Here is a 144,179-nt window from a genome sequence, read left to right as displayed (position 1 = left end):
TTAAATGGGCTAATGCATGTAGGAGGCTTAGCACTCAGCTAAACACAAAGTTGCCTGAAGAACTCCCCATCTTCCCCCAAAACCCTCTCTCCTAACGGTCTTTTTCATCTTCTTTAAAGGCAACTAACTCCCTAGTTCAAGGGACACTCCTAAAGTCGTCCTTCATTTATCTTTCTCTAAATCCTCACATCCAATCAGACAACAAATTCTGGTCCTACTAAATTACAAGTCAGATCTTTTTACTTCTCTGATCAGTACCCTACTGTAGTTCCCCATCTTGGTTAGAGTCAAAGTTGAAGACTTCACAAGGACAAACAAAGAGTATTACTTCTTCCACCCACTTACTACCACCACACTGACCCTTGTGCTGGTCCTTAAAAAGTCTATATATCCTTCTGCTTGCTATCCTCTCTGCCTGAAATATTCCACTAGACACTGCCGTATTAGACAGGGCTCTCCAGAGAAACACAACCAATAGGAGAGAGCTCTATTCTAGTGATCTAGGAGAGGAATTTATTATGAGGAAGTAGCTCATATGATTATGGAGGCTGAGCAGTCCCATGATCTGCCATTTGTAAGCTAGGACCCAGGCCAGCTAGTGGTGCAAGACCCAGGCTAAGGGCGGGAGAAGACTGACGTCCCAGCTGGAACAGTCAGGCAGAGAGAGAGAGAGGGAGAGAGAGAATTCTCCCTTCCTCCACCTTTTTGATCTATTTAGGCGTTCAACAATGATGATGCCCATCCACACTGAAGAGGACAAACTGCTTCACTCCGCCTACTGATTCAAACGCTAATATTGTCCAGAAACATCCTCACAGACACAGCTAGAAATAGTGGTTAGCCAAATATCCGAGCACTTTGGATCCAGTCAAGTTGACACATAAAAGTAACCATCACAGCTGCCTCTGACTTCTAAGAACATGCAGTCTGATGTGGAATTAAAATAAACAAATCTAGAGTAGTTGGTAGGGTGGAGAGGGATAATGAGATTATGAATCAAGAGTCAAAAGATGTGAGATATATTTTCTGCTCTGTCACTATGTAGCTCTGTGACCTTGAACCATTCATATGACCACACTGGAGTGACATTTTCTGTTTAGCCTTTTGTAAAAATGGGTAACACCGACTTTCCAGAATGCTTATGAGGATTAAATAATTAGAGGAAAATGCCTGACTCAGAGTCTGATGCTATATAGGCATTTAATAGCCATTAGGGGCTATATGGGTGTACTGGAGGAATATGCACCTCCTAAAAAATCTGAATAAATTTGTTTTCTTAGAGTTATTCTATAAAATCAATCCACGACAAATCAGAACAAAGATGTGAAAAGTCATATCAAGAGGAGAAAATGCAATAGTTTCCAGGCCGAACAAAACCTGAGGACAGATATTAAAATATGAAAAGAATTTGTTAACCAAAGTGAGCTGGTTGGTCATTGTTATGAGCTAAATTGTGTCACCTCAAAATTCATATGTTGAATTCCTAATGCCTAGTACCTCAGAATGTGACTGTATTTGAAGATAGAGTCTTTAAAGAGATAATTAAATTAAAATATGGTCATAATCCAAATGTACTGGTGTCCTTATAAGAAAAGATGAAGACACAGACACACACAGAAGAAAGCCCATGTGAAGGCACAGGGAGAAGATGACCATGTACCACACAAGGAGAGACACACTGGTGTTTAAGCCACTCAGCCCATAGTGCTTAGTTATGGTAGCACTAGAAAATTAATACAGTCATCAATGGAAACTTAGAAAGTTGAAGTCAGAAAGACCTACAGATATACACATATATTCACCAAACAAAGAGGGCTATCAACCCCCAAAATGCCAGCTTCCTATCACTGGGGTGTGTGTAGCTTGAAGAACACCTCAAGCTACCATTGCCTGAAATCATTGCCCTTTTGAATCATCCCACTAAATCCTTTTGGTCTGGTTGGATTTTCAGCAAGCAACATTCTGACTATAATTTGATTTTCTCTAAGAAAGTTGATGTCAGTTCTTTTCTGTCTGTCCAACTGAGGCCAGCCCCTCCCCCACTTACAGTGACTCTACCATGGTGGTCAGTCTCACAGCCTTGCCTTTCTCACTGAGCCAAGGGCAGCTCCAATCAAATTTCCCACTCCCTTAGATACAGTGACTGGCCAGAGTTAGTTACATGACCCTCACAGGCAGAGTCTTTCTGGGAGATTGGTATGAACAATTGAGAGAGAAGGATCACCCTCCTCTCTCCAAGATTGTGGACTCAAAGGATTTCGTAAGTTGGTAGCTGCTAAGGCCATCATGTTACCGTATGACAAAATCTATATGGGAATGAAATCCAAGTGGGCAGGAGAAGGAGAGAAGCAGTAAGAAAGAACTGATGACATCATTTAAACTCTTGGATCCAACTATTTCCGAAATAAGCTTCAACCTCATAGGCTTGTCCATTATAAAAGCCAAGAGATTCCATTTTCTCCTTAAGCTAGGTTGATTTGGATTTCTGTCCCACAAAACCATAACGAGTCCTGATCTTTTCTTCTGCCATTGTGAATCTTCTAAGAAACCATGGCTTTCCGGTAATCTGGGATAACATCATAAGCTTAATTTAATGAGTGAAATGTTTGAAACTTTAGAGCCTGTCTTAATAGTGGTGGGCAACATAAAAATCGCAAACTTTCCTGAGTTATAAGAGCCAATAGTTCCTTTTTTAATTTTTGTTTTTGATTAAGTGGGTCAAATTTGGGTTTCTGATTAAAGCAAGCAGCTGACTATCTTTTGGTCAGGTGTACAATTATTAATCAGAAAGCCAAAGAGACTATTTTTTAAAGTCTTTTTTTAAAAAAAAAACTAACTAAAAAGCTGTTCATTGCAGCACCGTTTTTTTAATGAACATTGAAAATAGTGTAAATGTCCATTAGCAGAAAAGCAGAGACTGGAAGAAATACAAATCAGTCCAGTCTTCATGGATAGCAATCTGGCAATTATTGTCAAAATTACTTATGCACTATAGTAGTCCGCATGGGCTGCCATAACAAATACCACAGCCTGGGTGGCATAAACAACAGAAATGTATTTTCTCATGGCTCTCAAGACTGGAAATCCAAGGTCAAGGGTTTAGTAGGGTTGGTTTCTGGCAAGGCTGGTTTCCTTGGTTTGAAGATGGCTGCCTTCTTGCTGTGTCTTCACATGGTCCTTTCTCTCTGTGTGTGAATTCTGGTGTATCTTCCTCTTCTTATAAGGACATCAGTTCTACTGGATTAGAACTTCATCCTTATGACGTCGTTTATCCTTAATTACCTCTTTAAAGGCACTATCTCCAAATATAGTCACATTGAGGATTAGAGCTTCAAGATGAATTTGGGGACAACACAAGTCAGTCCATAACATGCACCAATACTTTGACCTAGAAATTCCACATCTACTAATTATCCTAGGGAGATTCAAATATACTTGAATGCAAACAAAATGATATATGTGCAAAATACATTCAGACCTGTTTGCAATAATAAAACATTGAGAACAAGTAACATTGTCACTTGTTAAATGAATTCTAATCCATCTTTTCAATGGAATATAACCAACACACAAAAAGGAAAAAAGAAACTATTTACATGGAACAATCTCTAAGAGTTCTTGTTAGTGGGGAAAAAGCAGGAAACAGAATGATGTACACGCTTTTGTACAGCTAAAAAGAGAGGGGAAATATGTGCAAACATATTTTGCTTATATATGCATCACATATCTCTGGAACGTTGGGCAAGAAAGTAGTAACACTGGCTGCCTTCAGAAAGGGGAACTATACTGGAGAAAAGCTTCTAGATTCTTCTAGTAACTTTTAAATTTTGGAAGGTTCTAGGGAAGAGCTGAGGAATTGGTTCCTTCTTCTTCTGGTCGCCAGAGCAGCATTCCTTGCATTCCACTGGAGTGGCCATATCAGTCTAAGCTCCACCCTCAGTGATCACACTGCCTTCTCCTCTTCAGCCTGTGTTAAACATCTCTCTACCTCTCTCTTAAAGGACATCTATGATTGCATTGAGGGGCCATCTGGATAATCCAGGATAATCTCCTCACCTCAAAATCCCTCACTTACTCACATCTGTAAAATTTTTACCATGTTAAGTAACGTTTACAGGTTCCAAGGATTAGGACCCAATAATGGTGGGAGACACCATTTAGCCTACTGCGTCTCCCCTGAAGAAATGGCTAAAGAAAGTTTATCAGTTCATTGATTGTGGCAAATATACTAATGTGATAGAGGAAATTAGGTGGAGGATATATGAGAATTATCTGTACCAGTTTCTCAATTTTTCTATAAATTTGAAATTGGGTTTTTTAAAAACTCTATTAAAGGGGTGCCTGGGGTTCAGTTGGTTAAGCATCCCATTCTTGGTTTTGGCTCAGGTCGTAATCTCAGTGGGTCATGGGATCCAGCCCGGTGTGGGGCTCTGTGCTCAGCGGGGAGTCTGCTTGAAGATTCTCTCCCTCTGCCCCTCCTCCTACTCTCTATCTCTAAAATAAATAAATAAATATTTTAAAAAGCCTATTTAAAAAAACTAAACATGCAACTACCATATGACCCAAGAATTGCACTCCTGAGGATTTAGCCCAGAGAAACAAAAACTATGTTCACCCAAAAACTTGTACACACATGTTCACAGCAGCTGCATTTGCAATAGCCAAAAACTAGAAATAACCCAGATGTCCTTTAACAATTGACTAGCTAAACAAATTGTGACCTATCAATACTGTAGTACTCAGCAATGAAAAGGAACCAACTAGTGATACACAACTTGGATGAATCTCCAGAGATTATGCTGAGAAAAAAAAAAAAACTAATTCCAAAACTTTACATACTGTATGATCCCATTTATATAACATTCCTGAAATAACAAAATTTTAGAAATGGAGAACAGGTTAGTGATGACCAAGGGTTAAGGAGGGAGCGGGGGTGGGAAGGAAGTGAGTATGGCTATGAAGGGGCAATACATGGAATCTTTATTATTTCTTACAACTCCATGTAAATCTGTAACTTCAAAATAAGTTTAATTTTTTTTAATGATATTGAGTAAGAAATGTTTTCTAAAGCTTAAGGGAAAAAAGCAAAGTATTTTATTTAAGTTCAAAAGTGAAGAGGAAAACATTTTGAAAGCCTGTGTGTGTGTGTATATATATATATGTATATGTATATATGTATACGTGTATATATATATATACATATATTTGAAAGCCTATGTATATATACACACATTCCTTCTACTGTTGTGTACACTGCTAGGTAAACTCTGAATCATGAATCAGTGTCTTTCCTTTAGCAGCAAGAGGAACTCAGGCAGGCCACTACTCCTGTCTTGGAAGGGAGAACAAAGACAATTCTTAACCGTCCAATAGATTCCAATAGATTTGGACCAAGCACTAGGCCATCCCATTTCTAGATGTGATCACTATCCTGGGGAGAAGAGGGTTTTGGAAGGAGAAGTGGAGAAAAGGAGACAGACCAAGGAAGATAGAGATGCTGATGAGAGCCCCCAAAAAGGGACCCTGGACCTAAGCCCAGCTTGAACATAATCAGGAGAAGGGGAGGTAACAATAGAACCACGTCCCAACACATCTGGGGAATCTGAGAGCACAGAGTATCTGACTTCGGGGTTTAACCTGGAAAAATGAGCAAAATATCATAGTTGTACGGAAGCATGCCTTTAGGAGGCCCAGCAACAGAGCTGATGACACTGTGGGAGGGTGCAGGGGATCAGTCAGAGACAAGGCCGTGGGTTCTCTGAGGCTGGAGTCTGAAAAGGACAAAGACAGTTGAGAGAGGAGGAAGCAGAACTAAAGTCAGATGACTAATGATGAAAAAGAGTTATGTCTACAGATACTGGGATGTGATGAAGTCCACACCCAAGCCCCTGAGCAGATGTCAGCCAGGTCCCCACCTTCCATCTCCAAGCTGTAATGTCAGAAATGTAGGCGCCACCGAGGAAGAAGGATAGAGGACAGGAGAGAAAATACAGGCGTGACTGATTTCATCTGAAATGACTGGGAAAATGAAGCACTGGTTAGATTAATCTGCCTCCTTTAGATTGAATGGGAGTTCCTGATGGTGACTCAGTTGGCTTCCGAAAATAAAGAAATTCACTTACTTGCACAACTGAGATTTGTAACTGCTCTGCATATGGATTTTATATATAGTTTCTATTTTTATATATAGTTTTATATATTTTAATACAGTTCTATATATTTTTATTTTATATATTTTTATATATTATATATTAAAATACATTTTTAATATTTATATAGTTCATATATAGTTTTTATATCTCTCTATGTAGTTTCTATTTTTCATATTTTTCTACATTAAAGTATATGACATGTAACAATAATTGTTTATTGAAAATAATCCAAAATGTGATTTAAGACCCCAAGATCAACAACTATTGACACCAAGCTTTGTCACCTCTGCACAGCCCTGCCAGCTCTTATGCCCTTTTGATATGACTGAAAGTTCCCGGGTTTCTCATGCCTTTTAATGCCGCAGAGACTACACTCCCAAATTTTAATATTCCTTCTCCCAGCACTGCTCTTCTCTGTTTTTCCTGGTGACGAGTGGGGCCTTCTCTGGGTGTCAGGCATTGCCATTGTGAAGGTCCATCCAGGTGCCAAGGTCCAGTTACTTCTAGAGAGCCTCTCCTTTCTTATGGGCATCTTGCTCATAACAGAAGCCACTAACTAATGACCCCAAATCCCAACTCAGCCTCTCAGGGAAAGATTACAAAAGATGCAAAGGGGAGGGAGGGGGTGCCGGCAATTTCCCTGTGTAGCACCTTCACAAGTTTTGCCCTATTCAAGTAACCATCTGCATTATTTATTATTTGCCTCTAAAGGAAGTCACCTTGTTTACGTGAGGAAAGACTTTCATACGTTATCTAATGGTAGTAACAGAAAAACAATGTAGGAGGGAAGATGCTTTCTCTGTTAAAAAGGAAGGTTATCAAGTGCCAAGGTCTACCGGCACCAGACAGGTACTTTCTCCTTTCCAGTATCAAAAGGACTGAAAGAACATTGGAAAAGCAATTCACTGTTAATGCACATCCAACGTGAGTATGTCTCCACCTAAAATCATCTGGTATACTACCTAAAATCATTTCGTGTGCCACCACAGGACTTTGTAAAACACCAAAGGATATGATAGGTAAGACTCCTTGCAACTCAAAGACTCGTTGATGCTACAGATCATTCCACACCTGTCCCTGCTCAGCTGACTGTGGAAAGTCAATTCAGGAAATGCCCAGTGGGTGGCAGCATCGAGACCAGCGCTGCCCATGCAAGACCTTTCTTAATATAGCTCTGGTTGTTTACAGCCTCAGCCTCCTCCAGCCGCCCTTCCTCCTCACCTGCTGTTTGTCTACATCTGCTTCTAGGTCCCCAAGGAAAACGACAGACCGGCACATCACTTTGTGTGGAAACCAGAACTGGGGGCTCCAAAATACTCACATTTGTTGGGAGAAAGCCCAGCTCCCCCACCCTCACTCTTCATGGGATCTGAATTCACCATATGAACCTAGGAAACAGAAAGAATCAAAAAGATCCCTGTGCCCTGGATCCAATTCAAGGTTTTAAATCAATCAACCAACCCACCAGCATTTTTAAGCGTAGCAGGGTGTTAGACAGGAATTACAGAACATAATAACCTGCTGCTTGCAAGCTATAGGTTAATTGGGCAGATGATATTAAAGCTGTTGCTATTAATGAACGGAACAAGCTAGGACATAACTGCTAAATTACATGCTAGAGACCATAAGAAATGTGAAGTTTCAGAGGAGATTAAGGAAAGGCCAAGCAGACCCTTCTTTCCCAGTGCCCATTAAAAGGCCTATAAAATATCTAAAATGCAAGAAAAATTCAGCAGGATCAGATATTAGGGATAAAAATGAGACATATGCCCAGATCCCCAGATGGGTAAGATGGGGTGTGTATTAATCTGCTAGGGCTCTCGTGACAAAATACCACAGACAGGGTGCCTTAAACACGAGTCTATTTCTGACAGTTCCAGAGGTCGGAAGTCCAAGGCCAAAGAGTCAGCAGGTCTCTCCTGCAGCCTCGCAGATGGCTTCCTCCTTGCTGTGTTCCCACAGGGTCTTTCCTCTGTGCTCACGTGTTCCTGCTGCCTGTTCCTCTGCATGGAAAGACACCAGTCCTATTGGATTAGAAACCATTCATATGACATCGCTTAGCCTAAATGACTCCTTTTAAGGCCCTGTCTCCAAATACAGTCACATGGGTGTTAGGGATTCAACATATGAATTTTGAGGGACACAACTGAGGCCATAACAGGGTCTCCATCCACTCTTCGATTTTTGCAGAGAAAATGGGCTGGAAGGAAAACAGGAAAGCAAAAGGAAGGAAGTAAAGGGAGTGGAAGGGGGGCGGGCAAGAGAAAAGAGAAAGCCCATCGATGATAGAAGTGAGGCCCAGGGATACCTTCCAACTTGAGGACGGGAAGGGAGGCTACCCCGATGAGCAGGCTTGCTCCACGTAGAAAGGCCTTGGAGCATGGAGAGAATCTACCTCAGACAAGCAGCGCTCAAGTAGGAAGCTGACTCCAAAGGTAAGAACAGAAATCCATTCCGGGCAAGTAGGAAGCTGACTCCAAAGGTAAGAACAGAAATCCATTCCGGGCAAGCGGCACTGCCTTAACCAGAAAAAACAGGCCAAGGGGCAAGATTAAACTCCCCCCAAATCCTCTCTGCCTCTTTGCAACTGCATCTTTAGATGCACCTAAGATTTATTCTGACTTCAATGACTGTGGATTTGTTTTACCACATGAAAAAAAAAATGTTGAAACTAAAAAGGGTCTGCAAATATACAATAAGGTGCCTCTCCTTATTGGCCTTCTTCTGCCAAATAAGAACCCGCTGATTCAACTAAGAACTATCTCAGTGTGAGTCTCTCTGCGTTTGCATTGAAGAGTTCTACATTTGGGGAAAAAGCCCGCATTGTTTTTCCTATCAAGGTAGGTCCAGCCTTAAAGTCAAGCTGGAAATGCAGGAAACCCCGGAGAAGGGCAGATCTGAGCATTCTGATCTAAGTAGACATAAGTACTCTTTAACATCGGCTCTACATAGAATTCTCCTCTTTCAGGATGAATAATAGAACTCAATCAATATGAGATCTATGAAGAAGTTCTACAGCACAAAGTAACATCGTTCTGATGGCCGAATAATTCAGTGGGAAATGCTTTTTCTGAATCGGAAGAAAAATGGGAAATTATTCATTTACTTTTGTCCCTAGAAAGAATCGCCTCAATTGAACAGGAAGGGGCCTCGATGAGGAGCTAAGCCAGGATAAGAAGGAAGGGCAATGAAACTAACACCCAGGGAGAAGACATAAGACAAATACACTGGATGCTGTAAAAGACTAATTTGCAAATTGGTGATACAGAAGACAAACTGGAGAAACACTCTCTGATCACACAGGACATGAATAAAGAGATGAAAATAACAAGAGACGAAAAGATAGGGATAGATAGCCTGGGACAAATGAAATGGTGACGTGAACTCCCAAGAATGGTGGTGTTCCCCCAAAGTTAATTGAATCTATACGAACGGAATGGAAGAAAAGCATTACTCAAGACAGAACTGAAGTCAGCTTTCTAGCACTAAGCAAAGAGGAAGAGCTCATGAGCATATTCTGATAAAGATAATGAGCAGAGACTCTTCCAAGACACAGGCTTTTAAAATTTTGACGTTTAAAGAATAATAAAGAATCTTGCAAATATCCACTCATGGAAAAAAATTACCTTAAAAAAACAGAAATTATGGGGGCACCTGGGTGGCTTAGTCGGTTAATCGTCTGCCTTCAGCTCAGGTCATGGTCCCAGGGTCCTGAGATAGAGCCCTGAGTTGGGCTCCCTGCTCAGTGGGGGGCCTGCTTCTCCCTCTCTCCACTGCTCCTGCTCTTTCTCTCGCTCTCTCTCTCTCTCAAATAAATAAATAAAATCTTTCTAAAAAATTATGAAGTATGATCAATATAAAATGACCTTCATTGTGCTATTTGATGTTTTTTCTTTGATTTCCATTATGGTTAGAATAATCATTGCTGTCCTGCATTGGGGGTTTTTTTTGTGTGTCTGTTTTTGTTTTTAATTTACTATAGGTAACAGTTCATAGGTAGGTAGATAGATCACCATCTTTTTACCTATCCATGCTATTTTATCCTTTTAATTTATTCATTTTTAAAAATGTGCTATTAATATATTACTCATACAGAAGAGTGCATAAAATCATTTATGCGCAAATTTCTTCCTCTTGAATTCAGATAGAACCTGTGACTTGTTCTAAGCGAGGGAACATGACAAAGGTGACGATTGCACCTTTGACTCTGCTATGTCATAAGACCCTACCTTGGTAGCCAGAAGAGAGACTTTTCTCCCTTGCTGGTTTGAAGAAGCAGGCTTCCACACTGAGAGGGCCCCACGGATAGCCCCACCTGGCAGGGAAAGGCTGGCAGCCCACCTCATAGGCAAGAGCAGGCCCCTGGCTAAACGCCAACAAGAAAACAGAGACAAAAACAGTAGGATTCCATTTCTATGAGGTACTTAGAAGAGTTAAATCCAAGAGACAGAAAGTATAATGGTGGTTGCCAGGGGCTAGAGGGATGGGGAAGCTGGGGAGTTGTTTAATGCAGACAGAGTTTCAGTTTGGGAAGATGAGAACGTTCCAGGGATGGGTGATGGTTACAGTTGCACAACAATGGGAATGTACTGAACTGTACACTTAAAAGTGGTTATGATGATAAATTTTACATTAAAAAATTATGTACTGGGATAGAGATGCTGGCTAATGCTATGGTGGTAATCATTTTGCAAGATATAAAATATATCAAATCAATGAGTTGCACACCTTAAACTTACACAGCGTTGCATGTCAATTAAATTTCAATAAAGCTGGGGAAAAAATTAAAAATAAAATAATCTTAAAAAGAAACAGTGAGATAATAAATGGATGTTATATTAAGCTGCTAAATATGTGATAATTTATTAAGTACCATAGGAAACTAATAAAATGCTCTATTCAGGTGTTAAAAATGTATGTGCAAAAAAATAAAATAAAAATTTTTAAAAATTTATGTACAGCCTAATGAATGCTTATACAGAGCTACAACTCAAATTAAGAAATAGTGGTATATTGGGGCGCCTGGGTGGCACAGCGGTTAAGCGTCTGCCTTCGGCTCAGGGCGTGATCCCGGCGTTATGGGATCAAGCCCCACATCAGGCTCTTCTGCTATGAGCCTGCTTCTTCCTCTCCCACTCCCCCTGCTTGTGTTCCCTCTCTCGCTGACTGTCTCTCTCTCTGTCAAATAAATAAATAAAATCTTAAAAAAAAAAAAAAGAAATAGTGGTATATTGCCAGCCTTAAATGTCCTTTTGTGTCCCTTCTTGTTCATCCCTTAAAGCAAACACTTTCTGTTTTTGTTTTTATGCTTTCACTATCTGGGAATACATCTCTAAGTGCAAGTTTTTGAAATCTGTATAAATTAAATAGTAATAAATTTTTTTCTGACATTTTTTATTCATCTTAATGCTTGAAGATTCAGTGATTTTGTGTCCAGCTCTGGTTCAATTTCATTGCTATAAAGTATTCTATTGTATGAACATACCACAATTTACTTAACCATTTACTGTTGGTGGCCATTTGAGTTGTTTCTTGTTTTGACTAATAGCATTTCATTTGAACTGTGATTTTTGTACATAGTGTATAATAGGATTTAGTATTTTAATCCAATCCTTCCCTTTTAATAGGTGAGTTTCATCCATCCATATTGATTATGACAAACAATAGACTTGTTTCCACTTTTTTCTTATCTTAGTTTCCCCAAGATGTGAAAGACAGATCACTTAACCATTAACTCTATATCAGATGTAGGGGCCAAGGGTGGGCTGCCCCCAAATGGGCCACTTCAGCATGAAGATAATTTTGAGTTAAAAAGTAATAAAAACTCAGCACATTCAGGAAAAGCTCTTCAACTCCCTCTCAAATGCCTAAAAAAAAAAAAAAAAAAAAAATTTAAACTAGGCTCCACACCCAATGCAGGGCTTCAACTCATGACCTGAAGACCAAGAGTTTCATGCTCTACCAACTGAGCCAGCCAGGAGCCTCCTAAAAAGAATTTGGAGAGAGGACCTACTGAGGAAGGGAGCTTTCACCATAGATAACTGCATTATGATATGAACTAGGTATGATAGGGAGGAACGTAGCAAGACCTATTCACCAAAGTCCTCTATGCTCCATTGTTTCCCAGTGGCCCAGCAAACACTTATCTACCAAACCATTACTGTTTTTCCTCTTCGTATAAATTGCATTCCTCCCCTTTGAAGTCCCAGACCCCAACCCCCTTCTTAGTTCAGAATGACATATACCTCATTTTGCCTGTCTTTGGAATTTCCTTGTCCACGTAGATTCCCCAGAAGAATGCTATTAAATTTTATTTTCCCCTGTTAATCGGTTTCATGTCAATTTGATTCTTGTTCTAGCTGGAAGGACCATGAAGGGCACAGAAATTCTTGCTCCTGACACAGAATAAAGGAACTTGATAGGGATTCACATTAGTCAGGCAGATCTAAATGAATGCCTGATAAGGACCAGAAATTAAATTCTACATAATCTAAAATGATGAGCTAATAATTATCTTTCATATATTAATGACAAAGCATTGAAATATTTAAAACAAAAAAAGAGGATAAATGGACAGAAACTTGCTTATAATAGGATATTTAACATACTACTCTCTGTCTGTGATAAATTATATGTGTGTGTACTTCAAGACTTCACGTATTCTAATTAATGTGTGTGGACTTACACACAAGATCTATCTCAAACTTTGCATACAATTTAAAAATGTCCACAACTTCTTTTCAGGAACCCATGAAACATTTTTGAAGATTGCCCATATAATAATGGACCTCTATGCAGCACAACTATATGAAACATATCCTCCAATTGAAATGTAATATAATGCAGTCACTAATAACAAAGAGAAAATCCTGATGATTTCAACATTTTTTAAAAAGATTTTACCTATCTATTTATTCGACAGAGAGAGAGAGAGAGAAACAGGGAGAGAGAGAGTGAGCACAAGCAGGGGAAGTAGGAGGCAGAGGGAGAGGGAGAAGCAGACTCCCCACTGAGCAGGGAGCCCGATGCGGGGCTCCATCCCAGGACTCTGGGATCATGACCTGAGCCGAAGGCAGACGCTTAACGCACTGAGCCACCCAGGTGCCCCTGATTTGAACATTTTAAAAACATGATCTTAGACCAAAAAAGAAAGTAAAACTACAACTTTGGACTATTTACAGAATAATAATAAAGAAGACCACCACATGTTAACATGTGGTAACTGGTAGGATACCCAAAGCCTTGCTCAAATGGAAATTTGTAGGTCTAAATGTATTTGTGATATTACGATATAATTAGACAAATATATCTGATCTTTGTCCCTGGCTCCTGGCACAAAGCTCCTAAAATTCTTGGAATTTCCTGAGTGATCAGGTTAAGAGGAACAGCTTTTACTACTCATTAGAAGCCCCTTTCAATTATATCTGAGTTTATGTGAATAAGGTTACTCTCAGTGAGCCCCAGTTTAGCTTTGGGATGGGGGCTTGTTGCCAGAAGAAACAACTAAGTGATGAGAGGGTTGGAAATTTTAGCCCTACCCCCAACAGGATTCAAAAGCTTCTGAGCTGGTGAACACAGGGAGGTTCTGAGAGGGCAGCATGCCTAGAGAAGGCATGGAAGTTTCTAGGCCCTTTGCACATACCTTGCCTTATCCATCTCTTTCATCTGACTGTTCCTGAGTTGTATCCTTTATAATAAATCAGTAGTATTAAGTAAAGTGATTCTCAGAGTTCTGTGAGCCATTCTAGCCAATTATATGAGGCAGGAGTCATGGGAATCCCCCAACTTCATAGCTGGTAAGTCAGAAGTATAAGTTGCCCAGACTTGGGACTGACATCTGAAGTGGGGGCCATCTTGTAGTACCGTCAGGTCTGTGCCATCTCTGAGTAATTAGTGTCAGAATTGAATTAAACTGTAGTCCACCCAGTGGGTGCCCAGAAAGCGGCAGAACGGTTGGTATGAGAAAAAACTCCACATTTGGTGTCAGGAGTGTTCTGTGAATAGAAACAGATCAAAATAGTAATACTTAAGTTTTTTTTAAATACAACCGAAATCAGTACTCAAATTTTTAAAAATTTGAAAAATTTTAAAAAGTTAAAAAACAAAACAAAACGAAAGAGAGATTAAAAAAAAAAAAGGAAATTTTAAAAATCCAAGCAGAAAATAATGGTCTATTGATTGCAAATGCTCACAATTTTTCACCCTTCCCTGAATCTACACCTTTTGCAATGTGACTTTGCAACTCCTCTCAAGAAGGAGAATCGATTCCCCCAAACCTTCGTACCAGCTGGGCCTCGTGACTTACTGTGATTAATAAATTGCAGCAGAAGTGGGGGCTGCCATGACAGAGGGAAAGAGTCCATACGGCAGACTGTAGATCCTGGAGTGACACATGACTTCTGTCCATATTTCACTGGGAAAGCAATCTCACGGCCATATGTAACTCTAAAGGGCAGATCAGTACAACCCTACTGTGTGGCCAGAAGGAAAGCTAGAAATTTTTCATGAGCAAATGAAATATAAGGTTTATTACGATCTGATATCATCTTATTGTTTGTTAAATATTTTTTACTCATTTCACTAGAGCATTAGTGCCATGAAAGCAAGGTTCTTGCTTGTGTTTCCTGCTGCATTCCTCACTCTCAGGACCTTCTTTGCCCCAAGGGAGGTTTTTAAAAATAAATTATTATGTCATGCATGATTATTTGGTAATGAATTTGAAAATCTTACTACTGTGGGAAGTTCTTGGAGAATATAATTTGAACCATAAATTGCTTCAGAAGTAGAATATCTGAAGGAGCAGTTATGGAAGCATAAATATTTAAAAATTACCTCCAAAAACTCTTAATGAATCAGTGATGTTTTTTAGCGAATGAATTATTTCAAAATCTAAGGAAGAGCTAATTATAATGTTATATACATTTGATTCAGATTATTTAAAAAGCTAGAAATACATTCGTGAATCAGGCAGAAGCCTTTTACTATGACCTGACAAAAAGTAACACAAGCAAATAAATAATAAATGAGCACATCGAATTCAGCACTGCACTATTAGAATTATTCCTGCTGTTTAAGCAGAATTTTCCCCTGGATGGTTGGGTATTAGGAATCAATTAGCAATTAAATATACTTTGCATCATACATGTGATCACCTCAGTCAAAAGTAATGTTCATCTCATTATCAATAATAAAGATTCCTACCCCAATTCGAACCACCAACCAATACACCACTCAACAATGACAGTGGATGCATCCCCATCGAAAAATCAGAGGAGGGAGAAAGCAACAACATATAAAACACAGTCACCATTATTTTACATTTTCTGAAAAAAATTTTCTTTAAAGATTCATTTACCCATTTTAGAGAGACAGACAGAGAGCACGAGCCAGAGGGACAGAGGGAGAGAGAGAGAGAGAGAGAATCCCAAGCTGACACTGCACTGAGAGTGGAGCCCAATGCGGAGCTCGATCCCAGGACCCCGAGATCATGGTCCTGAGCCAAAACCAAGAGTCTGCCACTTCACCGACTGTACCACCCAGGCACCCCCATTTTCTGAAAATTTTAACTAAGGTAATCCAATATGAAATGGAACTAAGAAATTGAAAAGACAAAATTACCATTATTTTTCTTCACTTTAGAACATTCAGTGACTAAATTGCAGAAGCATAAGAATTATTAAAAGTTTAGTGAAGGGACTACACTAGTGAAGGGAAATGACCGCCCTGGAGTATGACAACTTTCTTGGATTCACAAAAAAGGATGTTTGTGACAAAGGAAACAAATCTCAGGAGAGCATTTTTCACAGGTGAAGCTATTAAAATTATGCTGTTGAGTGAAAAAGAAAAATGTTAGAATTATTGTTATGTGAAGAGAGTAGGTTATGTAACAACATGATACCATTTTTGTAGAGTATACATATACATATCTGTGTTTTAAAAGGATACCCATAGGGGCTCCCGGTGGCTCAATCAGTTAAGCATTGGACTATTAATTTCGGCTCAGGTCGTGATCTCAGGGTCATGGGATGGAGCCCCATGTCAGGCTCCATGATCAGTGTGGAATCTACTTGTCCCTCTCCCTCTGCTCCCCCCCACCATGCTCTCACTCTCTCTCTTTAAAATAAATAAAATATTTTTAAAAATAAAAGGATACACATAAAAATACTAACACAAATCATAGTCCACACAAAACACATACAAATATTCCTGACAGACTAGAATGATAGACATAAAAATATTAACACATAGCCTCTCTAAGTCAGAGAATTAAAAATAACTTGGAGTGGGGCACCTGGGTGGTACAGTCATTAAGTGTCTGCCTTTGGCTCAGGGCGTGATCCCAGAGTTCTGGGATCGAGCCCCACATCAGGCTTCTCCACTAGGAGCCTGCTTCTTCCTCTCCCACTCCTCCTGCTTGTGTTCCCTCTCTCGCTGGCTGTCTCTCTCTGTCAAATAAATAAATAAAATCTTAAAAAAATAACCTGGAGTGTTTTCTCTGTACTTCCAGCATTTTCTGATATTTCTGCTGCTTTTTAAATAAAATAGTATCTAAAGAAAATTCAAAGAATATATATTTGAGGAGACTATCTCATTAACAAATGCAAAAAAATATGAAATACCAAAAAAAGGAAAATATGAAATATCTAAAAATAATTTTAGTAAGAGATATTTATAAGTGCTCTAAACCTGAATCCTACCCACATTGCTGGTGGGAATCTGTAATAGTACAGTCGCTCTGGAAGGGCACGTGGCAGTTTCTTAAAAAGCTAAAATGCAAACACCATATGACTTCATGATTACACTCCTGAATATCTGACCCAGAGAAATAGAAATTTATGTTCACACAAAAACCTGTACAGGAATATTTATAGCCAATTCCGATCCAAAAATTTCCCTGCTATACAATTCCGTTCATGTAACATTCTTAAAATGACAAAATTAAAGAAATGGAAAAGAGATGAGCGGTTTCCAGGTTAGGGAGAGTAGAGGCAGGAGGAGGTAAGTGGGGGTGGGTATAAAAAGGCAAGATGACAGATCCTTTCAGTGATGGAAATATTTGGTATTTGATGGTATCAGGTATCCGTGTCAGGCTATTGTGATACCATGCTATAGTTTTGCAAGATGTTATCATTTATGGAAACTGGGTAAAAGGTAAATGGGATTTCTCTGTATTAGTTCTTACAATTACATGGGAATCTATAATTACCTCAAAATTAAAGTTTAATTTAAAAAAGATTATATAATCACAAGCAAACGCAATTGCCAACTCAGATTGGATTGAACGGAAAAATAGCTCTAAAGGATTTTTTGGGGGTACAATTGACAGAAATTTAAATATGAGTGTGTATTGGATAATATTTGTTGTCTACAGTACATTTTTGAGTGTGAGACTAGTACTGTAGTTATACAGGACACTCTATAACTGTCCTGGTTCTTAGTATACTTAAGTATTTAGGGATAGCATAGAACAATGCCAGCACCTAATTCTCAATTAAAAAATAAAATAAACTCTCCAATAATTCGAAGAAGAGGGAGAATGAGCACCAACATGGAACATTTCTGAAAGATAAGCAAATAGGCAGGACACTCTAAAGAGTAGCGATGAGGAGAAGAGGCCTCAATTATCAATAGTCATGAACTCTGTCCCATACTAGGAATCTTTAATGTTTTACTTGTCTAGACAAACAGCGGCTCCTTTCCACTCTCTTAGATAAAAGCCTAAGTTTTTTACAAGCCTTCAATGTTTTACTGACTAGATACTGTAATCTTTTTCAAATGCATGTTATCACCTTTAAATCACCATTTTCAAGTTTGCCAATTTATGGCTCTGGAAGTCCACCTTCCCTTCCTGTCGGAACATGCTAGTGTCTCATTGTCCCCATTGGAATGTCAGCAAAACCACAGGCAATTCTTAAAGGTGGCTAGGGATGGCACTTGTGTCAAGAGTGTTGTGACCTTAATGAATGCAGGGATACTGGTTCAGTGGCCTTGAACCCCTACCGGGTCACACTACCCTCCTTCCCAAATGTAGGTTTTGTAAAGAGCAACACCTAGTTTTCAAATGTTAAGTTGGTCATACACACACACACACACACACACACACACACACACATATATATATATGGTATTATATATATATGGTATTTCATATATATATATATATATATATATATATATATATATATGGTATTAAAATGGTTACTTGAAGAAAGTAGAACTGAGAGAACCTTATGTTTCAAAACATAAGGGGGAAAAGCACCTTTCAGTTTTTACCCTTCTGTAGCATTGATGCGGGAAACAAAGGCAGAAGAAAAATTATTAAATTTCCTTCCTACCTACTGCTCATTGACAAGTCCTTGAAACAGGCAGAGTGACATTCCTCCAGGGACTCAACTGCCTTGATGTTAATACTTTGCTAAGGGCAAAAGGCAGTCCTAGCCCGACCCACCTGCCCCCAGGATCCTGTAAGCCTCCTTTAACATATAAAAATTCCTTTGGAAACTTACTTTATCTCTAAACCCCCCAAGATACGTGTTGGCAACACCCTCCCCCCAAGCATATGGCCCACCAAAAAACATCTGAAGGGTCTCATGGCTAAGGTTTTATTAGACAGTAATAAACGACCTTTTTCCAAAAATAGCCAGCCCCCTCAAAGTCCTGGAAACCTTGCTTTCAAATTCCTTAGGGACTTAAGCTGTCCCTAACCCCCTCCCTACTTGAAAGTATATAATAGGCCACTCTCATGTCCCCGGTGCTGCTCTTTCTGCCCATGGATCCTGTGCCCATGCTTTAATAAAATCACCTTTTTGCACCAAAGACATCTCAAGAATTCTTTCTTGGCTGCTGGCTTCGAACCCTAACGTCTTTTCTACATCAGCATGACTATGTTATCTTGTTTGTGAATTTTAATTTTTTTATGTTATTGGGGTGTGTGGGGGGAGTGGTAGGTTTGCATGCGGGCCGGGGGAGGTGTTTTTGAAAATAATAGTCAATCCTAGAATCCTAGGGAGAATGAGCAAAATACACACCAAGAACCAGATGGAAAACAAATTGACAGTATTTCTGTAAAGTCACTTGTAACAGAAGCAATAAATATTCATAGCCTTTGACCTACCAATTTCCATTGAAGGCATCCATCTTAAAGGCATAAGGTAAAATATGGACAAAGATTCATGCACAAAAGTTCATTAACACATTATAAAAGCAAATATAGTAAAAATAACCTTGAGAAATAGTTAACTTATAGGCATAGCCATATACAGGAAATTGTACATTCTTTAATGTTATTTTGAGGCATTTTAATTACATAGGAAATGCTTGATATAAGAAGTGAAATAAATGTAAACTATTTTAAGAGCAACGGAACTAAAGCTGATGAATCATACTACTTTCCAGCCTTGTTCCAATTTCTAACACTTTATTTCCTCTCTGGAATATGATATTTGGCACTTTCCCAATTTAGTTCTGAGGGATTTCCCATCAGAAAACATGCCTCTCTGGTCATGGCTAAAATGATCTCTTGTTCACTAATTTCTGGCATTGACCACTTATATCCCTAGTTCACCAATGCAGAAAACAAAAAATGTAAATGACCTTTAATAAACACCATAAGAAAATTTCACCATCACCACTACCCTCAAAAAATTTTGGAAATCTTCTAGTGTGCCTATGTCAGATCTTCAAAGATTATTATTAACTTACCATAATTATTCGAATGCTGGATTCCCTGCAGAATCTCCTTCAGGAAAGAAATAGAGGATTAGCTGTTATTCAGAACACTAAAATTACTTTGTTATAAGGAAGTGGTCAGTCTCATTATTCATTAGCACAATGTTCTACTTAGAAAATCCAGAAAGAAATCTGCTCTGTTTCAGCAAAATTGGGGTGAAAGTATGATATTTTGGTGGATGAAATGCTGGAAGTTTAATCTGAAATTGAAAATTATTTTGTTTGTAACAATCACGAAGTATGAACAATAGCACCATATGAAAAAGGCAAACGTGGGCAAAGGCTTCAGGAACGGGATACGTCCTACTTTGTGTGATAACATCAACAAAACACACACACACACACACACACACACACACACACACTTTCTCTTTATTCCATTTTAGTAAAACAGCTTTTAATTTGCTTAATTTTATCACTGTAATAAACCTCACTGTAGGCTGTTCCCAATCTATAAAAGAACAGTATTTTCTCCCCACAGCATTTTTATTTAGTTGTTTGGAACCAAATACATGTTTTCTATAAAAAACAATGTTACAAATTGGGACTAGTTCCTCAGTCAGCCCCACAAAAGACTACTTGACTCATACAGTATCTGAAATATGTTTGCAGTAAAAAGATACAATTACTGAAAATAATTCTGTTGCATAAAGACATCATTTCAACTACATTGTGGGCAATTCAAAGAAACCAATCATTACTTATTTAATTGCCTTTTGGGAAAATTATATCATACATTCTAATCGAGAACACTGGAAATAGTTTTCCTCTTCTTCCCACCAAGCAAGCTCAAGCCACAGTTCAAGATACTTGTTATCATCTGTCTCTGACACTCTCCTCTCTGCTGGTGTGAGAATCTCCACACCCAGCATCCAGTAGGAACATACACCAATCAGGCTTTTGAACTCAGAAACTTCCTAAATGATAAGCCTCTAGGTGTTCCAAATTCCGGATAAGCCAAATTCTTATACATACATTTTTGGTTTTGTGTTACCCTGCTATGATTAAAGTTTTCTGTAAGAATCCTGATGTCCTAAGAGGTTTGACATTATCCCATTCAAAAGGTTAACCATCAAACATGCAAAAATCTGACTGAGCAATTTATTCCCTTTGCAAACATTGGAAAGAAGCAGAGTTGAGTAGAAATGTTATAACGTTAACATATAATTTTCAAAAAATTACACACAAGACTACCAGATAAATATAGAATGAACACATGTCTAAGATTTTACTCAAGCGACTAATGAGGGAATCATTAAGATGACAAAAGCTGGTTCAGAGAAGACTTGGAGAAGCAGAGATTTTTATACAGTTGGTCAAAGGAATGCTGAAATTAATTTATGGGGTTACTAGATACAAAAATTGTTAATATCATATTGCGCATTAACCTCTGGGGATTATATTTTTTAATTGGACAGAAATCAGTAAGTTACCATGTAACTTCAGTGTCTGGTTTCTAATCAAATAATAAATAGTAAAATCAAACATAGGCAAATTCTCAGACATCAATAATTAAAGAATTATTAGGCAAACGTGTTAAGAAATGACACTGAAAGGATACTAGCCTTCCTTTTGCTTGCTTTATTTCAAGTTTTGGATGATTTTTCTTAATAGTAATTTTTAAAAAATGTATCCAGAGAGAATGTACCAAGAGAAGTCATAGGGTATTATTTACTCTGATTAATTATCCTGACCCCTAGCTCTGTCAGTTCAAAAACTGGTTCTTCCCACCCACAGTGCCTCTACATTAATACAGCTCATGGGAAACAAATACACATATCAGACAAAAGCAATTCATTTTCATTAAAAATACAACTCACAAATATATCAGATACTCACCTCCTCTGGCTGGTACATTCTTTCCCTCAAGGAAAGCAGTAAATTGGGTCAACTTATCATCTCAACACTGCTTCATAAGCAGTGGTGAACAAGGAAAAAACCAGTCCCAATCCATTGGACATATATCCACCATCTCCCATTCTCCCAAATGAAGAGACAAAAAGAGACCACCTCCTTTCTCTAGGAGCAGGAAAAATGAGTGTACCCACAAAGTTTAGGCTCTTGACTGGGATTTGGGAAGAGGGTGGACAAGGGCAAGTAATTTTTAGTCTTTGCTAGTAGACAGGCTTTACCAAAGAAAACTCACTGCCCTAAACAATTTATTTAAAGTTTATTTTTCTTAGTAATCTCTACACCCAATGTGGGGCTTGAACCCCAAACCCCGAGATCAATAGTCACACATTCCTCCAAATGAGTCAGTCAGACACACACCCCCCCCCCCCCCCCCGCCGCCATAGACAATTTTGGGAACTTCTATAAACTACAAAGTAGATTCAAAACTAAACTTCTCCCTGCTAGTGGCTCAGAGTCTGCTCCCAACCTGGACAGGAGACTGAGCCAAGTGCATAGCCCCAAAGCCTGTTATTACTGTCTGAAGCCCCCACCCCCACCCCGCCCAAGCCTTTCCATTACATCTACCTGTGCACACACTTCACTCACCTTCCCTCTGAGTCTCCCAAACCCCGCCCACCTTCACTCCTCATTACCTACTCCCATTCCTGCTCTGATTTCGGTGGAATGGGGGGTGGGAGGGCAGGGAGGCAGAAATGATGAGGGCTGTCCTGAAACTTACTATACTCGACATATATTCCACTGCAAGAATCTTCTATTGGATAACATTCCTTCATGTGCTCCTTTGGCTTTGCTTGGCCCCTATGAGCAACTCCTTCTACAGCTCAAAGATTAATGACATCAGGCCATTTCCCAAATTCCCAGCTTTGACAATAGACAACTAGGGGGAGAGTTTGATCCACGGTACCTTCTCCCCAAAACAGAATGTACATGGGAAATGCCATACTGGATCTCTGACCTGGATTCTATCACATCTAATTCCTCTTCTGCTTGACTCATTCTTTCTTGATATGCAAATTTATCAAAGATTAACATATCTACTTTCTTGTTTTTCCTGCTTCTGGCATGAGAAAGATTCTGACACTAAGGTGCTTTTGTCCACACTGCAGATACCAGATTGCATCTCTTCCCTAAATACAGTCTCCCTAGGTGATATCATTCAGGTGATTCTAAACACTGTTTATATGGCTGTTGCGCACAGACTTACAACTCTAGCTCTCATCTCTCCCTTACACATCAGAGGCCTTACTTGCACAGCTTACTAAAGATCCCTAATTGTATACTAGTAGGCATTGCAAGCCTCGGCAGGTCAGAACATAGAACTCCTGATTCTTTTCTCTCCCAACCTGGTCCTCTCTCATTCTTCTCCATCAGTTGCTCATCAAAAATACGAGAGTCCTGGGGTGCCTGGGTGGCTCAGTTAAGTGTCTCCCTTTGGCTCAGGTCATGATCTCCAGGTTCCTGCTCAGCGGGGAGCCTGTTTATGCCTCTCCCTCTGCCCTCCCCCAACCCCCTACTTGTGCTCTCTCTCTCTCTCTCAAATAAATAAATAAAATCTTTAAAAAAAAAATCACAGTCCTTTGTTATTACTAGCTCACACCCAACCAGCAAGTCCTATGACATGGGGCTCTCCCTCCAAAATGCATCCAGAATCTGCCCACTTCTAATCCCATCCACTGCTACTCACTGGGTCAAGCCCCATCTTTCCTGGAGCACTGCAATCTTCTTTTCCCCTTTGCCCTTGCTTCCATCCTTGTCCTTATTCTTCACACGGCAGCCAGAGTGATCCCATCCATGACATCACACCTCTTCTCTCCTTATAAATCTCCGTTGCATGGATTACAAGACCCTGCATGACCTAGCCCTTGCCTCCCTTCTGTTTCCACCTCTTTCCCCTCTCTACCTTAGTAGTCTTCTTTTTTCCCCTCTCACATGTCCCTTAAAAGTGATTTTAAAACTGTGTAACCATTACCCTATAATACCTCCCCTTAGAGCCTCCTTTGCAGAGGTCGATGAAAATCTTTTGTGTATCTCCTGCAAAGTGCTTGTTACATTCCTTTGACATTTGCTTCCAGTTAAACAGGGAATTCAAAATAGCTTTCTCATGACAGTAACAGAAAAGGCGATGGTGTCATTGGCAGCAGTTTCAAACAAATGCTTAATATATGGGTTTGACTCCCTTGGACTGGTTGAAGGAGAAGGACCAGGTGGTAACAGAGGGTTCTAAGTACTGTGGAAACTTCCTTGGCAAGGAGGGTGGAGTTGGGGAGGGATTTAAGAATTCCCGAAGGTCAAGTGATCTAACCCAGTTGGGGTTTTTTCCTGCTTGGATAGGGAAGCTGTGAAAACGCACCACCCACCCACCCACACCCACATTCTACACCAGTTCAGGACTGCGGTGTCAGGAATTCCCAGGTGGGATACCTATCCGACGCGCGAGGGAAGCCCAGCGGGAGCGCGCAGGGTTGACCGCGGTACCGGCCCCGCGCCTGCGCCGAAGCCTGCGGGCCCGTGGAGGACCGCCACCAGGGGGCACCCGGGCCCGGCTCGGCCGCTCTGTCTCCGCCCCCGCCCGATCCCCGCTCCTCGCCGCCCAGGCAGAGCAGAGAAGGCGGAAGTAGGGGCGGCTGCGGCTGCGGCTCGGGCTCCGGGCGGCCCGGGGTCGCAGCAGAAGCGGCCTTCGGGTCGGGAGATTGGCGTCTAGGCCGCCTCCACCCGGACTGAGGAGACTTGGTGGAGCCGAGTCGTGCGGCCGGCTGGAGTCGGCGGCCCAGCGGACGAGAGCGGTGAGTCTTCTTCGGACGTCTCCTCCCCGCGGCCGCGGCCTCTTCCCCTAGGTTGGGGACGCCGCCCCCTCCTCTCCAGTTTCTCACAGGTTGGGGTCGCCGCCCCCTGTCCCCTCGCTTCCCAGAGGTTGGGGAGGCCGCCCTCTGTCTCCTCGCTTCCCGTAGGCTGGGGACGCCGCCCCCTCTCGTCTCACCTTTGCTCCCCCTGCCTGCGGGGACCTGCTCCCCTCCCCTCACTCCATCCGCCCGTGGGAATCCCGCGGCCCCTTCCTTAGCCCTACCTCCCTTCATCCCTTGTATTCACCTTTCCAGAAAAGAAAATTGCCTCTTGGATTTTCCCGTCCCTCGGAGCTGTTACCAGCTTTACTTAAAAAAAAAAAAAAAAGGAAAAAAACCCCAAAACAACCCGTAAACCTTTTAAGTTCCCATCACTCTCTGTCACTGTCATGGGAAAGCTATTTTTGGGTTCCCTGTAGAACTCGATAGAGGTCCCAAGCAGCAAGTTAAAAAAAAAAAAAAAAAAGGTTCGGATGACATGAATGTTTCCTCCCCCGCCCCTGCATTCGGTAGTTGTAGAGATTGTTCCAGACGCTGGGTTGATAAAGCTGTTCCTAGTATTTGGCTTTAGGGGAACTCCAGTTGAGAGTTAGGACTGTCTTGAATGTGAACAGAAAGCACCTAAAGTATTAGCAGCTTGAATGTATAGTATTTGTGTGTTTCTGTGTTTGTCGGGAGAACGGGTTACTAATGTCTTGCTACGCAGGGGTAGAAACGAGAAAAACTTGTAAAAAATATCTAAGTGTTGGCCTTGTGAACCCCACCACTGCCATATTATCCACTCCTCTGTGATTACTCGGGAAGATAGAAGGTTTTTTTTTCTGATTTTGAGTTGGGATGGGCTAAGGACAGTGTGGTCTTTTTGTGACTCAAGGATGAAATGTGTTTCATTCAGGCACTTGTTGCCCATGTGATGAGCCCAGTTTCAACCTACATGTACTATATGCTTCTCAGTATTTTAGAATTGTAAAGGCCAGACCTTTTCTGTGATAAGTTGGGATATGTGATGCTGATATAATTTTGGCTCCTTGGATTTTAAAAGAAGTTGTTCAAATCCTTGCCTCCAGGAGGGAATCAAATAGTGCCTAGGAAGGGGAATGCCTCTCGAATTTGTATTCCAAATTAAGACCTAACAATTGACTATTTTGCAGCATTTCTTGGCCATTGCAGCACATTTACAAATCTTTGCATTTCAGGAATAGATTTTAAAGAGTTGGTGAATAGTTGTTTCTAAAGCTAGTAGAAAAACAAAGGTACTTTCTCAGTATCTCGTTTACTATCCTTTTACTTTATAGGAGTTGTTTTGCCATGAATGAATTTTCCATTGACTTAAAATTGACCTATTTGAGACATACCTTGTTGATTTCTTTAGCTTAGAACCTTTCTCTCATTAGCATCTGTTGATCTTTGAGGAGCACATTTTTGTGCACCACCATACTCCCCCCTTCCCTAAGATATTCAACGGTGTACTCTTTGGATTATAATATATACCCAGATACTAATATGTGGATTTAAGCCATGATTTATGACAAGCCGTGATTTATGACAATATTTATTCATTTTGCAGTCTAAATAAGTCATCAGTGGTTACATCCCACAATATTTAATTAAGGCAGTGCTTTGTCAAAAGTTCAAAAATAATAGAAGTAAAAGCCAGTGAATCACTGAAGTAGTAATTGGTAAAACTTTATTGTGCACACCAAAAAACTCTTTGCAAACCAGGAGCAGTTGAACCAAAACATGGAATGAGGCTCAGGGGGATATTGTTATAAAGCAGCTTACATAGTGAGAAGGCTGTGACTGTTTATTCTTCACAGTGATTGGGTAGAATATTAGAATTTTTTTTAATGATAGGGAATTGGTCAGTGGTTACTTTGTATCAACCTTGGGGAACACTTCAGCTTTTGCCTATGATTTCCAGCAAGTTACTTAACTCTTTTATGCTTCATAGTTTCCACTTTGATAAAATGGGGACAATAAAATTGTTAAATAAAATTACTATTAAGAACTGCACGTAATACCTCATTCTTCCAGCTGCTGTTCTAAGTGCTTTGCACATATTAACACATTTAATCCTCAGTAATTCTGAGGTGGGTTTCATTATTATCTCCTATTTATACATGAGGAAACTGAAGCACAGAAGGTTACCTACCTTGTCTGGGTCCTACACCAAATGATGGAGAAAAGAATTAAACCCCTGTCATCAAATTCCAGCACCTCAGCTCTTTACCACTTCACATACTGTGTCTCCAGCCAGAACAGTACCTCTTCCTTTGTAGATCTTTTTGAGAAGAAGAAGGTGTCTGTAAAAGAAGAAGGTATGGAAGTAAAAGATACAGGATTACTGTCTTAACCCACTATTTAGCCTAGTGGCAGCCAGGATTTTCATGTGAAAATGAAACAGGCAGGGGGATAAATGTCTACCATATTGACTAGAGGCTTACATTCTGTTTCTAGAACTATATCTGGCACATATTAGGAATTTTCCTCTGGTGTAATTATCTGCAACAGAGACTTGGTTACATAGGCTGTGAATTGCTCTTAGACATTAGCTTCTAATTCATAAATACTATAATTGTTTAGAATTTGAAGGCATCGTACCTACCCATGAAGGCAATAGTTTTCCATAGGTCAATGAAACCTCACGTGTTTTTCCAGTCATTAATAATGAGACATAGTCACTTGACCTGACTGATGGCAAAAGGACATACACATATATATTTTCAATTCCATTCCTTCTACATAATAGAAATCCTCATACTGAACATTTAGAAGTACCTATAGAATTTTAAATCTAGAAGAAACCAAGAGCCAAATTGTTAGGTTTCCCAAAATCACACATCTGGTAGTTGCACATGATCACCTGATTCCTTGTGCATTGCTGTTCCTTGCGCTGCTTGCTGGTCATACTGTGCTCTTCACCTTATGATGCTTGAAGGAACTTCAGTAGCATAATTCAGTTCTTCATCAGATGCTTAATGAGCACCTGTTATATGAAAGCTCTTGTGCTAAGGACTGAAGATAGGAAAATTCTTGACTTCAGTTACAGGAAACAGACATATAAGCAGATAATTATGACATAACTAAGTGTTATGGTTGAGGTGCTTTTCTTCTTTTAATCTTATATTCTCTCTTTCTCCTATATCATGAACTCCTTAACTCAGAAAATCGTAGCCATGAAGCAAAGCTCAAAGAACTTTTAAAAGTTTTCTGTATATAATATTAACATAGCTAATGTATATCAACCAAAAAGTGACTTGCATAGTTAAGCTCCGACATATATGTGTGTGTATGTATATGTGTGCTCAGGCATTTTATTCCTCACTGTTTCTACAGAGCAGTTGGTAATCACGTTACTATGAGTCTGCTAAACTGTGAAAACAGCTGTGGATCCAGCCAGTCTGAAAGTGACTGCTGTGCCGCCATGGCCAGCTCCTGTAGCGCTGCAGCAAAAGATGACAGTGTGAGTGGAACCGCCAGCACGGGGAACCTCTCCAGCTCTTTTATGGAAGAGATCCAGGGGTACGATGTGGAGTTTGACCCACCCCTAGAAAGCAAGTATGAATGTCCCATCTGCCTGATGGCGTTACGGGAAGCGGTACAAACACCATGTGGCCACAGGTTCTGCAAAGCTTGCATCATCAAATCAATAAGGTATGTGAGCGGGGCACCTGGGCGCCACATTCAGTTGAGCGTCCGACTCTTGGTTTCAACTCAGGTGGTGATCTCAGCGTCATGAGATCGAGCCCCGAATCAGAGTCTGCTTAAGACTCTGCCTCTCCCCTCTGCTTGCACATGTTTTCTTTCTCTCTCAAATAAGTAAATAACTCTTGAAAAAAAAATAATAAAGTACATGAGCATAAGAACTGTGTCCAGTAACAGAACCAAATACAGAGAACATTATTCCATAGCACACAGGACCTCCCGAGAATAGTCTTATATGTAAAAAGTTACTTAGGGAAAGGCACACTGGACAGAAAATTGAGAAATTTAGATTCTTACTCATTTCTGCTGTGGTATGAAAGGTAACTACTGTCCTGTCCCCTCCTGACACTCAGATAAATAGGTAAATTAGCTATTTCTACTTAAAGCAGTTCTGTTGCAGACTAAGGGGTGAGTCTCTATGCTTTAAGAAAATAATACAGAACACATGTGCCTTAGGGGCACCTGGCTTGGTCAGTCAGAGAAGTGTGCAACTCTTGATCTCAGAGTTGTGGGTTTGAGCCCCATGTTGGATATAGAGAGTGCTTAAAAATAAAATTTAAAAAAATGTACCTTAAATGACGATGCTGTTAGAATGTGATAATCTCAGCCATACAAAGAATGCTGACTTTTAAGTGATCAGTTATTCTTATTTTAGCTGTGTTAAATTCTGTTACCTGGGGTCTATGGACAACTGTAAAATAAAAAGTATTTTTAAAGGAAGTATTAGTTGATGGCTCTACTTCATAATATATCCAAAATCAAATTCCTTCTCACTTCCTCCACTTGCTACTGCCATCTGATTCACCATCAGCCCTCTCAGCCCTCCTGCTTCTACCCTTGCCTTCGTCCATACTGTTTTCAGTACAACCTGTTTCAGTAAAATAAGTAAGATGATACCATCACTGCTCAGAACATTGCAGCAGGTCATCTGAGAACACAAGCCAAGGTCCTTATAAGGCCCTGTGTGATAGGCTCATAGTCCATTTTCTGACCACCTCTCTACTACACTCCCTTCCTTCCACCAGTTCATTCTGCTATTTCTTGAACTGTCAAGCGTACTCTTGCCCCGGGGAGTTGGCTTTAACTGCTCTCTCTGCTTGGAGCACTCTTACTTCAGCTAATTGCTTAGCTAATACTCTTTCCTTCCCCCAGTGTGGCTCACATCTCACCTTCTCATAGGTAACTGAGCCACCCTATTTATACCAAAGCATGATTACCTCCCCCCACACTCTCGGTCTCCCTTAACCTACTTTTCTTTCTTCCTTAGCACTTTTCATCTTCTGAAATACCAGATAATTTGTTTATTCTCTGCTTTTGTTTAACTGGAAGATAAGCTTCTTGGGAGCAGAAGTTGAGATCTCTTTTATTTCTTGATATTTCCTAAGTGCCAAGAACAGGGTCTGACACACAGTTGGTGCTCAGTAAATCATAGTTGCTTTGACCAAATGAAGGTAGATGGGATTTCCACAAGTGATTCAAATTCATCTCCTAAGAAATAGATACATTTTACTATAATTCAGAAGTAGATGGGAATATTTTTAGGTGACTAAAGGGTTCTATACAGAACAAAAATAGCGGAAGAAGGTGGGGGGGGATTTTATGTTCTTCAATACGTTTCTGGTTATGTTGGTAGAATCATTCTTAAGCTGGCTCTTCACTAGTCTTACAAGTTTTTCTCTTTCAACTTTTAAATTAACTTTAGCATAAAACTTGAATTTAGGGTAACTGCATCCATACTTGGGACTTGGCTTGATTTAAGTTGCAAGGGAACATGTGACTTGTGTCAATTCTTGAAAAAACTGTGTTACCCACTGTTGAATTGGTAAGATCTGTTGAGGGTAGGTTTTCTCACCCTCCTCACATGGCACTTTGGGCCAGAAAATTTTTTGTTGTGGAAATTATTGTAGGATGATTTAGCAGCATCCCTGGCCTCTGTTCATGGATGTTATAGTATCCCCCCCTCCCCAACTCTGACACCCAGAGTGGTCTCCAGACATTGCCAAATGTCCCATGGGGGGGCAGAATTGCCCTGGTTGAGACCAGTGGTTTAGAATGTACATGAGAATGATGTTAAAGGCTCAATTTTTTTTTGCTTATATCGTTATGTTGGCAATAAAAATGGATTGTTGGTTTTCCTGTGAGTAAAAATGTATAGTATCTTACCAAGTGTCACACATCCCAGGAAGGGATGTTTTTTAGTAGCAAAGTTCATGCAAGTAGTGGGACATGGTCTGAAAAGGAAGTAAAACCCACAAAAGGAAGTCCGAGCCTTTTTTTTTTTCCTGTCTCCCTCCAAGTTAGAAATGACCATTTAACTTTAACTCTGAAGTTCTTAAAAGGAACAGCTCTGGAATTTTTCAACTCTTATAGTCATTCAAGGAATCAAAATCTATCTCAATTCAATTCCATTTTCTTTTGGAGTGATTGATAATGCTGTGGACAGTGGTTTCCAGTTTACTCTGTAAGGTCGTTCTTATTTTTCTCTTAGTCATCCATCACTTAAGTTTTGGGCATCTATTTGTTTGCTTCTCAGAAAGTATTTGACAATGTAGTAATAACATGCGTTCTGAGAGAGGCCTCATAAAGGCCATGTCTCTCACCTTTTATTAGTTCTAAGGCCTTTGACAGCAGACCCCATTTTTCAGCAGCTTTTTACCTGCAGCAGCGATTGGCACTGTTGGTTTACACATAGAAGGTGCTCAACAAATATTTGAGTGATCGAGTAGCCTACCTGACCTGCCATATTTTGTCAGGTAAAGATTGAGACATCCCAGAAAGTTAAAGGGGAGTGTCAAACACCCAAGCTTCCTGGGGATGATTTTTCCGTTGTAAGATGGAATAAACCACCTGGAATCAAGACATAGAGGTGCTCTAACTCCCTACTGAAGTGTACCTTAAACATAAAGGAAACCTTCTGTGGCCTGTGAGCCAGAGTATTACAGTGACCTTAAAATATGACCTCGTAGGGGTACTGCTGATTGGTTTTATTTTTCCTTATGACCAAGCAGCACAGTACAGACATGTTGTTGGCACACAAGCGGTACATCTAGTGCCGTCTCACTAGGACATTGTGCGGCTGCTCACAGAGCAGAGGCCTGCCAGACTGCCACAGTTCCCACCCTTAACTTTCACTTCACTTCATGCCAATCAAAATACAATTTAATCAATTTTTCTCATTTTTTGCTTTAAATCTTTCCCAAATCTAAAATGCACATAGTTTTTGATAGGTAACCAAATGGTGCTAGTTGTATTCGTTTCAGTGAAGAACACTTGTTAAACTGTCTGCAAAAGAACAGTTTATTTTGGTGATATCCCATATGATGTGTTAAATTACTTTCCATAGGAAATAATCAATGGAGAATTTATATGCAGTGACTTAAAGTTTTGTGTTTTCTAACGTTAACATTTGTTTAAATCTGCTAAGTGTATGTATCTTACTTGTTTCTTTTAGGGATGCTGGTCACAAATGTCCAGTTGACAATGAAATATTGCTGGAAAATCAACTATTTCCTGACAATTTTGCAAAACGAGAGATTCTTTCTCTGATGGTGAAGTGTCCAAATGAAGGTTGTTTGCACAAGATGGAACTGAGGCATCTTGAGGTATTAAAATTATTTTCTGTTAGCATATATGCAGGGTAGTTCCTCGAGGGTATGCACTTTGCTGTGTCCCATCTGTGCCTAGTATATAATAATTGGTTAATAAATTCTTGCTGAATTAATACGAGTTCTTTCATAATTGAATATAAATGAGTAGAAACCATATATTTCTTAATTCCATATACTCACTCTTTGCCCCAGTGATAATAAGAAAGAAATCAGTATTCTACTACAAGCTTTTTCAGTGAACATTATCTGCAGTAAAACAGGATTTCAAATATAAGCATCACATGTTAGTCTCTTAATTTTGTTCCTCTCATTTGGAAATAAGCAGCAAACTCCACGTAGTCCGTCATCTTAGTATCCTAACCATACTTTTTTTCTCTGTTTTTATTTTATTATGAGCTAAATGGAGTCCTCCTACAGCTTGAGATTAGCTGAAGCAATCAGATAAAAGCATTTGCTTTTTAAATAAAACAATTCTTAGCTTGGTTGTTTTACAATAATTAAATTTTGTTTATGTTGTATTTGAAATTAAGTGTTTAAAATGTATTTGCGGGGCACCTGGGTGGCTCAGTCAGTTAAGTGTTTGCCTTCGGCTCAGGTCATGATCCCAGGGTCCTGGAACTGAGCCCAGCATCGGGCTCCCTGCTCAGTGGGGACCCTGCTTCTCCCTCTCCCTCTGCTGCTCCCCCTGCTTGTGCATTCTCTCTTTTTCTCTCAAATAAATAAATAAATAAAATCTTTAAAAAAAAATCTCTGGCTTAACAATGGGAAGCCAATTAAGTCTTTAAAAAAATAAAATGTATTTGCAGCATGCCTGCCTTTACTTAGCTCCTTTTGAAGGAATGGTCCTTTTGACACAGTACTAAATTGATAATCAGAAAATCTGACTTCTTTCCCTAATTGGATACATGAACTTGAGAGTTCACATTCTTTGTATAAACTTGTAATTCACAACCATTATTTAAATTGAGTAAGGCCAGGGGCACCTGGGTGGCTCTGTCCATTAAGTGTCTGACTCTTGATTTTGGCTCAGATCATGATCTCAGGGTCATGGGATTAAGCCCCATATTGGGCTCTGCACTCAGTGTAAATATGCTTGTCCCTCTCCCTCTGTTCTTCCTCCTATTCACTCGCTCACTCTCTGTCTCTAAAATAAATAAAATCTTAAAAAAATCAAAAATAAATTTAGTAAGACCTTCATATGGTGTGTGCTAGACAATACAGGTTCAGTAGCCAGTTCTATAAAAGGGAACAGTATATTCTTAGATTATTTTTCAGGAAATTTCATAAGGATTGGCAAATACTAATCAATTACATTTTCCTTATTACAGGATCACCAAGCACATTGTGAGTTTGCTCTCATGAATTGTCCCCAGTGCCAACGTCCCTTCCAAAAATGCCAACTTAATATTCACATTCTTAAGGAGTGCCCAAGGAGACAAGTTTCTTGCATGAACTGTGCTGCGTTGATGGCATTTGAAGATAAAGAGGCATGTACTAACTTGGATTTGTTCATTTCACTACTTCTTTAAAACAAATTTTTAATGTACATCTGAGGGTATAGAAGAGGATGTTACTCCAAATCTGAGTCTATATTATCAGTGGTGGAAGATTGACTTTTAAGAAAGGGGTCAGTAAACCATTTTAGTAAGTAAGTGTAGAGTTTATACTTGTATATCTTTCTTAGAAAACATTGTTTATACTACTTAACCACTATAGTAGATCTGCAAGTAACACAAGCTTCTAGGAAAGACATAGACTGTATGCTTTTCTATGTGATATTTTAATGACCAATTTTGGATTAGAGACAAGCAAGTAGAATGATTACTACTTTATCAGACTTACACTTTTCTTTTTGAAAAGGAGAATGGGTGGTTAAAACTTGTATGGAGAATAAAAACCATGAAGTGTATTCCTTTGGTGATAATTTATCGAACTATATCCATGTAAGGAATTCACTTTTCTGTACATATGTTATGCTTCAATTAAAATGTTTATCTTTAACAAGAAACATCATGGTGCTTGACAGCATCATAGTAATAGAGCAGTTTTCCATTCAGAAACTGAGGTGTGTGGGGCGCCTGGGTGGCACAGCGGTTAAGCGTCTGCCTTCGGCTCAGGGCGTGATCCCGGCGTTACGGGATCGAGCCCCACATCAGGCTCCTCTGCTGTGAGCCTGCTTCTTCCTCTCCCACTCCCCCTGCTTGTGTTCCCTCTCTCGCTGGCTGTCTCTATCTCTGTCAAATAAATAAATAAAATCTTTTTAAAAAAAAAAAAGAAACTGAGGTGTGGAGAGGTTAAGTAATTTTATGTTAATATAGTCAGTGGCAAAGCTAGCACTAAGATCTAGTCCAGGATCCCCATCCTATGTCCTCTTTACTAAAATAACCTACCTATAATTTATGTTTTTTTATAGTGATGAAGATACTTCCTTAAACTTTATTTCTTATAAATTCATCTTGGTAATTTTCCCTACTTTCTTAGAAGGTCAAGCATATTCATTAAGTTGATGAAATATTAAAGAAGTATGCTAACCTGCTAATAAACATGTAGAGATGTCTTAGGCATAATTAGAGCAAATTGATGTCTTCCTAAACTTTAGTAAGTTAAGTGGACTTAACATGGAAGCTTAATTACTTCTCAGCATAGCATCTAAACTAAGTTTTGGAACACAAAGCTCACCTTCCTTCCTCTTGCCCTAATAATACTTCTGTTCTTTTAACCTTCCTGGTAAGAGTTTTAGTTAAGTCATCAAGCTGCTGCTGGAAATTTTTGGAAAGGGGCCTTTGGAGAATTATATTACTGGTAAATTTTGTCCCAACTAGTTGCAGAAGAAGTTCAAAAGAAATAATTTAAAACATTCGCTTGTGTACTATTCATATTCTTTTAAAGAGCTGGAAGGTGAGATGAATCTCTCATTACTACACTGGCTCCCTTTGGAAAGAAAATAACCTTTGTACATTATTCTTATATTTTTGTTTTGCACAAATTGAGGTCCTTAATTTTTTATAGTGAATTACTTTTTATAAAAATAGACTGTTTTTACTTTTTCAGATTTTCTCATGCTTTTTTTATATTTTTCTAATAAAATTTAGATGCATGACCAGAACTGTCCTTTGGCAAATGTCATCTGTGAATACTGCAATACCATGCTCATCAGAGAACAGGTATAATGATTCCCTTTCACGAGTTAATATTTCCATCAATAAAGAAACAAGTTAGGTTTTTAATGGGAAATTTAAATCAATAAAGCAAAATGAATACAGATTGAAGAAGTATTAAAACAAAAGTTTTCATGTAAATTAATAGAGTACTTTCAGAAAGAACAAAATATTCAGCCCTAAGTACTTAAAATTCCCAAGTCATTAACATATACCCATGTTTGTGTATATTCATAAAAATTCCTACCAAACGCAGGTCATTTTAAGTTAAAAGTAATCAAAAAAATCTCCATTTGAAGAAAGAAAAAAACTTCGAGAAATGCATATTTGCACCTGTGGAACAGGGATCTTAAGTGTTGAGAGACCAGCTGAAAGAGAGCAATGAAACAGAAGAAAGCAAGTCTGTTCAGTAGCAGAGCATTATTTATACCTGTAGCCCCTGAGACCTATTGGGACATTTTGAGATTTCTAAGATGGGTAGCGCCTCTGTTCATTTGCGCTGTAGACTGCTAATGGGCATCATCAAAAGTAGTCGTTATAATAGAAAACTGTACATTTGTATTAATAGAGAAAAGAAAATTCCATCTGATTGCTATCTTTTGACATTTGGGGAGTTTACCCACAAAATATGAATATTAGTCACTAAATATTTATACACCCATGAAATCTGCAAACCCAAAGATTGTAATTGATTACTTTAATAAGTAGCAGCAAGCAAAACCCGTCACTTGACTAAACTTTTCCATTTGTCTTTTAACAGAGTCTTTTAGGTTTTTTTTCCCAACAAAGCTTTAATTTGAAGCTGTTAAACTTCCTTTTCCTTATGAAGTCTCACCACCTTAGTTCTCTTTTTTGCTCTGTTTTAATATTTGAAGGAGACCATATATCACATATTAAACCTAGCAAAAATAAAATAACGTAGGAAAAAACTCTAGGTTAAGAGGAAACCTAGGTCTTGATATTGGCCGTGCCCCTAACTTGCACACTGATCTCTGATAAGAAAGCTCACATTTCTAGATCAGGAATCAGCAGACCAGCCCACCAGCCCATCTGGCCTACTGCTTGTTTTTATAAGTACACTTTATTGGAACACAGCCATGCCCATATGTCCGTGTGTTGTACATGGCTAGTGTACCATGATGGTAAGAGTTGAATACTTGGGACAGAGACCAGAAGGTCTACAAAGCTGAAAATACTTACTGTCCGTCCCTTTACAAAAAATTCTGCAGACTGTTGTTCTAGACCACTGTTCTAGATTACGCAGAATGAAGAATTGGTCTAAGTAGTTTCTGTAGTCATTTCTGCTTGAAGTATCTATGAATATAGCCAAAGTAAATTGCTAAAGGGAATTTGGCTCCACTTTCAAAGAACTTGATTCTACATGATGGATCTCACCTTAAAGAATGTGTTTTAGAGTCCCCAAATCAAAGGCTGAGACTCTCTTTAGAACTTTTATTAATGTTCTTAAAATACCTTCTAACATCTGCATCTCCCCCCTGGTAACCAAAACACGCCCTGGTTAAAAGAAAGATTGATGAGAGCCTGTCATGAGGGAAATAATGGCCACAGCCAGTGGTTTCAGTGTGTGGAGTTAACTGTTCCCTATTAAGTGGCCTGCACCACAGTGAGAGTCTGGAGTTTGCAGTTGTAGTTGCCATCAGAAGGTGCTTTTTCTCTAAAGTGCCACTAGAGGGGGTTAATTCCTAGCAATAGAAACATTCATTTTCTGGAACTTTGAGCGATTTGGGGGGATGGTATGAGATGTTGCTCTTTCCTTTCTCTGTGACTTTTGGAAGTAAATATTATTTTGATCTTTGTGGGCTACACGGTTCCTGTTGCAACTACTCAGCTCTGCGTTGTGCAAAAGCATCCATAGACAATACATGATTTTGTTTAGATGAAATATAAATATTTCAAATGTGATCTTATTAAACTAGAACATGATATGCAAGGAGAACCATTTTTCAACCTTTGTTTTGGTTTTCAGATGCCTAATCACTATGATCTAGACTGTCCAACAGCCCCAATTCCATGCACATTCAGTACTTTCGGTTGCCATGTAAAGGTAAGGGTTTTTTCTTTTTTTTTAATTCTTGACTATCAAGGAAAATTCTGTTCTATAGTGGAGTTGAGAATACCAGTGTAAGGGGACATGGCTGACATGCAGTGTATAAGCTTTGAGCTCCAAAGAGAAATTGGGACTCAGAATATTGATTTGGGGAAGTGGTCCATGATGATAATAGAAGGTCGGTCAAGATCATATAGCGTGAGTGTGTACAGGAAGGAGAAGCAGACTATCAAAGGAGTCATGAACAGACTGTATTAGAAATTGGTGAACCAGGTAAGGAAAGGTGGTATTATTATGCTTTCCAAAATTAGTTTCAAGACTAGTGATCAGTGTCAAATATTTGAGTCAAATATTTGAATCAAATATTTAAGATTGATGGTTATTTTTTTTAAATATTGGTTTATTTGAGAGAGAGAATGCGTGTGTGCACAGGGGAAAGGACAAAGAGAGAGTCTTAAGCACACTCCCCACTGAGCACAGAGCTGGCCCTGACTGAGGGGCTTGATCTCACAGCCCTGAGAACATGACCTGAGCTGAAACCAAAAGTTGGCCACTTACCTGACTGTGTTGTCCAGGCGTCCCAGAGATAGATGCTTATTAATGATAAGTTACTCTTTCTGGAGAGTCCAGCTATATTTCTGCTTTTCCGTTATGCTTTTTTACTTGACTTTTTACTATAAGCATGCATTTAGTAATTTTTAAGAATAAAGTGAGGAAATGGTGTATACTATGATTACATTTTGTGGGAAGATTCTGTATTGTATGCATAGAGAAAAAGACTTGAAGGAAATGTATCAAAATGTTAAATTGGGGGGGGTGCCTGGGTGGCTCAATTGGTTAAGTATCTGCCTTCCACTAAGGTCATGATCCCGGGGTCCTGGGATCAAGCCCTGAGTCAGGCTCCCTGCTCAGTAGGGAGTCTGCTTCTCCCTCTCCTCCCCACTCGTGCTCCCTCTCACTGTCTATCTGTCTCTTTTTCAAATAAATAAATAAAATCTTTTTTAAAAACGTTAATGGTAGTTAGGTGAGATCATAGGTAACTCGTTTTCTTTTTGGTTATCTGTATTTTCTGGTTTTCGATAATATATGGAATTACTTTTATAATAGAAGTTATAAATATTTTTTCATATAACAATTAAGATGTTCTTGATGACATGAGAAGAGGGTGGAGACAAGAAAGATTATACTTCGCAGCAGTTTGGAAAACAAATGAATTGGGGACAGCGCATATGGACTACTCTGAGTTGTAAAAGCAAGAGGGAGAAAATGGTATTAGCTAAAGAGAGACATGAGATCGATAGAGAGGTGTACTTTTTTTTTCGATAGGAAAGCTGTAATATATTCTGAGGGAAAGGGTTAAGGGGAGGGAACGAAGATAAAGGAGGAGGGGGGAAAAACCTCTGAGGTCTTGAAAAGATGGGTGCCAATGAGAGCCCAGGTGAAGCATTAATGTTGGACAAGCAGAGAGTCCTCTCTGAGTCAGAAGAGAAGGATGGGTGTAGATCCTGATACTTTTATAGGTGGGAGGGAGATTTAGCTGAGTGAAAGGTGAGAGTATTCAGCACATAGCCTCACTTTTTCAGTGAATGAAGAGATAAGATCATCTCACTGGATCAAGAATTTGATGAAGACAAAAGGTTGTAAGGGATTGAGGGAAGTCATGACATCACTTAAAAGCCTTTCATTTGGCTTGGCTAGGTCCCTTTCCTAGTCCTCACAGTATCTGGTCCCAGCCTAAGGCTTGTGCTTGGTTTTTAGATGCAGAGGAATCACTTGGCACGCCACCTACAAGAGAATACGCAGTCGCACATGAGAATGTTGGCTCAGGCTGTTCAGAGTTTAAGTCTTGCTTTAGCTCCTGTACCTCAGCGTGATATGCCGCCGTATGATTCTTCCTCTGTGTCCCGGGTCTCTACTCCGTGTCACCCAGAGGTCCATAATTTCCAAGAAACCATTCAGCAGTTAGAGGGTCGCCTCGTAAGACAAGACCATCAAATCCGAGAGCTGACTGCTAAAATGGAAACTCAGAGCATGTATGTAAGTGAGCTCAAGCGAACTATTCGAACCCTTGAAGACAAAGTTGCTGAAATAGAGGCGCAGCAGTGCAACGGCATCTACATCTGGAAGATCGGCAACTTTGGGATGCATTTGAAGTCTCAGGAAGAGGAGAAACCTGTTGTCATTCACAGCCCTGGATTCTACACAGGCAAACCCGGCTACAAACTGTGCATGCGCCTGCACCTGCAGTTACCGACCGCTCAGCGCTGCGCTAATTATATATCCCTCTTTGTCCACACCATGCAAGGGGAGTATGACAGCCACCTCCCTTGGCCCTTCCAGGGTACAATACGCCTTGCAATTCTTGATCAGTCTGAAGCACCTGTAAGGCAAAACCATGAAGAGATCATGGATGCCAAACCAGAGCTGCTTGCCTTCCAGAGACCCACAATCCCACGGAACCCAAAAGGTTTTGGCTATGTGACTTTTATGCATCTGGAAGCCCTAAGACAAAGAACCTTCATTAAGGATGATACTTTACTAGTACGCTGTGAGGTCTCTACCCGCTTCGACATGGGCAGTCTCCGGAGGGAGGGTTTTCAGCCACGAAGTACTGATTCGGGGACATAGCATCCCTGCATTTGTTCAAAAACAAAAAGCCGTCTGGAGAAAGCAGTGGCTTTCCTTGCCTTGTTCTCAATAATATGCAAACCAAAAAAGAAGTGGGAAGGATACACCGGTGAATGTTATTAGACAGGTCACTTACCACTTCTTCCTGTTACAAATCTCTGAGGCAGTTTTTTTTTTTCCTTGGGAATCTACACGTTCTGTGCTTTCTCAGAAACCGAAGTGCCTGTGGCATATTGCAGCGGCTCTTTCGTCATTTAGTATACCTCTTTGTTGTACTTCCATGGGCTTTTGCTCCAGTGTGTTTGATTGTCAGAAAGCCCGTGGTTGGACTAGTAAAGCTCAGACCTTTTAATAATAATGGACATTCCTTAAAACTTCAGCTTATTTTTATATTATATGTAATATATTAAACTTGAGAATCACTACTGCCTCGTGCTGGTGCCAGCGAGAATTATTACTCTGGAGCTGAGTTCTCATTTTATTTGACCTTGTATGAATTTCAGAGGATTTGAACCTTAATCCTTGGAAAGCTTAAGTTCTCATGCACTCCAAGCCCCCCACCCGCCCCACCCAGGGTATTACTAAGGATATTCAGAAACTAGTTTAAACCCTAAATATAACCTTACTTATTTAGTGTAAACACCTTGTCTTCTTGTTTAAATATTCCATTCTATTTGACTTACATATTTCCTTGAGGCTACAAGTAGCATCTTCTCCAGAGTTGAGAATGCTGAGAACCACGTGGGTACCAACTGCCTGGTCTGATACTATAAATCCCTTTTTATCCATTCAGTGCAGAGTGAATTCTACAGCTTTACATATGTTCTCTGTGGCTTCATGCTTGTAGGACAAGGAGATGCAGTTATAATCAACAGAAAAAATACGTCTTGACTAGTCAACCAACATGGCATCTTACTGGTGGTGACAGGAGCTATCTGAGCCAGAAATTTTCAGCTCTTTTGAACACCTTCTGGTAGTTGTTAAATGGAATAAAACTGATTTCCTAAAAACAGAATTTCTTAATACTTGGGAGATCACTGGAGATAACCTGAGAGGTCATCAAACCAAGGTAGGAAGTTGTAGTGGTTCTGTCAGTGGTTCTGTCAGGACTTAGCCTGAGTAGGTTGCTTTGGTCCAACAATACGTAGTTGAGGAGGGTCATGTAGAATGTATTGAAGTGGCTAAATGTTCCTAATAGGGAGAGATGGTTTTTGTGCTGTTGATTTGTTAAGGCCTATAGATATTAAATCTTATGGTGAAATCTTGTTCTCAGGGAGTCCCACGGCTAGTATAGGCTCTTAGAAGAATCTTAGAGGACCCATACTCTATGCTGTTTACACAAGATTGTTTAATGCTGTCTGGTCATGAGAGATGGAATTATATCTTTCAAGGGGCTAAGTCAGAGCTCCCTGACAAGCACTGAAGATGAGCCTTAATTTCAAAAGGAAGCCAAGAGACCTTGTCTGTGGAGAAGAATGGTTTCGGTTCCAGGCAGACCCAGCAAGTGTCACTTTGACTTTTCCCTTTGCTTGTGTTTCTGCCCTTCCTCTCTACCCCACATTTAGGCTCCTGCTCTGATGTGTTTATGTTATACAGTAAAAATAAAGGTCATGCAGAGATCCTGTTCCCCAGAGTTACCAACTGTACCACCTGCTCATCACGGGTTCCCAGCTCACTTCCTGGCAGTTGGTGTCCCTTAGCTGCTGTGCCTTCCAACTAGCTCTGGAGAATCATTGCAGCACCACCCTCTAGGTTGGGAGCCCTGCACTGCTGCTGTTCTTGTGATTGTTTTTCAGTGAGTAATTGTTGCGTTCCATTTAAGAAGCAAATGGTAGGCTTTTTTGTTGCATAGAAAAAGCCTGAAGGAAATATACTGAACTATTTTTGATAACTTATATTCTTTGCGCTTTCTTAATATGTTTTACATTTTCTACAATAAACCTATTTTTTATGAGAGGGGAAAAAATGTTGCCATAAAACATTCAACCCCACCAAAAAAGGAAATACTATTTGAAAGCTTCCAGGTCAAATTCTATTAAAAGCATGGCTGTGCTTTAGGTACTGAAGCCAGTCACTTCCTGCTTTGGTTAGTTTATTTTTTTCTACTAACTGCTTAATCCAAACAAAAACAGTTTTTTGCCTAATTTCAACATCTAGCTTCAAGTTTCTCATCTGTAGAATAAGGAGTTGGTTTAGATGTTTCTAAGGTCCACTCCAACCATAAAATTCTGTTTTAAGAAATTAAGTCCTAACCAGCAGAGCATTGACAATACTTATTAAAGGATTTTGCCAGTAGGAAATTGCTCTGCCTTATTTTTTGCTGACATAATACTTCAGATGTAGTATCCCATCAGCCGGTCTCATCTTAATTCAAATAAGCAAATTTTTGTCTCCCCCAAACATGTGGCATTTTCTAAGAAACCAGGCACTTATTTTATACTGGTCATTCACTGCAAATAGAGAGTAAGAGTAATATTCAGACTGTCATTCCAAATAGACCTCACCTCAGAATCAACCCTGAGATGGAAAAGCCGGCCTCTTGCATTTTTCCAGTCCGCCCAACTCAAACATGCTGGCTTCACTCAACTGGCTTTCTAGTGTTTGCGCCGCGCATTTTTATTTTATTAACCTTTGAACGTGTTGATCTGACATCGTTCTTGAACGTAGCGAAATTGTTCCCTCTTTTCCCAGAGAGGTCCAACCCAGCGTGGGAGGGGACTGGCCGCAAGTCGTGTATTTGGCTGTGGGGAAACAAGTGAGGATGTTGATTTGTAGTTGGGGAGTTTTTACCGTCCTTTGGCCGGGGCAGCAGTGACAGCTTCTGGCTATGCTACGGTATGATTCAACTCTTACTGTGGGGGCCGATCAAGGGAAATAGAATGAAAGGCGTGTTTTTTCCTCTAATGATGGGCTAATACAGAGATGTTGGATGGTAGCTGACAGTTTTTGTGACAGGTATAAAATTAAGTTCTCCATTACTGTTTCTGTACCAGTGAAGTCTTAGATAAACTAAGCATGAATTAGGCATTATGAATTATGCATGCAATTAGAATCCATTCTCCTTAAAGAGAAGCAGTTGCTCGTCATTCCTTTATCCAGGGAACCCTCCGATCTCTGGTGACCAGAAAACACTTTTAATTAGGAGAGAGGTTTTTCTGACATAAGACTTGAAAGCACTGTACTTCAATTCAGTTACTCCAGCTCTTTTTTTTTTTTTTTTTTGGCTTGTCTCAATTAAATTATGAATTATGCTCATCATTTATATAAAATACCATTAGGTCTGTTTTGTGATGCCTGGTTCCACAGAGCCTAAGCACTGCAATGCCTTAAAGAAATGAAAAATGGACAAGAGTCGTTTGTACTTTTCTTTTGAAATACATTTTTTTCTAAAATTTCCAGATTCACACAATAAGCTATAGTAAGTTTCACAGTTGATACCATTGCATTCTATAGAATGGGGTTGATACTTCCAAATTCCCAGTCTCCAGAAAGTTGATTTGATGAAATTGAATTTAGATGGCTCTCTACAGATTGTAATATTCAATTACAGCCTTCACTTTTAGTCACCCACTTGCAGAGAGGCCTACTTGTTTCTCTAAATGTCACCTAAGACTTTAATTTAGTTTTAAATTAGCCTTTTCCTCCCCCAAAATTGTTATTATAAAGTTATGAAATACTGAAAAATCATTCTAGATGGGGCAAGCATGCTGTGGAATGAGGAAATGTGGTGCTGGTTTTTTTTTCTCTCAAAGTGCTTTCTCAGCCAGACGCCAGCCCTGCCTTTAGGACAGGAGGGAAAGAGAGGCTGACTCTTCTGCTCCCTCAAGGCTCGCAGCTCTGAATGCCCCCCTGGAAAGTCACCAGAGCACAGCCGCAATGCTGCTTCCCAGCCGTGGTTTCCAAAAGGGAGAGCCTCCTGTTAGAGCTGCCTTGCCTCTGCCGGCTGATTGCATTTACCCTAAAGATTTCAGGGTAAAAATTAAAATGCCAGTGAAGAGAAGAGCATATGGGTTCCTGTATTCCAAGAAAGAAATGCTGCCAGTCTTAGAAGCACATAATGACAGTTTTCCTCCAGTCCGAAGGAGAAGTGAAAACTGAGGGACAGGGACAGTGTTCTGTTCACGGTTTCAGCACGGTGCCCGGCATAGAACACACACACATATTTAGTAATGAACTGTTCATGAAAGTGCTGGTTAAAACTGACCAATTTCTGGTAGTTTATTTGTCATGTAAGTTTTAGGTGGATGTTTAGATGGGTTTGGTTGTTTTGTTGTTTTCCCCCCAAGCACTTTCTTTATGAAATTCTTCAAACCGGCAAAGATGTTGGATGAATTGTACAGTGAACAGCCACCACCTTGAATCTGCAAGTAACATCTTGTAACATTAGCTGTATCACTTAGTACATGTTAATTTTAATGAGACTGCTTCAAGTTTGGTTTCTCTTTAAAAATTTCGCTAAGATAATTAGCTTCAGTTGAGTGATCTTAAACTCTTTGGGGAAACTTGTGATATTTGAGTTGTAGCTGGAATTGTAGTCCTTACTTTCAGCTAGTTTTCAACTTGTAAATCTATTATGCTGAATTTTAATCTTATTTATTTTGCCTGAAGGGATGCTTTTTATAATGGATTTATTTGAAAGTCCTTGATCAATTGTGCAGAATATTCTAATGTTATTTTCACACTTGATAAATTATCCAATTAATTTCTCTGGTGAGAATGTAATTTTGGGCCTATTTTGCTTACACAGGGTTCCAGGATTATGTTCTCAGAGGGCTGAAGAGGCAGTGTAATTTAGCATATATACCACTAAATTAGAAGCTAAGAGACTTGGGTTTTACTCCTGACTGACCATGGGCAAATCAGTTCTCTTTGTCTTTGTCCATTTCTGTTACGTGTAAAGAGTGGGATAGAATCTGAAATTTAGATACTGTTAAGTAATGGGTAACGTTTTTTAATGCTTGGATCTATTAAGATCAACGCTTTATGCACCCAGGGAGGCTCTTATACTTCTGTGACTGTATGACAAGCTATGGGGTGAAAACTGACATAAAAATTGGAGCACATGCAGTGGTCAAAGCGTCGTCAAAGAGCCTGCTATTGCTCAGAGTTCACTATTGCTACAGAAGTTGGGAGCAGGTTTCCTAATCCACCCGAACTGAAAATAACGTGTTTCGTGAAGGGAGTGAATGCAAAGATGGTGGGGGGGGGCTCATCACAGAAAGACCGAAAACCAGTGTTCAGCGGAAGAGCAGGGTGCATGAAAGGGAGGGCTTAAAGGCATTACTCAGATTCACTGCCACACACCTTCCACTGGGCCCTCCAGCCACCCCCCATCACCATGCACAAACCCAGAGAACAAGCCCCCAAGTGGCACCGGGGCACCGGTGGTCTCCGTCAGGTCAATACAACTGGATTGCAGGGTTGGTGGAGGGATCAACAGGGTTTCCACTCTATTTAGTAGATAAGTGTGACCTGTTCTTTCCAGCCCTACGTTATGCATATAGATTTGCATTGATCTCACAAAGGCACTTGGAGCTCTTACATTAGATTCTGTCTTACTAGTGGTTACAAGAGTCTGACCAAAATAGTGTTTCTTGAATGGCCCCTTATTGAATGTTAGTGTACATGAAAACAAATGCCAGACTGACACGGCCTACACACTCCCACCTGTTGTGGATATTCTCCTCTCAGCTTGTGTATAGCACCGATAGTTTTACCAAAGAAGTACTCTGACCTAAAATGAAATATATATATTAAAATATAACTGGTATCCTGGGTGTTTGTTTTAATAAAATAACTACACTGCTTTGATTTTTGCTTTCTTTGTTTTATTTTGGAGACTGTAACTCTACTGGGAGGGAAGAATGATCCCAGCCACTAGTTTACACATGCAATACAATTAATATTTTGTTCCTAGGTAAATGAGGATTCATTCTAGCCCTTGGTTTAGGCTGTGGTTTCCTCCTAGGGCTTTTAAAACTGTATTTTGCAAAATAAAATTGGGCCCAAAAGAGAAAGAAAGGTTTCCACAACCCTTTTAGGCCCAATGAGAGAATCAGGTAAATAGAAAGTATGAAGCCAGAAACGGCGTGAACTCAGTCCCAACAGATAAATGAGAAGCTGCCACTCCTCCGGGGCCAAGGCCATCCCAGCTGCTCCTTCATTAGCACACCCCCCCACACACACATTTTTTTTAAGTGATGGCTGCCTCTGTCCTACAGCGAAAAAGCATTTTTAGGAAGCTTTCTGTGGGTCAACCCCGTCTCTTCTAAAGTAGACTCAGTCTCCCCAAGTGGGATGTAAAAGTTGGTCAAGCATGCATGCGTTCTACAAAATACCACCTTAATCCTTGTCAAGTTCCAAAGGGGAAATACTGTTATTAACCCCAGAATAAGCCATAACATGTTTTTAAACTCCACCTCTAATTTGGATTAGCTTTCTGACACTTATCTTACTTCTAGTCCATTCTTGTGGATGTCTTGTTACACTTGTCACCTTTTTAAAAATTAACTTTTGTATGGGGACCAGCAGGGGCAGGGTTGCTTTATGAAGTGACAGTTGTAATCTTGTCAGGAAATGATGCCTAATCTCAGTAATTTTTGCTCGGTCTGGGCAGGGATTTGCACATTTCAATAAAAAAGCAAGTCAGCAAGTCTGAGCTTCACAGAATTTATACTTTTGAAAACTAATAAAACCACACTGAGATTTAGATTCCGAAATCCTGAAAAATAATCATTACCCCAGACTTTCTCACCGGCTGCTCCACCCTGACTGGCAGAGATCGATTTAAAAACAACCACAACAAAAAACAAACCGTGTGTGGGAAGGTCTAGCTTCTTGATCCCAGTCGTTTCCCTCTGGCCAGTCCTTTACCCTGAAGCGTCTACGTAAAGCAGACAGAGCCCCACCAGAAGTGCTTAAGAAAGGTCGTTTCCTTTAGCGTAGTTAAGGGCCTGAAAGTGAAATTTATTTCAAACCTAATCGGATATTCTGTTGGAGCCGCTGTGAAAGAAGACAGCAAGCAGGTTTTCTGAGGACAACTAGGCTAACAGACCTGAATTTGGCTTGATACTTGTAGGGGCAGTGTTTTGCAGGTGGTTTTTGTTGTTGTTGTTCCTTTTGTTCGTGACCCACGGTAAATTATAGATACGTAGATAAATACAGAAAGATCGATGGTAGACGTAAGGGAATAAATAATATGTGCGCTGACTCAGCTGCAACACGGTGTTTGAAACACTTGCTAACATCTTGATGTGTTCTAATATTTTCTGTTCTTTTTTAAGTGTAGCCCCAGAATCCATATGAGTTTATCAGAGTACAACTTGTCTCTTGAGTCAGGATCTGAGGATTTAAAATACCCCAGAAGGCTGGAGGCCAAATTCACATTCATTCTCTGTTTTAGGGTGCTACCTGTTTGAATGCAGGGGGGCAGGCGGGAGGGTGGGAAGCGGAGAGGCAGATTTCTTTCCGATGTCTCAGAGTTCCTGGCAACATTGAGTGTCTCCTTCATCAGACTATGAACTTTCAAGGACAGGGCCAACCTTTCTGTATCTCAGTTGGGAATCTGAGATATCTAATATGATCCTGGCCTTCTCAAAAGAGAGTCAAACTATGACTGTCATACAGATATCAAATGAACACAAGTTAAAGATTTTATTTAATTCTTAATGAGGGAACCAGGTGGATGGTATACCCCATTCAAAGGAGAATCCAAAGAACAGACACAGGCCAGAAACATGTAAATGAGTGTCCAAATGGAGGCAAAACTCGCTTCTTCCTCTGTAGAGGAGGGATGTCAGGTGAACCTCTCCCCACAGGATATAATTTGCATTTCTAAAAACAAGAATTATTTTGCATTTCTCGAAGTTATCTACAGGACAGAGCTGAAAAATAGCTTCCTTAGGGTCAGAATCTGATAACCCTGAAGGCTGTGCTCCAGACAAGATAATGCAGTGTTCCATCAAAGCACAAAATCCCCATTCCTGCCTAGAATTGGACTACTCTGACAGCTGGGTGAGGGGACAGCTCCTTCTAGCTCTTACAAAGCTCCAAACTGGAAGACAAGTCAGGAGTAGAGCAAACCCAGCTTAAGAACCATGTGGCAGTAGGGGGCAGCAAAGCTCCATCCCTAAAGAATGCAGACTTTACGAAAAAAATTTGTACAATAGGATTGACCTGGAGTCCATGGACTGAGTCCATAAATCCCCCTGACATTGTATGCAAAATGTTTTATTCTATACATTTTTCTGGGAAGAGAGTCTTTTTCTTTTCTTTTGGCTCTAAGTCTGATGAAGCGACAAAGCACTGTCCCCAAGTATTGGAAATTCCATGTCCTAATTGTCACATTCACAACTGGGTTGCCAGATCAGCTTCAAATTAGAAACACCCGAGGAGTGATTAGGTTGAACCATACGAAACTGCCATTTTTGTAAGGTCACTAAAGAGATGAGTATTGGCAATTTGTTGAGGTTCAACTTAAATATACAGATTCCTGATCTCCCCCCACTCTGATACAGCTAATAGGTAGATGAACATCTGAGATCAACTACCATCTGCATGTTGAAGTTTAGGAAAATGGACTGTTGGACTCCAGGCCACCCCAAAGCCTAGATGTTTAACCCTAGCCTATTCTGGCCATTCTGAACGGTGAAAACCAAGACAGCATGAGGACCATCACCCCACCCAGTTCACTGGGGGGCTTTCTCAAGGGGTCTGATCTGAGGACCACTGGCCTCAGAGTCTCCTGGGGTGCTTGTGAAAATGCGTAGTGTTAGGCCCCATGTTGAACCCCCAGAATTAGACGGCTGAGCAGTGGGCCGGGGAATCTGCATTCTAAATAGGCTCCCTGCCCAGGTAACTCTTCAGCAAAACAAGAGAGTAAGTAATCACAGGATATAGGAGAGACTATGAGCTGAGGTCTATCAGCTATATCAAAGTGTAACTCTTAAAATGGTAAAATCATGGCTCTCATTCAAATATAGAATAGTCATGCGTCAAAGGTTTTGTTCAGCTCATAAATGAATGACAGAACCATTAGTGGGTAAAGCTGATTCCAAGAGCATTTGAGGAAAAAGAATTTATATAAGCCACCGGGAAAAGCATTTCAAAATAAAAAAAATGTTAGAATAAGATTGCTGGGTTAAATAAGAAGCTCGTTAATATCCTCCAGGCTAATACAACCATAGACTTTGGGGTTATCTTTCCTACCAGATAGTAAAACACATAACTTTGCAGTATCTGGCTACCATCAAACAATAAATAGCAAAGTCAAACACAGATACATTCTGCTAGAAAATTAAATAATCCTTGGGTGACTTCATTAAATAATTCCCCAGTATGACTTTGAAAGGACATGCAGCCCCACTTTTTGCTTTATTCCCAAGTTTTAAATAATTCTTTTCTACAGTGAGCGAAGACAGCAGAACACAAGTGTGAGGACTCCGCTCCTCTGGGTGAGAAAATTCAGGCTAGAGCAGATATATTCAAACACAAGAACCACTTGATTCAGAGGGAGGAGAAAACTGTCAGAAGTCACGTATAACCTCCTCGGATTTATTTCAGGCACTACCCATAATCACGTCCTCTTGCTTTGTGAATAAGCATTTTGTCCTCTTTCTAGTTATCTGACTTACAAACTCGTCATTCCGTAATAATTTCTCTTAGAAGTTTAACTGAATAGCCTGCTAAGGTTTTCAGCTTTGTTCTTTTGTGTTTAATCTAAAAATTCAGGCACTTTGTTTGTTTAAACATCAGAAATATCCTCTAATTTTTATGAAACAATTGTCTACCTCAGGAATTAAACTTTGAGCTTCATGAAACATGAAGTGAAATAGAAATACTGTGTGTCCCAACTCAACCTCCATATTTTTTCATAACTTCTCTTGCCTTTAGAGGGATAGCATAGGAATGAACGTGTTAGTGTTGGGAATAAACATCTAGAGTTCGGCAGTGTCTTCATTTTGGTTCCTTTTACTAATTTCAGGTAAAATTAAAATTTAGTCATTTTTGTGAAGTAATCTTTCAGTGATTTTCTGTAAGTGAGATTACAGATCTCTCTTTTCTTCTTTGTACTTTTTTGGTATTTTTCCTCTTTTTATTATTTTCTTAAAACTCACTTTACTGATCAGGGCGCCTGGGTGGCTCAGTCGGTTAAGCATCTGCCTTAGGCTCAGGTCAGGATCCTCCAGGGTTCCTACTCAGTGGGGAGCCTGCTTCCCTGTCTCCCTCTGCCTACCTGTGCTTTTTGTCAGATCAATCAATCAATCTTAAAAAAAAAAAAACATTCACTTCACTGATCAAATTTACCATTCTAGGAGTTATTGATAATAACAGTATCCACCATGTATTGGCGCTCTACGTTTTGAAAACATAATTGAAGTTTTATTTTAAAATAACTTTATCAAGATATGTCCTACATATAAAATCCACCCACTTCAAGATACTTATGCACTGATACTCATAGCAGTATTCTTCACACGAGGCCAAAGGTGGAAACAACACAAATGTTCTTCGCTGGATGACTGGATTAAAAAAATGTCTATATATACAGAGGAATATGATTCCAAGGGGCCGCCCAGCAGGCTCCTGCTTTTCCCAGTGACTATAATTCTGCTTGGTAATTTAGATGACATTTTCCAAGGGTAGAGGAAGAGCTTACCACAGTGGCTAAAGCAAGGCCTCTGGAGCTGGACCACCTGAACTCACATTCTGGTGCTGCCACTTAGCTCTGGGGCCTCAGGCAAGTTGTTTACCCTCTCTGTGCTTCGGCTGCTTTATGTGTAAAATGTGAGTAACAACGGTGTGTACCTCACAGGGTTGTTACAAGGTTTAAATGAAATAAGAGAGAGAGGGCAAAGACCACACTAGCCCCTGGCCATAGCAGGCCCTGAATGAGTATTAAATGTGGTTATTGTAGCTACTTGCTACAGAATTATCCTTGGAGTTCCAGAAGCTTAGAAGACATCCTCTGTGTCCTCTTGGCTGTCCATCATCACAGCACATTATGCCCCGAACTTCAGTCTGTTTTCTTTGTAGGCTTTTCCAGTGGTGCCTGCCAGGTAGTAAGAGGAGAGGCAGTTGATGACAACAGTCCCTGAGAGAAATTGTCCCCCTGCTAGCTCAAGGCCAAAGAGGGCTCCCGCCTAGGCTGCCCATTTTAGAAAACGCTTCATTTCATGGTTTCCTCCAGCTTCCCCTCCCACCCTGACGAGGAGCCCATCTGTCATCCCCCCCTTCCCCCTTCCTGGGGCTTCCCCAGCCTCTTCTGCATGAGCCTGCTCCTGTCCTCCACCTCCAGACATCTTGTGTTTTAGGTGAAGACCAGACCTAGCAGTGGCTTGGGAAGGATTCTCTGGGGGTTTTCTGCTCTGGTTCCCGCCCACCCACATATGCATGGATTCAGTCTGGAGTAGGTGAGTCTGTCCTCCTGAGAACAGTTCCAAAGGAAGGACTTAGCAGAGCTAAATCTGAAACCCAGTAAGATGGCACTCCTTAGCAGCAGCCAGCTGATTGAATCAGGAGTGGCTTCATGATTCCCGAACTTGACCCTCTTCTTGAGAATTCAGACCAAGAAATTCAAAGAATCGGGCTGCAGAAGTCCATTAATAGGATGGTCTCTGTACGTCTTGGGGATCATGTGTATAGAAGAGCAGAGCATTTACACAGAAGTGTGAGCGTATGAGAGATAATCTTTAGGGTCTTAGTTCTTGAAGGGTTTCCAGTCCAGAGTCCCAGCAGTACCCACAGAATGTCCTCCCTTTGGGTTAAAACATACTCTTGTGCCCTCAGGGGCCCTCTCCAACTGGTTCAAGAAAGCACACCACAGGCAGCAAAGCTGTGATTAAAGCTCATTGGCAAGAGGTCAGACAGAACTAGATTTGAATCTTCTCTATCATTTTCTTAGTTGTGTGACCTTAGGCAAATTGTTCATCTCTCTGAGCTTCAATTTCCTCGTCTAAGGGGGATGATACAATCGACTACATAAAAGCGCTCAGATGATTACACAACACAACGAATTAAATACGCAGGGTGGTGCTTGGCATATAGTTGATGACCAGTGAGTGATAATTTAAGTATTATAATTTCTATCTTCCTTTTGTTTGTTTGTTTTTTAAAGAGAGAATCTTTTTTTTTAAAAAAAAAAGATTATTTATTCAACAGAGAAAGAGACAGCCAGCGAGAGAGGGAACACAAGCAGGGGGAGTGGAGAGGAAGAAGCAGGCTCATAGTGGAGGAGCCTGATGTGGGGCTCGATCCCATAACGCCAGGATCACGCCCTGAGCGGAAGGCAGACGCTTAACCGCTGTGCCACACAGGCACCCCTCTATCTTCCTTTTGAATCAACCTTTTATCATTATGAAATATGCATGACTCTAAATTAGCAACTCCAAATTTCTTTTGGTAGTGTTTACACGGTATATGTTTTTCCACCTTTTTAATTTTCAATCTGTGTCCCAATATTTAAAGTTGTATCTCCTATAAACAGCATATTATCTCTTCATCTGAGGTGACCATCTTGGTCTTTTTGTTGGAGCGTTTAGCCCATTTACATTTAACATAATGACTGCTATTGTTATGCTTAGGTGTACCTTCTAGCTACTGGGTTGGACTTCCTGGGGTCTCAACCAAAAGCCCCTCAGGACGTTTGCCAAGCTTCTCCCCCTCCCCTGCAGTACTCAAACCTCTGGCTCCTGGGCATGACACAGCAGCTGAAATCTGTTCAGCTCCTTCGCTCCCCAGCTGCTGTTCTCTGCTGTGCTCAGCTTAGGAGTCAGCCAACAACTGGAGGGAAACACATACACAGATTTTTCATTCGGTCCTCTCCATCATCCTCCCTTCGAGTTCCAGCTATTCTGGCAGCCTTCACCTCTGAGCTCAGCCCAGTAAGACGGCAGCTTTCTGCTCTCACCCACTCCTCCCACCCCCACCCCACCCGTGATTTGGGAAAATGACTTTGGGAAGAACCTGGATGACTGTACATTTCGCCTCTCTCGGGGTCACAGCCATTCAGACTTGCGCCGGGCGCTCTCCAGCTCCTTCAAACAGTTGCCCTATATATTGTGTCCGGCTTTTATCATTATTTTGGCAGGAGGATTAATCTGATTTAAACCATTCCCCTCTGGCCAGAAGCAGAAGTGTTATACTACTTCCATTTATTGAACCCTTCTCAAAACTGCCTTAAAAGTAGGCAGCAAAAGTTTCTGTTGGCAGGCGACTGACTTGATCCTAGTTCAGTAATTGGGGAGAGGAATGACGTTATAAGTTGGCCCCCAGGGGCGCCTGAGTGGCTCAGTCAGTTAAGTGTCAGACTCTTGGTTTCGGCTCAGGTCATGATCTCAGGGTCGTGGGATCGAGCCCTGCATCAGGCTCCGCACTTAGTGCGGAGTCTGCCTGTCCCTCTCCCTCTGCTCCTCCCCCACCCCTGCTCATGCTTTCTCTCTAAAAAAGAAATAGAATCTTAAAAAAAATTTTGGCCTCAGACAAAGCTGAGATATTTAATTGATATCAGACTGAAGTTTAGGCATTTGCTAAAAGTTATGTGGCTTGAGAACCTGCAAAAATTTAGAAGCTTATATTTATAGTGCTTAGGATTTTTCTCAGAGGCCCAAACCTAGGCCAAAAGACCATGGAAAATAAGAACCAATTTAATGTGTGACTTGGTGAGAGGGGCATACTTCTGCAGGGAGACCGAAGAACTAGGCAACTGGTAAGACAATTGCCTACAAGGTCACTTCTCTTAGGTTATGAAGTTACTGAGTAAGCAATCATGAACAGCATCCAGTGTCTCTGGGGATTCTGACAAGAGTCAAATACGCTTCATCAGTAAACTCACGGATGTGAGGAACAGTCATCAAAATTACTTGAAAAGGTATTTTCGTGTCCTTAAATCAGGGTGAGAAGAATTGCTGTGCATGTCTGTGGCTCTGGATCACATACCCAAAAGAACTTTCTGGTTGTGAGTAAACTGGGTGCATGCAAAGGATCAGTGTCGTCTTTAGCGGGTGGTTTATCAGCCAGGGTCTAGTCAGGGGGCAAAAGCCACATCTACCAATGGAACAGAGAGTTTAACATACAGAATTGTTCATCAGGTATTGGACAAGTCAGCTGGCAAAGAGGAGACACACAGGAGTCACAGAAGTGGGAAGTGCAGGAAGCAGGTACCACCCTTAGGAGGAGGGAAACAGAAGCCCAAGTAGGGCATGGTTGATGTTGAATGGGCTAGAGGGGGGCCCAGACCAACGGGTGCTCCTGGCTCTGAGGGGCCATGTCCTGAGGCTGCCAGTGGGAGTGAGGAAAGGCTGCAAACAGATCCTGGCCGCTGCCACTGACCCCACCTGCCCTGCCCAGGGACGTTGACAAAGGCAGGAGACAGAGATGAGCGGTCTCTCCTCACTCCCCACCGCCCCCCAGCGCCTCCTACAGGTGGAGCCCCACAAAGCGGAACTGGGGTTTTAGACTTCCTTCGAGCCCCAGCATAACTGGGTTTTAGACTTCCAGCCCCAGCATCCCAAAATACGGAAAAGGCTTGAAGCCGAGAGACAACAGCTTCACAACAAACATGCCAGGAAGATTTAGACTCAAGTGTGGGAAGATTTAAAAGAAACAAACTAGGGCACTAAGATTTTTATGTGAGGAAGGAATCTACGCATAGTTGGTATTTTAGACACATGTGGTATTTAAGAGAATAAGGCCCTGTTTGGTGACAGTTTTATAATTCCATTTTAAAATGTATAATTGAGTAATTAATTAAGACTTGTGATTGTTTTATGGTGTCATCTAAGCTTAAGTAGAGTGTAAAAACATTTAAAGTTTCCCTTATTTATAAGCTTAATTTATTAGCTGCTATAAGAAGTTAGGATGGGAAAAGATTTTATATGCTGTCAGAAAAACTGAAGTACTTAAAAAAGAAATATTAAATTTATAAATGTATTTAAAAGTGTTTGAAGTGCTGGGCTCAGCTTGTAAATAGAACCAAGCATTATTTAAAGGCTCCTCCAAAATTAATGCTAAAATCTGCTAGACTTATAAATAGAATAATAAAATTTGTAAGTTGAACTTAAAAGCCTAAGAAAGGCTTTTAAATTTGTATCTTAAATTGAATATTGATTCTAAAGACATTATTAACTGAATTATTTATTAAATGAATACTAATTATTAAACTTATTAAAATACTATTTTTAAATCCAAATTTAAACTTATTAATTTTTCAAGAAAAAGACCCACTGAAATCTTTTCTGCGTAGGAAATCAGCGGCTCAGGAGAGCATAATCTCCCCTCCCCCACTCCATCCCCCCAGGAGGTTTTTTTAGAAGTGGCTGGAGAAGAGCGAGAGAGGCAGCTTTGTTTCTCCACTCTCTGGAAACCCTGAAGCCATCTCACCGTGTAGCAAGCTGAGGAGATTATGCCCCTGGCTTAGTTGCTCTGCTTCCTCATCTTCTACCAAGCCAGGACACCTCGTGGAATAGAGGAAGGATGATCCCTGGACATGGGGTAAAAGAACCCAAGCCTCAGTTTCCCCATCTGCAAAATGGGGGCGATACCTGCCTTGCACAGTTGCTGTGAGGGTCCGTGCAGTGCTTGGCACACCAGGACAGAGTTCGAAGCTCCCTTTTGCCAGATCTTTCCTGGGTGAGGGCCAGGAGGTTCCTGCCTGAGCACACTGGCCGGGAATACTCCCGCTTACTTCTTGGCAGGAGAACTTCTTCAAAGAGATGGCCTTGTGCCAACAAACAGGCACATGTTCCGGGCCCTGAAGGAGTCTCTCACCACAGACAGCGAGGGGACAGGCCAGGAAGGAAGCAGCTGGCTCAGGAGCAAAGCAGCAGCCCTGTGGATGGGGTTAGCGCTGTAAAGGGACTGGCAGCCTTGGGCTGGAGCAGGAAGGGGAGGGGCTGCAGAGAACGGCTGAGACCTGGCCCCCCTCCGTGTTCCCAGGTCACTGGCCGCGTAGCCTCAGCTGGAACACAGTTAGAGAGCAGCATGGGGAAGGTCTCTGCCTGCGGAGAAAGGAAAGGGGGTGAAGGTCTTCTGTACAAATATGTGGGAGGGAAGGAGTGGCAGTCAGAATTTCCACCATGCCATTAATTCGTCCAATGCACCTGACTTAGAGAACTTTCTCTGCATTGCTAAGCCCTAGGTAGGCAAACACAAATCCCACATATCGTTGCCTTCCTGGGATAGCACCTGACACATGTGGAGGCAGAAACGTCTCCTACCAGGAGAGCGGTGGGCAGGGCCCCCGGGGTGGGGGTGGGGGTGACATCTGCAGATAGAGGGCAGAAAGTCCAGTGAGACTGTTCACAGGGAGTCACAGCAGCAAAAGCAGGCGGGGGCCAGCTTGGAAAGGACCCTGAAGTCACGTTCAGGGGTGTGGATGTTACTGAAAGCCTGGGAGAAATTTTAACTATGGAAAGATCTGCTAGGGCTGTCCACGGGGAAGAGATGGACTCTGGAGGCCAATACAGGGAGTACCCAGGGGCAGAAGTCCAGACGGGAGGATGAGGGCCTGACAAGCATTTGAGATTAGAAATCAGAGAAAGAACTAAGCAAGAGACTCCAGAATCCTAGTGAGTGTGGGAGTCGGGGCCAACGTTGAGTGGAGGTCAGGCTTGAAGCCCCCTGGACACTGAGACTGGCACCTGCCTGCCCACTGCAGTCTCATCTCCGCAGGGCCTCCCACACCCTCTATGGTGGCTTTTCTCCTCCCGGGAAAGATGCTGGCAGTGGGGGCAGCAGAGGCAGTGCCCGCGAAATCTCGAGATGGAGATCATGCCGTGCTGTCTGGGTGGGCCCGAGGGAATCACAGGGCGTTAAACGTGGAAGAGGAGACAGAATGTAGGCTGCTGCCATGCACGTGATGTGAGAGGGTTCCCCCCACAGTTACTGGCTTTGACGCTGGAGGAGGGGCCCCAGGAGCCCAGCATACAGGTGGCCTCCAGAAGCTGGCAAAGAGGAGGGAACTCATTCTCCCTGAGCCTCCAGCCAGGTGCACAGCCCTGCCGGCACCTTGACCCCAGCCCCATGAGACCCACCTCAGAGTTTAGAACCGTGATAATGAACGTGTGTTGTTTTAAGCCGCTCAATGCCATTACCATCTGTGGTCACTTGGGATGGCAGGGACAGGCAACAGAAGCAGATCCTAAGGCTGGCTCGAGTCAACTGCAGAGAGAACTTCTCTAGCCACCAGACTCAGGGCCACCCCCGCCTCTCCGGAGCCACTGCACTTTGTCATCTGATCTCCCCCAGTGCTGGCCGTTCTAGGAGATGCCTGTGGTGACCTGATCGCCAGCCTTCCCCTGTTGGGTTGTCTCCAGGAGAGCAGCAGGCACCTTGCGCGGCTGTCCACCACTGCATCCCCAGCACCAAGGGCTGCCACACAATGGCATCTCCACACACTCGGCGGGTAGATGAGCAGATGCAGGAGTCGATGTGACAGCGCGCCGATGACGTGAAATCTGCCCAGGCACAGCTCTCTCCCACCTCACAGTCCCTGAAGGCTCGCCACAGATGGGCACGCCCCGCTTTGCATCCCCCAGGATTCCCCATCGGCTTGGGCCACATCACGTTAGATGCTCTTACTAACTAGGCTTCAAGCTCAGGTCAAGTGTGCTCCAGCCGTCCTAGGAAAACATGCCGAGAATAGCAGATTCTAGTTCCCCTCTGCCACACAGAATCGGAGGGACCCTACGAAGACAGAGTCCATGAGAGACACGGTAAGCGTCCCCTCTAGGCCAAACGCTCGGGAAGAGCCCAAGCTGGCTTTAGAAAAGGACTGGCCTTCCCAGACTTTGTTCGGTGTTTTCCAAGCTCCGCAGACAGGCTGCCTGTCCAGGAAATGACTTGCCAGAGCAGCTGAGGATGGCAAACAAAACCCAGGGGACACCGGCTGAGGTAAGGCTGCTCCCGAGTCCCGGAGCAGAGGCAACAGGAAAAGGGACGTGGAGGCAGGAAAAGCTGGCAGAGAGGGTGAGGACAGGATGCACAGAGCGCCAGGGGAGTGCGGTGCTTGCAGATCCAGTCAAGCCACACAGCACGGGGACAGGATGACGTGTACAAACTGATGTTTATTGAATCTATTTTGGAAACAGACAACATGAAAGGTTTTTGGTTTGTGAGCTCACCCAGAGCTTGGAGTCGTAATAGCTTCCTGTCAATTAAAACGCAGCCACCAGAAGATCCTAGCTTCATCTCATAAAGGGGAGAAAAAGTGCTTGCAAACACTACCGCCGTCACTCTCGCAACAGCTCTGATGGCTAAAATGCCCATAAACATCAACAACATTTTCTCTGTACAGTCCGAAATATCCACTGCACATTATCAGGCACAGACATTGAAGGTGAAGTTGTAAACTGGCTAACAGTCGTCAGCAATTAAGGATACGGGGTCTACACTGACACTAAGAGCTCACATGTTTAACCGATGGCTGCTGTCCTCATCAGGGGCATTTAGTATGTGGACAAGGCATTTAAAAGCGTATATATCATTGATGTTGTAAACTAAAAAAGCAAACCCAAGCATGATTAATGACTTTGCCTGGATCAATAAATACTAGTCCCAAGTGCTAAGTGTACCAGTAAGGACGGACACCATCAGTGATATAAATCACCATGTTGTTACTTAACTTAACGTTCTATTCCTAATGCACGTTAGTCAATTTGTGGACTTCATCCAACACATACACAGAGATTATTTTTTGTTTGAAATTCCCCGAAGATCTCCTTTGGCCATTTCTCTTCCACATTCTCTTAGAAGAATAAAAATGAGACAACTTTTTAAACAAACTTTCCGAAGTACAAGCCATCCAAAGCATGACTCTGGTCATATTCCAGATCTTCACCCAGAAGGGAATGTGCCGTCAAGGCTTAGATATGCTTAGAAGGCCTCTTCCCTGCTGGCAGCTCACACTGTCCTCCTCCTCTCCCAGCCACCTCCTGCCATATTGGAAGCCAAGCTGGCTCATGTCTCATTAACAGTTTCCAAAGACTAACAGGACACCTACAAGGTACCAGAAGGATTCAAGAGAGCCTTCTCTTTTTTCTGGAGCTGTTATCAGTGGGGCCAACAGGCAAATACAAAGAGAACAGGGGTTCCAGGTGGATACAAAGCCCAGACCTGGGAGGGAACAGTGTTAGGGATTCAGCACAGTACCAAAGACTGCTGCCCCAAACAGCATTTTGAGAGCTCAGATGTTAGAAATTCCAGGCACTTCTTTAGTCACAGGGAATGAACATCTCTCCAAAAAGTCCTGCCCACATTTCCCCCATCTTCCCCTACTGTAAAGCGCTGAGACATTCCATTTGCTATGACCCTCTGCTCTTGAGGCACACTGAGGCTCCCTATCTCAGTGCTATAGACCGTGGCGCTCACAAACACAGGCCCTCCTGGATTCAAGTCCAGCGGCTTCCAGCGCTCTGCGGCGGATGAGCCCTGCCCACCGCGGATTGCCTGCACCCTGAACCACTTCCAGGCTACCTTCCTAAGGGGGGGGGGTGTTTATTTTCTAGTTTGAAGACCCCCCCGGAAATGAGCAGTGCAAGATCCTACGTGCAAATACTTGCAAACAATTTTTTTTTTTTGAAACGATGCACATTTAAAAAATTCAAGTCAAATCCAGGAACAGACTACTTGGTTGGCATCCGCTGGCCCCGCACCCACAACAGGAAAATGGTCAGTTTCTGAAATGAGAGAGGAACGAAGGCACCAGCTACTCCACCAGGAAGGTTAGTTCCTTGAGCCTGGGAGGAGGGTGGAGAGGGGAGTGCTGAGGCCTCGCTTCGTCAGAGAGGGGGTTTCTCCAGCCACATACAGGTAAGAAGGACCCTCACCCGCGGGGGGGTGGGGACAGCTCTCTCTCGGAATTCGGAAAGTAACAGAAGGAAGGCACGCTCCCCAGCGTCGTGCTTGGCAGGGGCTGCTGCCCGCTTTCGCTCCATCCACCCAGAACAAGGGAGGAGAGGTGCCGCTCTCCTACGTCTTTTCACCTGGGAGCCCCACATCACAGAACCTACAGGGGAACTCCGGAGGCCAGCGCATCCTTGCCGGCTTCATGTGTGGCTCAGCCGACCTCCCACTAGCATCGTGCCAGGGGCCCTGGGCTATATGGTCGGGAGCGTCAGACAGCACTAATCTGGGGGAAAAGCCCACAGAGGAGGATCCGGAGTCAAGCAAGCAGAAAGTGAGCATCAGGCAGCTGGGTCTGTGTGGCTGCAAAGAAGGGGTCACAGTCATGAAAATGGAGAGGTTCACAACTGGGGGGGGCATTTGGACTAGGCCTCTAGGAGGAGCCCCTTGGTGAGCCCCCCACCCCCCCGAGGGATGGAGCCGTCCTCACGCCGGTGGCCAGGCCGGAGCTGGGAAGTCCCCGGGGTGGGCATTCAACTGAGGGAAGCACAGTTCAGCTCGGAGTCCTCCTGGCTGCCCACGGTCACCTGCTCCAGGGCGTCGGGGCTGTCGGTGATGTTGGGCTCACTGGAGCACTGTCGGTGCGGCGGCGAGAAGCTGGGCGGCAGGAGCAGGCACTTGTCCTCACCGCCAGGCTCCTCACCCAGGCCCGAGTGCATCATGGTGGCCATCGCCAGCAGCTGGATGTCCGAGTGGGCGTTGGCCACCGTGTGCCGCCGGACGCTGCCACACTTCTCCAGGTAGGCCTCCCCCTCCTGCTCCGTCAGAGGGGTCAGAGCCGTCTCGTTCGGGGGCCGGCTGAGGGCGGTCGTCGGGCAGGCGTAGCTCAGGACCGCGACCTTGGGCCGGACCCTGGAGTGGCGTCTGGCTGCAAGAGAGAACCCAGCGAAGGCTGTCATGGGGAGGGCTGACGGGGGCGGGGGGCAAAACCTCCTCATCAGTTTGGGGGAACAGGGAGGTGGTGGCTCCACGTCCAGGAGCAGCTTGAGGTACAGACCTGCTGAAAGGCAGGGGAGGAACCTGAAGGGTGTGAACGCTGCTCCTGCAGCTCTGCCTGCGTGTGCCGGACGCGGCCCCGACCCCCATTCCCACCAGAGCAGGGGGACCCAAAGGGCTTTCCAGGGCGCATCGGGTTCTACGGCGTCTCCCCTCTTTCCCAGCTGCCACCTGAGCTCACTGCATTTGCCCTACACTTCCTTTCAACCAGTCTCCTCTCGGGGCCTGGGCACCGGCTGGACCAGCTTCTAAAAGACAGCCTCTGGCTCTGTGCAGCAGGAAGCAGGCCCCCCACCGCGGTGACAGCAGATTAAGTGGAAGAGCCCCGTGAGCCCAAGGCCAGCTTAACTGAGGGGACCTCAGCTGTCAAAGCGAGGGCCGTGGAACATCCTCCAAATCATCCTGACCGGGACCACGACACTCTTCCCACCAGGTCAAGGGGCTGAGACCTGCATTCTGTTTACATCATCCGCGATTCCAGCAGCCTTTGGCACCATCAAGGAATGGGCGAGGCTCCACAGATGGCCCCGTGGAGACAGACCCCAAAAAGGAGGGCTGGCCATGAATTATTGCAAAACCGCTGCTGCCTGAGCGCTCCCCACATTCCAGAAACTACGCTAAGCCTTGACATGCACTCATCTTTTGACTCCTCCTAAAAACTGAGCTTAGGTCGTGATATGCTATTAGCCCCCTTACAGATGAGAAAACGGAGTATCAGAGGGGCGATAACTGGCCTACACGCACACAGCGAGGCTGCAGTACAGCCGGGAGTGAAGTGAGATCTCGCTGCAGACCCTGCTCTCCCTAGATAGCCCCACACAAAGCACACATAGCTAGACAGGCTGAGCATCTCCAGGGAAGGACAAGCTAAGTGCATGGGGTTCCGAGGCAGGAAAAAGCAGATCCATGGTCTGCGAGGACGCTGGGCCTTCAGCGTAGCATAACCCCCACAAGGGGGAAGGGACAGCCATCCTGAGCCATGGGAGCAGCCCAAGCCAGGTGCCGAGGCAGGTGCCGAGCCAGGTGCGCCATCAGGCCACAGCCTGGTGGGAACATGGAAGACAGGAAACAGTGGAGACACGCACAAGCAGGCAGGACGGCCCTTGATCACAGGAGGGCCCCTGAGAGCCAGATGGAACCATTTGTGATCAGACAAGCTGTGGGGGACGGGGCGAGTTAGGGGCTGTGCTCCAGAAAGGTGTACCTGGCGGGAGCAATGCGGGGTCGGAGCCTGAGGGGCCGGAAATGAGGAAAGCCAGGGCCACGACAAGCCTACATCCCCTCGGTCTCAGGGCGGTTACCTCCCCATGCTCTTTAAGAGACACCCCACCTCTTCCTCACAGCGGCACTGCATCTGTATCACGAGCTGGCTGGAGGACCCCAGCGAGACAGAGGACTGAGAATGGAAGGCTGAGGACCAAGTGGGTTCTGTTCGTCATCCCACTTTCTACCAGTGTATAGCTCTCCCACCCGTCCAGCCGCCTACCCCATCTCGCCTGTCCCAGCTTTCCACGGCTCCCATGTCCCCGAGACCCCGAAGACCCCAAAAGAAACCCCTCCCTTTCTAATCAGGGGGAGGCGGCAGGCAGCAGGGGAGACGCTTGACAGGAGTGGGGACAGGATCCCAGGGGAAGACCTAGTTTCTAAAGAGAGAGCAAACCGTGCGGCTCAAAGACTGTCCTTGGGGACACACGGCCCACTCTGCTTGTTTACTCTTGGCTCTTCCTGTGACTCTGGAGGGCCCAGGCACACTCTGCCGTCACTTCCAGAGCTCCTGCTCCTAGATGCACGTCGCAGTGAGCCCTGCCATGTCCATGTGCAAGGCTCTCCGTGGTTCTTGTCACTGGACAGTTTTATAGGTGCAAATACACACACAGACGCACATCCAATGACCAGAGGATGAAACCGTAAGACTCAGGACTGAGTCACCAAGTCTGCTGGCTCTGAGCCCCAAGGGGGCTGTCTGGCAGGTAATGATAATTACTTCTCAAAACCAAAGAATAATATGTAGAATTTTCCTGAGCGTTCCCATCCATTTTCTCACTGCGGACTCCCAATCTCCCTTTGAAACACCAGGGCTCTCCTCACTCTTCCCATTGTTCCGATAAGGAAGACTGAGGCTCGGCCCAACTCTCACAGGCTCTGAATGGCAGTGCCCAGACCTTCCCCACTGCACACTACTGGGTCTCGGGGCCCCGCTGCTGCCCTCGGAAGACACACTCTTCTCTGATGCACAGAACAGCAAACGCTGTCCCCCAGGAGGTCCCGAACAAGAGGCTGGTATTGGCTGGGAGAGACTGGGTCAGCGGCTCTTTTCTTTGGGGAAGAACGAATAGGAGACAAAATGGCAAGGAGCAACCAAGAAGGAAGAATCCATGCCAAGCATTGGCCGAGGTTCTCTCGGGAGCATGGGTGCTCATACCCTCAACGTTTCTATAATGTTCCCACAGTTTTACAATAACCATGTATTACTTCTATGATCACAAAAATCGATAACTATAAGACAGAGGCACCAGAAGAGTTCAGAGAAGCTGGGATCCCATTAAAGAACCATCCTTAAAAAAATGCCCTTGGAAACAATTCGTTTGTCTCCTGCTAGTTGTTTGAAGCAAGCACCTATGATTGGCAGTTGCAAAATCTGGTGTGGCCCAAACCCTCAACCAGCTGGGCTGGAGACTGGGCTAGACCGTTCGGTGAGCATTTCTTACACACAGACCCAGGAAGAGGAGAGAGCTAGAGCTAAGGCTGGGCCCAGGGTAAGCTGAGGGCCTGGGGGATAGACGGTGGACACGCACAGCATTTCTGGAGGAAATGACAATCTGTTTGATGATTTCCAGGGGCCCCAGCCTGGCAGAATGAGCCAGGAAATGTGTTTCAGATGGGCCCCTGGACGTGATCCATCTCTCTCGCGTGTTGTTAGCCCAGAAGCCCAAAGTCCTTGGGGGTTTAACAGGCAGCAAAGACAAGAGAGGCCACTTCAGCTACTGCTGAGAGCTGGAGCCACAGTGAGGGGGACCCCCTGTGACACCTGCCCCCTCCTTCAACCAACACTGTGAACTGCGACGTGGGAAAACACTGCAGTCACCACTGAGAGGGTGAAATGTAAATCTGACACGGGGCCTGCCGCAGCGGCCTCAGCCCAGCGCATGTGCGTGTATGAGTGTGCCTGCATGTGGTGGGGGTAGGGTCTTGGGAGCAATCGTTAGCTGGGCATCTACTGTGGGCTAGGGACTGTATCAAAAAAGGAGGTGCTTCCCAGACACGTTCATCTTCTGACCATTTTCCAGTAAAGGAACCTGAAGTCAAGATGCTGAATAACTTTGTAACCTGTTAGAGAGGGAAGCAGGATTCAAGCCAAGGGCTGATGGTGGAGCCCCTGCTTGTGCCCGCTGGGAAGCCCCCACACAAGCAACTGTGAGAACAAGGTCAACAAGTATGGAACTCCCGAATCACTCTACTGTACACCTGAAACTAATAGAATGCTGGACGGTGACGATCATGGAATTAAAAAAAAAAAGACAAGGTCAACAAATGACAGGGCAGAGGTAAAGGCAGGAGCTCGCTGCGGAGTCAGGAGGAGAAGTCCTAAAGAAGAGTCATTTCGGAGGGGCCTGCTCCAGAGTGACTGACAGATGGAACCCTCAGAGCCGAGAACAGGGCTAGGGCCTGGGCTATGAGGGGCGTCGCGTGCTCCCTGCCCCCAATGAGCTGACAGTCTACGGGGGAGACTGACAGATCATCAGGCAGGACCACACAGCACGGCAAGGGCCAGGATGTGGTCTGGGCTCCCGGGGGAGGCACAGACAATTTCTCAGCTGGAGTGATTCCCAGGAGGCCAGGCCACCCTCTAGCTGGGGCCCGTAACACAGCAGGTAGCAGCTCTGCCCGGGCCCTGCCCTGAGACAGGGCACCTTCTTCCTTCTCTGTGCTCAGCCCTCGGCAGCTCAGAGACATCGAGTAACTTACTCCAGGCCACACAGCTAAAGCCCATCCCTTGCAGTTTCAAGGCCCTGTTCCTTCTGCGGCTGGGCTCCGCCTCTCTCCTTATGGCTGTTCCCTGCTCATGACTCACAGGAGAGGCCTAGGGCTCTTCTGCCTTCTGGGTGGAATGTTTTGGTTCCCAGGACTGGGTGTGGGCAGAACTGAGACCACAGGGGCCGCTGGGCTGTGTTGAGTCCCCTGGGCAGACAGTGTTTCCTCGATAAGCTCCCACCAGACTCCAGAGTCAACCTCAGACCAGCGCGTCAGCTGCGGCTCCAGTGGGGTCAGGCCACATACTGGGCCGGGAGCTGAGACAGCTACCCACACTGGTGCTGCCGGCCACCTTCCCCGCCTTCTTCTTATTTGTGCCAGGGAAAGCCAGGCCCTGCCACTCAGGGAAGGAAATCTCCCTTGAAGAGACTGATTAAGCTGCGGGCACCCCCTGGGGGCAAAATGGGTCCTTTCCTTGCAGGGGTGCCCTTTGAGCTGGGGGAGGAGCCGGGTCCTGCCACCTCAGCCAGCACCCACCTCCAGACCCCCGCCTCCTGCCTTTCACACGGGGTGGGGCCCGGGGGGGGCCTTTATTCTTTCCTCGCTCCCCAGCCGCCCCGCCGAGCTCTGGCATTCATCCCCCTACACGGGAGCCAGCAACGGCAGCTCCTTTCAAAGCCCCAGAGAAGCAGAGCCTGGATGAGGCGGTCCTCGGGCCCCTTCTGGGGGACTCGGTTCCCAGGCCTTTGATCTCCCAGGCTCGCAGGAGTGGCCGCCATAATGTGGGTGTTGTGACCTCTGCACACCAAGCCCACTGTGGGCGTCTCTCTCCAGGCCCGGGCACCTGAAAGCCCATGAAAGCCTACTTGTCACGAGGAGAAGTCATAGTATCTTGAGGAAAAGGGCCCTCCCCCTGGAGACACAATGGAGGAAGATCTGGGGGAGGCCAGGGCTTTTGTGTGGAGAAACACAGCATGCTGAGTGTTCTGAGTGTTTGCTCCGAGGGCCCTGGAAGCAGCCAGGGCAGCAGCCTGGAAACTTTGGGAACCAGAAAGGTAGGATGTGGGCCTGGACTCTGACAAATTTTTTTTTTTTTTAAAGCTCTCCCTCTTCCTCTTCACCTCCACATCCCCGCTACCCTAGGAAAGTGACCGCACATCGCACACAGTCGCTCCAACGCGAGCCTCAGACTCCTCTCTCTCCCAAGCCCTGCAGGTCAGTGGGTGAGGCTCACGTCCCAAACCTATCAGCCGGCTCACAGGAAGAAAGACTGCCCAAGAATCCCCATGGGGTCAAACACGCCTGGGCCAGTGCCCCCACCCCCACGGCCGGAGAAACCACTACTCTGGCTCTGGTTCCCTCCCGCAGGAGGCTTCTGACTGAGGCCCTCAGCAGGCCGTACAAGGAAGACAGGCTGGCAGGCATTTGATGAGTGGTAGCTTTTGAGATGAGCCCTCCAGCTTTCCTTGACCACTCCCAGCCCTGGATGGGCCCCGAGTGGACCATGGCAAAGCCCTCATGTGGCTTTACATTTCAGCTGGTGGTCTCCACACTCCTCTCCTTCAGGCAGGACAGGTGTTACGGTGTCCATTTTACCGACGGGAAGACTGAGGCCCAGAGAGTCCTCACGTTATCCGGCAAAGGGGTGTCCTCAACAGGGAAGGTCTCCACTGTGACCATTTTAGCTTTTTAGTTTGTAGCAGTTTGGGGTGAAATGTCTGGTCCCGGAACCCTCTTGGGCTAAGGAATGAGGGGGAAGGGCCACCTCCTCAGCTGTCCCTCAGTAAAATCACAATCGCCTTCTAGAACCTGACAGGGGTAGGCTGGGGTGAGGGTGGAGCATGCAGGACAGCCGGTAAAGAGCAACCAACCCGGGGCTCTGAAATCCCAGCTCCAATAGCCAAGTGACCTTAATCCTCATTTGCCTCACCTGTAAAATGGGTACAGTGGCACCCACTCTGTGGTATGGTATCCAGCCCGCCGGGGAGAGTGCCTGCCCAAGATGTAGTCTGAGACCTGTGCCTTCCCTTGCCACCAGCCACTTTGTAACTCTGAAGGTCTTTCAGTTCCTCGAAGGCTCCAACCTCCTGTTCACCACTCCCCCTACCCCAGAGCCCTCCCAAAGATCCTTCCCTTGGCTTGGGATAGCTGAGCAAACAGGGAAGGCAGACTAACTCAAATGCATCCTACAGGACCCATCTCAGGTATCACCTCCTCTGGGGAGCCTCCCCTGATTTCCCAGTCCGGGTGAAGGACGCCTGCCGTGGGCCCCGTGGCTGATGTCCTTCCCCCGCTTAGAGTCCTTGTACACTAATGAGTCATTGTTTGTGATCTATGGTTTGTGACTTCCTCACTGGACCGTGTGTACCACAGGGCAGAGACGGGTCAGTTTTAATCCTGGGCAAACCTGTAGCACCTCAAATCCAGGTACCTGGGGGAGGGTCTCAGGACACATTTGCTAAAATAATAATAAAACAATCAAAAAGAGTCAGTTTCTTCCCCCTCTGCCCCTCCCGAGACAGCAGCCCAAATGCGAGGATTGTCCTTGGTGTAAGAAAACCTCAGGCCTTTACTTTATAATCTGTCAAAAGTATGTAGTATTCTGAGTTTACCTGGAAAGCCAAAGGCATCCCCTCTTAAGAGTAAGTACTCCCCGAACAAACTTCCGAATCTATCCTTTATTCCTGGCTCTAGGCCCAGCCAATGGCCAAGTCCCTGCCACGGCCCAGCTTACCTGCTTGTGTCCTGACATCTGCCTGCATCCTCCCGCCCCAATCTCGGTGAGCTGGTGAGCCAGTGGGCTGAGCTGAAGCCAGAAGGTGGGCTCCATGGAGGGCATAGCCACATGGCACCTTGCTCACGGCTGGCGGGGGGGGTGGACCTCTCTCCCTTTAGCCGGCCTTGTTACTCTGGTTTGTACCAGCTGCTGGGTGGAATGAGTGAGTGAGCAAGGGAGGAAGGGAGGGGTAGGGGGAAGGACCCAGCAGGCAGGCTGGGGCCAGCACCCCAGATGTGTGGCAGCCATGGCTAAGCTGGTACCTCCAGAGACACAGGAAGGGGCCAGGAAAACTGCCAGCCAGCCCTGCTTTTCCTGCAGTAGTGAGGCCCAGGAAAGGGCAGGACCTCGCTGGAGACTGTTCCTCCGAAGCTCAGCTACAATTCCATTAAGCGAGGAGAGCGGGGCAAAAGATTCCAAGTTCAGGGAATCCCTTTCAGCCTCTGCACCTCTGTATAGGTGCTGGTCACCCCTGCCTTGGGGTACAGTTGCCTGTCACCCATCTAATAGGTATGTTTTTGAGTGCCTACTATCTGTGACCACCATTAAAGTTGCTGGAGATAGGAAAATTCCTATATTGGGGGGGGCCTCTCATTTCAAAAGGTAACTGAGGAATGCCTCTTATGATAAGCCTGTCATAGGGCTATTTCCCCATCTGGACTGTGGTTTCACGGAGAGAAGGAACAGATCCAATTCACCTCTAGATTCTCCAGGGTGCCAAGTGCAGAGCCTGACACTAATGCTAGCTTTATAGCCACCAACAGGACTTGTCCCTAATCCAGGAGCGCCTTTCCTTGGCAGGTAGGCCTTGGTGGTACCTACAGACAAGGGGGGGGGGAGGAACAGCATCGCCATTTCATCTGGCTGCACACAAAACGAATTGTCTTCCCATTTCAAGCTGCTTTCACGGGAAAATCCACCACGAGTGATTTTTCCACTCAAGTGTGTGTGGGGCGTTGCAATCAGGCACAGTTTCTGGTTATCAGATACGGGAAAATGAACATTGCAGGCACATGAAAAAGATCAAAGCCACTGATCAAAGATGCGGATCAGAAAAGCAAGACCACAGAGGCACAGTATCAGTCCCTGGGGAGGAATCGTCAAGCGGGGAGGTTATGAGACCCAGGCCAGAGGGAAACACAAGTGACTAACATGGACAGATCGGCCCAGGCCCACATCAGAAGCAAAGAGCTTGCTACATAATCCAGGCACAGGAAAACATCTCTGCAGCCTGAGAGCCTCGCCCCTTACCTGACATGTACGTGGGACCCGAGATGCCACGGTCCTCACTGATGCCCAGGAAAGGAGACACCACTTGCTTCACCAGTTCCTCCAGCTGCAAATAACCCTCACTCGGGCCTGTGGGCTCGTGAACACTCTGGAAATAAACATCCAAGAGAGACAAAGGTCAGTCAAAAACGGCCAGGGCCAGCTGGCACTCAGCCAGCAAATCCCGATTGCCCTCCTGCTACATGCAAAGCAGCGATACCAGCAGGCAGCATCCTCGTGGCTGGAATGAAGGAATCCGAAGCCCGAGTCCCTTGCCGTGAGTCACAGTGATCAGAACTGTGCCCCGTGGCATCTTCTCCCACAGGCCCAGCCACGCAGGGCAGGCAGGACTGTCCTCGCGCAGCTCCAGGGTTGAGGTCTGACTGGTCCCAGCCACAGTAACCCCCGTCATAGTGGCTGCCTCACACTTGGCATGCAGGCACTCTGCATAAGCCCCTTCCGAAGCACAGGGGCCTCTCCACAACCCGAGGAGCCAGGTGCACTCATCATCCCCCTTCCGCAGACGAGAGAGCTAAGACCCGCAGGGCTCATGCCACCCAGGACTGGAGTGCAGGCTGCGCTGGCTCTGAGCCCACCTCACTGCCACTTGCTAAGGAGGCTAGAAAAGAAAGGGCGACAGAATATGGAAAAATCCAGAACAGCAGAACAAAGAGTCACTGTGGAGCAAGACATACATTTAGCACCAAGACGAAGAGTTAGTTCAAAAGCTCAACATGACAGGTGTCCCCTGTCACAAACAGCAACTAACACAATGACAACGGTCAAAAACCAAAAAGGAAACCAGAAGTGACCAAGGTTCTCCAGAAGACCAGCAGATGCCTAGGGATCAGTTTCTCTCTGGAAAGGACTCGAAGCCTTGCTCTGTGTTAAGGGGCCGCAGGGGAGCCGAGCTGCACTCAGCCCAATAGGATGGCCCATCAAATTCTCACATCGGAAAAGAGGTTACATCACCTTCACTTAGAAAGTATAAAGTCCCCACCGTGCTGGAGTTTTGGGGGATTGGAGGAAAGGACGGTGGAGGAGTGAAGTGGGAAGGGCCCATCCCACAGAGACAGGGAAGGCTGGGGGCAGTGGAAGAGAGGGGGGGTTGGCTTAAGGGAACACAAAGGAGGCTGGGGAAGGGGTTACGGGCAGAAGACTTGGGGCTGGGGTCAGAAGGGAGGACCTGCGGAATAAACAAGTGGGCCTCTGACCCACAGCATGGCGCCGCGGTGAAGGCTGCCCGGCACTGCAAGGGATGGTGGGGAGACGATGGGGTGGTTTTTCATGCCCACTGGGCTCCGATACCTAGCCCTCAGCCTGGGCTGAAGCACTGGAAAACCTAACAATGGAAATAAAGGGGGAAAAGCACTGGGGTGCTTCAGCCAGGAAGGGAATCCTGAAGGCCGCAGAAGGGAGAGGGGAGCCTTCCTCGGGCTCCCCGGAAACCACTCAGGCCTCAAAAGCAGGGCAGTGTCAGGCCCAAAACCACCTCGACTGGTGTTCAGAGCTGAGGAAACTTTTTTTTTTTCTTTTTAAATTTTTTCCTCCTGGATATTTCTCGTTTGCCTTCTCGCCCCAAGCCTTTCTTCCCCCACTACAGTTTATAAATGCTCAACAGAGAGGGACAACAGAGAGAGAAGAAGAGGCAAGAGGTGGGGTGAAAATGGGTAACAAGGGCGTGCTTGGGAGCTGCCTGGTTTTCTCCCAGGGCAGCCGCTGACAGCCTGACTTACACACAGCCCTCAGCCTGGCCGGGGGACTGGCCACATATTTGCAAGGCCCAGGGCAAAACGAAAATGTGCGTACAGTTCCCTTGTTCAAAAATACTAAGGATTTCAAGATGGCGATGGGACAGACGACCCTGCTCGGCATGGGATCCTGGGTGACTGCACGGTCAGTGCAGAAGGCACTCCTGCAGGATGATCTCAGGACCCGGCTGCACCTGCCAGGAGGAAGCAGATCTCTACGACAGTCAAAATCTCTGGTTCGGCCTCTCCCTGGGGCAGCCTAGGGACAGAAGCAGACAACCCAGAGCAGGGAACTTGGAGCCCCTTGCACATTTTGGGGAGGGAGAGGTTTGTTCGGGGACATTTTGGAAGAGTGCCAGAAAAGGCCTGAGAAACGGCTCTTTTCGCTGTATGAGAGTCAGGCAAGGAGAAATCAGCCCCAGATCTCGTGGCACTGGGGCAAGGGGGGGGCCTGGAAAGAGAAGGGAGCGATTCTAACGACCTTCTGCAATGACGTGGTCCCAGGGCATTCAGATCCAGCAGCTGCTGCCCTGCTACCCAAGAAGATAGACCTGACTGGCCAAAGATCCCTATTCGTCCCCGTCACATTCCCAGCTCGGGGCTTCACAGCTCCTGGAGTGAGGAAGAACGTGGGCCAGAACTCGTCCCACGAGACCCTCCGGGAAAGAGCGCCAAATACCCGGCATGAAAGTGGACCATCTCGGAAGCTCATGCGGTCTCACCCAAGGCCCTGGGGCACTGCGGGAGGGAGGCTGTGGCATCCGAGCAAGGGCTGAGGAATGGGTGACACTCTCTTACAAATTAGTATGTGACCTTAAGCTGCTTGGCTGACTCTCTGAACCCCCACCTCATCTGCGAAAGTAGGAAAACAGGGACTGTTCTGTTGCTCAACTTCCCAGGTATCTGTCACAACCACGGAGCTTCTTGGATGGTACCTCCTTGCCTCTGCCAACACAGAAATCCCTGCATGATGGTCACCATCAGGGGACTGGAGGCCGGAGACCTGGAGTCAGTCCCACTCAGGCTCTTGCTGGCTATGTCGCTCACCAGACACATGTTTAGTTAACACCTACCACGTGCCTACCATGTGCAGGGTGCTGAAGGCCCAAGAGGGAGGAGAACATGGACAGACCTGCCTTGACCGGAAGGGGGGCTGGCGGCCCCGGGAGACAGTGTTCTCAGCAGAGGGAACCCAAGTGCGCAGACTCTGCTACCGCAGGGAGAGGCAAAGGTGGCCAGTGTGACCGGAGGCTCCAGGTGAGGCTGGGGAGGCGGGAGGACCGGAGGCCGGGGCACAGATCAGGCTGTTCTCCTAAGATCGCCGGGAACCCCAAGGAGAGCAACGTGGGCTGGAGGCCCGGGTGGAAGAAGGAAGTATCCCCTAGGCAAGCAGGCTAACCCCTAAGGGGCTACAAGGGGATGATGGCAGCTTTCTGAGATGGTCGTTGGGTTGTCCAATGTGGGAACGTGGTGGATGTTTTTCAATGGCACGGACAGAGGCCTTCCCGGACTACTAGCAGCAGGCAGGGGCCCTCACAGAGAACAAAAACAGCACCAACAACAAAAGAATCACCTCTCACCCTTAAAATACTATACATGGAAATAAGAGGGGGAAAGCCCAACTTCTCTTTCCCAATCTTCCCATCTGAACCCCAAAGGGGTCATTTTCTAGACTCCTTGCTTGGGAACCAAGCTCTACCTTATGCTTCTCAGACACAAGCCCCCCCCCCCCACTCTGAACCCCCTCCTTCTCCCCGACAGAAAAACAGCTGACCTGCCTTTCCAGCCAACAAAGAGCACCCTCATCCTGTCAGGTAACTCCTGCTCCCCTCGGACTTCAGGAAAGGGGGAGAAGGCCCAGAGGGGCGGCCCAGCCTCGGGACCCAGAAGAGAACAGCAGCCGGGGGAGGGGGAGCCCAAGGCCCCAAGCCTGCCGTAGGGCAGTGGGGTCACAGCTGTCCTGAGGCGAGGACGACACCGGCTGCTCTGGGGAACAGCTCAGACCCGACGCTGTGGCATCTGAACCTGTTATGGAGGGGGAGGCAAGGCAGCCATCTTTGGGGGGCATCCCTGGGCCACATCTGTTTCTTGGGAATGGTGCACCCGTTCCATAGGACTGGGCTCCCTGAGGCCATGTGTATGGTACTTGACCCAAGGTCATGACTGGCTGGCAAAGGAGAGTCGTGTAGCCGGGGCTAGACCAACTCGACTCTTTCCCCTGAGTTTACACAGCTCTGAATCCTACTGCCACTTGCTGAGGGAACTTGGACAAACACACACTTCCTGGGTTTCCGTCTCTTCACCTGAAAATAGGACTGACAACACTATCTACCTCAGAAAGTGGTCATCTGGATTATCTGGTTCGGAAAACACCACACAAAGTCCTCGGCCGGGACCTAGTACACAGCCAGGAACCGGTACTGCTAGCTCGTCTCCCCACCGTTGATTCAGAATGGGGACGAAGAGGCAACCATCTGGGTCACCCCTTGGTGGAAACGCATGAGCTGTGTGTGTGTGACGCCACGTTTGGCCAGGTGCAAACCAAAGTACTGAACGTAAGTCTGCAGAGGGAGGGGGAGACAGAAACACCCAGTCCAAGAGACACCAGGCAGGGCCAGCAGAGGCGGCGTCAGAGAGAGACAAGGAAAGACCAGTCAGTGGCGACAGGCTGGCAGCTTTGGGGCCTGACATGGTCTCGCTTCTGGTTGTAGTCTCTTAGGAGGCCCGCCTGCCCCGGGAACCTTCCAGGGAGCTCCTGGTGTGGCTCGAGCTCAGCTGCAGGGGGCTCGTGCCGTCACGTGCTACCTGTGGCTCGCGGTGAGGAGGGAGGGTGTCCGCCCCACCCCTCCCCACTGGGATGCCAGCATGGAGCACAGCGCCAGGGGCTTCACAGGCGCTCCGCGGAGGTCGAGCAAATGAACAAACGCGCTAAGAAACAGGAACGACGACACTGCAGCACAGCAGCTGAGCTCAGGTGCTCGGGTCGTTCGGTCCCTCCCACAGGGTCTCTTTCTCCCCCGGCCTGGTGGCCGTGTCTCCAGTGGGGCCTCACCCACCTGCAGGACGAGCAACATCTGGACAATGGACGAGGGCGGCTGGGACCGGGCCAGCAGCAGCAAATCACCCAGCTTCACCTTGAGCAGGACCAGGTCGCGGAAGCCCAGCAGGGAGATCTGGCGGATGGTCAGCTCCTGGCCCTGGAGAGGAGAGAGGGGGCAGGGCTGGGAGGTGAGAGCCCGCCGGATATGCCACCAAAAACACGGAGTCCAGGACAACCAGGGTGGACAGAACACCAGGATGGGAAAGGACAAGGTGTCTGCAGAACTCGGGGAGGGCGGGGGGCTGCCAAAGAGTCGAAGACTTGGCCCTGTCCTTCCCAAGGAAAGCTTCGTTTAAGATAAGGTGTGTCGGTGCGCCTGGGTGGCACAGCGGTTAAAGCGTCTGCCTTCGGCTCAGGGCGTGATCCCGGCGTTACGGGATCGAGCCCCACATCAGGCTCCTCCGCTGTGAGCCTGTTTCTTCCTCTCCCACTCCCTCTGCTTGTATTTCCTCTCTCGCTGGCTGTCTCTATCTCTGTCAAATAAATAAATAAAATCTTTAAAAAAAAAAAAAAGATAAGGTGTGACTCAACCTGCCTAAGTGACCCAAGATGATACAAGACACATAAATGGGAGCCAGGCTGTCATGAGGGCAAGGGGGGAGGGTCAGGAAGGAGGAAGAGAGAGGAAGATGGGGGGAAATGAGAGAAAAGATCAACACCCCCCCAACCTCCAGCCCCCACCCCCACTTTCAAGGCTGCTTCCTCACCTCTGTGTTCACTATGTGAGCACCTAGCACGCACCAGGCCAAGAAGGAGAACACAAGGACGAGTCTGACCATGCAGGATGTGGGCGGAAGATGAAAATAACTAATAATCCTAAGAGCTGACACTTTCTAAGCTCCAGGTGCTAGGCATGACTCTCAGTATTTTAGATGGAACTAACACGATTAGTCCCCACTCCGAGACAGGTACTGTTATAAAACCTACTTCACAGATGAAACCCCTCGAGCCCAGAGTTACGGTTCTATCCCCAGGGTAGAGCTGGATCGCAAACCTTAACTATTTGATTTTAGGGCTCCCAAAGTTTCCCAAAGCAGAGCGAGAAAGGAGGGCCTCTTTCCTAGACTCCCCTTTGCGCATATGCACACGGCACACACCAAAAATGGGCTGCTCCTGGTACAGCCCAAGAGACCACGAAGATACCTGGCAAACAGGTCGCTTTTCATCCCTCGAGTCTGCCAAGGCTTAAGGAAGTCTCACATGTCCTCGAACTCCTTGGGGTCTCAGAAACGCACAAGAGTGGTCTTGCCATCCCCCCGCTTCAGTCCCCAGAAATGCACACAACCACCACCAGTGCCTTCCAGGCTTGGGTCAACCACCCCCCGCTTCCTCAACTGCCTTCCCCGCCCACCTCCAATGGCAGCGGTCCCCCCACCTCGCCTTTCCCAAAGTGCTGCGGTCGGCACTGACCTCTGACCTTGTAGCTAGCTATGCCCTCACTTCATCTCCTGGGTTCCTTCCGCTTTCTAAGGTAGGAAAATGAAGGCAAGCTTCCACAGCCTTGAACACAGTAGGTACTCAAAAACTCATCTGTCTGACGAGGACGCAGGTCTCACCCAGACACCCAGACAGACGGGGGGGCTCTAAGGAGGACCGAACTGGACCGACAGACACCTCGGCATGTTACTACCAGTAGTGAGAACCCCAACTCCGGGCTTCTCAAGGTGGGGTGTCTGGATCAGCAGCAGCACTTGGGAAACTGCGTGTGGGGAAGGGGGTGGGCAGGGCTACTATCAACTATCACGGAGCTGTTGCAATTTCCCAAGAGAAGCAGAACGGGCAACACCCTCAGACCCGAACAACTGGGCTCCTGCCTGGGTATATGCCAGGGAGGGCCCCTCTCGGCCGTCCGATGACTGTACCAGGGCCACGCCCACTCATTCTAAACCATCTGGACACCCACACCTTGGGATTCCATGCCCGCAGGGTCCTCCGAGAGAGACCCAGATCGACACACCCCTCCAGTAGGGTTGCCAAATAAAACTGAAGAATGTCCAGTTGAATGTGAATAATTGTTTAGGAGAAGCATTATTCATTGTTTACCTGAAATTCAAATTTAACTCAGCATCCTATAATTTTATTTGCCCACTCTGACAACTCTACCTCCCAGGTCTGTCTTCTTAGGAACCAGCGCTGGCCTAGGAGTGACCATTCCAGGGAGGGGAGACGTTTGTGGGTATGGGAGCTGAACCGTCCACATAAATGGGGGTACAGGATGGAGCTGAGAGTGGGATGAAGACAGCAGTGAGCTGTAGGACAGAGCTTCTGCTGGAACTCTTAGGGGCAGGCCAGAAATGGAAAATGGACTCTGTAGGCATACCCTCCCAAAGGAATTCCAAGTTCCCATATAACACCATTCAAAGCAACCAAAGCATGTGGGCCCTTATGTCTGGCACATGCCATTACTAAGGGCTGTGCTGCTTCTGGGCCCCACACCCGCATTTCAACAAAGCCCCATTAGATGGGCGCCTTCACCCCAACGGGTGGAGCGGAGCCGGTGTCAATGGAGGACGGAGATCTCAATGTTGCAGAGGAAGATCTATCGGTCAACCTGCCTGCAGGGGTGTCCATTCTGACCTGGCAGTGACCAGTCCTGTCATTAGCCTTTGCAGGAAGGTGGAATGAAGTCAACTCAAGTGTAAGAATAAGTTCGCGTCACAGAATAAGAACACTAAGGAGATGCTGCTCATTTGCTGCTCAAAATTCCACATTTTGCAGATGGAATGGAGCTACGCTCCGAGAAGGGAGATGAGTCTGCCCAAGTCCAATTACTGATGGAGTCCAGGGTTCTTTCTGCTCCCTCACGTGGCTGCTCGTCTTCAGGCACCCCTCACGGAAGGCAAGGAACATGATTCCCTTCCCACAAGTCGGGACAACAGGAACTTGCTTTAAAATTGGGCTTCAGAGAAAGGCAGGGGGAAGAAAAGAAAGAGAAAAGAAAAAAGTCTCCCTGCCCCATCTTCTCTACTTCTGAGAAGTTGGGAGACACAAACCACTCCAAGAATATACAGGCATACTCAAAACCAAGAGGGTGACGAGAGCCTACAAATTGTTAGTTAGGCAGGCACTCTCTCTTTGCTTGAGGTTAGATGCTAAACATAGACCAGAGAGCCCTCCAAAGAGCGCCGAGGTCCTCAGCCAACCCAGGCGCCCGATGTCCTGCCTCCCCCCGATTCAGCAGGAGGCCCCAGCTGGCCAAAGGCCAAGGAAGGAGACAGAGTGCTGAGGCCGGCAGGAGGTCGTTCCTCGGTGAGACTGACCTGAACTGGATAAAATATTGCCTGCAGGGTGGGGAGAGTCTCAGTGAAGAAGTGGTCCCACACTTCAGCCAGAACCTCAATGCGATTTTCACCTACATGAGGGCGAGAAAATGGGGGGGAGAAAGAAAGAAAAGAATTTGTCATTACTTGCAGGAGGCTAGAGACCGTCCCATGTCACATGCAGCATGGGGACAGGGGGACGGAAGCAGCTCATTACCTGCATTTGCCGTACAGGCATTACTAGAAGTAAACGTGGAGCTGGACGGGAAGACTTAACTGAAAACAGGCAAATAATGCCTTCTATCGTCCCCTCCAGCCAAGGGAGCTGAAAGTTTGGAAATCACATGACAACTGGTGCCATCATGGGAATGGTTACAACACTCTCAGGCACTGTGCTGAATACTTATCTACAGGACATTTCATGGTAAACTCTATGACCTCATTTTACAGGCTCAGAGAGGCCAAGGGTCTAGCTCAACGTCACACAGCTAGAAGGCAGAGCTGGGATTCCAGAACCCGTGCTCTTGACCAGCTTAATCTGGGAGGATCAATTACTTATTGTTTTGATTTTCTAATCATGACAATGTTTTTTGTTTTGTTTGTTCTTTATTCTGGATTCGAGCTGTCAGTACAGGGAGGGGAAAAGAAGGGCCTAGAAACTGTCAGTTCTACCCACTGGTTTGCAATAACCAGAGGCTGGGTAGGGGTGGGTGGGAGGTGGACAGCATGCTCTACAGTGGTCACCTGCAAAACACAGGACCCACCTCCTGAGGCTGTGCCTGCTCTCACCCCTGGGACCCAGAAGGCTGACCGCGGTCAGGCACCAGTCCCAGGCTGCCTGCACGTGGGTCACCCAATGCCACCGGAAGGCTGTGCCAGGAACTTTGCACCTGCAGGAAGGCGGGCATGGGCAGTGAGGAGCCCGCACGGTGGCTGCTTTTTAATGACCTAGATGACAGAGCTGATTGAGCACTGTCTTTGCTCATCTGAGGCAGAGAAACTGGGTCAGCCAAGATTAGACACTGAGAGATACGTTTGGCAAAATACTGCCAGCTCCACTGAACAGGTCTTGAAAGATTCATTTAGCATCTTCCGCCTATTAATTTAATGGACAATAAAAGCAGTGGCTGGGAGAGAGAGCAGAGCAAGGGCATAACTAGCAGCGAGCAGGGCCGAAGACGTGCAGATTTTGAAAGGTCAGACAGAAACACACCAGGGGCAAATGCAAATCCGTAGCGCCCTCTAATTCCCCTCACGGAGTGCTAACTACAGTCGGTTGGAATCACTTACTGACTTGTCTGTCTCCTCCACTAGAACGGGAGTGCACGCGAGCTCTGTCTGTCCTGCTCACCGTTATTCTTTCTAGTGCTTAGCACGATGCCAGACAGATCAATAAATCCATTTTTAGAAATCTCTGAGTGAATGAATAGCAAGTATCAAGTGTGCGGGTTTCCGCAGATGCTAAGGCCAGTGAGTGAAAGGAGGTTACCATTTAATCCAGATATGGTTCAGGACAGAACAGGACTAAATCATTAGCTCCAACACTTTCCTTTGCTCTTAGATCAAGAAAACTTTCACCATATGGGCATTTTGGTGGGGGGGGTGAGGGGAGGAGGACCCTTGACCTTTCCCTTCAACCTTTGGGCCCTAACTATGTGGATTTTCCCTCAGTCCATCATGTTCACCGGGATCTTTCACACCACAGGGCTTTTGCATGTGCTAGTCCCTTTGTCTAGACTGTTCTCCCCCCCCCGCCACCTTCACCTAACTCACATCTGTCTGTCCTTCTGGTTTTAGCTCCAGCATTGCTTCTACAGCAAAGTCTCGCCCACTGGTCAAACCCCCACCTATGGACTGTAGTCTTAGTGCCTGTTGCAATTACAGTTTTATATCTGTCTCCACCACTGGTAGTGAGCTCCACCAGGGCCTGGAATCCTATGATGGCTTTGTTCACTGTGTCCCCAGCACCGAGCAAAGCACCTGGTACACAGTTGACCATCAATCGATGTCTGAATGCACAAGTCTTTTCAAATGCAGGCCACGTTAATTCACCATAGGGAGGAGTCGGGGGGGGGGTGTCAAAAAGAACATCTGAAATGTTAGCTCTCATCCTGGTGCCTAAAACCAAGGTGAACCCAACACCCAGATAACGTCCTTCACAGGAGAAAGGGCTCTTCCAGCTCGTTTCCTGATGGCCTGTATCCTAAGCCCTCCATGAGAGCGACCTGCAGAGGCCTTCCCGACATGGGAGAAGGGAAGGAGACTGGTGCAGGTCAGTGCGGGGGCCTACTTATTCCCCTCCGCCGCCAAGACAGAATGCTCATCGGCACATGAGGTCATCCTTCGACCTGGCAGCAGGAAGGCCCCTCTCCTGGGAACCTGGGTCTAATTGCTGGCTTCAAACTTCACAGAGTAATGGACGTTTTGGAAAACGTTCAGAGGAGAACATCAGATAGACACAGGCTAAGGAAACAGGGTAGCCCCAGGGAAGAAAGAGTTACGGGGAGGTGACTTCACCTTCAGAAAACAGCCCAGGGGACTTGGCTCCGTGCAAAGATGAAGGGCGACTGGATGGAAGGTTCTAGATGAATACCCTACAGAAACTGTCCTCTTAATGTGCCACGGGAGTTTAGATCGCCGCGTGTCTACAGAAGGGGAATGGGAAACTCTTCACGGTCAAGGTCGCTAAAGCTCTGGGAAATATTACTGGAATTATCATGACAGATCCTGCCTGCAGAAGAGCAACACGTGGGTAAGAGCTGCCTGTGCTGTTTCCGTGGCCGTCAGGCAGGGCGCACGTGCTTAGTAAACAGTGAGGTCGACAAAGTAAGGTCCGTTAAGTGATAGGATGGATCCTATCTGTGGTTTCCAAACTCTGATTTACAGCAAGAGGGTCCTTTCAGCCAAATAAAATCTTCCTTGGAGCTGCAGTATATCACATAAAAAACTGGAGATGTTCTGAAGACAGGAAAGGCCCTCAGAGGTTCTCCACAGGCCCGTCTGCTGTGCAGAAGGGGCACTCAGACGCCAGGACGAGAGCGGACCCGGGCAGAATGTCCGGCCCGGTGCCCCGTAGCGCGCTGCGGGGGCAGAGGCACAGAACCTCGGATGACCTTCCCTGGCCTGGGTCAGCTCAGCTCCGTTCCTGAGCTTTCACTCAGCACTGAATGTCCCCTTGAAAGCACTTAAATCTCCGGTTTTGCTCAGTATCTTTTTCATGAAGCTGCTTTTCCACATTTTCAGGAGCTTGTGGTCACTCCCCAGATGACTTACAGGCAAAGACCATGGCCACAGACTGTGCTTCTCTTCCCTCCCTTTACGAGGCAGCCACCTTCCACGCTTGCGTACTAGCCTGACCCCAACATACAAGAGGGGCATACACTTCTCATCAAAGCCAGTCACTTAAAAATAAGGCCTTGGGGGGAGCCTGGGTGGCTCCGTGGGTTGAGGGTCTGACTCTCGATTTCAGCTCAAGTCGTGATCTCAGGGTCATGAGATCGAGCCCCGCATCAGGCTCAGCACTGGGCGTGGAGCCTGCTTAGGATTCTCTCTCTCTTCCTCTCCCTCTGCCCCTCCTCCCTGCTTGCATGCATGCGTGCTCTCTCTCAAAAGATAAAAATAAATAAGGCCTTGGGCTAGGGGCATTTATAAGGCTGAAAACGCCTGAATAGAGTTGTACTGAGGGAAAACAAGGCTACTACTGGCTCAGTCAGCTCTCAGATATACAGAAATTGTTTCTAGCTTCTATTCTTCCAAAGGTCTGCTGAGCACTTACTGTGAACCAGGTACTGGACCCTTCCAGCATCGGTTCTCATTTGTCTCCTATTCATCTTTCTAGGAGACACTGTACTGGACAAGAATCTTTTTCCCAGGGAATGGGGGCAAAAAAAAAAAAAAAAAAAGCATGCTCTCCTGCCTGCTGTGTCTGTCTATTACTAAATGTGACCTACACACAGAGGTTTCTAGGCTAGAGCAGGTAAAAAGAAAAGGAGGAGGAGGAGGAACCAGTCTATGGACCTACTGTGTGCCAGATAATGGGGCTACGCTGATTACACTCCCTATACTCCCTAGCCCCATTTGATCATTTAAAAAATGATAAAAACCAAGGCTTAAAGAACCTAGAGACTCGCCAAAAGTCACGGAAGCAATAGGTGGCAAGCTACGATTGGGATCCACGTTGGTGGCAGCTGAGAGCAGGCAGCCCATGGTAGAGTCATGGGGTTGGCCCATTCTTGCCTGGCCCTGTCTGCCATCTCCATCTGGTGTCTTTCTCTCCTGTCCCATGAGCTCTAAACTCTTTTAATCCAGGAAACCTTCCTTTGCCTATCAAATCACGTACCTCATTCAGAAGGTACCTGTTTAGAATAATGTCCCCCAAATGGGTAGGGGTCTCCTGTCATGAAGGACCACAAGAAATATGAAAAAGGCCAATTAGGAATAGCCTGGATCAGACCAGAGAGAACGGCATGGCAGGATCTGTAGTATAATTAATCCTTCACAGGAGACCACCAGCATGCATCCTATGAAAAGCCCCAACAAGGTCAGTGAGAAGACCACCCCCCGGTTCCACCTGGCTTCTCAAAATACAGATGTGACTGGCACAGCCACGAGTGGCCGGCTCCGAGCGAAGCGCTGCCGCCTAGCTGGAGGAGAAACGCGGGGTGAATCACTCACTTGGAGCCCGCCACTTTTGGACAGAAGCGTTTCAGCTGTCCAAACACCAGAGGCTGAGTCACAGAGCCCGAATAGAGGGCTGTACGAGGGTTGCCTTGTACTTGCCTTCACACAGCTTAATCTTCTCCTCCACAAACAACAGGCCTTTTGCGAGAAGCTGGTTCTGTCAAGAGAGAACAAAGAACACAAGGGTTGGGCTCCTTCAGAGAGTGACAAAACCTTCTTCCACTTCCAATGGCTGAGGGCGCGGGGTGCTGGGCACTTGTAGGCTAGTCAAGCCTCCAAGTCTGAGGTGCCCTTTTGTCCTCTTGGAAGATCAGGCTTCGGGAGAAGTCCGTGAGACATCCCACAGCAAACAAGGGAGACAAGAGCCAAACCCAACCGCCACCCATCCCTCCAAGCAGGAAGGAGGCATGCCTCATGCTTGGCTGGCTCCTATGGCAGACCTATGGCTGACACCCAATGTTCTTCAAGCCCTTAATCTAAACTCAGAAGAGGGAGCATTGAGGTAATGGGAAATTACACAGAAATGATATTTTTTAAAAAGATAAATTTAGGGTTTCTCACGCTAACATGAAAGAGACTATGTGCAAAACATTAAGCAGCCCTGGGTATGTGTCCGTCAGTGAGCGTGTGGGGGAAGTTCTGGAAAGAGAGAATAAGGTGAAGTCCTTTTGCAATTGCACCTAACAATTGTTGAGTGTTCTGTGTATGTCAGAGGGTTTATATCCTTCATTTCACCTAATTCCAACCCTCCGGACAGTTCCATCTGGTTGGTGTCATCACTCTTACTTGACTGCTGGTCAGGGCAGACACTGCCTGTAGGAGACAAAGCAGGTCTTCCTGGAGCCAGCAGCCATGTCCTCTCCATTCCGCTTTGCTGCCTACCAGCAAGTCTTCCCACCCAGACCCCTTCCTGCCGTTGAAGGGCTACAGCAGGTCCCATAAGAAGTGGAACAGCCTCTCCACACGTCACAGAAGCTGCGAGAGCAAGGATGTGCTGGTGCCTCTCCACCATACCTCATATTATCAGATTATCAAAGGCCTATGCTTATGGGGCAGGGGGACCACAGGGATATGTATCCTACACAAAAAACCTAATGCATTTCTTAGTTTTCTCCTTGATAAAACCCTACAACCCTGTTGCAATGACGACAAGAGCATGCACAGCAGAGTGGAAAAAACTTGGACATTAGATGGGTTCAAGTCCCACCTCGGCCACATTCTAACTGTGTGATCTTGGCCTTACTTTCCCCGATTCTTGAGTTCCTCATCTGTAAAATGGTACCCTACCAGCAATATCATAAAGCTCGTATAAGGATTAGTCATTGTAAATACACATCACACACACACACACACACACACACACACACACAGAGTATTTTATGTCCTTAGTACTCAATGGCAACATGCAGTGATGATCATAGCTGCTCTCTTAGCCCACCTACCTTCACAAAAGGAGTGGGAGGTAGAGAGAGTCTGTAACGAATGGGCCTACATCAAATATATTAAAATATTTTTAAAAAGGAACTACCACATTTCTGTGACTCATACATATGGACCAAATTTCACAGATCCTATTAAAACTCACAAGATATGGGGCACCTGGGTGGCACAGCGGTTAAGTGTCTGCCTTCGGCTCAGGGCGTGATCCCGGCGTTCTGGGATCGAGCCCCACATCAGGCTCCTCTGCTGGGAGCCTGCCTTCTTCCTCTCCCACTCCCCCTGCTTGTGTTCCCTCTCTCGCTGGCTGTCTCTATCTCTGTCAAATAAATAAATAAAATCTTAAAAAAAAAAAAAAGATATGACCTAACTTCAAAAAGTAGTCGGCCACTGTTTGGTTTCAAGATGGAACCCCAAATCCAAGTTAGAGTGACATCTTATGGGAGAACACCAACTCTGTTAAAGGAGAAAAGAAAAAATCCATTCCTTTATAAAGAACTATGGTACAAACAGGTAATTAAGGTGAAAGCCCAATTACGTTCTCTCCCTTCCAGCCTCGCAAACGAATCCCAGCAGCTTCTGGGCCAGAAAGCAAGAAACCACCACGGCACCCAATTTAGACTCTCAGAAGCAAGGCTTTGTGACAGCTGAGCCAGACAGGAAAGGGTTACAGAGGTGCTTCCAGGTAGCAATCGCTCCATCGGCATGTTTCTGAGCAACTGGGGCCTCAAGTCCCTGCATGGGTCCCTTTCACCCATCCGGAGGAGGTTCTCAGAACGTTCCTGGGCGCTCTGTGCCAGGCCTCCTGAAGCCATGACTCTCTGTCAGCACCTCTAATGCCAGTGCAGCTGTCCCAGGCTTCTTCCAAGACAGCTTTACAACCCTCCGCAAGCTCATGTCTCTGAGGGGCGCCTGCGAGTGTGGTCAGGCCTCCCTCCTCATGCAGTTTCGGTGACTGTGTCCCATCACTGCAGTTATCTACACTTGCAGGGGGGGCTGGGGGGAACCAGAAGCACTGGGAGATGGAGAGAGAAAAGCCTCGTCCAAGTGCTATCATGACTTAATCAAAGAAATGAATTAAAACCCTATATCCTATGTGTTAGGCCCTTAAGGGTGAGGAGCATTTCTTAGTTTAGTGCCCGTGGCTCTGAGAGCAGTGCCCCAAACACGGCAGATGCGAAAGAACATTTGCTGAGTGTATATGTTGCCCGTTTTGGTGCTAAGGACCATTCCGAACTTCTAAGAAATCAAGATAAGAGACAGAATGTGTGTAAGAGGGGAGAAAGGGATACAGGGTCCCTAAATTTGTTGACGTTTCTTCATTTGGTAAAAATGACTTTGTCTGGATCTTAAGGAATAAACTTTAAAAGATGGCCCAGGTTCTCCTTTCTTCTCTCTCCTAGATCTTTCCCCTTCAAGGAGACATTTGGGGGGGAAAAACCACACACAACATTTTTTTTCTTTTTCAAGGAAAAGAAATTACTTGTGTATTATAGAGAAATGGAAAAGGAAATATCCTTTTTAAAATTCACATGATACACAGCATGGCAATCCTTAACTTAGACCAAATAAGAGCAACAAAAACTTGGGCTCGGGAGGAGATCCGAGGAGCGTCTAACCATGCTGTCAGCTCCCCAGCCCTGTGGTCAAAGTCCACTGGCCACACAGTTTTCATGGTATTCAGGTGGGCTCCTTTCCGGGAAACTAAAGAACCTTTCAAAAGTATCTTGCATATTTTTCTATCCCTCGGTACTTGTAGATTTTACTCTTATTTCACAGTCGAGCAACTGATCTCTAGCTCTTTTTTGGCACGTGTGCACAGAGGAAGGATCTCTGGGGCCAGCCACAGCCCCCCTTTCTAGAGAAGCACCTGTCATCCACTTAATGGACCTGTGCCCCCCACCGTGCAAGCTCAAACCCCCTGACCCCAGCCTGCATCGTTGGCTTAGCCGACTGGCCTGGTTCCGACCCCACCCCTGACCCAGGCCTCGAACTGAGCCAATGGTCTTCTCTCCTGGGAATATGTAGTCAGGCAGGACCCTGTGGAGGTTAGGGTCCTATGTGACAGCAGGCCTCACGATCCAAAAGGCCTCCTGCCTGGGGTTTAATGCTCTGTAGTTAACCGTTTCAATTCTTAATAGTTTTATCTTTGAACTTGTGTTTTGTACGTGAAATTGGATAGGGCACTATTGGGAGGACATACCAGGGCTTGGGGCCTCAGCTCCCTTGGGGTCCTGCTTCCTACCACTTCCCTAGGAGGGGTTTTCAACACCTGCTCCCCGCCTTCTGGTGGCTGGCTGTAGGGTCTCCCTCGCCCTGCCCACCTCCCACTAGCCTCCTATTCCCCGGATGGTGAAAAGGGTCCTGTCGGTGGGGACCCAGGCACAGGTGCAGGGAGGGGAGGGTTGGGGGCCTGCCCGGCAGCATCCTGGGGAGGGGCCTGGTGGCAGCCCTCCCCGTCCGGGGCTGGCAGTGCTGTGGCTCAAGTGGTGGTGGGGGGGGGAGGCTCTTGGCCACCCCTGATCTGGGTACTGAGAGTGCGAAGGTTACGATCTCTTTTGGGGTCACCTGGCCACCATGGGTCGCAGCAGCAGGCCCACAGGAAGGGGAGATTGAGTTCCCCACCCTGGCCATGGCCAAATTTTTATTTTGCACTGAGCCCTGTAAATTATGAAGCCAGACAAGGCGGGCTTCACAAGGTGGTCACTTCACTTAAGGCTATGCCAACCGGACATCTGTGGGGCTTAAGGCTGCTGAGACTTAAAAAGTGGAGGTGGGGGAGAACCAGCCTTGAATCGGGCATCCATCATGAACGGTCTGTCTTTCTAGGCACCTGTTCTCCCTGGAACTCACCCCACAGCATTCCCAGCCCTCGACCAGTGCCTGACTCCAGAAGGTGCCAAGTACCTGCTCGCTGTGGTCAGTGGAGATAGAGCCGTGTGGGGCCAGCACTGGAAAGAACCTGACTTTTCTCTGGTCCCACTCCCCGCCCCATGACAGCAGCCCCATCACCTCCCCAGCCCTAAGGCTTCAAGCGAAAAAACAACTTACGTTAAACAGCAGCCACCTGGGAAATGATCTGGGACTTGGAACAAGGCCCGTGGTTACTTAGTGCCTCACCCCCACCCCAGAAATGAACTTGGACGTGGAATACACCACACTTAAGTGGCAGAGAAGCCGGGACGTGAGAAACAGCGGTCACGTCTAATTTTTCTAAGACATCAAAAAATAGGCTGCCCACAGAAAAGTGAGGTTCAGCTAGGAAAAATGCAAAAAACAAGGATGTCTGGGGAAAGGCACTAAAACCACCCAATCTTGAGTGGGCAGGACAGATTCAGCTCATCCTACCGAGGTGATCATGGAGGACAGGCAGGAGGAGGCGGGGCGGGGCACAGAGAAGGTGGGCTTGTCACCAGTGTGCACCTCCTGTCAAGCAGGCACCTCCCTGACCCCACAGGAGGCACTCAGGAAAACAGGGAACCCACAAGGCTTGGGGGTGGGGAGGAGGACACTAATCCCATCTTCCCAGAGGAAAGAACTTTCCATACAGCGGGAATTCTGTAAATGCTAAGACTGCCAGCCCCCTGCCGCTTCTACTGCTGTAGCAGTGATGATGATGATGATGATGATGATGACGACGACGACGATGATGATGGGATAGGAGAGTTACTTCTGATTTTTACCCTTGTCAGGCATACACTAGCTCATTATACCTTTGCCACAAACTATGCCCGTTTTACAGATGAAGAAATCGAGGCTCAGAGAAGCAACCAGCAAATGTGAGACCAGAACTGGCACCCAGGTTGGTCTGATTCCAAACTCAGGTCTTTCTCCCATTCTATGCCCCTGGTTTATTTTAGCAATGATAATAAAAAATTCAAAGATACAAATTGCCATATGTTGACTGTTCCTATGTACCAAGCACTTTGCATATATAACATTTCCTCTAAGAACCACAGCAACCTTTTGAGGGAGGTACCATGATTACAACTAGCTTACCACTCAGAAAGCTAGGTTCAGGGAGGTTAAGTGACATGCCTGCACTCACCCAGCCAGTAAGTGTTCCAGAAAGGACGGATCCAGATGCGCCTGGCAGAAGGGCTGGTGCTTTCAGCCACTGTGCTCTCCCGCCCTGTCACCTGGAAAGGCTGCTTATGTCCTTGCCCACAGGGGAAAGTAGAGGAGATCCATTTCAGATTCACACATACTGGGAGCAGTTGGGCTTAACAGTCTCGGGTGATGTCACTCAGTTCCACCACAAAGCTTCCATCCAGCTGGGTCATTCCTGCTGCCCGACCCTGCTACCAGTATCCCAAATTCCGCCTCTCCAAAGGTACTTTCTCAGGGCCTCCCTCTCTGCTACCCACTCACTGTCTAGCAAGGCGAACACCTGGCTGCCAAGTGGATTCCATTCCCAAATGAGACATTCTTTCCAACCCCAGAGGCGTCTAGAAGCATGCCCCTCTGCCTCCCGAGAACTTGTGTTAACCAACAATTCCACTCCAGGCATGTTTCCAGTGATACCAAGGTCTACAAAGATTCCTGGCGTTGGCACCCAGCCAGTGATGGAAATGGTGGGCCACCTCCTTTTTTCCCCTCTGCGACTTTGGAAGTACAGTCATCGTCTCTAAGGATGTCTGCATTTCCTGTGAGCCTGGATACCTTCCTAGATAAGCAACCAGAAGGCTTATAAACACGACTCACCCCCAGGCCCAGAGAGTTCCTAGTAAACCAGTCCTGATGTGTGTGTCTATCAGGGGGTGTGATGAGACCAGACAGAAATGCCCAGATGGAGGGTGAAGAAGATTTAAAACTTGGTACAACTGCTAATTCTCCAGTTAGCACCGCTTCAGTGGTAATTAAGAGGGTGAATTCGGGCTTTTAAAAAAGTTGTTTTACAAGGAAGACAGAAAACAGTCCATGTCTGTTTCACTGGACACACACACAATTAAAAATACTGAAATTTCTCTTCCCCAGGGTTTTTCAGAGGCTGCCTTTAGGGCATCCTTTAACATTTAAAGTATAATCCAGAAGATTTTTCTTCTGCGGCCCGATGGCCTGGGTTTGATAGCTGCTCTACCTTTTCCTAGCTGTGCGATCTTGGATAACCTCCCTTCTCCGGGCTTCAGCTGCAATATCTGTAAAACGGCAAGAACAGAATCTTCCTCATCAGCTGTCGGGAGGAATGAGTGACGTGGCCCAGGGAAAACGCTTAAAGCGTTTTGCGTAGGCATCCGAATCACGGACTGCTGGGCCCCAGGCCTGCACTTTCTGATTCTGTGAGTCTGAGGTGGGACCTGAAAATGTGCTTTTCCAACACGCTCGCAGTGTGGTCCGGGGACCACACTCTGAGAACCATCCGCTTAAGAATGCCTGGCTCGTAAATGCGTGAAAATGTTAGCGGTCGTGACTGTTATTGCTTTGGTCCTCCTTACAGCTAGCTGCTCACCAGCCTCAGACAAAGTTGCTCTGTTGCTTTCCACACCTAACAAGTATTTCTCAGCCCTTCCAACTCAGTCTTTATTCCTCGTGGCCCCTGAACCGCTGCACGGGTCCCCGTATCTGAACACCGCGGGCGTTCCCAGCACCCCCACCCCCCACGCCCGCCGTCCCTCCTCCATCAGTGCCCTGAGCCTGGCTGCTGCCTGCTCTATGGGAAATCACCCGATTTCATACATAATGGTTTCCTGAGAACACGTACTCGTGTGGAACGAGACACTTACAGGACGTAAGGAGGAGTTCTGCTCCCGTAGAGCTAAGAAGGATTATAAAATCCCTAATTACACCTCATCTGGCAGGTGATACACTTCCAGCGTTTTGCACCTACGTGTTCCTTCTTTTGCAACGGAAGGTGCAGTACCCTAAGGCCGATGAGGCTAACGACCGACCTGCCACGTCAGCATGCCCGCTGAGTTTCATCGTGACCCCAACTATATGAAGACTTACGGTTCTCAATTTCACGAGACCCATCTCTTCCATTTATCTTCATAAAATTTGAGAAAAGTACAATAAAAGTATTCAAGTAATTGCAGAGGATTCAGGTAATTGCCGAGGAGATGGAGTATGGCAGAGGGACTGAAAGGTAACACGGCAGGTTGGCGGGCAGCCCCCCCCTCCACTGAGAGTAGCCTGAAACATCCAGGGGTCCTTCTCGCGGGCCCAGACGGTACTACCCCATTCTCTCCCCTCACAGGGCCAAGGAAAGCTTCTGCCAACCCCCTCAATATTTACAAACCCCACAATGCCTTTCGTCCAAGTACTGGCCAAATCTGAAACGCAACCTGTAACGATGTTCTCACCTAACGGCATCATCCCCTCCCCTCTTCCTTGTCTTTTCGCTGGAGCTCAGCCCACTTGCTCAACGCCCCATCCCTTGCTGCCCTCTGTCCACCTAATCATCTTTTTCCATTTGGGGAATCCCACTGGTTGGAGACTTCCCAGGCTGACCAAAGAGGAGCTGAAACTTTTCTCCTCTATTCCATTTGAGTTTGGGGGGGGGGGGAATCACACACAAGTGATTTTCCCCACTCTTTATCATCTCTCCACCCAACTAAGCTGTGGATTCTAACCAGTTCCATCTTTGCCCCTACAAAATCTACCTAGTCTGGGACTGTTTGGAAGGCTTTCCCATCCACTCGGGGTTTCAGTTAACACTACCCAATTGGATACATCTGTGTCCCGGTTCCGTCTGCAATCTCCAACCCCACAGGGGCCACGATGCTTCCATGGGTCTCCTCCTTTGGCTCCACCAGGTACCAAAAGCCCTCAATGAATCTTCCCTGATCGTGAGGTGCTAAGGAGGAAACTGGGCTCCTGGGACTCTCACAGATATGGGCAGTAGGGACGAGGTATTTGTCTCAAATGCTACCAGGCCATCCACGACCCTTTGGCATTAGGGTGACTAAATTTCCCCTTTTCCTAGGTATTCTCTCGTTCAGAGCCCCTAACTATAGACGGAGTTTCTGTATCGAGTGAAACTCTAGTTTCACCAAAAGGAATTTAATTTTCTGGGCTTACCGGAAAGCTTACAGCAACCACAGCACTGCCAGCAGATACAGGACCAAGAAAAGATTATCTGCAGCTCCCCCCTCCCCATGCCCCACACCACCAAGGTGGTTAACCACTAATTAGGTGATAGAAAAACGCCGAGCATATTCATATCATTAGTTTCCAAAGTTATAAGGAACCAATTATCTCACAGAGCTGTCTCCATGACACAGAGTTCCCCTGGGAAACTCCAACTGTCCTTCCAGGCGCAATTCAAAACAGAGGAGAAAAGAAAATTCTATACTGGAAATGTCAGATTTGGGGGGCCAGCGTCTTCTGGAAATCTATCTGTGTTTCTGTCGCACAAACCGCTGGTCTTCCGTGTGTGTGGACACAAGATAAGCACCGTTGTCCCACCTGCTTCCCCTCTGCCTTCCCCTCAGGTCATTTCCATTATTCTTCACTTGAAGATATTCTTTCGTGACTCTTTCTTTAAAGCTACAAAATGAGAATGTTCGCTTTCAAAAGCAGAGTCACAGAGAAGGCTTTGTAAGTAGAGATGCCTGGGCTGGGGGTGTGGGGCCCAGGAGATGGGCGTCCATTGCTTAAGGCAGACGGCCAGGAGGGGCCATCTGATCCTTCACATAGAGGGCCCAGTACCCACAGAGCCCATTCATCATCTTCCCCAACAGCCACATCCACGGTGGCGTTGGGGTCTTACCTGTCCACCCCTGGGTTCTGCTCCTTCTTTGTCCCCAGACCTTCCTCCCTCCTCCTTGCTGGAGGAATGTTCTTCCTGGAGCCCATTCAGACTTTCCTTCTTGAAACGACATCTCCCAGTTGAATATGAAGGCTGGCCTCTAGAACCCTCTCTCCTGGATTTCCCTCCTCCCCTCCATCCTCCCTCATGGAGAGTTCTACTTGGCACGGCTTTGGGACCAGCCCATTTTTGAGAGGTGCCTAGCACAGGGCTCTCAGAACCCAAGTCTCTCTTGAGCCACCTTTCGCATCTGGTCATAGCCAGGGCCACCTGAACTGTTATTCTTTGCAGGCTATTTTTCTTCAATCCATCCACTTTTTAAAACATAAATATGCTAAAAATGAAACTATAGCAGCATCGTTTGCCATAAATAGAATGTAACTCAACCATCAACTCAATGCAAGAAAAAAAGTTACGAAATCCTAATTAGTGCCCCTGGCTGAAGGCACTACATTTGAGGCCTGCTCTGTCCTCCTGAAACAAGGAAGACGGCCAAGTCCCGCAGAAGTGCAGAAGACACTGGCACAAACCGAGACCCTCTCTGGCACCATCAGAAACGCTAAAGGAAAAGGAAGGGAAATACCTTCCAGCCACGAAGACTAATATCATTTAACGCCCCTGCCTCCACCACCTAAACTCACCTGTCTCTGGCGGACAGCCCCTCCCTGTCTCCCAAGAGGCCTGACTGAGCACCTGCTCCAGGCCGTGTACTTCCCGGGCACTGCGGAGCCAAACACCTTTTTTAAAAAGAGCTCTGCACCTACGTGAGAGTTAAAACCTACACTGACACAGACAGCTAGACAGCGTCCAGGCTAACTTTCTCTCCAGTCTAGCACCTTCCACTAAGGAAAAACCCAGATTCAAAACTGTGAAAACCAGTTCCTACCCCACACCCACAGAGACTCACTATTCACCAAGCAGTTTGTCTGATTAAGCTCTCGATAGAAAAAAAATGACGTGTGGTTATTAGTTAAGTGTTTGGCATATTTTGTAAGCAGCATTAACCACCGCCAAAAACCTCAGGGCTTCCCAGATCAACAAGTCCCCACCCAAACGCCCTTCCCCAGCCATCCTAGGGGTAAGCCCCCCTTGCCAAAAGACAACTGACATTTAAAACCCGATTGAAACCACACCAAACGCTGTCTATTTTAAATGTCAACGAGGAAGGCAGCCGGGCTGGCAGATTCCTCCAGGACTGATTGAAAAACCACTTCTCTGGAGTTGGATCTGAAAATCAATCACTACAGACGGCAAGAGAAGAGGCTGAGGACAAGACTGACCTTTGAGTCAAGGGCAACTGAGATGATTCACATTTGTAACTAATTACCTCTTTCTTAATCTTTATGTTTGTCTTTCCCTGGACGGGGGATTTCTTTCGAGCAGCTGAGACATCTGAGCCGACTGAATTCCAGGCTTCTGTTGAGGTCTGCTTTGTCCAGATTTATAGTGGCCATTTACCGGGGTGTGTGTGTGTGTGTGTGTGCGTGTGTGCGTGTGTGTGTGTGTGCGCGTGTGCGTGTGTGTGTGTGTGTGTGTTAAAGGACTGACATCTGCCATTCTTTAAAAGTGCACATAAAAGTTTGAGCTTCCCGAATCTTGGTAAGAAAAGAAAAAAAAAAAAAAGAATGCGTGTGTTGTTTTTAAGACCTAAAAACTCTTTAAACTGTCTTAAAAGTATGTTCTTCTTGGATATGGAATAACATCACCAACCTGAAACCAAGACGTTTTCTGTTTTTATGTAAGTTCCCCATTAAAAGGGGTGGATGGCACTTCAGAATAACAAATGTGCATACATATAAATTTAATGACCACATTACTCTGTCTTGCTCTGTGCTCATCACTGTTCTGAACACTTGACAAATAATAATCTAGTTAGTCCTCACAACAACCTTATAAGGTCTGGTCCTCTTACCCCTGTTTTTACAGAACAGAAAACTAAAACACAGAGAGGCAAAGCAACTTGCTCAAGGTCACACAGCTAGGACGTGGCTATGCTGGGCAGTGCACCCAGACAGTCTGGCTTTAGGGGGCATGATCTTGACCACTCCCCCACCCTGTCCCCCCACCTTCCTCCCCACACACTATGTGCTGAGTGCTTTACGGGTGTTATTTCATGTAAACCATACCATGACCTCTAAGGTAGGTCATATTTTTATTGCCATTTTACAGATGGGGAAAACAAGGCATTTTGCCCGAGACCACCTAGCTAATAGTGAAAAGCGGGAATTCTGACTTCACCGAAGTGTCACCCAGTGAGTTACTCAAACAACACGTCCTCATGCCCTCCCCCTCCCCCACCATCTGCCTGTGGTTAGAGTCAGGAAAACAACTTTTATCAGTGGATTAGAGACCATCCTCTAAGTGAGCCTGGAACCTTGAATTCCACAGCCCCGTAACAACAGGGTTTGGGCAGGAGGGACGTCAGATCCCCTGATCCAATCATCTTTAACAGAACAGACCGGGAGGCTTAGCGGCCAGAAATAACTTGGCTGAAGGGCACATAAACTTACAGCGACCCAGATGCCTTCCATGGGGGTGGGAGGGAAGGTCACTAGAGCAGCAATTCTCAAAGTGTGGTTTGGGGCCCCACGAGAGATCCCCAGACCTTTTCCACATGGTCAAAACTACTTCCTCAGTAACACTAAGCCACGCTGTGCCCTTTCCTGGCATCCTCCATGAGCGTACCGTGCGATTTTCCAGAGACTATATGATGTGCGGTATCGCAACAGACCGAATGGGAAACAGATACGAGGATCCAGCCACCCCCTCTTCAGCCAGCCGGTGCAGAGACTGGCAGACATAAAACAATGCCGCTCTTCTGGTTCTTTTTAATTCTGCAAAAGCTATCTTTCCTAAAAATGCCGTTTACGCTCCTGTGTGATAGGTCTATTATTTAAATGCATTCAATATTTTAAAGTTTCTCAGGTTTAATGTCCAATATGGTGAAGACAGAGCTAAGCCAAATAAATGGTCATTTTTAAGAGCACAGAGGAATCCTGAGACTGAAAAGCGTGAGAACTGCTGCCCAAGACCATCATCTCCATGAAAGGAGGGACCACGCTGGCCCTGCACATATCAGGGACTCAGTGTCCGTAACTTTGGACGTTGAAGGAATGGTACACACATGCTATCCATACACTGCCGTGACAGATGTGCAGACCCACGCAGCTTACCTGGAAATAGTCTGTAATGAAGGATCCAAGTTCACTCTTCAGCAGCCTCCTGGGGAGAGAGAAACACCGTCAAGCAGCCCTTGCTGGTACAGCTCCTGGTGTCTAGTTCACAGACACCAATGGCACAGGGACCAAGGCCAGGTCTAAGGAGGGAGTGTGCAAGGGTCTAGTAATACCTCTGCACAAAAGTTACTGGGTAATTCAGGCAATGGAAGTCCTACAGGGGGATCCAGGCAGCCACAGAAGATTCTTTTTTTTAGAGAGAAAAAGAGAAAGAGAGAGCGAACAGGGGGAGGGACAGACGGAGAGGGAGACAGAGAATCATAAGCAGGCTCCACACCCAGTGCAGAGCCCGACATGGGGCTCGATCTCACAACCCTGAGATGATGACCCCAGCCATAGGAGACTCTAATAGGGTTGGCAGAGGCAAGCCCGGGCACCTGGCTTTATGTGAAGAAAACAGAAAAAAAAAGCAAAGAGGAGAAAGACCATAATCCTGGAATCCTCCATATTTATACACTTTATGGTTTAAAACACATTTTTCATATATCCTTCAACCAAAGATTATAAAGTATGTACGAGAGGAGGGCAATTATTATCTCTCCTGTGCAGATAAAGAAACAGAGGCTCAGAGAGGTCCTCGGAATAAGCCAGTGGCAGAGTCAAGATTCACACCCAGGCCTTCTGCAAATTCAACACCTTTCCCCATAATCCCACCATGCTCTCCTCCAAATCCTTCAGGACATTCGGCTTGTGCCATGGTTTGGCTGGTCTTACGGCCCATCCCTGAGGGACTGAGGAAGTTCTTCAAGGGGACTGCAACCGGGAACACAGATTTTACTCATCCAGCCACCAACATTCATTGGGCTGTTCTTTACGTGCCAGACATTGTGGCAGCACCAGGTACCCAGAAGTGAGCAAACAGGAGCTCTCGGCGCTGTGGATCGATAGCAGGCTAATAACTATACTCGCAAGATAATTTCAGAGCCTTGAGAGCTGAAAAGAATTTTAAAAGTAGCGGTATTGGCACCGACCTCCTTGTCCTGGTGACAAGTTATGGGACTGGCCCCACTGCTCTCCCTTTAATTTGATCCAAACAAGGGGAGGAAGCTAAAAACATGAGTAACTGGCTCCCCAGATCCGTGAGTTCTCTAGGGGGGTACGCTCTTCACCACTTCAAAGGATTTCACTGGCCCATCCCACCAGTCGTGGTCATGAGGGGGCAAATGCACAGGCTTCTGACAAACCTGCTGGCTGTCTGCTCCCCCCAGAATGTGTACCCACACGTCGCTGGAGGAGGAACGGGAAGTTACAGTGAGGTATCATTAGGTGCAGATCATAGACCCAACAGGATTGCAGAAGAAAAAGACGGAGATCTCCATGATCTAAATTCTTGTACCAGAAAGACCCCTGGAGAGCTGCAAACACGTGCTAAGCTAGGAAAATATCTTCCTTCTCCCACAACCGAAAATGCGCGTGCGGTAGATAACTGCATTTGGAGATCCAGTATCACGGTGGGCTCCTGGACGGCCACCCCTCAAACACAACCCCGAAGCTCCCCCAGATGCGGGCAGGTCTGACAGGAAGCGGGGGCACCTTCATCAGCTGGCAGGCCAAGGGCTGGTCGCTCACCCCCGCTCTTGGAGCCTAGAGGCATCTCTCAGGCAGAAAACAGAAAGCTGGTGGGCATCCCCGGGTGGAGGCTTTCAAACAGGAAGAGACAGGGAGGCCGCTTCTGACTGCTGCAGGGACAGGCGCCTCCCAGCAAGGTCTTCACGGCCACTGGGAAGCCTCGAAACCGTAGGTGAGGAAGCCAGGCTTCCTCAAAAGGTGGGAAAACAAGTCCTAATAGTAATGGGCTGCCACACACAGGGTTTCCCAAGCACTTCGTGGGTACGCATGATGCTGAGGGATGGACACAGCTCTGAGACCAAGTGATGGGCGATGGAACTGGTGTCCCTGGGGAACCCACGCTGGGAAACACTGTGCCCGTGAAGACCCTTCGGGTCAAGTGGAAGGACGAAGAGGGCCGTGGGAAGGGTAGGCCTTCAAGGTCACCTGCTACAGGAGACCCTCCTGGAGCACAGTGGAGGAGGGATCTACGTAGCCGTGAGCGTCGTTAATTGAGGCTGGACATGGCTAACAGGCGGTTACAGCCTGCGACTCTGCGGCAGTGCTCCGGGAGCATCGCCACGCTACCCAACGGAGGCATCCGAGAAGCGTGTCCCTGACCCATCAGGGGAGGCAGAAAGGCTGCAGCCCACAGGGAGGGGAAGGTACAGCACCTTCCGGTCCCGCCAGGGGTGCCGCCAGCCGGGGCCACGGCCAGAATTCTGCAGAGCGTTACAGGGAGACAAAGCTTGAGGGAGAAACTGGCTGATAAAGGAGCAGAGGCTAAGGAGGGAGCCCGAAACAACCGCCAAGACGAAGGCACAGCAGAAAGACTGAAGCTTCTAAGACCGAAGCTAGCAGCAGCCATACCAGCAGCAGCGCGACGGTGATGGAGAAGAACGGTACAGGAATCAGAAACGATCCGCTTTCCATACTTTCCACCTAATGGACTATTTCTGACCGGTTATGGGAAGACGACCAGACATGTGTCCTTTCCTCAATGCCGAATTCAAAACCCTGTCCACTAGGTCTTGTTATATAGACTTAGCTGAACAGAACAGACCCCACTGGACCATTGAAGTCAACGTTCTGTTGTCCTGGGTGGGGCGGGGGGGGGGCAATCAGTAAGCGGTTCTGTCTCTTAGAAAACTTGTCCTCTTCTGAGCAGGCTGTATGTTAGACAAGGTCACCGCATACATGCACAGAGTTTTTGCAGCAGCAAAATACAGGTATCAACCTAAATGGGCACCAGTAAAGTGCTCGTAAAACATCACGGTTCATTCCTACAATGGAATTTTATGCCATTGTTGGAAAAAAGAAAAAGAGAGAACTCTAATGATACATAAAGATCTAAGTTATATTAAGTTTTAAAATATGCAAGATGCTGAACAGTGTGTATAATATGCTACTTTGTGAAAAGATAAGAGAAAAAGAAGAATATGTATTTTTATTTACAGAATACCAATTAACTCAGGTGTCACGTCTGTTCTTTGAACTTACTGCTCTGGAACAATGATGTGATTTGGTTTCCAACAGGCCCTTTGAACTAAAATAGATAGCACCTTGATTTTGAAACACACGGAGCATGTATGCATGCTTCCCAAGTACGGAGGCGGAGAAAGCTGCAGCTATTGCTGGAAATTAAGCAGGGCAACAAAACACTTTAGCAAACTTGATTCCCTGAAGTTAGAAGGAGATACAGCCCCAGTCTGCGGACCTCCTATAAATTGCTGAGTGTCCCCAGCTGCTTTTCCATATATATGTTCCTTACATATGCATAAAGAAGGTCTAGAAGAATGTCCAATAAACTGCTGTTATAATAATTACCTTTGGGGGGGTGTTGAATGAGAACTGGGTTTCTGGGGTACAGGAGAGGGAGATTCTTTACGGTGTAACTCATTCTATATTTAAAATTTTTGTACCCTGTGAATTCTATGGAAATAAAAACATTTAAAAAATGTTTTTAAAAATGTAATTAACAAGAACCACCAGCAGGGTTACCACCAAACGGCTCGTAGCTGAGGAGGACTTCTGGGAGGGAGTTCCCATCAAGGCTGCAGTGTCAGGAAGCAGGTGGTCCCAGGGCACGGAGAATCCCACAGGGCCAGAGAACCTGCCAAGCCAAACCCACCTCAGCCTGCCAGCCTGAGAATTCAACTCAGAGAGAAGAGTGGGGAGGAGGCCAGAGCTGGCCCAGCCATCGGAGCAGACTGCCGCTGAGTCATATCGAAAAATCTCCAACCTGTTTCTATACTCGGTGTTTATTCTGCTTGCACTTGGTTTACAAGGAAAGAGTACTTCTGAAAAACATGATCTTAGCTGAACTGAGAGAAAGAGGGATTTTCCACCCCTCTGTCTTGATACACCATCTCCAGGGGGAACTCGGCAGCAGCGTCCCTCCAGAGCGACTGAGAGAGAATAGAGATCCCCGAATTCATTTGCCAAATCACAACCATTTCCTGAGCACCTGCTCTGTGTCAGACATGGTGCTCGCTGCTAGGAGAAGGGGTGAACAGAGCTCGGACAGAGTTTCTCCCCACCGGGGCCACAGTCTTGCGAGGCACAGTAGACAGTACAAGTATCAAGGCGTCGAGGTGCACAGACCGAAATTCACAGACGGTCAGCTCACCCTCTAACCTTCCTAACTTCACCCGTTTAGTCTGTAAAGCACAAGAAAGGAGAGCAAAGCAAGAGGAATGACAGCAGAATTAACGAGCCTGTGGTTTGTGGTTCCCTAGATGTGAAAGAGGTGAAAAATCTCATCGTCGATCCCTAGGATACGTGTTCTGGCTACGGCACGGGGGCTGAGAATCCGGAAGCCCCCTTCCACTTTTTCCACCCTCTCCTAGGGTGTTTTCCCTGAAAACAGGAGCATAATTATCTATAGGAACAAATACATAAAAATAAGGAATAAGAAATCAGTTGCTCCTAGGAGGGAGGCTAGATGATTTTTCCCCTCCACTGAAGTTTACTAAGCACTTACTAGGTGCCAGGCACTGCTGCCCACAGCACACACAACACGTGTTTCCTCCTCTAAGCCAAAAACAAAGCCGTAAGGTCATAGCAATATCTCCGCTTTTTATACACAAGGAAACCGAGCCTCAGAGGTCACTACGGAGGGCAGGCAGCAAGCACAGGACAGAGCTGAGAGGGGCCTCATGGAGTGGGGGGACCTGGACTGAAGCCTGTTGTCAGCGGTCACCTTTGCAAATCAGTGTCACAGGTCAGTTCCTTGTACCCGTTGTCCGGCCAGAGTTCAGGGGTAACAAGGCTACTACTCTGTGGATTCGCACCAGGGTTAAAGGAGTTCATCCTGGACTGGTCAGTCCCCACAACACAAGGCTGGGCAGGGGCGTGCTGCCCGGGGCTGCAGATCCTGACGCCCACATTCCCAAGAACTTGATTCAACAGCTTCTCGGCATCTTTTTTAAAGTACAGCCGGACCAGCCCATTCCCAAACCTGGCATGAAGGACCCAGGCGAAACTCATGAAAGGGGCTGGACACTAGGGCCAGACCTCACCCCAGACACTAGGGTGACCTCACACCCAATGTGAGGCTTGAACTTACAACAAAGGCAGGGTGGTGGGGCCGAACTCAGGGGGCCGGGGGGGTGCCTAAGACGGAAGTGACGTCCCAGCTTACGGGGCTCCGGCTTCACCTGCGTCACATATAGGGGCTTCCACGCCAGGCCTCATTTGCAAACAGAATCCTGCTGCTAACGCCAGCAGCAGCAGCCACTGAGCTGGAAGAAGGAAGTGGGGACCTGGGAGTAATGGCAAAGGAGCGCTCATGTGGACCCAACCTAAAAGGGAAATGGGGCACGAAGTTCAGTCAGAAGCCAGAAAGGCCACAATAGGGAAAAAATGGGGAACCGCTCACTGGTCTGTATTATCTCACCCCTTCTCCCCACCCCCCAGGCTGACTGGGCGAGACACCACCCCAGATGACAAGATTTCCTGTTATTACACAGACCCGCCATCTCGCCCCTCACTGTCTTGTCAACTCAACTTCCCACTTCTGTGGGCTTGAAGAGTAAACAAGGCCGGGCCGGAGCCGGATCCTGGCTGGTGGAAAGGCACAGGGACCCCACAGGGGCGGTGGTGCAGGAGTGGCCCAGAGGATGGTGAGAAACCGCCTCGGGTACGAGCCACCATCTCCCGGGCACATGGGGAAAGACCCAGAGCGGCAAAATCCCAGGGGAGGATGCAGCAGTCTGGAGACAGGCATCACGGGGCCCATGGCTCCCCAGCATCCGTCAGGACGGCCAGATGAGTTGTTCAATATTTCCATGTCATCTGGCAACTAGGGGCTGCCCCAAGTACTCAGACCCTCCCAGCTGGTGCCTTGGCAGGATCCAACCCGACCTCCTCGTGATCCAGGCCCTGTTCCTCATACTGTCGCTGGTCAGTGTCCCTCCAACCTGACCCCCCAACCTGACTGCTAACTCCTTCGAAGATCACCTCCCTCACTTCTGCAATGGGACATATTTTAAGGAGGTGGCATCTTTAAGCACTTACATGCAAATGCCCCTTTCCTCCTTGGGTCCATTTTATTGGGGCCCACTGGAGGCGGTGTCCATGACTCAGGTAAAAAGAGGGGACTCCCATACCTCTTGTTCTCCGGCACCCTAGTGGGTGGTAGAGAGGACAGTGAAAAAGATGGAGGAAATCCAACAAACAGCTTCCATTGGCTTTCTTTCTTTTTTTTTAAGATTTTATTTTTATGTCATCTCTACACCCAATGTGAGGCTTGAACTTACAACCCCGAGATCAAGAGTCGCACTCTCTACCGACTGAGCCAGCCAGGTGGCCCTGACCTAATTATGTCACATGCACGATGCTGGACAGTTGGCACGCAGCAATGCTAATTCTCCAATCAATACCTCCGTGGAGGAATTTATCCTCAGAGCCTTGCCCAGGGCCATATACGCCGATCCTCACTCAAAATGAGGCCGACCTCCAAGTCAGCCCATGGTGCCCCACACACTCACAGGGACGGGCAGGTAAGGTGGGTGAGGGACTCGGGAGGGCATGAACAGCAGGGACTGCAGCGTGCTCCTCGAAAGCCAGCAGCCAGGCTTGGCTCCCCCTGACCAGTTCCCAGCCCAGACTACAGGTCCAGTGTTACCCGATGTGAACTTTGCAGAAAGGCCTGGATTTTCAGGGGAGATACCCATGTTTCTAAACACTGGACAGGCCAACCACCACCACACGGGCCAGCCCCAGAGGTTTCCGATTCATCACTTCCCTCTCACTACTCTTCCCGCCCCCAAAGACAAGTGTGTTTATCAACCAGAGCAGACACAGGGACAACAACACATATACTCGGGCAGAGCCACCTGGGCCGAAAGGAGACTCCACCTTAAGCCCTTCCCAAAACAGGATCCTCAGAAGACAATGCCCCACCAACCTCAGGATCTGGTATCAAATCTATGCCCAGGGACGTGAGGCCTAGATCTGGACAGCGCGGGCTCTGCGTGCCTCTCGCCGCCTACTTGCTAGGTGTTTAGGGACACAGGGGCTCAGGTTCAAATCCCAGCATGGCTACTAAGCAGCTGTGCGACTCTGGGCGTGTTGTCCCAGCTCGCCGTGCCTCTATGCCCTCGTCCGTAAGACAGGGGTACCGTACCTCTCTCAGAGCTGTGGTGAGTGTTAGAAGAATGGACATGGGTCGAGCATTCAGAATCGAGCCCGGCACATACTCAACACTACACAAATGTCTGTTGTCATCATCACCTCAGCGAGCCCGTGGGCCGCATCCAGACTCTGCTCCTTCCCAGCTCCTCCCAGCCCCTCCCCCGGCGGGTCCCAGGACCATCAACAGACTCCCCCACGGAGATGGGAAAACCTGAGGTGCCTTTCCCTTGGGGGGCGGGTGGCCCAAATGACTCAGAAGGAGGGCGTTTCAATGCAGCCCCGTCAAAGATCAAGCACAGTTCTTGGAACCTCCTCTTTCCTTGAAAATCTCTGGGGTTTCCTCCACCCTGCCTCCCTCCCAACAAGGACAGAAGCAGTGTGGTTGGAGAGAGAAGGAAAATGTGAGTTTCCTGCCTCAGGCCAGCTGCAGATCGCTCAGCTCTGGTTTCCGGAAACCTCGCCTCTCAGCATTCATTTCTGCAGAGAAAAAAATCCTCCTGGGGAGGAGCAGAGGTGGGAGGGCATGGAGACGGTAGTCGCAAGGAGGTTATAGCCTTAGTTGCCCTTCCCGCCTGACCCTTACCTGCTCATCCTCCAGATTTCAAGATTTCAACTCCAGATTTCACCTTCCCCCAAATCACTATATGTGCCCATCTCCTGCACTCCCGGCACTCTGGATTCTGCTAGCACCCTACTTACGACATGGTACCATCACTGCCTGTGCAGGGCCCCGCTCTCACTCTGCAGGCAGCTCCCCAAGAGCTAGAACCACCTTCTTCCACAACAACGCCCAAACCCAGCCCAGTATCCGGCACAGCATCCACGAGCATCCACGAGCATCCACTGATGACAGGAGTGAAAGAACCAGTGACCTCTGACCTCTCCTCCACATAACCCCCTACCAATCAAACAGTGAAAGCACTCGCATGGGTTCTTATAAGAACCTGTCGATGTAAATCACAGGTTTCTCACACTCTTCTAACCCTTCGTAGTCACACACCATCGGTAGAGTCAAGAATGTTCAGGAAGAGCGTGCTCTGGTGTGTCAGGGAGTTCGGCCACTCTTGTTTCTGGGAGAGCTTGCGAAACCCAAACCTCAGACCCAGATGCGTCCCCACTGCCAAACTGCAGCCACATCAGCACTGAGGCTGGGGACGGTATTACAAACCACATCGATGCCCCGCAGAGAATTTAAACCAAGAGGACATCCAGGACCAGGACCAGTCAGAGCAGATGGAATTTTAGGGCAGGCAGAGTCGTAGACTGTGAGGACCGGGGATCTCCCTAGAACAGGTCTATTCTAAAGGGTCATTTTCTTGCCTTTAGGGAAATTACAACAAGCAAGTCCTGCTTTCTCAGGCAATTCTGATTTACGGTCTTCATACTGACTGACCATATGCCCTGATTTATTTGGGGGAAACTTTGCTGCTTTACTGAGGTGTGACAGTCCTGATGAATTTGTTCTTAAAAAGTCTCCACATCCTTCTCTTGATCTAATAATAATGTGTTTTAGAACTTGCCCATTGTTACCAAGGGTCTTCCTCATGGCTACCCCCAAAGTCTACCTGCTAAAATTTAAACTGGAGCTCATTTTCGATGACCGAAAGACCAGTTGTCCGTACTGACTGCATTATAAAACCTAGTTACATAAAACCCCCATCTTCCTCGTCACCCTTTGCATCCACCCATGTTTCAATGAATGCACATTTCCCGGGCACGTGCTAGCCCCACCGTTAGAAAGGCGGCCAGGGCTGGCCGCGGTGACCTGGGGACACTGATTTCGACTTTGATTCTGGACTTGGACAATCCATCAAAGTTTATTACCGTTTGGCTCGAGTAGAATGGAGAACTGACAGAGTCATTTCCTCTCGTTCTTTTCTCTGCAGAAAGGACAAACAGCTGGCTCCTTGTAAGGACTTAGCCTCACCCAGACTTCAAGTCCAGCACATTCTTGGAGGAGCCTGTCCTGGACCTCTCTTGTTCGAAGTGAGCTCACCATCCGTGTGGCGAGTCACCACCCTGCCCTGTGCTCTCATACATGGTACCCGTCCATCCTTTATCACCGTATTATCGCTAACATTTCACAGGGATAGGAATAATGATGGTTAACACGTATTAGGCACTGGACCCTGCACTCATGGCGTGTTTAGCATTATCTAGTCCTCCCAACCACCATGAGACTGATGCTATTATTATCACCATTTTATAGAAGGAAAAACAGAGACAGAGAAAAACAGAGTAACTTGCCCAAGGTCACACAGCGAGTCTAATCTTGATTCCCAGTCTCTCTGAATCCGAATGCAACTCTCTTAACAAGTTACAAAATTCTTCTGGACCTGGTACAGATCCTCTGGCCCAAAGGCCTATCACAAATGATTGCAAAGTGGGCCTGAAAATCACTGGTCCTCTCTCTTTCCACATTCTCTTCCCCACATTCCTATTGTCCTGTGCCCCCGCCCCTCCCCATACACCCTCCTCACTGGGCATGCCGCAACCCTGTCGGTTTATGGACCTGCTTCCAAAAGAGAAAAGAAAAGGAAAATCAAAACCCAAATGTCTACACGAAGGTGAACCAGACAGTGGCAAGTCTGTTCTGGCATTTTAATTGCTGAAACGAGGGACACTTTATCCCCATGCAGGCCCCTGCAGGTGTGGGCACGCGCCCAGGCCAGCTCACCTGACTCTATCGGGACCAGGTCACACGTACACCCAGCAGGCCTTGCGCATTCTGAGTCAGACTTTGAGTGTCTGTGATGTGAAAACCCATCTCCATTCTAACCACTCTCCTGGAGAAGGCCAGAGGAGAGAAGGCCCAGAACACTCTGTGGTCTTTGACAGCTTTGACGTCTTCTGGGCTCAAGTCACATCTGGGCAATCAGTGTCAAACCCCAACCACACGTATTTCTCCCGGCCTGAAAATTGTTTAAAACATAGGAAGGAACAGCCAGCCACCCCCTACCCCCTAGACTCAACACAGGAAGGGAGTGTGGGGGAGGGGGGTGTCATGCTTCTCCGAGGGGTGTTAAGAATCGCAGCACATGATGAAAGATGGGGTCCCAGAGGCCTCGTGAAAGGAAGGCAGAACACCAAGGCCATCCACTTCACCCTTCTTGAAGCCTAAAACATCTGACTGTACAACACGGTATGAAGAGCATAGGTATTGCCCCGGGCCGACCTGCATCCCTGCCAAACTCCTATGTCAAAGTCCTCCCTCTGTGCTCGCGCTCCCCCGTGTGCCCTCCCCGTGTGCTCGCGCTCGAGATGGGGCCTTGGGGAGGTTGTCAGGTTTCCATGAGGTCATGAGGGTGGGGCCCTCGAGATGGGATTAGTGACCTTAGAAGAAGAAACCGGAGAGCTTGCCGGAACACGAAGGGGAGGCCCTGTGAGGACACAGTGAGCAGGCAGCCAGGAACTGGGCTCTTACCAGGCACCGAATCTGCTGGCCCCTTGACCTCAGACTTCCCAGCTTCCAGAACAGTGAGAAGTAAATGTCTAGGGTGGAAGCCACCCAGTCTGGGGCATCTGTTAGGGCAGCCTGAGCAAACTAACACAGGTGGCTGAGACAGGGGTTCAAACCCCGACTCCACCCTTTCTATAGCTGGGAGACCTTGGACGAGAGTTATTTTATGTTTCTTATCCACAGGTGTATGGATACACTACGAGAACAATGGTTGCCTCACAGGGCTGTGAGGAGGGTCCAATGGGCTGATGTACACGAAAGGTGCTCAGTGCTTTTCCAGACCAGCTCCCTTCCCCCACCCCCACTCATGCGGCCTTAGTGCTAGGACAGCCTCCATCAGCAACGCCTTCACGCACGCTGGGGCTCCTCTTGTCAACGGATGGCCTCCCAGTCACATTCAGCCCACAGATGTGTTTTGTTTGACCTGTACTAATGTTTGGGGGAAATTCAGATTATTTATCAACATTTAAAAGCCAGGAAATTTCACATAAAAGTCTTAATTTCCGGTTGAGAAATCGGTTGACATGTCACCAGCCCTGTGTCCTGCCAGGGAAATCCGCAATCCCCTTTCCACAGAGGGTGAACTCTCACCCCCCTGCACCCAGGCCAGCCTCACGCATTCAGAAGACACGCTCGGCACCTGAAGGCTTCTGAGTTAACAACCCCCTGGGGAGAGAAGGCTGGTGGGAACTGCCAAGCCCAGTACTTTTCCTAGCTGCCCACGAACAAAGATTTTAACTACCATTTCAGGATCAGTCTCCCGAAGTGAGGAACAATTAGCACGTTCCTGAGTCACTGTTTTATTTATTTATACTTCCACTGTGAGCTAAAGAACCCTCTCGGAGAGGCCAGGACCTTAGTTCTTGGAGTAAAACAGAGTTCTTGCAACCCAGGGGTTGGCTGACCCAGCTTTGCCCCTGTCACTCGACTTCATGGGGCCTCAGTTTCCTTCTCTGTAAAAGGAGGCTTTGGGCTAGACAAGCTCTATTGATTCTTCCCATATTTGTGTAATTACTATGTGAAATTCAAGATCCTGGATAGAAATTCAACACACCCCAGTTTACTTCTCAGCCCTAAAGGTTTTAACGAAAGCAGAGCTCTTTTTTTTTTTTAAGATTTTATTTATTTATTTAACAAAGATAGAGACAGTCAGCGAGAGAGGGAACACAAGCAGGGGGAGTGGGAGAGGAAGAAGCAGCCTCCTAGCGGAGAAGCCTGATGTGGGACTCGATCCCAGAACGCCGGGATCACGCCCTGAGCCGAAGACAGACGTTTAATGACTGCGCCACCCAGGCGCCCCTAATGAAAGCAGAGCTCTTAAAACACGTCACTGACCCTTAACACAGGTCTTTACTAAATGTAAACAGGACCCAAATCATGGCCTTGTTTATTGTTCCGCCAACTCCAGGGTTGGGTCTTAAGCCTTGATGTTCTGCACTTAACACACCAGACAGGAAAGAACATCAGGGCATTAAAAGGCCTGATGTGCAACCTCCTGTGCGCTCTGGGACCTGCCTGCCTCTCTGCCCTCGTGTCACCAAAACATGAACCCAACCATACCACCCCCCCAACCTCTGGTATTCTCTGCATGTGGGCCTTTTCTTGGTTTCTTGCTCACTGCTGCTACAGGACCTTTGCACCTGCAGTCTCACCTGGTGAATTCCCACTGATCCTCCAGAAGACAGCACAAGGAGGACGTCACTCCTGGTCTCGGCAAGAACGAGTCATACGGACATGCTTTCCTCAGAGCAGCTGTCACAGCAGCACTCTTACATTTTACAGGTATGAGTAGTTGACCAAGGATGATCTTCCTGACTGAATATAAATCCCAGGACAGCAGGGTCCACCTCGGTCTTTGCCCAGTGTTGTCTCTCCAGTGCCTGGCCAATAAGGAGGCACTCAAATATTTGTTGAAGGAGTAAATAAATTTATGAAAAGCTGACACTACTGGGAAGATTCTCAAAGACAAGAAACCCCTCAAGGACCACGTCTTATTGAGGGTTGTATCGCCAAAACTTAACTGTAATGACAGCAACAACACACACAGGCGTAAGAGCCCCCGTACTTAGTGAGCTCCGACCTTGTCCTAACAGGTCATTTATACAATAACTCAGTTTAAATCTTCACAAGAATCCTGTGGAAGTAGGTATATTTCCCATCCCTTTTCACAGAAACTGAGGCACACAGAAGTTGGTAAGTCACTTAAGTTGGTAAAAGCGACAAGGGCAACAGAATTCCAAGCAATCTGGCTCCAACCACAAGGCCATCTTGCCCAATACGGCACCTAATGGTTAAGCAGGGCTCAATACAGATTCACAGAGTATGTGATATCTGCCATATATCAACCCCTCTGGGTGCCCCCCTACAGATACTACACACAGGAATAAATGGATGAACCCTCCGTGGATCAGAAGTCTAGGTAGATAAGGGTCTCAGAACTTAGTAGCCATATGATCCAGAAAAAGTTGACAGAAGCAACAGCAACAAGAACCAAGCAGACAAAAACTTTAAGCTAAGCCTCCCGGTGGGGTAGCCCTCCCTGCCACAGCTCAGGCCCGCAGGGGAAAATGGCCCCTAAATGGCCCATCCACGTACCTGATGCTTTCGTTCAGTGCATAGAGCTCGTTGCTTTGCAAGCCGCCCCCTTTGAAGACATTGATCACGGCAGTCTGGACACTATAAGGGAAACGGAAACAAGCCCTCGTTAGAGGATCTGCCTGCCTAGGGCAACCTCAACGAGCAGCTAAGGGCTAAAGGCAGGTGCAAGGGCCAGAGAGCCCATGGCACAAACATGGCCCCGTTTTCCATCCCTGGAAATCCATCATTTCATTCCCACGGTCCTTGGAGAGAAAGGAAGACTGAGGCCAAGAAGATTCAAAAGCAGCCCTTCTTCCCCAACTTTCTCAAAGGTGAGCCAGTGTTCCTCACTGGCCTCACCGTCGGCCCTGCTGGCAAGCAGCACTCATGAAGGGCAGGTGGTGGGATCTGCTCTCAGGACCCTGGGCCTGGAGGGATCCAAAATGGCGTCTGCGGCAAGCAGATGCCAATGGTGCCTGGGGTTCCTTCACTTGGGAGGTCCCTGTCCTCACAGGGCAGCCTGCATGCCTGGGGCTGATATGAAATAATTAATTCCTTGCCTCAGGGTTACCTTGGAAGAGTTTCATTGAGGCTTGCCTCTCTTAGCTCTTCCGTTCCCCTCCTGCAAGGTGTACAGGCAGGAGGGGGTTAGTCCCTGGGGGGGGCCACAATTAAGTCTTGACTCCACATGCTCTGGGGCACCAGCCCAATATTTCAGCAAGGAGCAGATAACAATCTTGTCTTTATCAAGGATCTCAGGTCTTTTTTTTTTTTTTAAAGAACACAGATCCATTCACAGCAAAACATGTCAGAGCCCCTCTTCACCCCCATCATAAGAGTTGTGCATTCATGAGAAAATCCAAAATGATTCAAAGTACAAAGAATCCAGTAATGGCTTTAAAATAATGATGCATTTAATTCATCCAAACAGTAACGGCTAGATATGAAAAACAGCCCACAAGGATGCAAAACATAGTGCTGATTCCATCTCTATTCAATGCTTGGTGTACAAAACGTCAGCCAGATACCGTATACCAGTGTGGCATCTCCTTTCCCAACCACCTGTGGCTCACAGGTACCAGGAGTCCCTGATTTATACCGCTCATTTGGCTTTTCACAGATACGTGTCTCATCCTCCCAGAGAGGGAACAGGTGTCTTGAGGTTACTTACACAGCCCCACCCCTGGGTACTCGAATACTCCGGGGTGTGACTAGGGAGCATGAACAGTAACTCTAAATTCCAATCCAACTGTCCCAGGCTGGGTAACTGACTCTGATAGCCCAGAGGCCCCCAGCGGCCCACCTCCTCTCTCCTCAAACTAGGGACGCCAGTGGGTACATCGTCCATAGGAAAACGTGCTGTCTTCATCAACTGCCTAGAAGTAATCACGACCTTCTGGAACAGAGCTCTCACAGGAGCAGAAGCTGAGCCAGTCCCCAGGCCCTGCTCTGGCCCTATGGGAGCCCTCTACTCCATGATGATGGGCCCCCCGTTACCTGTTCCAGGCTGAGTTGGAGCTCAGCTGCAGAGCCTGCCGGGCTGCTTGGAATCGGGGCAGATCACTGAGCACTGGGGAGCTCATGAAACGCGGCCTGGGCCTACGGAAGGAGCCCATCTTGTGGAACTCAGCGGGCAGACTGGGGGCGAAGCCACGGGTCATAAGTCCAGGTGAGGGGACGCCTTCTCCTGTGGACCAGAAGGTTCCAAGTGCCCACAGGAAGGGCTTCTCCCAGGGCTATCCTCTGGCGCTCAGGCTTTCTTAAAACCAACACCTGAAAAGAGAGGACAGTTTTTATTCAACACTCCCAGGTTGAGCAGATCATTTTAGAGGAGGCTGGCTGGGATTTTCCAGCCACACTATTTTAAAAACGACTCCAGGACCCTGCAGTTAATATCCATACCCCACCAGCTCCCATCCGCGCATTCTTACAGGTCTCTTTTTGGTTACCCCAAGGTGGGGAGGCAGCAACAACGGGCATAGGTCAAGGCAATCCTACAGAAAAGTGATTTCTAAGCTGTGCCGGACTATGGTTTCCTATAAACAGCAAAGTCTGGGCACTGGCTGGGTTTCTGCCGACCCTGCAATGTTGTGTATTCAGAGATGGTTTTTTAAAAAATGCCGCAAAAAGAACACAGGTGCTCCTTCTCCTAGCACTACGGACCTTCCACGATCTGCCCTTAGCATGCCAGCGTACGTGTATTGCTCAGTACCTCCCAAAGCATCAGTGCCTCTTCGCTCAAGCACATCTCACCATCCCTCACCTGCCGTCATGCACTCATTCCATCAGAACATGTTCGCTGAGTGTTCATTGTTTAGTCGCCACTGGGAGCTGAGGAGCATCCAAAGATTTCTGAGACATAACCCCTGCCCTCGAGAGGCTCAAGGTCTACTGAGAAGACGACTGTGTATTCATACACACAATAAGTATTCTTTTCCTGATTTTATTTTTTTTATAAATTTTAATTCCAGTAGTTAACATACAGTGTTAGTTTCAGTGTACAATATAGTGATTCAACACTTCCACACATCCCCCAGGGCTCTTCGTGGCGAAGTGCACTCCCTAACCCCCCCCAACACACACATCCCCTCTGGTTACCATCAGTTTGTTCTCTATAGGTAAGAGTCCGTTTCTCGGTTTGCTTCCCTCTCTATTTTTCCCTTGCTCATTTGTTTTCTTAAATTCCACATATGAGTGAAATCATATGTCACCTGTCTTTCTCCGATTGACTTATTTCACTTAGCATAATACACTCTAGCTCCATCCGTGTCATTGCAAATGGCAAGATTTCATTCTTTTTTGGTGGCTGAGTCATATTCCCTTGTCTTTATGTACCACGACTTCTTTATCCATTCATCAATCGACAGACACTTGGGTTGCTTCCGTAATTTGGCTATTGTAGGTAATGCTGCTATGAACATAGGGGTGCGTGTGCTCCCCTGAATGAGCATTTTTGTATTTTGGGGGTAAATACCCAGTAGTGCGATTGCTGGATCATAGGGTGGTTCTATTTTTAAGCAGTATTTATTGACTGCACACTATGCACCACTCACTCACCCAGGTCCTGGGGATACACTGGTGGCTCTGGGCAACGTGGTCGCTGCCCTGTGGAGCTTACAACCTGCAGACATGGTTCCACGCCATGCTTCTTCCCTCTCCCTAGCTTCTGACTATTTTTACTGCTTCCCTTGCCCAGAATTCCCTTCCTTTTCCTCTCTGCTTATCTAAATCTAACTTACCCTGCAGGGCTGGGTTCACGGACACTGTCCCCTGAGCCGTTCCCAGGACTTTATGGCTTTGTGGTTAATGGCAATGGCTTTGGAGTGAACCTGGGTTCGAGTCTTAACCAGGCCCCTCCCCAGCGGCATGATCTGGGGCACATGGAGTCCAGGAGTCCAAGGCCAGTAGCAGCACCAACTGCGCAGGACTGATGAGAGAAGACACGAGATCGTGGGACGCGCCCAGCAGAACGGCACACCCAAAGCTCGCTTTCCGCAGCACCTCTGTTCCTGTCATTTCAGTCTCAGATTCTTTTTTTTTTTTTTTTTAAGATTTTATTTATTTATTTGAGGGAGAGAGAGAGAGAAAGTGTACAAGCAGGGGGAGCAGCAGGCAGAGGGAGAAGCAGGCTCCCTGATGAGCAAGGAGCCTGATGTGGGACTCCACCTGGCCCTCCCCCTGCTTCTCAGGATGAACCCGCAGTGACTAAAATTGATCAATACATACCGCAGAAATCAAAATAGGCCTGCTCCATTTCCGCGTCTCAACGACTACACAAGTGCCCTGGAATTTGGAAAGATCTTTGCAAATCACTGGATGAGGCGAAGAAGAAATAAAACCACAGAGCCCCGGCTTTGGGATTTCACTTGCCTGGTAAAGGTCATACTATTAAAAGAGGATGCATTTCACTTCCGTTCTTTAAAGGGGCCTGCTAAGTGCAATACATCCGTGTAATTACAGGATATTAACTGCTCTGACGAGGACCTGAGACTTGAGGTGACAGAGCTGTCTCCCGCTCAGGGGCCTTTGCACAGGAAAGCAGAAGGTGAGCTGAACGGACCATCCAGGTGTTTACTTCCCAGCTTCTTGCTGAAACAGCCACTCCCCCCCACCCCAGGAGGCTGGGTGACACGGAGGACCCCGGGGCTGGCTCCTGTCCCCCTCCACCGCTTAGTCAGCAGCCCCCAGGCCTCGCGCTCCAGGCCGGGTGTGTATCCAGCAAGGCACCCGGGCGGCCAGCCCCATCCACCTGCAGCCCTCTTTAAAGAAGGATAATTCTCAGCCCAAAGAAAGACGAGCGCAGCTCCCACCACCCTGTCACTGGCCGCAGAGAGACACAGCAAGCCACTGCCTCCAACTCTACTCTCACCTGCAAGGCCTGCCACCTTCAGATCCCGACGGGCAAGACCGTCGGAAGCTGCCTTTGTTTCCACCATTCCTGCTTCCAGAGAGTCAGGAGGCCTCCCCAGAGCACTGCGGAGGGGGGGCTACTGGCAGCATGGACAGGAGCAGCCTGAAGGCAAAAGCTGGTGTCCCCCTCCCCCCACATCCACCTGCTACCACTGCGCTGGCCCCACAGGCACAGGCTGGTCCTGACCTCACCACGACAAATCAGAACATAAGACAGATGGGGCTGCCATGTTCAGATGACCAAAGTGACGCCCACAGGAGCAGAGCAACTTGTCCAGTGTCTCTGAGGTAGGAGAGCCGGCACTGGCTAGAACTCAGGTTCCCCGACTCCCCATCTAGAAAGTTCCCCAGGCCCCACCTCGGCCATTCTATAACCTCCTTAAAGAGACGGCACTTACTAGTCTCTGTATCCTCAAGCCTAAGCTCACTGCCCAAGACACAGATGAGGGAAGGATGGGAGCTCACAAGGCGCGGACAGCTTGCCTGTCGTGGTGCCAAGCACTGTCACCGTAGATGAACTTAGGACCCTCGCAAAACCCCACTTGAAGACCAAAGTAATCTGCCAGAGTCACAAAGCCAGATGGCAGGTTGTCGACTGGTATCCAGACTGACCTAATTCTATAGCCTATCCCCACGTTGTCATGCTACCGAACTCAGCCAGGAACCAGAAGCTACCATGTCAGTCAAAAACACCCACTCATGAGATTTCATATCCAAGTTTAAATCTCACGCCCCTGCGACAGACACACGGACACAAGGAACCCTACGACCACGTCTGACAGGGGAAAGAGGAGCCATGAAGAAAAGGGAAGAAAGGAGCAAGTGTGGACTGCCTTAGTTAGACACCCCATTTCCTAAAGCTGTGTGACCTTGTGTAAGTTACTTGACCTCTCTGAGCCTTGACATCCTTCTGCATGAAATGAGCATGCTAATGGTGACTACCTCAGCATTACAAGAGGATAAAATGAGTACGTATTTGTAAAGCACTTAGAGAGGACAGGCCGTGGCAAACAGCAAACAGCTATATAAGTGCTCGTTAAATAAATAACTTGTTATTTCTAAATCTCCAAGCAATGACAGCAAGGGAAATAGAGCAACACTTCCCCCTGTTTCTTGTGACTTCGGTGACATCTGGAAAACACTCCGCTCGGGAGGACGCCAGGCCTCCAAGCTGCCATGGTGGTCACGGAGTGCTGAGACTTGCCCCCTCCCACCTCGGGCAACACACTTATTTACTGACCCTTCACCTCCGTGTGGCCGTCCCGCAGTTTCAGAGCATTTCCACACATCAACACACTTGTAAATCTTACCCTAACCCTGCAAGGCGGGTCGAGTAGGGATCCTGTCAGATCAGGAAACTGAGGCTATGTGATTTGGCCATGGCTGGGAGGCGGTTGGGGCAGGGAAGCAGATCCCGCCCCGAGTCTTCCAACCTCAAGCCTGTCCTGCCAGGAAATTCTTCTTTTTTCCCCTATATATTTTAAAACATGTTCCTTATGCAACATATGTAAAAAGGAGCTTATATACACACACACACACACACACACACGTATCTTAGATAGTGATAAACTTCCACCTGCTTCAGAAAGAGGATGTTACCTCAGAAACCCCCTGTGTTCCCATTTTTCTGATAACAGCACACCTACTTGTTGCTCATAAAAAAGGTAAACATGCACATAAATCTATAACACACAAAGTGAAAAAGGCCTCACTCTAGACACTTAGTGTCGAGAAGCTCTCTGCCCGGAACGTGCTGAGAGGACGGAAATGTTCCAGATCTGTGCTGTCCAAGGTGGTAGCTGCGAGCCATGGGGCCGGTGAGCGCTTCCAATGGGGCTAATGTGGCTGAGGAAGTGAATTTTAATTTCATGTCATCTTTAACGCCATACACACATGTCCACACAATATCTGAACGAAGACGGGTCATCTGTTCTTCCCTCTTAAGACATTGTGGCTATCTTCCCCTAACACCGTATACCGATCGACTTCATTATCTTTTAACGGTCTCCTCCTTCCATTTAGGGGATACCATACTTGACATAAGCAGTCCCCAGTGGATGGGTACTTTGGGAGTTTCTGGTTTTTTGTTCCTGCAAAGAGTGAGCATATCCGCCAGTCTCAGGGACCCTGTGCCTCTGACAGAAACAGCGCTGCAGAAAGGGAGCTGGGACGTCTCATGACCGTAGCTCCCACAGATGAGTGGCCCCGAGTGGCTTCGGAATCAGGCAAGCCCCGGCATCACGGCGCGTTCTGCGGCTCACTGACTGTGACGGGCGGAACCACCACTGCCCCAAAGACGTACCCACTTCTGAGTCCCCAGAACCTGTGAATATTATGTTAGACGGCAAAGGATGTGACTCCGTTGAGAATCTCGACAGAAGGAGCTCATCCTGGACTTTCCAGATGGGCCATAAATACCATGACATGTATCCTCGTAACACGAATGCGGAAGATGCCAGTGGCCACAGAAGCAGCCAGAAGGGGAAAGACATCGATTCTCCCACAGCGCCCCTGGAGGAGGTACGGCCCTGCGACACCCTGCTTCGGGACTTCTGACCTCCACAACTACAACAGCATGCATTTATGCTGCTTGAGGCCACCAAGTTTGTGGTAATTTCTTATCGCAGCCCCAAGAAACGAATATACTCACGGTGTGGCCTGGGACCACTCTGAACCGCAGTCTCTACGTCTGAAAACAGGGGAACAGAAAGAGTTACTTTGGAGAGCTGTGGTGATGAGACAGATGATCTGTGAAGTGCCTGGCAGGGATCCAGGACTATCAGGGGCGACACACAGGTGCAGTGAAGGTTCTGAGCAAAGGTGCCAGCACCAGGCTAAGTGCCATCACTTACTGTGTGACCGGGCAGGTGACTCAGGATTGCTATGAGGGGTGAAAGAAATGACTCAAGTAAGGCTTCAAATAGTCCCGGTATATAGCAAGTGGTTAATAAATGCTACGTACTGTTTATTTTTATTACCACCACCACCACCCCTGTATTAGCCTGCTCAGGCTGCTGTAACCAGAGGCCACAGCCTGCATGACATGTTAAACAACAGAAATGAATTTCCTCATAGTTCTGGAAGCTAGAATGTCAAGATCAAGGTGTCAGCAGGGTTGGTCTCTCCTGAGGCCCTTCTCCTTGGCTTACAGATCACCACGTTCCTTCTGAGTCCTCAGACAGCCCTCCGTCTATGTACGTTCACCTCTCTGTGTGTGTCCAAATTTCCTCTTTGTACAAGGACACCAGTCAGACTGGATTAGGGCCCACCTAACAGGCTCACCTTATCACCTCTTTTTAAAATTTTTTTTTTAAGATTTTATTTATTTATTTGACAGAGAGAGAGAGCCAGAGATTATAAGCCGGCGGGGCGGGCTGGAATGGCAGTGGGAGAAGGAGAAGCAGACTCCCCACTGAGCAGGGAGCCCAATGCAGGACTCGATCCCAGGACCCTGGGACCATGACCTGAGCCAGGCAGACGCTTAACCAACTGAGCCACCCAGGCGTCCCTCATCACCTCTTTAAAGGCCCTACCTCCAAACACAGTCACATTCAAAGGTACCGGGAGCTGAGTTCTGAATACAAAGCCGGAGGGCACACAATTCAGCCGCAATCACCATCATCATCCTCATGCAAAGCTCTTTACCTAATGTCTCGGGATGAAAGACACCCGTGTTTTGGTGGGTGTTCTCCTGTGAGGACCAATGCAGTTAACATTTAGAGACATGTGCTTCTAAAATGATTTAAATGGTGACGCTGTGGGTGCTTAAGTTATCTGGAAAGCTGGGATCCTGGACACAGGAAGGGCTGTGGTGGTTACAGGGTTACTGGGTATCCTCACTGGTCTTTCTCCCCCGGCTCACTGCACAGGGATTCCTTTGAAAACCACACACAGGATCCAAGATAGGTTTCTTAGAGGAAAAAAAAACCGTGGCGCCTCAAGCTCTCCTCCCAGCGCCCAGGGCCAGGTCACAGGGAGTGTGGCGACAGGCCTGCAGGCCAGCCCAGCGGGGCCGGGCCGAGGAAGGAGTGCGCTTAGTGGGAAATGCAAATAAATTCCACTCCGCCTCCAGCCCGGAGCTCTGAAAGGGGAAGTGGAACCATGGCACAACTTAAAATAAAGAAGTGAGTGGCTTCTAATGACTCTGAGGCTTCCAGGAAAAAGCCATTCTGAGGGTAAATAACAAAGAAGTCAAAGAAAACCAAGAAAACACAGTCGGATGTGACCGCCCAGAAAACAAGGAGAAGCCAGTTCCCAGGGAAACGGTAGAGGCTGCCCAATCGACATGTCCCCCTCAGAGGCTCCCGCAGTCAAGAGACCTGGCGTGCAGCTCCTTCCCTGGGACCCGAACAAGGACAAGAAGAGCCAGTGTCCTTCAGCACCGGCAGGATTTGACCAGTCGGCTCTAGTCACTGCCAGAATCCTCTTGATGACAAGGCCCATGAGGAGAGTGACAGCACCTCTTACCGAGGGCCCGCTGTGACACACACACTTGCCGTATTCTCTCACTATTTCCACAATGAACTTAGGGGGTCTCAGCCAAAACCTTAAATAGATTACGACAGAAAGTATCAGTGCGTCGCATCTTGGGGACACGTGTATATTACACCTGTGCTCATATGCCCAGAGTCTAAATAAGTTGCGTATTTCATACCGTAGGTAATAGTCAAAATGTTTGAAAGCCTCTGTGTGCTGTTACAGAGGAGAAAATATACCCAATGTTTAACTAGTCTAAGGTCATACAGCTTATGACAGGAACCCCACTGCCCAGAGCCCTTGGTGCCCATGTCACTTTGTTGCTTCCATGCCTTCGAAGGCTTCCCACAGCTGTCAGAATAAATCCCCAAACCGCATCCTCATACCCTCACCTCCTGCCACTCTGTACCCCAGCTCATTGGTCTTCCTTCATTTTCCAACACTACCTGTACCCCAGGACCTTTGCACATACTATGCCCCCTGTGTGAAATACTTCCCATCCACTTCACCAGGCTCAAACCCAGGGACCCTTTATCACCTGTCTTTCACTTGTTCAGAGAGCTCTCTTTCCCCTCACTCCTGATTAGATCACATGACCCCAATAAAACACCCTCCTCACCCCCTTTCTTGTCTTGTCACCCAATAAAGGACTACAGAATTCATTCTTATTATTTTTGTGAGGTCCATGAGAGTATAGACTATGTCTATCTTGTTCCCAGGTGCTTAGTTCAGTGCAGGAATTCTGTAGACACTTGAGGAAGGAGCACATGAACCAGCCACATGAGAGGCACTACTTCCGAGAGACACGAAACTGTGCGCGCCTGTCAGCTGAGAACACCAGCACCCAAAATTACACAAGGCTTTACCGTATGAAATATCCTGATATTGAAATATGACAGCTCTGGGTCTGAATCCAACCTCTACAATTGATTAGCTGGGTGACCTGAGTAAATGACTCAAAGTTTCCTCATCTTTCAGGGGCGCCTGGGTGGCTCAGTCAGTTAAGCATCTGCCTTCGCCTCAGGTCATGATCCCAGGGTCCTCGGATGGACCCCTGCATCAGACTCCCTGCTCAGTGGGAAGCCTGCTTCTCCCTCTCCCTCTGCTGCTCCCCTTGCTTGTGCTCTTATCTCTCTCTCTCTCAAATAAACAAATAAAATCTTAAAAAAAAACAAGCTTCCTCATCTTCAAAAGAGTGGGTTATATGCATCTCCACAAAATAACCTAGATCATAGGTTTGGCGCATCCAAGCCCCCTCCTCAAATTACAGCTAGTGTTAATATTTCATAACACGCTGGGGTCTTCACAAAACCCTCGCACATTCCAAGAGATGACCTATGAGTAGGGAATGGGGCAACAGGCGCGCTCACACATTGCTGGAGGGAGAGCAGCGTGGGGCAGCTGCGAGGAACGGAAAGTTGACAAGATCTGCCTCAGGGACAAAGGCTGTGCTCTCTGACCTAGCAATTCTACTTCCAGAAATTTTACTCTAGGCATGTCAAGTGACTTACATAACCATGGTTTTACCACCGCCTTCTTTACGACAGCAGCAGATCGGAAATAACCTAAATGCAACAGAGGACTGGCTATGTAAGCTTGGGCGTCCCACACGCTAGAATCCTATGCAGCTGTAAGAACGAACGGGAAAGCGCCTTATATACTGACTGGCATGCCCTCCCATCTGCATGAAAGTGTGCTAAACGCAGAATCGCGTGTATATGATGCTACCATCTAAGTAAAAGAAGACGAAAAGAGCATTTGCATATTTCATTGCACTGCATAGAGTATCTCTGGGAAGACAACCTGGAAACTGAGAACACCTGTTTCCCCCAAGGAACAGGGCTGAGTGACAGGGGCACAGTAGGGAAGACTTTTCTCTGCAAACCTGTCTGCACCTTGGAATTCTGAAACATGAACATGTATGACAGAGTCAAATACATAAGTAAAAACAAGAGTGATGCCTGCCCCACCCCCGCTCAAGAAAGACAATTAAACATAAAGGCTACCGATTTGTTCAAAGTCACTCAGCTGCTTGGAAGAAGTGAGGATTCTAACTTGGCTTCTGATCCCAAATAAGTGAGCAATTATAGTTCATTCGTTCATTTGACACAAGTTTCTTTCTTTGGCATTTATTCTACGACAGGAGCTGCCTTGTACAGGGACACACGGGTCAGAAAAACCCTAGAAAGGGGCGCCTGGGTGGCGCAGCGGTTAAGCGTCTGCCTTCGGCTCAGGGCGTGATCCCGGCGTTCTGGGATCGAGCCCCACATCAGGCTCCTCCGCTATGAGCCTGCTTCTTCCTCTCCCACTCCCCCCGCTTGTGTTCCCTCCCTCTCTCGCTGGCTGTCTCTATCTCTGTCAAATAAATAAATAAATAATCTTTAAAAAAATTAAAAAAAAAAAAGCCCTAGGAAAAAAGAAAACGACAGGAAGACCGACTTCTTTCCTTTTTCGCACCATGTGTCGCATACTTGCTATACTTTGCAGAACATCGCAGACGGGGCAGGACCCTCCCTGGGCTACAGGAGGCAGGCACCACTCAATCCAATCTGACTTTCGCCACCTCAGGACACAAGCTCAGTTTTGCCAGATCTGAATTTTCCAAGAGATGCCAAAAACCCAGGTTTTTAAAGTGCGAACTCATGTGACTTATTTAAGTGTTGGCATTAAACTCCCCAAGCAGACGCGCCCTTTAGGGGCCTAACATAGAGGTTTGGGACCTTTATTTTATCCCATCACAGCTATGACCACCAGCCTTCTCACACCCTTCCCCGGGGCCCCCATCAGGTGTAATGTAACCCCCCCACAAACCAGCCACTGTGGGCTTGGGCAAGTCACTTCCCTTCCTGAGGTCTGCTGGCTTAACAGCTGATGAAAAGAGTGTGGCCTAGCTGGTGGCCATGAGCACCTTGGCATCGTCAGCTCTCCGTTCGGCCCCTACCCTGACTGCCCTCCAGAACTGAACACCTCTGAGAGACGAGGCAGCAGAGGACCCCCGCCACAGCACAAGCCCAGAACTAGCCCCCACCCACCACAACAGCTAGCTGGCCAGCCTCTCAACTATCTGCTGTCTTATCTCAGTCCTACCCCATCACTGACTCCGCACTCAAACAACGAGCTCCCCTTCGTATTATAGACACACGCACACACACTTTTCCAACAGGACAAGCCGGCAGCGCGCGGGGATCCCAAGAAGAAACCCACAGCCAACAGGACCCACCGAGCCAACCCAGGAAGCTAGATCTGACCCCTACACGCCCCACCCCAGCCCACCAGACAGAAACCAAGTCAGAAGTGGGTATTCAAGAGTGCTGAAACCATTCTGCAAATCCCTGACCATGACTCTTTTACTCTATTTAATCACTGAAAAGACTATCCTAGCTTTCATCAGGGGCCGGCCACAAGGGTCAGGACGGTGCCACGCCTCTGTGTCTAGCATCTCGGTTCATCTCCACTCGAAACTAACAAGGCAGGTTTAATCTTCCCACGTCCCCGATGAAGAAACTGACACACAGGGATTCACTTGTCCAAAGTCAGAAGATTAGTAAGAAGGACCGAGCGTCAGATCCTACCCGACTCCAGGGCCTGAGCTCCCAACTGCCGTGGTTTTAGCAATACTTATGTCTGCCACACGCAGAGCTGAGACGTGACCACCACCCGTGGCTTCCTTTCATGCGCACCATCGACAGCTTCTGGCCTGGCCGGAACATCTGGCCTGGACATCCACCATCTAAACCCTGGTGGGTGACACAGCGCTCCAAACGCTACTGTCTGGCAGACAACGAGAATCTTCAGTGTGGGGAAATGTGCTCCGGGCTGCAAGCACACTCTGTCTCTCCCAGGAAGGAGGCTTCGTTTTCTCAGGGCCCTTACCAGCTTGTGAGGTCATCGTTGTTTGTTTACTTGTCCACTGACGCGCCCCGATGGCATGTAAGTTCCTCAAAGTCTGAGACCTGGCCCGTCTCGTCCCCTGCCATCGCCTGCTGCAAGCACAGTGCTGGGCCCATACAAGGTAAATGTCTCTGAATGGTGGAATGACACATGGACTTCCAGGCCACCCGCCAGAGCAGCCTTCCCGTTGCCGAGGGACCAGAAAAATTCTCTCCCCGGATGACTGAACTGCGGCCCGCCTAAGTATGACTGCGGGAACGTGGACCTGGGCCGCGTGGGCCAGGAATCCTGGGTCTGCGTGCGGGTGAGCGGAGCCGACAGACAGGGCCCGGGAGAGGTGCCCACTACAGAACCGTGTGACTTCTCCGCAGCTCTTGGGGGAAAAGCGCCAGCCGAGGGACAGACACACTCCCACAAACAAGAAAATGCGAAGGGTCAAGTTCAGACTACGGAAAAGGCGCCACAGGAAGAAGGAGACAACTTTCTCAGCGCTCCACTGGAAACCGATGCAGACAGAAGAGTCTTGAGAATGTGAATTTAGGCAACAGTAAATATTAGGGCAAAGAGGACACAAGCCCCAGTGCTTCTCTCTGCTTAGCCGTGCCTTCTCAGTGCCCGGAGCACTCAAAGCACTGACGATTCCGATCCAGCTAGCCTTAATTATTTCATCACATCGTCACCCTCACCCTGGCCTGCAAACCACTGTATCATCACCAGAAAAAAATCCCCTCCTTCGGTACAAGTCAAGCAAAACTGTGGGGAATAACCACACATCTTATTTACTCATCTGTGAGCCCCACTTTAAGGATCGGGTTTCTTGGAGTGCAAATTGTGAGGGTGTGGCCCGTAAATGCCATGCAGAGCGATGCTGTGGGGCCTTCCAGATGATAAACCCGAACGTCTAGACAGAGGCGGTGGCGGAGGCTGACCATTACGTGAGCAATTAGACTTCTGACATCCAAACCCTGCTGGGTGACACAGCGCTCCAGACGCTACTGTCTGGCAGACAACGAGAATCTTCAGTGTGGGGAAATGTGCTCCGGATTAACTCGTACTATTGGTTAAAAATGAGCTTCACCCTCCCACTGCAAGAATAGGGTGAGATGCTTTTTCGTGAGAAAACGGGATTGAAGGAAAGGAAACTTCTCTCCATGCCCTGCAGCCAAGTATAGAAAGCACTGAACAAAGACTCAGAAAACTAAAGAGGCGCCTGGGATCTGATCACTTCACAGAGGTCATGGGGTCACTTCAAGTTCATTCAACAACCAAACATCAGGAGGTCCCGCGTTTGCCAGGAACTGAGAAGAGGAAGCATAGAGGGTAAGGAAGTATAAACCACCTGCTTCCACGGGGTTCAGGGTCTCGCCAGAAACACCCAGAAGTAATGTTATGAATGCAAGTTGACAACTATAATTGAAGATGGGCAGTGGAGACAAGATGGAGGCAGAAGGGTAATTCACCTTTCCCAGTTACAAGGCAAAGCTATTAAGAAGTCAAGTGAAAAACACAGGTTCTCCATTTTCTTGCCAGTCACTCTGAAGAACATGGATGCTGGAGCCTAGAAAGGAAATGTGGGGAAGGAAACCCAAGTTTCATAGGTAAGCCCTTCAGAAGCTTGAGTATCCTTTTTCATTTGTGACAGACAAGGACAGGATGGAAAAAATCACAATTCAACGAATATTTCGTGAGCACCTACTATCTGAACACAGAGACAAGCCGGATGTAGCCCTACCAGCAACAAAGAAACAAAAAGAGAAAGAAGAAGAATTCAGTCGTGATTAAAGACAAGAAGGCCTGAAGCCAGGATGGCAATCTCGATTCTTAGCGGGGCCGAGGCAGGGAACACCTCCATGTTAAGGGAGTTCACTCGTTTTGGTTTCTGGTTTTTTTTTTTTAAAGCCGGAAACCTTAAGTTTAGATATCAAGTCTCCTAATTTTTATATTTTAAACAGCGGTGGACCAATCCCATTACTTTGAAGTTAAGAAAACTGAGGCCCAGAGCAACTGGCCAACTTGCCCACGGTCATACAGCTCGCCCATGGCAGAGTTGAGATCAGATTCCGGATCTCAATTCCCTGACCTGTGTTGTCTCCAAGATGCCAGTTAAGGCCAACGCAGGGACTGTTTCAACAGCTCCCCTCTCTGCAAAGTTGATACCGACACCTTTCAGAGTGTCTTGAAAGTCCTCGATTGTCCTGTTGGTCAAGAATTAAAAAAAAAAAAAAAAAAAAAAAGAATTTTTAAAGCTTTTCTCAGAACACTGCAAAGGATTACCTTGTTTACCCACCAATTTTGCCTCCAGATACTTTACAGTGAAAGGGGTCACGCAGCTCCACAGTGGGGGACCCTGGCAGCTGGCACGCCACAGCAGAATTCCCCGAAATGACGGCACCAGTTGACGTGGTGTCCCCCAAAGACATCTGGGGAACGACAGTGAACCAGTTCCAAAGGAGTATGCGGAATTAGACAGCAAGCGCTAATGGGTTTCCATTGCGGATTTACGCAGCTGAGGTCACGAGCAGGTTGTAACAGGGTCTGAGGCAGCTCAGTTCAGAATAACACACACACACACACACACACACACACACACACACACACACCACAGCCCTGGCTGGATTCCTGCCCCCAGTCCCTGTAAAGAAGACAAAAACAAACACTCGTCTCGATGTCCTTCCAGGCTCAGCTCAAGCTGACATATACTCTAGTTCCTGAATGAAGGAGCCCCAAGCAGTCCCTCAATCCCTAGTATTTGCTTAAAACCTAAAAACCTAACAGCTGTCACAGATGCCTTCAACCAAACACAGAACTCAGCCCGGATCAAAAAGAACCAGCCAAGATGTACTGTATGGTGACTAACATAGTATAATAAAAAATCATTAAAAAAAAAAATCTCTGAGCAAATACAAAAAAAAAAAAAAAAAAAAAAAAGAACCAGCCAAGCCAGAGAAAGTTCTGTAACAGGTAAGGAGGAGCAAGAAACTGGGGGTGCTGCTGGCATTTGACAACCAGCTAACGTGAAACCAAGACACTGACGAATGCATTAGAAAAATCTTATATCTGTACCCCAAAATTGAAGAGAAGGAAGGAGAATGAAAGCCTAGAGAGGTAAATACATGTTTTTAGGTAGCATATGATTATATGCAAAATAAATTGTACACACACGCATGATGGCTCTTCGGGCAGTGGCCGGGGTAAACGTTGACCGTATTTTCCCATGGGGCGTGGTCAAAAGAAGGAGAAACCTTTTGGTAAGTTCTCCGCTCTCTCAAACCCTCTGGGCACAGGTCATCTGTCAGCACACCAGGGCCCGGAAGAGGACCAGGCAAGTGAGGCGCTGTCTCTCAGCATCATGCCCTTCGTGGTTACATCCTGATGGCTCCCCAGTCCAGCCTCGAAAGCGCACACACCACCCCGTTCGATAAAGAGCACTCAGATTTTTGATTCAAAGCTCAAGCTCAGAGTAAAGGTGGCTGATTTTCATTATAGGCCTATCCTTTTACTACAGAGATAAAGGAGCAAGTCATACTCCATCCAAAAAGCTTCACACAGCTGTCCCTAAATTTCCGACAAAGAACTCAGTTCACCGGCTTGCTTTCCAGAGGCTGACAGAGTCGAACGTACCTGGCTAGGAGCTTCAGCTTTGCAATGAAGCCAGTATATAAAAACATCATCTACTATCCTGCTACAGAAATGTAGTATTTTTCAAAGGTAGGGAGCAAGAGAACGCCCTCTACACGTTTAAAGAATATAAAAAAGCCTCCAAAATCCCAGAATATGTTAGAACTAGAACTATCGCGGATTAAAAAAAAAAAAAAAGTCAGCTTAAATTTAATAGGCCGTTTAAATTCCTAGTTGATGGTAATTAGAGAGCAAGCAACATTTCTTTAAACGCTGCTAGACAGAACTTAATCCAATTTAGGTAATCACTAACCTTTGCTGTTTTTTTCCCCTCCCTCTCTCTCCTCTAAATGAAATCCAAGGATTGATCTACAAAGGCCATAAACTGGCAAAGCATAAGAAAAGAGTATTTAAAGACAGAGGTTGGATGATTATTACCACGAAAGGCCAAGTCCAATTAAAATGGAAACAGGTCTCAAGAGCTCCCTAATTTATATTGCCTATAAACTGGGGAGTCTTACCAAGCATCATCACAACAGAAGGTATGCTGAGGGAGGAGGTGGGGGTCCTTCCTGCCCCACTCTCCCCCCCTGGGCACCTCAAGTGGCAAGCCAATTGCCAGGTCTTGCTTTACAGTGTGACAGCCATCCCCTGCCAGACCAAGGCTCGTAATTCTCTAAACTCAAAGTATCTGCAGAGCCTCTCTCCTTCTTCCATGGAGTAAGGACTACCCAGACGGTCCCTTCAGCTCCTCCATTGCTCACCCACCTCCTATCCCCTCATTTTTAAGCTCCCACACTGCTCGGATATCCACTTCTGATCCAGAAACTTCCATGTGAACCACCAGGACTTTCTTGAGTACTTGGCATCCTGGATTCTTCACGGAAGGCCTTCAAGGGGAGATATCAAAACATACTGGAAAGCACAAGGCGCTTAAGTTAATGGCTGTTCCGTCAGGAAAGGAATTAACCTCTCTGAGCCTCTGTTTTCACATCTTAAAATAGGAAAAAGAATATTCCCCTGCTCAGGTTGCTGAGAGGCTCAAATGACATCACCATAGCTGTCCCTGGCTCATGACAGCTGCCCAAGAAATATGTCGGCTTGTTTGTTTTAACTGTGCAAGTTTCAAAGCAAACCTTGGATCCCCAGTCCCTGAGAAAAATGTTCATTAACTCAAGATCACCTCTGATGTCTCATCATTTATACTGGGATCATGTATACTCCCAACTTCCTTCCCGGTTCCAAAGTGGTATCTTCCCTTATAAAACACTGCCTTCTGCTTATCAGGATATCACTCTCTCTGTTCCCAAATTCCTAACCCAGCACAAAATCCCCCAAAATACTGTATTCTCAACCTTCAGCAATTGAGATATTAATTCACACTGACTTGTTAACAAATAATACAGTCTATAAGCATTACTTTTAACATTTGCACATAGAGAGGCAGCTCTAGGGAAGAAATTTTTAATGACAAACATTAAACAGAGTAAGGATCTCTCAAAGGGGCTCACACCCTACTTCTCAAATCAATTCTGTATTGGTCTAGTCCTGCAAAAACCATCAGAAGGGAAAAGGCCGCAATTGAAGAAAGATTTCAGTACGCTTGATCTTGTACAAGGGCTCTACAAAAGGAATGACCACAGGAAGTAATGAGGGTAGGAAAATAATTAAGAAATCCACAAAGCCCTAATAATCCCATTTTCTACAGATAAAGGGTTTAAATCTTGCACATACACTGTCAGTGAGCAAACAGAAGATGATGACATTTAGGTCCGGACTACCAGCATGAAATTTTCAGGTACCAGAGTAACAGTTTCCTAAACACAAGATTAGGACTTTTTTTTCCCTTCAATAATTGAGCCATCCTGTGGTACTATGTGACATCGAGAAAAAATAAGAAAGAAGAAGCCACCAAGTTACTCAACTATAAGATGATCTAATCAACAACTGAGGAACAACAAACTGAAGGGAAACATCTCTAGTACCGGCTCCCACTAGAGACCCCATCCTCAGCTTCACCCCTGTGTGTGCGCCTTGGGACAAACCACTTAAATGGTTTGTCCAAAGCCTCAGTGGGCTTATCATTACAGTGATGGGGCTATAACCGTCCCTACCTCATCACTGTTTTGGTGCAGATTATATAATATTATCACTGTCTCTTAGGGCAAAGTTTAAGACATAATAAGAACTCAAGGAGTGTTTGCCCCCCTTCCTCCTTTTCTGAATAAAGGGAACATTTTTATAATGTTCAAATAACAATTACTATTGAAATCTCACCTCCCGAAATAAATATCCATGAACCTCTGGATCTGAAAGAAACGAGGTCTCCTCATTACAAAACAAGGTAGTCTAAACTAAGCCCTGGAGAAACAAGTCAGTTGGACTAGCTCATTTCTAGTGTCTTTCTTTTTTACACTATTCCTGGTTCTGGCTGTTAGAAGCATCAGGAAAATACAGAAAGGACAATGGTTGGGGTTGGAAAACCGAAGGCAATTTTGTGGATAGATCAAGCAGTGTTTCCTCTATCTGCTAGTTGCCTACAAAACAGGCTCTCAAGGGCACCCTTAGTGGGTTAGAACAGCTCAACACTGCAGCCAGGTTCCAAAAAGAGGAGGGCCCATCGCACCTTTCTCGGCGGTACTGGGAACCTCACCAGGCGCTTACATTTAAAATGTGGCTAAATTAGCATCTGCAAGCTCCATTTCCCCTCCTGACCCACTTGCTGCTTCATGGTGTCAAGAACAGCGCCTTCCACCAGAGAGCAATTCACCCGAGCTCAGCGCCGGGACATTTTGCAGCGTGTAGGCTAATGGAATGTCAGGACGGCAACACGCGGTGGTCAGGGTCACCAAAGATTGGTCAAACGAGAGACTTCATCAAGGAGCACCCTTTGGAGGGGAGTGCGGACCGTTAGCGCCCTTGACCACTTTGGTCCTTCGCGTGGGCCGTTTGAATTTGAACGGATCCTGTGGACAACAGGTTCCAGAACTCCGTCGCAGCAGGGATGCCGGGAGACCCACCCAGAGCTTTTAACATGCGGGTCTCGGGAGCAAACGTGCCTCCGAGTGGCCGCGCGTGAGCCTTCCGTCTTGTGGGGCGCATCGCAGTAATTGAAACCTTACACACCGCAGGACTGCAGCGGCGTCTATAAATACCGCCTTACTGCTGACAAACAAAACGCCGGCTCCCGGCACCGCGGAGGAAGAGGCGGCGGCATGTGACCGAGGGCAGGCGCAGGGAAAAAACCCTGTTGCCTACCAGGGAGGCACCCCAGAGCCGGTTGCCGAAACACAGTTTGCAAGCACACAGCCTGATGTGACCCGGGGCGCCCGCCCTCGGGAACAGGGGCGCAGGGCGGGGAAGGGAGGGTCCTGGCCGCTGGGGGCCCGGGGGGCCCGGGGGGCCCGGGGCTCCGGAACGCCCCCTGCACGCAATGGGTCCCCCCGCGTGCGCACAGTAGGCCCCCCGCGTGCGCACAGTAGGCGCGCAGAGGAAAGCCTGGCCAAATGGAGGGCGGGCGGGCAAGCCCGCGTGGAACCGGGGGTGCAGCCGGCGCCGACAGCCACCCGCCCCAGCCGGGTGTCTCGCGGGCTGCGCCCCGGCCCGCCCCAGTCGGCGGAGCCCGGCGGAGCGCGGGACAAAGCGCCTGGCCCCCCTGCCCTTCCTCCCACGCCTGCCTCAGCAAAAGGGGGACGGCAGGAAAAGATGGGCTGCCTCGGGGCGCCGGATCGCCCGCGCCCCAGCCGGGGCAGCTCTTTAGATTTGCCGCCTCAGGCAGAGGGAGAACGAGAGAGGCAAACAAGCAAACTTTCTTTTTCGATCTCCTGGCACAGCCTGGGTCCCGCGGTCGGCGGCATCCCCCCATCCCACGCTAAGCCACACGGCTTCCCCCCGGCCCCCCGCCCCAACCCGGGGGTCGCCAGTCCGGTCCCCTCCGTCCCCCTGCTGCGTGGGATCTGAGGATCCTGCACCGTGCTGGGGTCCCCATCCGGTTGCCCCCAAATGTGGCGCTTTCCCCAAGCCCCCCGGCCCGTGCCCCGCCAGTCTATGCCCAGAGTGCACGGCGAGTTCCTGCTCAATCCTGCGCGGTAGCTGAGCGGACAATTCCAGCCCCTCCCCGGGACTTCCCCACTCACCCCCCTGGGGTCCCGGGGCTGAGTCACCTCGAGTGGCGCACACCCGCAGCTCGCCTCCACCCGAAACTCTGCGCGCCCAGGACAAAGTTTCCGGTCTTCCAGAGAAAGTTTTCTCACTGGAGAGCAACGAGGGACCTGGAGGGCTCTCCCGCCGCGCTCTGCCCCGCTTTCCCTCCTCCCTCCCCGCGCAGCGCTGGCCTCTGCGGGGTCCCGTCCAGCCTCCCGTCCGCCAGCGTGGGTCCGCCAACGCCGCGGCCGCGGAGCTCCACGAGCCGGGCTGGTGACACGTTTCCCTCCTCTCTCGTCTCAAGGCCGCCTCCTCCCCCTCCTTCTTCTTCTCCTCCTCCTCCTCCTCCCACTTTTCCTGTCCTGTGCTCATCGCTTTAGTTTCTCTCCTGCGGCCCCCACCCCACCCCACCTCAACCCCTCCTACTCCTCCCCCCCTGCAGCGACTCTCACTCCGCTGGGAAGGGGGAGGGGGCGCCTGCACTTTCATCCAGATCAACAATTTCAGGAAATCCAACTCTCAACTTGAAAAGCCTGGGAGGATGCAACAGGTCGAGAGAGAGCTCACACTAGAGGAGATCCCCGCCGCTAACCTCCACCGAGGGATCTCCGCCGCATCCCCCTACCAAGGGAAACTCTACCAAGAAGCCATGGGATTGTTTCTAAGCCTTAGTAGAGTCCCAGAGAGACTGGGATTTTCGCTGTTGTTTCAAGGAACAGTCCCCAGGCCGATTCCAGGAACAGTGGTTTTAAGTGCATTAATGAAAATATAATTCCAGTGACGCCTCTCCCTTAGATTTGCAAAACCCTTTTAAAGCTTCCAAATTCTCCTTCCAGCTGAAGGTTTAGTGAATTGGAGGGTCCCTCAGAGTTTGAAACAACAGAAAACAAGCCGATCTCAAAATTAAAAACAATGTAAAATTCTTTTCTTTTTTTTTTTTTTCTTTTTCTTTCGTTCTTTTTTCTTTCTTTCTTTTTTTTTTTTTTTTTTTCTTCTTTTTGCAGGTGCTAAGAATTTGAGGCAGCTGTTTTCAGGACTCACTGGCTTGTATAATTTCACCCTATGGTTGAGCAGGAAATACTTTTAAAATGCTGTCCGCTCAAACATCACACTTAGGCTTTGAAACCACAGTGACATTTGCTGAAGAAAAGATGTGTCTTTTTATGTCAAAACTGAGAAAAAAATAAGTGTTTACTTTGATCACTGTGACCTTACAAGACCTATGTAAGCAAGGGTTGCTTGGTCAGGGTGTGCCCAAGGGAGGAGTCTTGAGGGGGTTCGAAGAAGTTCCCCAAGCCCCACTTGTCCAGTGATATTCAAGGATTCCCAGTTCAAACCCCAGGGTGGTGAAGAGACTTTAAATCTCATCCCAGAAATCACACGCATGGAAAAGCTCCAGGCTCCAGGCACGTGCCTGGGAGAGGAAATCAGAAGGGGCAGGAACTTGAGAGATGGCCTCAAGGCAGCTGTGCTGAGGTCTCAAGACCCCAAGGCTCGAGCCGATTGGAAGGTCAGAGTTTGTATCCCACCTCCTCCTGTTACTAGCTGCAGGATATTAGCCAAGTTACTTAACCTGTGCTATGCCTCAGTTTACCCCTGTGAAAATGGGGATAAAAGTAGTAGTGATCCCAGGAGTGCTATGAGGATGTAATGAATTCATATGGACAAAGCGCTTAGAATCTCTGAGGGATTTCAACAGAAATTAAGCCATTATTATTACTATTATTATCTCTCAGGTCAGGAAAGTGAAAAAGGAGCTATTTCTACAGGGCTGCAGGAAGCCCTGGTTGGGCACACCCACTCTACATTCTAACTCCCTCATCTTCTTCAAGTCTTTGCTGGGGGGGGGGGGGGCACCCTATTCTATTTCAAGCTGTAACTCACTCCTCCCTCCCAATCCCTCTCTCTGGACTCTTTTCCTTTTGTCCATTGCATCTATCACCTTGTAAGGTATTACAGAATTTACTTTTTTTTTTTAGAAAATGTATCTCTCTCCCACCACCTCCTACTTCCAGGCCAGAACATCAACTCTACAGGAACATGGATTTGTTCTGTTCACTGATATTGTTCAAGATCCTAGAACAGGGGCGCCTGGGTGGCACAACGGTTAAGCATCTGCCTTCGGCTCAGGGCTTGATCCCGGCGTTATGGGATCGAGCCCCACATCAGGCTCCTCCGCTATGAGCCTGCTTCTTCCTTTCCCACTCCCCCTGCTTGTGTTCCCTCTCTCGCTGGCTGTCTCTATCTCTGTCAAATAAATAAATAGAATCTTAAAAAAAAAAAAAAATCCTAGAACAGTGCCTGGCACATAGTATGCACCCAGTAAATATCCTATAATCCATAAATGGATTCATTCAGCAAATTGATACTGGGCTGGTAGGATGGGTTGGGCACTGTGCAATAAGAAAAAAAAACTTAATCACTAGGCCTATCCAAGGATAAAAGAGCCTCCTTCTGGAAGAAGTGTACTCCCTAGTAAAGAGAAGTACCTACAATGTGGGTGATGCCAGCTTGGTGGGGAAGCCATAAAAGAGCATTCAAGGACTGGAAGGGAGGTTTAAAGAGGTTAAAGTCTCTTCTAAACCTAAGAGTTACGAATTACGTAACCTGAATTTTCTTAAAATGAGAAGTAGCCAACATTTGGTATAAATCAGAGCCTCTCTCTAATAACTATTACTACCAGTATCTTATACTTATCACCACCCACATTTTTACCAAAATTCTATCTAAATGCCAGTGGAACATTGCCTTTTCTTAAGAAACAGAATTTTGTTAGGACAAACCAATACAGATCGTGCTATTTAAACATTCATTTATGGAGATGAAAATTGTAGGTCTTTGGAAGACATATCGGGTACAGAGTTTGCCATGGCCTCAGCCTCTGGGATGGAAGGTGGCTGAACAAAGGTCCCTGCTGAAAAGGCAGGCCTTAGGCAGCCCCTTTAAGATCAAGGGCAGGTACCTAACCCAAATACAGCAAACTCTGTGACAAACTTCTGTGACCAGCTCTGGCCTGGAAGAGGTGCGCTGCCCCAGTCAGATTCCATCTCAGGAGTGAGGACGCACACAGCTACACACGTGTGAACACACACGCAGAGCTAGTACCCAGAACAGAAGCTGAGAGGTCATGACGTTATCTAAACTCCCGATTCTAGAAGCCGCCTCATCTGTGGTCCAGCTAGTTGTAGATTACAGGTAGCATGTTTTTGAACCCCATGGTGTCAGCATTTTAAAAATTACTTGCCAATATGTAAGAATCAGAACACTTCATGCAAAAATGTGGATTTTTCAGCTTGCCTTGACAGATCTGAAAGGCCTGGTGCTGTTCATGCTGTGAGCCCGCACGGCCACAACCCGCTAGTGCTTGAGCCCGTCTCCCTCTAGACAGGGCAGGCAGGTTTCAGTTTGCCACGGTCTCAACCACTTCTTGACCCCAGCCTACTTCACCCGCTTCCCTGGCGTTCCTGGTACGGCCAGAGAAGGGATGCTGGCTCCTAGTTGGGAGGGGCCAGAGCTGTGAGGAAGCAGACATAATCCAGTAAAATGGCATGGGCTCGAATCATTTTTCTCCCCAGCAAGAGAACCTTTCCTCTAGACAAAACCTTGCTTGGCATGGTGTGCACACTGTTGAAGTAAAGGAAGCTCTGGAGTAGAGATGGAGGCAAGTGGGCATCGAGACAGGGAGAAGCAGAAGGCCCTCCTTGGGGCTGCCTTGGGATCAAAACCGCCACCCAGTTTCTGCTCTTCCAGTGCTGTATTGTTCCCCCTTTCCTTTGTTCCCGTAACAATGCCTGCCCACCTCATCTTCGTAACTCATTTCTGTCCCCCAAAGCCTAAGCAGACCAAGTTCAGAAAGGGCGAGGTGACTTGTCCAAAGTTAGACGCAAGGTGAAAAAGGGTAAGGCAGGGATCCCCGACATTAATTCAGCCCTCTCCTACTACACAGTACTCTCTCTCGGTAGGATTAACTGCGTCTGTCTCTGAATGATAATTAAAATCACTTGAGTCTAGAAAATCATAGCATTGAATGCCTCAAGGATCTGTAGTATGCAATAGGTGTAAAATAAATACGTGTTAACTTTGGGCATTCAAGTTTGGACCTCCTTCCATAATACTTCCATGTCTCGTACAGTGTCTTAAAGGCATTCCAATGAAGAAAGGCTTCATATCCTTTCATATGTTTTCTCCTTTTTGCAGATGGGAAAATGCAGGTCCTGAGAATCTAAGATTGTGCTGAGGCCAGGCACAGAGTTTGCGAGGCGCACAGGCAGGCCCCCCAGGCACGTGCAGCGTTAGAACACAGTTTTTCAGGTTCTCAGGGCTCCGGTCATAAAATAAGTTAATGTAGTTACTCATGATAAATACCAGTCTAGATAGAGAACCTTGCGTAAGCGCTCAGTGTACATCCACAGCTCTGCACAGTCCATAAAAACAGGACCATCTGAGAAATCAGCTCAGCGTCTGATCTAACACCAGGATGTAAACTCAGTGACCTTTGGCACAGCAGGAAGACTTCACGCACGGATGAAAAAAAAAGCTTGCCCTCCTTCTGTCGTCTTTTTAACTTCCACAGTGCACAAATTGAGGTACCCGAAGTTTGTTCTTTGAAGAACTGTGGATGATACAAACAAAAAATCGTTTTTGTCCTCTTCATCCTTTCCTTGGGAAAAATGGAGTGTTACTGGTACGTTGGTCACTAGTCTCTGTTTTTGACTTCCGGTATGGGCAAGTATCTGGCCTCTACTCGAAAGGGGGTAGTAATTGTTTTGAGATTGTATTTTGAGAATGACTTGAATGAGCACATCTTAAAAGTGAAAAGAATTTAGAATCCTACCCGAATTTTCCCTGGGTAATCCAGATTTCAGCTATTCCTTCCTGCAGTTCCAAGTCAGTTAGTTGACAGATACTGACTGATCACCTCTTGGTACCAAGTACCGGGGATGCCAGTGAACAAAACAAAGTCTCCACCATCAAGGAGCAGCAAACAAACAATAAACATGCAAATGAACACACAAAGATCATTTCAAGTGCTGGCCTTTGCTGTGAGGAGGCTATGGGGTGCTGGAGTGACCACAGGGAAGAGAAGTGCTTTATCCAGGGTCATCAGGGATGACCTCAGCCAAGGTAGCTTTGGTGCTGAGGTATAAATGATGGAAAGAAGAACCCATAGCAATAGAGGGATGTTCCAGACAGAAGACGTGGCCAATACAGAGACCTTGAGTCAGGAAGAAGCTTGACAAGCGAGAGGGATGAGAAGACAACCATTATGGTGGAAGCATAGAAACCAGGTGGAGAGCGGAACAAGAGGGGGTCCAAGAACTAGACCAGGGTCAGATCCCACAGGACCTGGTAAGTCAGGGTAGGGTTTGGCCACAGTGGGACGTCATCAGAGGGGTTTAGAGCAGAAGTAACATGATCTGGCTGGTGGGTGGCAGATGAACTAGAAAAAGGGCAAAATGAGGGCAGTCCCTTCGAGGAGGTGGCCTCAGTAGGCCAAAGAAGAGATGACGATACTTGGATTAGGTGTGGAGCAATTATATTTGTCAAACATTGAACTAGAGATGATGGAATTTTCTGATGGATTGGCCACGTGAGGAGGGATAGGCACCATGGGTGAGGCTTCAGTTTTTTGTTTGAGCAACGGGGTGGATAATGGTGCCAGTCACTGAGCTGGGAAAGACAGAATGGAGAGTGCAGGCAGAATGAGAATCCCTAGTTCTGCGGTAGCTCTGTGGAGTTTGAAATGCCCGGGTGAGAGCCATGCAGAGATGTCCAACAGACATTTGCATACATGAGATGGCATTGAGGGCTTTGAGGGATAAATTTGAGACCTCTCAGTGTATATAAATGGTATTGAAAACCAAAGGACTGCGTGCGATGCTTTGAGGAGTGAGTATGGACAGAGAGGAGAAGCCAGGAAGAATCGAGGAGTCTAATAAAAGAAGAGCAAGCAGCAGAAGAATGAAAAGCAATGAGTCGCTAATGAGCTAGGGAAGTCCAAGGGAGTGTGATACAGAGCCCTGGAGAAGAAGACGTACCGGGAAGGAAGACTCGGTCAAGGATGTCCAATGCTGTCCAAAAATGAAACGAGAACAGCGAATTAACTTTGACAAAGCCACATTGGTGACCTTGATAAGGGTCCTTTCAGTGGGGTGGTGTGGGAGGAAATCCCATCAGAGTGGGCTGAGGGGAGACAGCATTGAAGAGAAGGAGACAAGGAATACTAAACTCTTTCAAAGAATTCTGCCATGAAGGGGAGCAGAGAAATGGGGATGTACCTGGAGGGGGGGTGCAGGGTCAAGAGAAAGTCCGTTGATTTGATGGTTTGATTACTTTTAAATGGGTGAAAATGAATAAGGCGTGTTTTGAAGGCTGATGGGAATTATCCAATGGAGAGGGAAATTGATCTATGTCCCTACTCACAGTTCAGCGCTGGGGGGGGGGGTAGGAAATAAATGCTCTTTTGAGCACATTCTCCAAATGTGGCACATTTAAACACACTTCAGAATTTTTTATTTTTTATTCATTGAATCTTTATATTTGCAAGCTCTTTTACTTTCCTGTGATTATGGAATTGTGTTGATCTGGTTGGAAGAGTTAAATATTTTTAAATGCAATACATTCACGTGTTGAGATTATGATCAGATGTTAAGGCAAACACTGCCAAAGTAAGATTTTGACATGCACAGGAAAGGTTCTCGTGTCAGGGCTTCTGCCTTACACAACTGCAAGGGACATCAGTTGTTTGAATTACAGTGTGAATGGTGTCTTCTGCAATCGGGCAAAATGGCTGGTTTGAGCAGATTCTTTGGGCTCGCTCTTCCACCAACCAACCACTGGTGCAGATCCACCTCCAGACTTTCTCCACTGATGTAGGAATCTGGCTGTATACATCAACCCGCTCACCACTGCCACATCCGAAGATGCTGACGTTGTATTGCCCAATCTGTCTCTCAGAAGGCCTTTTGCATCCAGAGGCAATGGAAGACGTTCATAGCAAACCACGTACCCCAATTTTTTGTGTCACAATGTAAGATCAGCATATGCCCAACCCAGCTCTGCACCTTCAGGCAAGACTGAATACTCAAAGGTGTTCCCAAAAAAGTTATTTAATTTTCCGTACTCATTGTAGCAGTCATTTGAGAATGCCTGCCCAGACCATACTCTCTTCCAGATTTTGCAGGATGGGGCAGTGAATCATCCTACCACTTGTGCAGGTGAGTGGTCTTGGGAGGGGGCATCTGACAGAAGAGCAGGTGAGGAGCACCAGTCAGACTCCCCCTTAAGGATTCAAATGCTATGTAGGATGGCACCATATCTCTCCCAGCGGGAGCTGGCTCGGTGTGCTCCTGGCCTCCTGGCAGCACTCAGACTCATCACTACCCTCTGACTTCAAGTACTCAGGACTGGCCTCCCTAAGGCCTTCATCCCTGTCTCTGCCCATCAACGCAAGAAGCTGGGGCTCAAGGTTACCCTTAATCCTTCATACTGTCATCACCACATGGCCATTTCCATTTCCACTTCTGACCAGTCTCCCAGCCCTTCCCCATTTCCTAGAACCTTCTGTTGTATTCTCTGGAAACTTCAGATGACACTCTTAGAAGAGGACCCCAAAGAACTTTTGTTCATGTGGGTTATATCCATCAATACATACTGGATTTGAAATTAAACATGAAAATTAACTTACTAACTTTAAAATAACTAATAAAACCATCAAATATTTTATGAAAACTAACCGTATATTTTTAAAGTCAAGGGAAGAGTGGCATTGTTTTACATTTCTGCAAATCTCTTTAACTTCTGGCTTAATAGAAGACAGCTGGAATCTCCTATCCACTTCTGCATTCAATCTGTGGTGTTATCACACATCACGTAGCCTCTGGAAAATTCCACTGTGCACTTGTGAGAGAACGAGAGCGAAAAGACAAATAATATCGTAGTCTTACTATGAAAATAGTTTTTGACTTGTGGATCTCTGACAGGGACTCAGAGACTCCCTGGGGTTCCTAAACTACACTTTGAGAATCACTGTTCTAACTGAGCCCTCGTTCTCCCCTGAGGACTCTCCCTCCCCCAAAATCCTCTCGAATGGTGGTAGGTTCTCTCCAACACTCCTTCTATCCCTGGACTGTGAAGGAGAATGCTTGCTTTCCTTGCTCCTTGTGCCACTTTCAAGACTACATCCCCACCCTAAAAATCCCCATCGAACCATCAGATGAGTCTACTCATTTCCCCTCCTTGTTGTGGTCATTGCAGACTGCCAGGTTATTCCTCTCTTTCCTTGAAGCTTTAAGTCCTGGTTCACTGCTTAGCTACTGCTCCTGCTTTAATTCCTGATTATTTCAATATTCATAGACAAAATCTTTCCAACGTCCTGGCAGCTCAGTTCCTTAACTTCTGCTCCAGTGATCTTGTTCTCCACTCTACTGCAATCACTCACTCTCACAGTCAGCCTTGACTTTGTCGTTTCCTATTGCCACCCTCTTCCACTCTCTTACTTTCCAGTTCACTCCTCCAGTACCCTGACTCCCATAATTCTGCAGCTCCCTGAAATCTATTACCTTTCATGGCCTGTCATCTCTCACTTCCCTCCTCACCCAGATTAGATTCCATTATGATATTAACTTCCTCACATGCACCCTACACTCCCTTGCCATTTCTCACTTCATTGTATTTGCTTTGCTAGGTCAAGGTTGTTCAGTCTGATTCTCCTCCTCCTCGGTGCTTGCATCAGTTTAAACATGCCTGGAGAAACACACCCGACCACACTGCCTGATTTCACTTTAAATCCACACTCATCCCGCTCCTGGGTTCTAATGCCACTCACCATCCACACGAGATGTCTGTAGTCTAGTCACTGTCCCACCATCTCCAACATTCCCAAATTTTCTCACACATCCTCACTCTCATCTGAGAATCTTTGTTCCTTCTTTGATCGAGAGCATAGGAACGTACTTTCCATAATGGTATGGACTGAAGGTTTGTCTCCCCACAAATTTGTATGTTGAAGCCCTTCTCCCCAGTGTGATGGTATTTGGAGGTGGGCCCCCAGGGAGGTGATCAGGGTTAGATGAGGTCATGAGGAGAGAGCACTCATGATGGGATTAGTCGCCTTACAAAAAGAGAAGGAGACACAAGATTGTTAATCTCTCTCTGTCTCTCTCCACCAAGGAAAAGTCATGTGAGCACACAGCAAGAAGGGGGCATCTGCAAGCCGTGAAAAGGGTCCTCACCAAGAACCAAATCTGCCAGGACCTTGATCTGGGACCACCCAGCCTCCATATCTGTGAGAGAACGATGTCTGCTGTGGGTTCCCAGCCTAGTTGTTACAGCAGCTGGACCTGATGGAGACACACATGCTGCCGCGGTTGTGCCTATCCACCCGCCAGAGTCAGCTGTCGTGCTCTGCCTCCCTCCTGCTGCTGGAGAAGCTGAGGCTAAACCCTCCGTTGTGCACCAGACCACACCCCCCACACTCCTCCTCTTTTGGGGGGGGGGGGTGTGGGACATCCCTCCACTCCCACCATCTTGGTTTCCGTAGAGCAACACACCTTGAAAGAGTTTCCCATGTTCATTGTCCTTACTATTCCTTCTCTTTTTCTTTCTTTGACCCTCTCCAGTCAGGCTTTCAACCTCTCTGTTCTGAGAAAACCACTGTCAAGGTTGTCCACGATCTCCACATCACATAGGAACTCAATAAATACTTGTTGAAGGAATGAATGAATGAGTCCTCCAATCGTGAGCACCTCACGACAGAAGAGTTGCCCCAGGGTGTGCATATGCACGCACAGACACACACAGATGGAGGGAGATGGGGGAGGGATGGTGAGACGCCTCTTCTTGGCCCCAGCTCCCAGGAAACCCAACTTGTCCTTGTTTCCCCAAGCGGCCCCAGCCCTTTCATTTGAGATAGTGGGGTACAGGGTACAGGGCACGGGTAAGGCTGTCCTTTGCAACACATGTCTTGACTGGGACAGTCATCCTACTATAAGCCAAACCTTGCAGTCAAGAAGTGTTTCCATATGGGGAAGAAGCCTACACTTTGGTACTATTTGGGGACAGTTCCTTAATCTGTTGGAATCCCACTTGCAGACACAAGTTGGTTTGGGGGGATTTTATAAGGTCTAAATGAGACTTATGAGAGTTATGTGAAAAGTGTGTATAGTGCTTGCAACAGTGTTGTATGATCTGTTTAGTGACGCCAGCAAAGTAATGAAGTGCCACCTTCAAACATTGTGTGTTTGTTGTCCGTTAATGTTTGCTTCCCTAGATAAATAATCCTGATTCCTTTATGGTAAAGCCTAGGATTGTCTTCAATTCCCAATTTGGTTTACATATGTTTTAGCCTTTCTTTATACAAGGATGTTTATCGTATTATCACAATACAAACACACCATCGTATTAAAAAATACTGTTGAATGTAAGGCAGACTTCAACCAAGAACATGGAAATAAAATGATAATCTTGAAATATGACATTCAGACCCTCCCCATGTCAAAAACAGATAAAATAAAAGTAAGGAGCATAATCACATTAATATAACGATATAAGATAGTAGTCTGTGTTGGATATGTACAGAGGCAAATGGAAAAAGCAAGAATGTGTTTATGCTTATTCATTCCTGTCTGAGGGGGAGGGGAGAACAGCAGAGGGGAGGGGAGGGACGGGAAAAGGAGAAAGAAGAAGACAGGGAGAGAAACAGGGAAAGAGTCTTGGCCGGGATAGTTCATCTAGGCTATGATTAAGAGGCCTGATGAAAAATCCCTTGGGACAATGTAGGCCACATTCCTCAGAGTCAGAACCCCCCATGCAACCCTATCCATGAGTATGGTGTCCTGGGTACCATGATATACCCACAAGGCGCACCCTGTGCAAAGTAAACTCTTTGGGATTGACTCATACTAACAAGATTCTCCAGAGCCTAATGTATAAACTAAGATACTAGTTAATCTATAATCAGTAATATTGCTTTCCAGGACTCTGCCTAGAATGACATTGATAAATGATCTCTTCAGGTGAAAGAGTCAGCATTAGTAGGAAATTTATTCATTTTCCGTCTTAATCTATATCTTCCTTTGCAAGATGGAATCCCGATTATACCCAAAGTATTGCACATGCTTTCCTCTTCCCTCCTTTCTTCCTCTTCTTCTTCACCCTCCCCTTCCTCCTTCTCTTCTTCTCCTTCTCTTCTCCTCCACCTCCTACTCCCCCCTCATCTTCCCCCCTTCTTCTTCTTCTTTCTCTCTTTCTCTCTCACACGCATACAGGAAAACACAAATATGGAATCAATAATAACAACAATTACAATTGACATAAATGTATGACGTACTGACACTGTGCCAGGTGTTTCAAATGCAGTATCTCCCCCATCACAGACAACACTATGGCATGAGTGCTGTGATTACTCCCATTTTACAGATGAAGAAATCCAGGCTCACGTGGGTGGTTTAGTCCTTTCTCAAGGCCACACACTTGTCAGAAGTAAAAATAACCCCAAGGGTTTATTTCCCATTGTAGGCGCTTCCCTCCCCTTAGTCAACTTGACCTCCCAGATGAGGGAGAGGAAGTTGCATAGCTGTTTGGGGAAGATAAATATTCTCATTCAAAACACCAACTGCAGGGAGCTTTTGTGCTGGATGTGGGAAATAAGGAGAATTCTGCAATAGCAGAAAGTGGATGGATGAAAGATGCCCTGTCCCCTAAGACAGCGGTACCCAGCGGTGCTTGAATGTCCCCTGCAGTCAAGACAAGCCAAGCTGGCAGGTGGATGGCCGGCCTTCACAAAGAACTCTCTGTTCATTCTCTAGCATTAAGTGGGGCAGTTCTGGCCTGATAGGAACGCATACCAGCCCATTACTCACCGTCTATTCTATTTCTCCTCCCAGGGATGATATTCACGTACTGGAGTTCGGGTGTTTCTGCATGGCTTCCATCAATGAAGTCTAGCTTAGACTTAGACTGTTCTCTGAGGAAGGGTGATACCACGAGACACAGCTACTGTTACTGGAGAAAGGTCCCTTAGCCAAATAATTTTGGGAACTACTACATACAATAGCATAACAGGCTGAAGTCTATCAAGAACTCGGAGGTGGTCTGCAGGAAAGAAACTCAATAATTTAATTGCTTTTCATGGAATACTATCAACAGTTCGAGGATAGGGTGCTCCACAGAACGTGAGTGGGGAGATGCTATCCCAGGCAGAATTGCGTGCCAGTCAAATTTGCTTTGAAGAGGGCCCGGGATTAAATAAGATCAAGGCAGGATCTTAACTGAGTCTACTGAGTAGCCTCCGCTTTCTGATTTTTAATTTCTTGGATGACTAATCTACTGATAGTATCCTAAATTTACAGGGAAAAAAATATCCCTGCTTCACTTTCCACTGCAGAAACAAAACGAGTAACCTTGAACAATCATTCCCCTGACCTGCCTAAGTATCTCATCTGGGCTGGAGAAAAGAGTGACGAGCCAGTCACCTTCTTCCTAAGAAAGGATGATGAGGCCGGAGATCGATGTGAACTGAGGACCTCTGCTAGGAAGTGAGCACGAGCAGCCGTGTTTGCTGTGGACACGCTGGGTAGCAGGCCCCCCGGCTGGGCCCTCAGCAGACAGGCACCCATTTCCTCCCTCCAGGCTGCCTCTGATGCACCACTGACCCGTCCATGTGGGAAATACCCAGAACCTAGCACTGAATACCCAGAACCCAGCACCGTGCCTCCGCTGAGGAGACACTCAATAAATATTTATTAACGGAAGGAAGGGAGGGAGGAAGGAAACAGATTGAGGTTTGTAGATGTTAACTTGCCCAATGTCACACCTCTTGCAAGCAGGAGAGCCAGGACTCAAAGGCAGCGTGGCTCAGTTCTACGCCTCGCCAAGCTGCCACGTTTTTGTGAATCAACGCACGACCAGCCCCTAGGAGCCGGCTTGAGGCTCCAGCCACACTTGCTCAGGGCCTTAGCTTCGGCATTATTGTAGTTGGTGCAATCAAAATTGGTGCATTTATAGGGCACTTTTGGGGGGCTGCCCGATAATAACAGCCAAAATTTGTTGAGCACTTCCTATGTGCCAGGCACGACACTAAGAACTGGACACAACTCGTTTCCATGACCGTCCCGGGAAATCGGTGCAATTATAACCCCCATTTTACAGATGAGGAAACTGAGGAGCATAGAGACTAGGTGACCACCCCTAATTAAGTGGTAGAATGAGGATCTGGAACTGAGGCACTTTAACCCTCAAATCCCTGCTCTTAGCCTATTTCCCTAAGTCCGTTCCCTCTGTCCGATGACAGACATCCTGAAGGAAAGAAAAGACAGAGGCAAGTACCGCGCGAAGCTGGATAATTAAATATATTTATTTCGTTACTTTAACCCTTAAAAGTGCGTAGTTCTAAGCACATCATACGTATCCCCTCATTTGATTCTCATACTACCATGAAACAACAGCATGGGGCTGGTCCTGTTATTACTCCGACTTCATAGATGAGGAACCGGAGGCATCGTCTCCATGGGTGGGAAACTTGCCCACACAGCAGGTGACAGAGATGGGATCCAAACCCAGACAGTCCGGCTCCCTTGACTTTGGGCTGAACCACCACAGAGTGCTGTCTGCTGAGAGCAAGAGGGCATCTCATTTAAAAGTGAGGTACCCTCCCACTAGCAGGGGGAGGAGGGTAGCAAAACAGGAACACCGAGTCCTCTGCAGTCCTGGAAGTTCAACGGGAGCGGGGAGCTTGAATGACATCACTGTTCGATTTAGATTTCCTGGCCCAGTCGGTTCCTGTGCGTCCCACTGGAAATTAATAGCTAATTGTTTCTTTGCATTCTTGTGGGAGGGGTGGGCCATCCTCCTCGGGCTGCTAGCCATGGAAAAGTAAGCCCTCAGCCAGCGTCAGGCAGGTAAAGGGGACCAAATCCCTGTGACAGAGATGGGTCAACTCCTGCTTACTTGGCTGGTCTAGGAGCTGGGCCCTCATTGTCCCCTCGGGGGCAGGAAACCTGCCCTGGGCTCGGTTCACAGCTCTTCTGATGGAGGGAGCAGGGATGGAGGGAGCAGGAGGAAGGAAGGGAGGAAAGAAAAGCCGGGTCAGATTATTTGTTAGAAGGGACAGAAGGTCTTCTAAGGAAGTGATGCGGAGCCGGACCCACAGCGTCAGTGGAAGTGGCAGAGCCGATCACAGTGAACCCTGCTTAGCTCTGCAAGACTGTCCCCACTACGCTGCGAAGAGGTGGGACAGGAGCTCCGAGGCTGGGAGTGATACCCGACCAGGGGCAGGACAAGTGCCCAATGAATATATGTTAAATATCTTAGGACACCCATATAAGTTAATAGCACCTCGAGGAGCGGGGCCTTACTTTTCTCTGGCCCATAAATGCTTGCCTCCCTTTTCTGTTTATCCCTGTGACTAAAGGGATTCTAAGTGAACCCGGACCACAGGCCTCATTCCCAGCCACCCTTTTCCCCCACCTCACCCTGTGCTGGGTCTCCCCGAGCTGCTGGCGGTCTGGGAAGGCAGTACCGCATACAGGTCAAGGGTGCCAGCTATGGAGGCGAACCAGCTTTCAACGCTGAGCCAGCAACCTACCAAGGCGACCTTGGGCAGCTTACTTAACCTCCCTGGGCCTGGAGCCCCTTGCTCTCTTTCTCCCGCTGATGAACACCCACTTCCCCCTCCACGAGCCAGGTCAAGAATTTATCCTTCCCCTGCATCCCAGGCAGGCTGCCCTAGCACTTAGCACACCGTCCCTTAGCGCCTTGCCTCAGTGTGTCATGGTGGTCACCTCACCTGTCTCCACGCACCAGTTACGCAATCAACGACACCATGTTATTTATCTCCAAATCCCAATACCTAGGCAATTCCTGAGCTATCACAGAGGTCTTTCTGGAAGAGGAAAAGTGAGAATGAGGAAGGAAAGACAGAGGCAGGGAGGAAGGGAGGACAGGCATAATTGATCACCCCTCTAAAGCAACAGGCATGGTTTGAAAAGTACTAGAAACATGTTCTTTCCCCCAAATGTCCGTACAGCTTGCCTAGCCTCTAACATTTCCTGCCTAGGAGATTTGTTCCTTAGGGTAAAGATACTGTCTCCAGGATCTCCGTTTTCTTTTCCAAGGGTAATGTGTGCAACTATTAACAGCCAAGCACCTTAGCATTCGTTTATAAGATGGATTTTCAAAGGACAAGTGGGGGGAAACCCCGTCAGGACTTTGGTCCTAAAAGTGAAGGAAAGAGGCCCCCCAAAAGGGAAGGGAGATATCCGTGACTTAAAAAAAATGTCAATCTCAGTGAGTCAGAGTCATAAGAACGAGAACACACGATTCCCATTTCCACTCTGCCCGCCACCCACACCCCGCCCCGGTTCTCTCTAGCGCACACCCCTGGGAGAAAGTTCTTTTCAGGCTACAGCTGGTACCCCAGTCTCGTAAGCAAGATCGGAATCTCCAGTGACTGCTCCACTGCTTTGGTGCTGACAGAATGTCCCCTCTCTCCCTTTCCTTTGAAGATAGGGACCCATTGGTTATCACTTCAACCTGTGAGTTTGGACTTGGTAAGGCAAAGGACCCTCATCCGCCATTCCAGAAGTGCAAGGGACCTCAGAGGTCACTACCTCCAACTCTCTGCCTCATGACGGCCCCTCGCCAGCACCCACAGGAAGGGGGCAGTCTGGACCCTCGGAGGGAAGACATGGAAGAGATGTTCACTGCCTCTTGAAGCAGCCGTTCCATTTTGGGACACTCCAATGGCTAGATATGACCTGGAATCAGCCGGCCTGAAGCCTTTATGAAGGAGAAAAACAAGTAAAGCAAGTGATGTGTGTCAGATCACACTTGGGGAAACTCTGCAGAAGGTCAAGCGTAAGGAACGGATGATGTCTTTGCCTCACTTTTTGATAGACATAGATTTACCTGCATAAGTGACCAAGTGTGATGGTTAATTTTACATGTCAACCTGACTGGGCTAAGGGGTGCCCAGATGACCCGTAACACGCTTCTGGGTGTGTCTGTGAGGGTGTGCTGGAAGGGATTAGCCTTTGAATTGGTATACCCGGTAGAAGAGATCACCCTCACCGACGCGGGTGGGCCTCACCCAATCGCGTGAAGGGTGCGCATAGAACGAAAGGCAAAGGCAGGGTGAATCTGCTCTCTGCCTGAACTGGGACACCCGTCTTCTCCTGCCCTTGGACATCGGTGATCCTGCTTCTCCTTCAGACTCAGCCCGGGGTTCACCCATTGCATGTTAACATAAATAACATTTTCATGAAGACTGACTGTATTTTCCAAAAACAAACCATATGCAGTGAGAAGAGTGGCATCGTTTTTCATTTCTGCCAATCTCTTTAGTGCCCGGCTCAGGAGAAAATAACCGGATTCTCATACCTGCTTCTGCATTCAGTCTGTCATAATAGCCATGTCCTACAGCTGCTGGAAAAGCCCACCGTGCTCTCGTGTGAGAATGGAAAAGAAAAGGCAAATAATGGAGCACTGTATCATTCAC

General features: G+C 46.9%; 2 protein-coding genes across 6 annotated transcripts; one reads left to right on the top strand and one right to left on the bottom strand.

Annotated features, from left to right (window-relative positions):
* The first annotated feature begins 24,373 nt into the window (after positions 1-24,373).
* Positions 24,374-45,612, top strand: TRAF6 (TNF receptor associated factor 6). Of its 2 annotated transcripts, none has more exons than XM_026512096.4 (7): positions 24,374-24,577; positions 27,976-28,288; positions 31,791-31,941; positions 33,276-33,434; positions 35,040-35,111; positions 37,093-37,170; positions 38,932-45,612. In XM_026512096.4, the coding sequence occupies exons 2-7, from the start codon at positions 27,993-27,995 to the stop codon at positions 39,799-39,801; spliced, it is 1,626 nt and encodes a 541-aa protein (XP_026367881.1). In that variant the 5' UTR covers positions 24,374-24,577; positions 27,976-27,992; the 3' UTR covers positions 39,802-45,612. The 2 variants fall into 2 exon arrangements, with proteins under 2 accessions (XP_026367881.1, XP_026367880.1); XM_026512095.4 differs by having other exon boundaries at positions 27,971-28,288.
* A 1,823-nt stretch (positions 45,613-47,435) lies between these two features.
* On the bottom strand, positions 47,436-127,999 carry PRR5L (proline rich 5 like). 4 transcript variants are annotated; one of them, XM_057317143.1, is made up of 9 exons: positions 127,705-127,997; positions 108,644-108,919; positions 107,165-107,245; positions 93,862-93,910; positions 81,604-81,661; positions 76,825-76,916; positions 73,521-73,661; positions 68,696-68,822; positions 47,436-50,851 (listed from the first exon to the last, which is right to left on the bottom strand). In XM_057317143.1, the coding sequence occupies exons 2-9, from the start codon at positions 108,805-108,807 to the stop codon at positions 50,802-50,804; spliced, it is 762 nt and encodes a 253-aa protein (XP_057173126.1). In that variant the 5' UTR covers positions 108,808-108,919; positions 127,705-127,997; the 3' UTR covers positions 47,436-50,801. The 4 variants fall into 4 exon arrangements, with proteins under 4 accessions (XP_057173126.1, XP_057173124.1, XP_026367882.1 ...); XM_057317141.1 differs by lacking the exon at positions 47,436-50,851 and adding an exon at positions 57,844-60,568 and having other exon boundaries at positions 127,678-127,997; XM_026512097.4 differs by lacking the exon at positions 47,436-50,851 and adding an exon at positions 57,844-60,568.
* Positions 128,000-144,179: the final 16,180 nt, after the last annotated feature.

Source organism: Ursus arctos, unplaced genomic scaffold (genome assembly GCF_023065955.2).
Source record: "Ursus arctos isolate Adak ecotype North America unplaced genomic scaffold, UrsArc2.0 scaffold_23, whole genome shotgun sequence".
Taxonomy (NCBI): Eukaryota; Metazoa; Chordata; class Mammalia; order Carnivora; family Ursidae; genus Ursus; species Ursus arctos.
This window is presented reverse-complemented; position numbering and strand designations above follow the sequence as displayed.

Coding starts and splice junctions, on each gene's coding strand:
- TRAF6 (XM_026512096.4), top strand. CDS start 27,993: ATGAGTCTGCTAAACTGTGAAAACAGCTGTGGATCCAGCCAGTCTGAA. Junction 31,942..33,275: donor TGGAACTGAGGCATCTTGAG/GTATTAAAATTA, acceptor TCCTTATTACAG/GATCACCAAGCACATTGTGA. Junction 37,171..38,931: donor CTTTCGGTTGCCATGTAAAG/GTAAGGGTTTTT, acceptor CTTGGTTTTTAG/ATGCAGAGGAATCACTTGGC.
- PRR5L (XM_057317141.1), bottom strand. CDS start 108,807: ATGACCCGTGGCTTCGCCCCCAGTCTGCCCGCTGAGTTCCACAAGATG. Junction 107,246..108,643: donor TCCAACTCAGCCTGGAACAG/GTAACGGGGGGC, acceptor TTTCCCTTATAG/TGTCCAGACTGCCGTGATCA. Junction 81,662..93,861: donor TCATTACAGACTATTTCCAG/GTAAGCTGCGTG, acceptor CTCTCTTGACAG/AACCAGCTTCTCGCAAAAGG.